Source organism: Cryptomeria japonica, chromosome 8, assembly GCF_030272615.1.
Source record: "Cryptomeria japonica chromosome 8, Sugi_1.0, whole genome shotgun sequence".
Taxonomy (NCBI): Eukaryota; Viridiplantae; Streptophyta; class Pinopsida; order Cupressales; family Cupressaceae; genus Cryptomeria; species Cryptomeria japonica.
This window is the reverse complement of record NC_081412.1, coordinates 60,795,725-60,939,903: the sequence shown is the minus strand read 5'-3', so window position 1 is coordinate 60,939,903 and position 144,179 is coordinate 60,795,725.

Genomic DNA, 144,179 nt, shown 5'->3' with positions numbered 1-144,179 from the left:
CTATTCTTTGCTTGAAGAAATTTGCTTTGCAACTGAACCAACTTGCTCTGTATATTAGGAAAATAACTCTATGTCTACTCTTCTGCAAAATCCTTTAAAAGATATCTTTACCCGGTTGTTAGGAAATCAAATATCTCAGGGCCTTAACTATAACATTGATTCCACATGCTTCGGTCATCGCTTCGATATTGAATTCATACAAGAATTCATATTTTTCACTCCAACGGGTCACAATATTCCTGCAAGTGCTTCATTTTGTTCTTTTGCAACTTCGAGAGGCATAACTATTGGGCAGCTTAGTCTTGCGAAATAATGCCAACCGTTCAATCAAAAGAAACTTGATCAAGCGTTAGATTAACTGACGGCGTTGGCTTTTCTCTGGATTTCTCTTTTCTATTGGCTACATAATACCACGTGGTGGGTGATCATTGGCCTTGAAATCCCCTTCGCATTCCACTTGATACTGGCCACATGTTTTTCTTTTATACCGATAGTTCCACCTTGGCGGGCCCACACTTTCTTCTTAGACCACGTGTCATCATGACACGTGGACAGTTCTCGTTCACTCTCGCTATTTCGTGGGCATAAAGAGTGAGCACCTTACCTTCGTGAAATAGCGCAAACCATTGGATCATCTCTGAAGGTGATTGGCATTTAATCCTCTGAAAAGGCTCTCAAGAGTGGTGGGCCCGCTGACTCGTCATGAACACCTGGCACCCAGTCACTATCAGAGCTGACTTGTCACTCTGTCATTTGCCAAAAGAAAACCATGGGGCTCTAGGTGTTATTAACAGCTGCACCCGCTAGGTCATATCTACCTGCGACATGACTCACCTCTGGGGCTCGCCTTTTAGCCTTTAACCTTGACCCGTTGACTATTGTGACTTGTGCCACATGCCACCATTTTACTCGCTGTCAACGACCAGCTGGATCATCAATGTGGCATGCCATGTGGTTTTCGTTATTTTGCAGGGTATAAACTATGCGCAACTTCGCCTAGCGAAATAATGCGAGCCATGGATCCATCTGCGAGATGCGCACTAGTTACTGGGCCCGACAACTTTAGAAGAAAAACATACAAGGCATAAAATTTTTGATTAATCAACATGACCGCCTAGGCAAACAACAAGGGGGGACACATCCTATGACCTTGCGACCCATTATTTAAGTGAATAAAGTAACGGAAGATTAGAAACCAGAGGGTTTAAAACAAATACGATAGGATCTAAAACCAAAAACCCTTAAACCCTTAAAGGCTAGAACAAAGCTAAAACATTTCGAATTACACCCTATTCAAAAATTTCAACATACCATAGCCAATCATGGGAAAAGAAAAACCCAATTTTAATTAGTGATAATAATGTCTAATGCTTCATATAACAAAATAGGTTCCTAGTATAGGATATAAAGAACTTGGATATGACATACCGGTAGTAAAGAAACTGACATAATTGTTCAATACCATGGGTGAGAACAAGGAAAACAACATTCATGACTTTTTCCAAGCACTAAAGACAAAAATGATGAAAAGGACAAGGTTATCTCAAAAAATTGTAGATAAATACAAAGATGATATATGCTTTGTTATTGAAAAGGATGAAATATGGATGAAGCAGTCATCCCAAGGACAATCTGGGTAACAGAAATGGGCTATGAGATAGATGACCGCATAGTTGAAACTTATGCCAAAGCACTTCTGGAAGCCCCCAATGAACCTAAGGAAGAAGTATTTGGTAGTGCTGAAACCATAGAAAGCCAAATACAATCCAAGAAAAGAGTGAAGAAGGTAGAGGCATTTGTGAGAAAATGATCTAGATAAGCAAAAGCCATTAAGGAAGATGTATTAAATAAAACTGGCATAATTGAAGATGAGTTGGCTACCCCACAACTTGAAGCTCATCTATCTTCGGTAGGTACTTCTTCAGAAGGTGACATGCCAGCAACTTTTAAAAGAGTTGTTAGGAAAAGAGATCCCTCACTGGCAACCACTCCTTCACCTAGAAGGACTAGGCAGAAGCAACAAGCTATGAGATCTCTGGTTAGAAAGGTCACACCTAAAAGGAAGCTAACTCCTAAGAAAAAGAAAAAGATAAAAATTGACTTGGCACCTCTAAACATATTGCTAAATGAGATCACAAAGGAAGGAAAATTGAAAAACATAGGGAAAATTTATGACACCCTATCTGCTGATGAGAAAGGGCAAGTTGAGGAGAGTGTAATACTACATATGGACATGTTCAAAAAGTTTTTAATGGAAGTTATCAATGAATACCTGATGATTTATACAAAAGAATTGAGGCCAGAAGGCAAGGAGTAATTGAATTAGACAAGAAAATAAAAATAGAAAAACTACTTGCTATATATTCGGTAAACTCCCCAAAAGAAATTGATGATCTGATTGCTCAAGCAAACTAGACACTTTTCTCCACTACACAATGGCATATTTCACTAATTGCAGGAAGAGTTACAGAAGTTTCAGAGGAAATAGAAGATGGTAGGGACATATTTTTGGTTGAAAAAGAAAAACAAGAAGATTACAGGAATCCCAAGCCTATTAAGGTATATCAGAAGGATAAGGACAAAGGGAAAGGCAAAACTGGTGGACCTCCAAGCATAAAGGTTAAAGACAACCTACCATCGCCTGTAAATATTACAACCCCTGAAAACCAACTGGCAGCTGAAAGCATGGATGTAGAGGATAGCAATCCAGATCCTGAAGTCCTATACACTATAAATGTTGATACACAAAAGATCAACATAACAGTTGATAAAGATACAACTGAAAAATCAGATATGGCTAAAGAGCCTCTGGTAACAAGAAATACAGAGCAACTGGTAGAGGCTACAGGGAAAAAGATTGGATCTGAGGCATAAACAGAGAAACCGATAGAGCTAAAGGCTCCAAAACAGGCTCACAAGGAAACAATGCAACCAGTAAGCAATGAAGTAGGAAAACCAGTGCTAAAGGAAATGCAAACACAAACTGACTTGCCAGAGGTCAATACAAGCATGGTCACTTCCCTTGGTATTTAGTTTGTTGGGTCATCATCAAAGTCAACAAATGTGACTGAGGTATTACTTGAATACATTAAGAAAATAATTGACTACAATTCACAAGCTTACAAAGCAATAGATGATTCAATACCAATTTTGAAGATAATTGCTCCTAATTGTAATATAGATAATAAAGATTCTTTAGGATAGTTGGATACATTATGTAAATACATTTATGGAAATATTGAGAAAATAAAGGAAGAATCTGTAAAGGACATGGTAGAAAAGGAGAAACAAAAATTCTTTGAAGAAGAAATAAAGAAGTGTAATAGAGACTTTGACACACTTCTACCAGAACTGTGTAGTTTGTTGAAAGAGTATAAAACCCTGTACAAAGACACATGCAAAACAAACTTCTTGACTGTAGATATTGACAAGAAAATAAGCAACACACAAGAAGAGATAAACAAGCTTGCAGACAATTTTGTCAACTCACCGGATTCACTATCTGTTTTTGAAGATAAGTTAGCAAATTTTGAGGAAGAATTGCTTAAATAGAAAAGAGAGAAAGAGACAATAATAAACAAGGAAAAACACTTAAGATCTAAACTAAGTCCAAGATTGGACAATCTACCATCTCTGCGGAAGGAAATCTCAGAGGTATTAGCACAAGGAAGTAAAACACTGGTAGAACAATTGCAGCATCTCACCGGTACTATGAAGAGGACTGAGACAACAATAAAAGATAGCAAAAAGTTAATGGATAGTATAAACATAATTTTGGGCGATCTTTTTCAGATAATAACTACCCAACTACAAGGTTGAGGATATGGACAGATATAACTACAAAATCTACTAACATCTTGACAACCTTTGTCATTGATGCCAAAGGGGGAGTAGTAGGATGAGAAAGTTCAAAGACAGGAATCATATGCTTAGGGGGAGCCCTCCATATTTTTGGTAAATTTTTTGGACTACACATTTTGGACACTTTTTGAAATTTCTCATGAGTGTTGCCATCAATGCCAAAGGGGGAGATTGTTGGCATATGGACATTCCAATGAGACATTATGTATGATTGAAGGTTTTGTCATTGATGGCAACCTTGCAATCCTATGGCACCGACAAGACATCATACTGGCAAAGCATTACACAAGAAAGATAGTGCACCGACATCAACAAGATCACTCTACATCGGCACCAGCACCGACACAAAAGAAAAGATGTATACTGGCATAGAGGCTGACAGGATTTTTGATATGTAATATTTTGATTATTATTGTAAGCCAACTTGGCAAATTGTAAAATGACTCTTGTATATAAAGGAGATCATTGTAGACATTTAAGTGTGTAAGTGAGTGAGCATAAAGAAAATTATTAGGCAGACCTAATTTGCAAATTATAGGTCAAGGGTATATGTAAAGAACAGAGTTAGAACCAGTACTAAATCTGGCATTGGAGATGCTATTGTAAAGTAGTACAAGTCTTTGGATTAGTATAATCCTCATTGTAAGTCAGTGTGACTTCTCATTGAGCAGTGAGCTCTAGGCAGTTGGCCTTCCTACATGTGCAGGCCCCTATTGTAAGTAATATTCTCTTATTGGCCAGTAAGTGAATATTGTGGGTCACAAATCCCATCGAGGTTTTTCCCACACCAGGTTTCTTCATTGAACATCTTGTGTTATGGTGTTCTTTTCATTTGGATGTTTTTGATTTTGTTTATTGCTTTAATTCTTGCATACTGGTATACTACTATTTTATGTTGTACATGTTTTAACTTAATAAATACTGTAGACACCTAAAAATAGTCAACGCTTGCAGGGTCATACTTTAACATTTGCGCATTGCCTCATTTTAGGTTTTTACGTCGCATTAACATTTCTCCTATGTCACGCACTTGGTTTTTATCATTTGCGAGCATCGAGTCATTCTTCTATCATCTCGCCTTCGAATTTGGTCTTGTCGACAACAACCTTCAGTCATGATTTTGGTCGATCTTTATCCTTGTCAATCTTGTCATATTGCGATCGATTCGTCATCGATCCTTGTCCTTTCCAATCATGTCAATTTGGTCAATTTGTCATTAATTTTTGTCAACCAATCTCAATCAAATCATTTATCACATTGGTCATTTATCAATCCAAAATCAAAATCATGATCGACATTAATTATCTTCAATCAAGACCTAATTGTCATTCTCGCATTGCTTTTAAGGTTTCGTGATTTAATCATTTAACCTTGTGTGTGTCATTTTTTTCCTTTAGGATTAATAAATTACTTATTTATCCTAAGTCTTCTCATTGCAATTAAATCTTCATTTAATTGGCTAATTATTCCTCTTTGTGAATTAATTAATAAATGAAAGATTATTAATTAATTTACCTAATTTCAAATTCCTAATTTTCATCAATTTTAATTTTCTTAATTTCCAATTTCTTTTCCCTCCTATTTCTCTCCTAATTCTATGGGAATGACATTTCAATTTGTCATAAATTGTCATAATTGACAATCAATCAATTTTGACATAGAATGTGTCATAATTTGTCATCAATTATCAATCAATCAAATTGTGCATGGAAAGTGCATAATTTGTCATAATTTGTCATATTGATTTGCAATTTCCATTTGAATTGCATCATGCTAATCTTGTCATTTATCCAATTCTTCTATAAATTGGATGATTTTCAATCAAAGTGAATCTCGAATCCCGAATCCTGAATCCCGAATCCCGAATCAAACTATCGAACTTATGCTTCTAGTACTCTTGATCAACAAACCAATATCAATCTTGCTTTCAATTTTATGTTGTGCACTTGTAGGTGAGATCCACAAATCCATTTGAAGAGGAAAGAAGAACAATGGAAGAAGCATCCAAATCGTCATCTGGTTTGCATGAATATTTGCTTTTGAATGCTTTGTTTTTATGTCTCTATTGAGTGTGCTTAGGATTAGATCATTGCAATGTGTGTTTGGGATTGAGCTAATAATGAATAATATGTCCTTTTATATATTTCTTTGATGATTCCTAATTCTGATGCTACATTAATTGGTGAACCCGACGTGAACACTAACCTTCTAATCCCTTTATTGTGTTTTTGAGTGCTTTTGAGTTGATTTGCAGGCCAAAAACCCAAAAATAGGGTTGTGTAGGGTTTTTTGGAGACTTCTGCGCCTGTGTAAGACAACTTGCATCTGTGTTATGCATTCTGCGCCTGTGTAAATGCATTCTGTGCTTGTGTAAAAAAAAAAAAGAAAAAAATTTCTTTTTTGTGGTTTTCATTTTGTTTTTTTTGCATTCTAGTTTTTGGTACTGATTCTCTGTGCAGCACCATGGCATACGCATGGCAAAGACAATAAATCAAACTACTAACATGCTTTGTGTAGATTCAAAAGTCAAAGAATAAGCGTATCAAACTCCTAACTTGGGTTTTTGCAGGTTGCCTTGGAGAAACAATCAAACTTTGTGTTTGCATTTAATTTTTAGGCACGTAGTGGTTTCTAAATAGGTTGGAATGAACATTTGTTTGCTTTGATTGTTGAGTATGACATTTGAGTAGGAAAGTATGCTCTCATCCTTCTTAGGGTGATCAGAAATCCAGATCTTCGATACCATGCTTGTATTGTTGATTGTCTGTCACATTTAGAGGGCCTACCTTCCCAACCACTTTGCTTTTGCAAGCAAGTGATAATCATGAGAAGGGGATGACCCAAAGTGAGTACGGCTAGAATTCCTTGGCATTCTAACTCACTATAAAAAAATACCCGATGAGCGAAAGCTTTGAAGGAAGTGTTACGTGGGAATTGCAGTTACTTGGGAAGTGATGACCCTTGGACTCTTTCTCATATCAACATCTAAGTAGGGCCTCTTGGTCTAAATCGTGCTTGCGCGACTACATTTTTTTGGTATCTTGATGGGCTTAATGTCTCAATCACGCTTGCGTGACATCAAGGAGTAATGCTTAACAGAAATCCTTACTAAACACCTTATTTTTAGAGGCCAAAAACCCTTCTAGTTGCTTGAGAAGGACAAATTCGGATACTTGGAAGAGATACTAAGTTTTCCATGGGGAGATTTCCATGGGGACTGATGCTTGGCTGCCCTGAGAAGTGAGTGCCGTGGAGGGGAGCCTATGGGGTCAAGCATCTATGTATTCTCCTTGAATCCCATAATGAGTCTACCTCTCAAGTACCTAATGTCTTTTCCTACCATAAGAAATGTGGAAATGAGCATGATTGTCTTGAGTCTAAGTTGCAATATCTTGTATTCTTTGCTTGTCAAAAGTTGAATTGCATCCCATTTCAAAGAGCAAAACAAATTGATCCAACATAAGTTTAAACACAAGAGACATTCATCCAACACAAAGGTCCAACAAATTTCAAAACACCTTCAAATATGGTTGTCAAACATTGTTCAAAATTTTGTCTCAACATGCATGTCACTTACATTTAAGTTCATCCTAAGTTGCATTTTGCAAAGTTCATTGTCAAGTACCAAGGTTAAGTTTCACCTAAGTCATACTCCTTTGCATATCAATAAGAGTCATCCATTTTCATGTGTCCTCTTGCATTAAAGTTATACCAGTGTCATACATTCATATTTGCATACCCTAAGTCTCTTCATTAAGCTTAAGTCATTATCATATCATAGCAATTGTCCCTTTGCATATAAAACTAGGTCTTGTCATACTTGAGTAATCCAAATCTTTGATAAACCCTAAGTCATTGTTAAGAAGTCTAGACCTTATCAAGTCTTTTGTCCTTTTGTCATCAATATCATTTCGTCAAACCTAGCTTAGTATCCAAGCATATAGGGGAGACATTGTCATCTTGTCCTTTGTCAATTAAGTCCTTTTGTCCTTTGAGGTCTAGACATCATTTCAATTTCCTAAAGGTCTCTTTTAGATTTGCATTCAAAAGTTTGTCAAAATCTTGAAAAACAACCAAAAACATAGATTGCACTCTTGCCATAGATTGCATTTTCATTCATTTAGTTTGCATTTAGTTGCATATCATATATCATCCTTGAAAAATTCCAAAAATATTGCATTTGCATAGTGACATGACTATTGAAACAAGGTTCCAAGCACCAATGATGCAACAAAGTTTGACATATCAACCGACAATGCAATCACAATTCTATCCAACCCAACAACAAGGCAATATTGATCAAACTTTTTATGATGAAACAAGTCTCCAAATACAAAAACTAGAGGAGAAGCTAGCTCAAGAAAATGAGATATTGGAACAAAAAGTGAAAAACATTGCGAAGAATAGATCACAAATGTCCAAAGTGTTTCAAAAATTTCCAGGTCAAAATCCAAAGGTTGAGCCAATTGATGTAAGATCTCTTCTTGAACAATCAGACATACCAGCTCTCCTCTCCCAAACAGAGATGATGAAACAATTTCAAGAAAAGAGACAACAACATTATGTGCCTTCACATCAAGAACAAGAAGGTGTTTACTATCAATCACATTTTCAACCATCACAACCAATGGTTCAACCAATTGTCCAACATATGCAACCAACACAACCAATGGTCCAATTTCAACAATATGTCCAACCAACTATACAATGTCAACAACTGGTTCAACCAATGGTGGGATATCAACAAGTTCAATCAACATATCAATGTGAACAACCACAATCACAAATTCAAAAACAAAGGTTGTAGCACACACCAAGCCAAGTTTCAAACATGTCAGAACAATTGATCCAAGTCCAATATCAAAACATGACATCAGATCAGAACCAAATTCTTGCCAAACAAGTTCAAATTCCAAATACAACTATGTCAAAACCTCGTAAGAAAGGTGGCTTTATTGCAATGCTCTTAAGGAAACTACCAAGTGAGTTCTTTGAGGAAGATCAAAATAATACTCTTATGTCTAGCAATGTCTCATCCCCTTGCAAACAAATTGACTCTCCAGTGGCATCTATCCCTACACCTCTAGAAGTTTCACAAGAACCTTCCATATTGTCCTCATCAAACAATACACCCAAGGATGCAATTAGCCAAGGGCTATCCATAATTGATTACCATGATAATCCAATTCATGATGCACATCATTGTCATGTTTCAGAAATACAAGACCCAATGCCACCATGCACTTTATTGCCATTACCTATTTTAGAGGACCCCATTCGAAGTCACTCTTCCTCATGCTCAAGCATTGATTCCTTGCCAAAATCTATCACAAATGTTCAAAGTGCATCCCCTTCATGCCAAATCATTGATCCCTTGTCAGAATCCCCCATGCATATCCAAAGTCTAACCCCATGTCAAGAGGATAATTTAGAGCATGAAGAAATGAGTCCTAAGGAAAATCAAGATCAAGATCCCAAAACCTTATCATCCCATCCAATTGTTGACCAAGACCCCATCTTCCCAGACACTCATGACAATTCCCCTATTCTTGTCCATCCTATCAAAAGTCCTATTGACACTCCATTCCCTGAGCAAGATCAAGATATCCTAGTCCATCCAATCCCAAATGATCCCCTTCCAATTCATGAAAAAAATGTCCTTTCAAATCCCATTGACATTCCACTTCCTAAGAAAGATCAAGATATCCTTTCCATCCTTTATGATGATCCCATTAAAAGTCAAGAGCAAAGCAATTTTAAAGAGGAATCCAATGATCTTCCTCCTTGTCAAGATCAAAGTATCCTTCCAAATTCATTTCCAACACAAGACCCTATCATTCCTTTAGATCCTCCACAAGATCCACTTGTTCCTCTATCTCCTTGTCCTAATCCCCCATATCCACTCCAAGATCTCATTCCTTGTGATGATCCCATTATTTCTCCCATTCCATCTCTTGAAGAGCCTGTCATTGTACCATGTCCACTACATGATCCTAATCGCGCTCATGATCCTAATCCCCTTCATGATTCTAACATGTCAGTGCAAGATGTTCATGAACCCTCGACATGCATAATGGGTTCTTCCTCTTTGGTCCAATCTGATCCACTTCAAGATCTCATTATTTCTCTCATATCATATCCACGTCATAATGGACTCGCGTCTTCTTCTCAAATAAAAGAGTATCCTACAAGTCAAGATGTTCATAAAGGCAAAGGAGTAGATCTTCATGAGCAAGAACCCTTCCATATCAAAGAATATACTAATGGTCATGGCTACAGAGCTCACACTCAAGGAGTTGGTATCCCTTCAAAGTCAAAATCCAAATGTCCACCTTCCCCATCATCGCTTCCATCCATTCTAGGTCCCTATATCCCTCCATCTCCTATGCAACATTAGCAAAGGCACACATCTTGGAGAACCTTCCATCCATCCCACATGCCTCCATATCATTCCCATCCACATCGACATTCATTCGCTCTTCCAAGCAATTTGGATGCCAAGTATAAAAGTCATAAGTTTAGAAATCCACATGTATTCAAGGATCAACATGTCCAATATAATCGACATGTCAAAACAAAGAAAAATATGATCTATAAAGAAAAAGAAATATCCAAAAGGCCACAAAGGCCCACTGAGCAAAATAAAGCAAAGTCAAAATATATATGGGTTCCTAAATCCCTTGTGCAAGCAATGCACTCCAAGGAAACACAAAAGCATGAAAAATCAAAAACCATGTGGATCCCTAAGAAGCTTCTTGAAGCACAAAAAGAAAAATCCAACTTGGCATCCAAAATTGCTATTCCTCCATCCAACCCTCTCAAATTTGTTCCTCCATCACCTTCTTCATCCATTTTGGGCCCTTATGTCCCAAAATCCCAAGCTATTCCTCCATCCAAATCTCACAATCTGAGATCCATTTTTCCTCCATCAGTCCATCACCCCTCAAGGTGTGTGCCAATGTCGATCTTGCCAACATTTCCATCCACTCAAGCACAATTCTTCCAATACCCTATCCATTATCCAATGCATATGTTTCATCCTTCGATCCCTTTGATCCAATCCTTTGCATAAATCCTTGCCTTAGTTTCATGTCATTTTCCATGTCCTTATCCTACCAATGTCTTTGAGCATACTTTTAAAGGTCATGGTCCATTTATTTCAAGGCTACTATCCAAAAAAAAAAAAAAAAAAAGATGCTTGAGTCCTTCTTCCATCCCCTATCATGTGTCCATCTTCTATTGAGAAAGTCAAAATACCAAAAAAAAAAGAGCAAAAAAAAAAAAAGACAAAAGAAAAAAAATAAAGAAAAATAATTCGTTCACTGGTGAAAACCTGGCAAACAGGCACCTTGGGAAAGTACCATGATGAAAACCTGGCAAACAGGCATCATGCGTAATTTATGAACTTCTTGCACACCACACTTGGGGGCAGATTTCCTCCTTCATATCCTATTGCCCTTCATTATCCTATCATACCATGTCATACTCCTTCATGTCCTATTACCCTTCCTTGTCGTATTATCCCTCATGTCCATTTTCCCTTTCTACCGTTGATCTTGACAAGGCTGACGATCTTCATGAGCATCATGCATCATGCTTGCAGCTTTCAGTCCATCATAGCTTTTGGTCTTTATCCATTTGCTTATTATAACTTTTCATCCATATTCCCTAGCTTATTGCAACGTTTTGCCACTATCCCTTAGCCAATCCTGACCTTCAGTCCATGTCCCTTATCCATTCTTGGTCTTGCTTATCCTATCCATATCTTATCACTATTCAAACACTCTTTTTCATTCCTTTATTTTGATCTGACATAAGGACGCAAAATTTAAACATGGTTTCCAAAACCTCTTGACATGTTCCTCATGCCATGTTCTTGCTTTACATTGTCATATCCAGTCTCTTGTCCCATCATGCAATAGCCCTTGGAAATTGCATCCATATTGTCTCCACGATAAAAGGCCTTTGCCTTCCCTCTATCCACCATCATTTCAGCAAGCCTATTTATTCACCTATCATATTCCTTGCCTTGCTAGACACTGGGGGCAAAATCTCAAAAACATTTAAAAATGTCCTGAAAAAAAAAAGTACAAAAAAAATCAAATAATGTCCTGAAAAAATCTCCAAAAAATATTTAAAAATGTCCTGAAATAAATCATAAAAACTGAAAAATGTCCTGGAAAAATTCATAAAAATTGAAAAATGTCTTGAAAAAAAAAAGGTCATAAAAACTGAAAAATGTCCTGGAAAAATTCATAAAAATTGAAAAAAGGTCCTGAAAAAATCTCTAAAAATCAAATAAAGTCCTGAAAAAACACAAAAAAATTGTAAAACTCCAAAAACAAAAAACAAACATTTTGCAAATAATTATTCCTTTTGTGCATTAGATAGCTCACTAAGTATACATCCAACAACTCGCAATCAAACATTGTGCTTTAATGAAATCATGCTTTAACAGATGACCTTTTTCAATCAAATCAAACATTCAAACTGATCAAAATTGTCTTATCAATCAAATATCAACATCAAAATCATTTGTCCTTGTTACTGCTATCTTGGGTCTTATACAGGGTGTGGTATACTCGAAACCAGACTGTGTCTTGTCTTAGACGGGGTACCGCATTTCCTGAAACCAGACAGCATGATCGTCCTATCAGCACTTTCAACTTTTGACAATGAAGATCAAGATGTTTGTTTGATTTGTTGGAATTTGTGCACCTTATCTTTTTATTGATTTATCTTTGGCTTCGATCATGTTCCTATGTTGCTCGATGATGTCACTGAGTGATTTAGAGTGACCAGGATGGACCATGGTCCTTTTCTTTTTGATTGTGATTGTCGTTTGTCTGTGATGTGTCTGTCTTTTGCAAAAAGGGTTGCATTTCAGCTTTGGCCTTCAATGCCATGATGCTACGCATCCATTTTGCTACATAAAAATAAAGGTTCTCACCTACAAAGTGCATTATTGAAAGCAAGTTTTCTTCATCTTTAACTGTCTTCTATCTCATTTTCTTCTTACTAACATTTCTTCCATCAGTTCTGATAGTTAGTTCGATCTAGTGCTCCGATTTCCCCGCACACATATGCTGCATCCTGCATCCGTTCAGTTAGTACATTTACATTACATCATGTATTACATCACGCATTTTATCCATTTCATATTATCAATGCATCAAAAAAACAAAAAAAACACATAAAAAACTATACATTCATACATGTTCCACAATGGTACATCAACAGTGCATAAGTCATCCATACATGGAAAATAACATATGTCATAACATATTGCATCTCATCATATCGATGCATATCATATCATATGTCAAAATAATATCGGAGTACAAAATTGGACTATCTGTCTTAAGTATTGCCCGCAGGCTGACTATCTAATGTCAAACTACATAATGTCCACTGTCTGTCATAAGGAGCACGTGCCTCTGTCACTGGGTTCTCCCTCTATCCTCCTCATCCCTACCATATCTCAAGTCCTGCTATTGTATCTTTTTCTGTGCTTCTGAGTCTATGTCATAACATGAAGCAGTCAGGTCGGTTCTCCCGCGTGATCAACAGATACTGTCGACTCTGCATCACAATTGGGGCACATTTTGTCAATTTTAGGGTTTGCTCCTATGGGTTGCATTTCCTCATTTTCATGTCCACATCAGGGTGTTTTTCATCTAGTCTGACCTATCCTACCCTTATCCCCCCTTTTCGGATCATTCGCATGCCATTTTTGACCAATCTAGAGTTCCCAATGCACAACTGCGCCTATGTCATGACTCCTGCACCTGTGTCATGTAACCTGCGCTTGTGTCATGTAACCTGCGCTTGTGTACCCTTACACAAGCACAGAAGACCTTACACAAGCGCAGAAGACCCCACACAAGCACAGAAGTCAGTTTTTGTATCCCCTGTGGGCCCCACAATGTCCCACAAGCAAGTCAAATTCATGAAATTGAAAACATGGGTTTTTGAGATACATATCGCTACTCCCACATCGTCCGGTCATTTGTATGTGTGTACACATTCTTTGAGGTGATCTACCATTTGAATGTTCGCCATCTCTCTGCAAGTGTCCTTTTCTAGAGCAACAAATCCTCCTCTTTGGCTAGTGCAAATGAGCAATTTTCACTCTCTTGGTCTCATTTATAGCTCTTTGTCATTGCATAGATGGACGTGCATCTTCTCCATGTTATGTTGGTCGCGGTCTTGTGCACCTTAAATTGCTTGTCCTTCATGCATCTGATCTCCGATTGTCCGTCCGTTCGATCCTATCATTTTTATCGATCAATTGGCCTTTTTTTTTTTTTTTTGCATGTTTCCAGCCAATTCCTCGAGGGGGCATGCATATCTCATTGTCAGCGTCTGGGGAATTTTCATTACTATTCTTTGAAGCAACGCTTAAAATCGCATTGTCTCAAAGAGGGGCAAAATGTAGACACCTAAAAATGGTCAACGCTTGCAGGGTCATACTTTAACATTTGCGCATTGCCTCATTTTAGGTTTTTGCGTGGCATTAGCATTTCTCCTATGTCACACACTTGGTTTTTATCATTTGTGAGCATTGATTCATTCTTCTATCATCTTGCCTTCGAATTTGGTCTTGTCGACAACAACCTTCAGTCATGATTTTGGTCAATCTTTATCCTTGTCAATCTTGTCATATTGTGATCGATTCATCATCGATCCTTGTCCTTTCCAATCATGTCAATTTGGTCAATTTGCCATTAATTTTTGTCAACCAATCTCAATCAAATCATTTATCACATTGGTCATTTATCAATCCAAAATCAAAATCATGATCGACATTAATTATCTTCAATCAAGACCTAATTGTCATTCTCGCATTGCTTTTAAGGTTTCGTGATTTAATCATTTAACCTTGTGTGTGTCATTTTTTTCCTTTAGGATTAATAAATTACTTATTTATCCTAAGTCTTCTCATTGCAATTAAATCTTCATTTAATTGGCTAATTATTCCTCTTTGTGAATTAATTAATAAATGAAAGATTATTAATTAATTTACCTAATTTCAAATTCCTAATTTTCATCAATTTTAATTTTCTTAATTTCCAATTTCTTTTCCCTCCTATTTCTCTCCTAATTCTATGGGAATGACATTTCAATTTGTCATAAATTGTCATAATTGACAATCAATCAATTTTGACATAGAATGTGTCATAATTTGTCATCAATTATCAATCAATCAAATTGTGCATGGAAAGTGCATAATTTGTCATAATTTGTCATATTGATTTGCAATTTCCATTTGAATTGCATCATGCTAATCTTGTCATTTATCCAATTCTTCTATAAATTGGATGATTTTCAATCAAAGCAAATCCCGAATCCCGAATCCCAAATCCCGAATCCCGAATCCCTAATCAAACTATCAAACTTATGCTTCTAGTACTCTTGATCAACGAACCAATATCAGCCTTGCTTTCAATTTTATGTTGTGCACTTGTAGGTGAGATCCACAAATCCATTTGAAGAGGAAAGAAGAACAATGGAGCCGCATGGAAGAAGCATCCAAATCGTCATCTGGTTTGCATGAATATTTGCTTTTGAATGCTTTGTTTTTATGTCTCTATTGAGTGTGCTTAGGATTAGATCATTGCAGTGTGTGTTTGAGATTGAGCTAATAATGGATAATATGTCCTTTTATATATTCCTTTTATGATTCCTAATTCTGATGCTACAAATACTACTCACTGATTAGATACTAATTTACCCCCCCCCCTCTCAATATCTATGGGAATCCTAATAGAGTTCAAAAGGATGAACCAGTATCCATATGTGGCTAGGTGAAGATTTGACAGTAGAGGTTATGCAAGGGAGAACCTTAATATAGACAGTCATTTTTGTCATGAACCTCAGATAGAGGATTATTGGGAAAACTACAAGGATGAGCACAAAGTAAGAAAGAGGCCGTGGTCAAGATTCTCTTTACAATAGAGAGCTATCTTGAGGCTCCCAATTAATAAATCAGGTGTATTGGAAGATACAGAGGAATATGTCTTGGATCCTAAGTTTAGTACTGAGATTGAAGGAAAACTGATTCGAGAAATTGACTAGAACAAAAAAGAAGATGATAGCATCCAAACAAGGATGTTCAATGTTGTCAGGAGAACAAAAAGATGGTCGAGGAAACTGAAATTCAAGGAGGGCTCTCACATGTCCTCACACGAATCAAGAAGTGATTAACACATCATGGTTCAATCTCCTATTTCTGCCACTAATAAAATTACTGATGTTACAGGTGTCTCAAAGTCCGCTGTAGAGAAAATACCACCAAGAAGGTTAGGAAGGTCACCATCTAGTCTTACAGCTACCTAAGTAACTTGGTCAAGAAGAAAAAAGAAAGGTAGGGAGCCTATTCTGCAACAAGTCATGGTGGACTTAGATCCTAGCAAAGAGCCTAAACAAATAATGAACTCACAGGATCAAAGCAATCTTGGGATGCAAGAAATGGATACAAATGAAGAAGTGTAAATTCAATAGGATCCCATGGAGACCCTGGTAATTGTTACCTCCCCAGATCCATAGATCACCCCGCCACCTAAAAGACCTACCAATGCACCAAGATGGCTGGAAGCCGCCATTAGAAAGAAGAGGAGCATGGTGCCGATCACCATTCCTCTGGAGGACATGGTTAGTAAATTCTTGGGAAAAGTATTAAGCCCAAAAAGCTCAAAACACAAGCAATGCTTGATGTGGATGACATAATAGGACACTAGATAGCTGAAGTAGCCAAGCCCATTCCTAGTAGAGATGCAGATAAGGCCATAGAGGAAGATTTTACTATGGAGAAAATAGATTTGGGGATTGCATCAAGGGTCATAGATGTAAAACATCTGGAATCCTCTACAAAGAGGATAATCTCGAGGACTTGGAAAGATGAAAAAGACAAGAGAGAAATAAAGCAAATGGTCACACAAATGATAGAATACATCAATGCTATTCACAATCTTGATCCTCAACCATTGTCACAAATACCAGTGTCATTTGACCCTAAGTCTCCAACAAACTAGAAGATGCTTGATCAAGTTCAAAGGAATGGGGTAGTGTCAAAGATGTTTAACAAATGGATGGACTTGATAAGTCAACAAGGATTAGAATATATGATTAATCTGGTTAAGGTTTATAAGGATTCAGAAATTGTGAGTAAAGAGCTTGAGTTGGAGACGGTCGCCTGGGAAAAGGAAAGGATTAAGTGGCTAGTGGTTCTTGCACAAATGAATGATGTCGAAAAGTATGGAGTGATGAAGTTCCTAGCTGAGTAAACGGTGGAGAACCTAGATGATAATGTGGTATATGTGTCAAAGAAAAATGTGGAATGGCACAATTCAATCATCGGGTAGGGCCATGAAGAGTCCACGAAGCTACTCAGGGGACTGACTGAATTGATTGACATAATACAGAAGGACCTTAAATGTATTGATATCCAACTCATGAAGGAGGGAGCCAAGGTGATTGAGGAAGTTGCAAACATGATTAAATTCTTTCAAGACAGAGTCCATTCCATTCAGACCACAAAATATTTGACTACGGATGAATTTTTGAAGGTAGCAAGGATTGAATCAATGCTCATATTCTGTTCTAATCACTTAGAGGTTCATAAAGTGAAGGTCATGTAGGTGAATATGGACAAAGAAGTGTGGAAGCAGAGGATCATACACATTGGCCTGCCCTATTTCCAAGTTATCATAAACTTTTTAGCAGCACACCTAGAATGACGTGGATCCACGACAAAGTAGGACAAGCTCGTAACTTCCTTAGTTGCGATGGATGCTTATTTGTTCTACAATGAAATGTCAGCCTTTTAGTGGCTATTAGTCTAGTTCTCTTTTATGTTATTTTAATGGTTTCTTTCAGCGAAGTGAAAGTAAATGTTATTTTTTAATCATGTAAAAACTATGACCTAGTGGCTATTTAAGCTGAAAAGCTTGGCTTTGAATAGGTTTGAAACTATGATTTTGGAAACAATAGAAAAGTTTTTGATACGAATTATGGGAATGATACAATGGCTAATTATTAATGGAATGTTGTGTTATCTTTGAATCTGTGCATTCTGGGATTCATGATCTTTCTTAGGTTGTTATGTGGGCATGATATAATATGGTAATTAGTCATCTTTGCATTTTCTCCTCAGTTCATATTTATTATAAGTTGTTGGATGAATCACATGGTGTTGATCTACTTAATCCCCCTTGCCCTATGAGGTATGAGAGAGTCTCGATTGAGCTATTAGTTTCTCTTGCTGAGTCCCCATTTTGTTTTGAGTGAATGCTACAAATATGTTATAAATCAGAGTCTAGGAACTCCCCTTTAACATTCTTTCAAAAAAGTTAAGGTGTTTATTTGTGTTGATGGATAAATGTTGAAGCCTTTTCAATACTTTCTAGTTAAAAGTGTTAGTATAGAAATTGTACAATTAATTTGTTGTAAATAATATGAGGAGCTGCCCTCTAATGTAGAGGTTGAATTTTCATTAATTCTTCCAACTGTTGATATATTTGTTTCTTTCTAAAGGGTAAAATGGAGTAATATTTTTCTTGAGAAGATAATAGTTAAAATTTCAAGGAGACAAATCTATTCACCAGCATCTTCATAGTACTCGTTGAATTCATTAGAAGTGAAATCACCTCCCTGATTGGTTCTAAGGCATTTTATTCTTCTTATGCTCTCCTTCTCAACCAATGCTCTAAAGGATTTGAACTTTATAAATGCCTCAGACTTGTCTTTCAAGAATGTGACCCACATCATTCTTGAGCAGTCATCAGTAAGAATCATGAAATACCAATCTCCCTGAATACTTCTTGTTTTCATTAGACCACACAGATCAGTGTGCACTAGATCATGTAAGTTCTCTTCTGAAAAAGACTTACCTTTGAATGTTGAGGAAGATCTCTTCCCAAGTTGATATTTTCTACACAAAGTATTCTCCAATTTGTTTAGCAAAGGAAACCCTCTTACTACCTTGATCTTATTGGCCTTTACTATATTATCAATGTTTATATGATAAAGCCTCCTATGCCATATCCAACTATCATCAAACTTTGCCATCAGACACTGACTAATCTAGGCATTTAGCTAAAACAAGTTTCCTTTGGTCTATTTACTGGTGGCAATAGATTCACCACTCTTTCTGATTATTTTATAGACCCCACCTTTGAACTCCAGAATAAGTCCTTTATCATTCAATTGAGAAACACTCAAAAGGTTGTGCTTAAGGCCTTCCACCTAGTAGACATCATCCGCACTGCTCTTTCCATTTAGTGAGATGCATCCTTTTTCTTTTACCATGCAAGGTGCATCATTGCCAAACCAGACAACACCTCCTTCGTATTCTTCTAGAGTCAGAAACTTTCTCTAGTCACCAGTCATGTGGTGAGAACACCCGCTATCAATGATCTACTCGTTAGAGTTGTTAATGCAATATACAAGGACTTTCTGGTCAGACACCTCTTCCTTGACAACTACAAACACTATGTCCTCACTCTCTTCATCCTCAGATTCTTCATCAGTAACACCTTCATCCACTGCAACAAGATAATTTCTCCTACCTCCTCCTTTATACTTTCTAAACCTTTCTAATTTATCCTTATTGTCATTGTTAGGACAGTTAACAGCTATATGTCCTATCTTATTGCATGAACAACACTTCAAAGGAAGCTTACCTTTGTATTGTCTGCTACCTTTTGGAAGTCTCTTGGCAAGAAGAGCTTCAAAGTCCATCAGAATCTTCTCATCATCCATATCTCTGCTTGGCCTAGATTCATAACTAGTGCTAACTTCTTTTCCTCTTCTGGTAGGTGTGGAGGAAGTAGATGCTCTGAAGGCTGACTCAATCTTATGAATACTACCATCATAGCCATTTAATTCATATGCAGTCAATTTAGCAATAATAGAGTTTAAGGATACCTTTGTTTTGTCGATAGACCTTAGCTCTTGGATAGCGGCACCCTGATTGCATAGACTAGTAACAATGATCTTAGAACTTTACTAACAACAGTGGCATCATAAATTGTTCCACCAGTGCTCTTGATATCTCCAACCATAGTCTTGATCCTTATGCCATATTGCTGAATGGTCTCACCTTCAACCATCCTCAAGTCTTCAAATTTTTCTTTGAGGCTTACTTCCTTAGCCTGCTTGACATGCTCATCACCACTATAAATGGTTTCCAGTGTGTCCCATAGATCCTTAGGATTCTCCTTATCTTGTACATAAATGAACTCAATATCAGACAAGCTACAAATAAGGGCTTACATGACTTGGCCATTTTCTTGAATCTCTCTTTTCTGATCCCCGGTTAGAGTGCCAGAAGGGATTACATATGCATTCTCAACATAGCTCCAGTGTTGAGCATCCACACTCTTGATATAAATCTTCATTCTATTCTTCCATATTTTGAAGTTGTCCTTATTGAACTTAGGACCTTCCCTCTTCATCATTAAAGAAGGATCTTTTTCCTCAAGCGGTTAAGCTTATATCACCGAGGACCTAGAGGCTCTGAAACCAATTGATGAATAATGATGAACAACTAATACCCTAACCGGTACTGAGAGGGGGTGGGTGAATCAATACACATTAAAACTTGCTTCAATATTTTGACACAATCTAAAAATAGATAACCGGTTGTCTATACCACTGTACTTAACCATAGCAATACTAGTTAATAGAAATACTTCATACAACTAAACCAATAAATTAAAAGTACTTCAAATAGCATCCAACAATTCTTAAATCTAGATAGCTATTTTATCAGTTTGATTGTGCATGAGTTGCATTAGTAATATCACAACCATTAGCTTTGCATGCATTTCCAACTGAACAAAAACTACTCAATCATCACATGAAAAATACATAGCCCATGACACACAGATTTTTCACAGGGAAACCAAAATGGGAAAAACCATGGTGGGAATGAATACCCACAAGCTTGCTTTTTAACTCATTTGAAGTTCGCTCTATTAGGAGTCTAGTTCGGTTAAAGAATTTACAATAAGGTTCTATTAGGAACCGATCCCGTTAGGGATCACCCGATTAAGGGATGGCTATAAACTTTGTTAAAGGTTGAAACCCTAATAAAGGTTACCTCGCTAGAGGATTTAAAGAACTTAATGAGCTTGAGTCAGCTGGTTAGAGGATTTGTAACAAGCTTGTTAAAGCTACTTGGTCAAGGGATTTTCTTTCTATTGAAATGATCAGAAGTCAATAGATAGAACTCCAATTTGATAACAACACTAGTTTGATAAGGCAGATCCTTTTCAGTTCCTCTCTTCTGCAAACACACTCTGCAGACTCCTTACTCTGGTTTGGCAAGTATCAAGTCTCCAACACACAAACATAAACACAACTTTTGTCAACACAAATAATCACAAACATCATCGACCTTATAAAGAACAATTAGGTCGGGAGCATAAACCAAAAACCCTAAGCATTTAGGTTTTCAGTTACAAGCGGTCTGATCCTGACCATTAAAATGCATTTCATAGAATAAAATAATCTAAGAAAGATCTCAAGTTATTTTGCATTGTCCAATCTTCACCACACCTGGAAATCAGTAACCCATCACACATTCTTCACACACTACTAAGAGAAATGCACATTCCCAAGGTAGACATTCAATGCATTCACTCCTCATGCACAAGATCCTCAAAGAGATTCTTCACATGCACATAAGTGATGTGGCATCTTGATCTCATCCTTATCTCTTAACTAACTCATCATAGAAGTTCATCGGTTGCACCACACCAGTCAGATCATCAAACCGGAAACCCTCAAGCTAAAGTGAGACTGCAAATAGGTAGTCAAATTGTGAACCTCGACACTGGTTCAGTCCATCCCAGTTGACTATAGCCACATCTAGTCTTCACATAGGTTCATATCGGTTCACTTGCTTGAGCATCATATACCATTTCACTTATTGACATGAATAACATAAATTATTACCACTTTATCATATGCCAACAAATCCTTCGTGGTCAACTCATGCATTTCTCCCATGATCTACATGTTGGTACAAAGAGTGTGGCCTCCAGTTCATTATTGTATATCGGTTTGAGTGACTATTTCCAACAGCATCTGCATATGTCCTATTACTAGTATCCTTGCCTATAGTGAATGCCTTTTTTTTCTTCATCTTTAATTGAAGAGGTGAAGTTTATTTATTTGCTAGATTTATCTTTGTGGGTTGAATTTTGACCTTGTTTAAAGCCTAAGCCACCAGTGTCTTTGGATTGCTTATGTTTTCTTAACATTTTGTTGAAGGCCTCAATGTTGCCTTCATATTTTCTCCTTACTTTTATTTCTTCCTTACTTTCTTCAAGCTCCTTTCTGAGCTTCACTATTTCTTCTTCCAACTCTTGATGCTCCTTTTCCTTCTTTGTCAGATCAGAGGATGTAGCTTCACATATCCTCTTACTTTCTTCTAGCTACAATTTCAAGTTAGATATAACTTGACTAGACTTATCTAGGGATTGCTCCAAGAGATCTTGTTCAGTTGCTATAGAAAGCTTGGCCATTTTGAGTTCTCTTCTTGTTTTACTCAATTCCTCAAGACCATTGGTAAGCTCACCTTCCAAATCCACTTCAGCTTTGATATCCTCATCTTCCTCATCTTCATCAACTGGTTCCTCAAGTGCTATGAAGAGATTGAATTTCTATCATTCTCATGGTAATCATCTTTTGATACATCTTCTTCATTTGTTGCATCATTCTCAATAGTATATAGGCTATTCTCATTTTGGTAGCAATTCCTTCCTTTCTGGTAGATGTTTCTTTCTCTATCTTTGCCAGTAGATTTGTTGAACTCACTTGACTCATCTCCACTAGTTTCTTTATGGGGACACTTTGCAGCAAAGTTTTCAACCTTACCACAATTAAAAAATTTAAGTGGTAGCTTTCCTTTATACCGGTTGGATCCTCTTTTAAGCTTCCTGAAAAAGTTTGTTACTTTTGTATCAGAGTCTTCATTGGATTCTTTATGAGTAGCTTCTTCTTTTCCCTTTTTGGTGATGTTGAATGCTTCTTCTTTCCTTAAGGAAGTATCACTGGTTGTTCTCATCTCATAGGCTATTAGTGAGCTAAATAATTCATCCATTGTAAAAGTATTCAGACCCTTAGCTTCTTCTATGCTAGACACCTTAGTATCATACTTGGGTGTGAGAGATTTTAGTACCTTCTTGACAAGAATCTCATCTGCAATGTCCTCTCCAAGTCCTCTGATGGTCTTTACTATTTCATCAAATCTATGAAGATAGTCCACAATCTTTTCATCATATTTCATCTTGATGCTTTCAAGTTGGCCCCTTAGTTCTTGCAGCTTGGCCTCTTTGACTTTTGCATCTCCTTCAAACAACCTTTGCAATTTGTCCCATGTGTTTGTTGGAATATGTGCAGAGTTTGATGACATGATGGGATTGTATGTTGTCATTGAGATCAATATGCTGAAGTATGAACTGGTATATTGAAGTAAGAAAACTAGAAAGTAAACCAGTATGATGGTATGAACCGGTATATGCAAAATAGTGAACTGGTATGTTCCAATGTGAACCGGTATATGCATAGTTTGTATCGAGGTTTCATTTGATATGACTACCAGTTGGTAGTCTCACCTTCAGGGTTTCCAAGTCTGTGTGATTTGACTGACGACATCTTGTGATGAGTTAGCATTGAAATGAAGATTAGATCATGTTGCCACGTCAGCCTTGTACGCGTGAATAATTTCCTTGAGGATCTTGCATGAAGAAGATTGATCTTATCTACCTCAGGAATATGCAAAATCTTAGTAAATGGTGGAGAGCGCGTGATGGGTTATCAGCTTTCAGAAGTGGTGAAGAATAGAAGATGGAGAACATCTTGAGATTTGTTCAAGATTGTTTTACCCTATGTAATGTGTTTAAATGGCCAGGATTGGACTGACTGTATTGTTAACCTAGATGCTTAGGGTTTTAGGTTTGGGCCACCAACCTAATTGTTGTCTATAAGGTCAATGATGATTCTCATTTGAAGTTGGTCACAAATGAATGTATGTGAACTGATTCTTGCTAGACCAGAGAAGTGAGTAGAGATCTGTAGAGTTTGATTGTAGATGTAAAGGAACTGAAGTGGATCTACCTTGGCATTAAGTGTTGTTATCAGATTAGTGTATTACCTGTTGACTTCTAACATTTTCAGCAGATGGAAAATCCCTTTACCGGGTAGCTTTAACAAGATTTTTGTAAATCCTTTAACAAGGTGACTCAAAATCACTGAGTTCTTCAAATCCTCTTATAAGGTAACCTTTACAAGATTTTAACCTCTAACTGGGTATTTAGCCATCCCTTAATCGGGTGATCCCTAGTAGGATTGGTTCCTAGTAGAACCTGTTGTAAAGTCTTTAACCGGACTAGGCTCCTAACAGAGCGGAGTTCAGAAGAGTTGAAGAACAACTTGTGGGTATTCATCCCCACCGTGGTTTCTCCCAGTTGGGTATCCACATGAGAAATCAATGTATTATGTGTGATTCTTTTTCATGTGATGTTTTAGTGTTTTCTGTCAAGCAGTAATGCAAGCTGATCCAATGGTCATTGTATTTCTGATGCTTTACTTTATTAAGCATATGGGTGAAGTTGACATAAGATATTAGGTTTTGAGAAGATCTAGATGTTACCGATTTATGTCTTTTATAGTCACACTATGTTTTACCAGTAGTGCCTTGATTAAGAGTGGTGATATTGTTTACCAGTTAGTGTAGTCTTTGTAGTTTAAGTTGTTTAAGAATTTTTTGTCCATACTGATTCACTCCCCCCCTCTCAGTATATGTTGGGTATTTACTATTCGTCATTATTCATCAATTGGTATCAGAGCATCCTCTGGGTCCTTTGTGTTATAAGCTTAACTACTTGAGGAAAAGATCCTATTCTAATGATTAAGAGGGAAGGTCCTAAGTTCAACAGAGATAACTTTAAGATATGGAAGGACAAAATGAAGATCTACATTAAAATCATGGGTACTCAACATTGGAACTATGTTGAGAATACTTATGTTGTTCCTACCGGTACTCTCACCGATGATCAAAGAAGAGAAATTCAGGAGAATGGGAAAGTCGTGGAATCTCTTATTAGCAGTCTATCTGATATTGAGTTTATAGATGTTTAGGATAAAGACAATCCCAAAGATGTATGGGATACTCTAGAGATTATCTATGGTGGTGATGAGCATGTGAAGCAAGCTAAGGAAGAAAGTCTTAGAGGAAAATTTGAAGACATGCGGATGGTTGAAGGAGAGACCATTCAACAATATGGGATAAGGATTAAAACTGTTGTAGGAGGCATCAAGAGTGCAGGAGGCAAAATAGATGATCCCATTATTGTTAGCAAAGTTTTGAGATCCTTATTACTGGTCTATGCAATAAGGGTTGTTGTTATTCAGGAGTTGAGATCTATTGACAAGACAAAGCTATCCATTGACTCCATCATTGCTAAGTTGACTGCATATGAGCTAAACAGTTATGATGGCAGTGTTCAGAAGACTGAATCAGCCTTTAGGGCATCTGCTGCACTATCAAGAAAGGGAAAAGAAGTTGGTTCTAGCTATGAGCCTAGACAAAAAAAAGATATGGATGATGAGGAGATCCTGATGGAATTTGAATCTCTTCTTAGCAAGAGGCTTCCTAAGGGAACTGGAAAATACAGAGGTAAGCTCCCTTTGAAATATTTTTCTTGCAATAGGATAGGACACATTACTGTCAACTATCCCAATAGTGATAATAAGGACAAACCAAAGAAGTTTAAAAATTTCAAAGGAGGAAATAGGAGAAATTGTCTTGTTGTAGTCGATGAAGGTGTCACTGATGATGAATCAGAAGATGAAGAAAGAGAAGACATAGTGTTTGTAGTCATTAAGGAAGATGTGTCAGACAAGAAGGCTCTTATCTCCTACTTTGATAATTCTAATGAGTGGATTATTGATAGTGGATGTTCTCACCATATGAATGGTGACTGGAAAATTTTTCTATCTCTAGAAGAGTATGATGGAGGTGTAGTCTGATTTGGTAATGATGCACCATATATGGTAAAAGGAAAAGGGTCCATCTCTCTAAATGGAAAAAGAAGTGCTGATAATGTGTATTGGGTAGAAGGTCTCAGGCATAACCTTTTGAGTGTTGCCCAGGTGAATGATAAAGGACTCACTTTGAAATTCAATGATGGAGTGTGCAAAATAAAAGGAAAGAGTGGTGAATTGATGGCCACCGATATGCAGACTAAAGGTAACTTATTTTAGTTAAATACAAATATTAGTCAATGTGTAATGGCTAAGTTTGATGATAGTTGGATATGCAATAGAAGACTCTTCCATGTAAATTTTGATAATATTGTGAAGGCTAGTAAGATCAAGGTAGTTAGAGGATTGCCTATGCTGAACAAACTAGAGAATCCTTTATGCAGAGAATGTCAACTAGGGAAAGTGTCTTCCTCAACCTTCAAAGGTAAATCTTTCATAGTAGATAATTTACTTGATCTTGTGCATATTGATTTGTGTGGTCCTATCAAAACTACCAGTGCTCAGGGAGATAGTTACTTTATGATTCTTACTGATGATTTCTCAAGAATGATATGGGTCACATTCTTAAAAGATAAGTCTGAAGCTTTTGGAAAGTTTAAAGCCTTTGGAGCACTAGTTGAAAAGGAAAGTGGTAAGAGAATCAAATGCCTTAGAACCAACCAAGGAGGTGAGTTCACTTCTTGAGAATTCAATAAGTACTATGAAGAGAATAGCATCAAGAGGCAACTATCTGCTCCCTGAAATCCATAGCAAAATGACCTAACAGAAAGGAACAACCAGACTGTAGTTGAAGCAGCCAGAATGATGCTAATTCAAGGGAAGGTTGCTCACACTTTTTGGAAAGAAGCGGCGAGCACTGCAGTCTACACTATGAACTAGGTACTTATCAAGAAAGGTAAGGATCAAACTCCTTATGAGTATTGGACCAGTAAGACTCTAGTAGTAAGCTACTTTAGAGTGTTTAGTAGCAAGTGTTATATCAAGAGAATTGAATATCAAAGCAAGTTTGATGCAAAATGTGATGAGGGAATATTCCTAGGGTATTCCACCGACAGAAAAGCTCTCAAGCATTTTAACAATAGGACTTAGAGAATTGTTGAAAGTATCAATGTTAGAGTTGATGAAACCTGTGAGAAACCTAAGGAAACTAGCAGTGAGCGAGCGGTAGATGAACCAGATGTAACCTTCTGGGAAGTAGTTGCAAAATGACCAAGTACTAGTAATAATGCTCCTACACTAGTAGATGCTGATGAAGATGAGGATGAAGAGGAAAAGCAAGAGGAATTAGTTAAGATCATTCCTACATATGTAAAGTTGCATCATGATCCAACGTAGATCATAGGGGATAAGGATGCAGGAATACTTACAAGAAGAAAGGTCAGAGAGAATTGTTGCATGATTTCTGAATTTGAGCCCAAAACATTTAAAGAGGCACACAAAGATGAAGACTAGATTAAGGCTATGGAAGAGGAACCTGACCAGATAGAAAAGCATGGCACATGGTCTCTAGTACCCAGACTTGAGCACAAAAATGTTATTGGCACCAAACGAGTTTTTAGAAAAAAGCTGAATGAAGATGGCACAGTGGTAAGAAACAAAGCAAGATTGGTATGTAAGGGATATACTCAAGAAGAAGGAGAAGATTGGAGAAAACTTTGCTCCAATAGCTAGATTGGAAGGAGTTTGAATGCTACTTGCATATGCAGCCTTCAAGGGATTCAAAGTGTATCAGATGGATGTGAAATCTACATTCCTGAATGGAATACTTAAAGAGGAAGTGTATAAAGAGCAACCAGATGGGGTTTCCCTATCAGAAGACAGTGATATGGTGTGTAGGCTACATAAAGCCTTGTATGGATTGAAGCAAGCACCTAGAGCATGGTATGAACCTTTACACTCCCATCTTGTGAAGATTGGATTTGAAAGAACAAGTGAAGATAGAAATATCTATCTGAAGATAGAAGGAGATCAAATTCTTATCTATGAAGTGTTTGTTGATGACATAATTATTGGTGAAGATGATAAGATGAGCCATGCATTTGTAGATGAAATGAAGAAGGAATTCAAGATGTCACTAATTGGAGAGATTAAGTTCTTCATTGGACTACAGATTCAACAAATGAAAGATGGTATCTTTATCACTCAGTCCAAGTATGTCAAAGAGGTGTTGAAGACCTTTGGCATGTAAGATAGCAAACCGGTTGGTACACCAATGATTACCAGTTGTAAATTGTCAAAAGAAGATGATTAAGCATTGGTGAATGAGAAGGAATACTGGTCAATGATTGGTAAGTTGCACTATGTAGTACACAACAGACTGGATATTGCACATCTAGTGGGCATTACTGCACGTTTTCAGAAAAGTCCAAGAGAATCCCACTTGGTAGTAGTCAAGCGGATTTTAATATATCTGAAGGGAACTATAGATTACAGATTGTGGTATCCATACAATAATGATTTCAATCTCAAAGTGTTTACTGATGCCAATTGGGTTGGTAATGTGGATGAGTGGAAGAGAACAACCGATGGTGCATTCTTTCTCAGTGGTAGACTATTCTCATGGATGAGCAAGAAGTAGAGTTGTATCTCTTAGTCTATAGTAGAAGTAGAATATGTAGCAGCATTTATGAATTGTACTCAAACAATTTGGATGACGCATGTATTAAGTGGTTTCAAAGTTCCTGTATCTGAACTGGTGAGTATATTTTGTGATAACACAAGTGCAATTGATATTTCCAAGAAGCTGGTATTGCATGTTAGAACCAAGCACTTTGAGATCAAGTATCATTTCTTGAGGGAGAAAGTTCAGAACAAAGAGGTTGTATTGGAACATATTTCCAGTAAAGAGTAGTTAGCAAATATATTCGCCAAGCCTCTTCTGAAAGTAATATTTACCTATTTAAGAGGTGAACTAAAGGTATGTGCTCCACATCAATCAGGTATTGCATTGTCAAATCTTTTCAAGATTGATGTGTTGAAGGATGCTACTCCTTAGAGGGAGCAACATAGTAGATCATGGATGTTTTTTCCTCCACTCTGGCATTGTTGTCAAAGAGGGAGAAGATGTGAAGTAGAGTAGATATCCGTAGTATTGAAGACATATAATATGGAAGAAGATGTAGAGATATCTTTGTGTATTGCCATCAATTCCAAAGGGGTAGATTGTTGGCATATGTGCAGAGTTTGATGACATGATGGGATTGTATGTTTGTCAATATGCTGATGTATGAACCCGTATATTGAAATAAGAAAACTAGCAAGTGAACCAGTATGATGGTATGAACTGGTATATGCAAAAAAGTGACCCGATATGTTGGAGTGTGAACCAGTATATGTGTAGTTTGTATCAGGGTTTCATTTGATATGACTATTGGTTTGTAGTCTCAGCTTCAGGGTTTCTGGTTGATGCATTCCAAGTCTGTGTGATTCGATCGATGACATCCTATGATGGGTTAGCATTAAAATGAATATTAGATCATGTTGCCACATTATCCTTGTGCGAGTGAAGAATTTCCTTGAGGATCTTGCATGAAGAAGATTGATTCTATCTGCCTCAGGAATGTGCAAAATCTTAGTAAATGGTGGAGAGCGCATGATGGGTTATCATCTTCCAGAAGTGGTGAAGAATGAACGATGGAGAAAATCTTGAGATTTGTTCAAGATTGTTTTACCCTATGTAATGTGTTTAAATGCCCAGAATTGGACCGACTGTATTGGTAACCTAGATGCTTAGGGTTTTAGATTTTTGCCACCGACCTAATTGTTGTCTATAAGGTCGATGATGATTTTTATTTGAAGTTGTTGGCAAATGAATGTATGTGAAGTGATTCATGCCAGACTAGAGAAGTGAGTAGAGATCTGTAGAGTGTGATTACAGATCTAAAGGAACTGAAGTGGATCTACCTTGGCATTAAGTGTTGTTATCAGGTCAGTGTATTACCTGTTGACTTCTAGCCATTTCAGCAGATGGAAAATCCCTTTACCAGGTAGCTTTAATAGGATTTTTGTAAATCCTTTAACAGGGTGACTCAAAATAATTGAGTTCTTCAAATCCTCTTTAAAGGTAACCTTTAATAGAGTTTTGACCTCTAACCAGGTATTTAGCCATCCCTTAACTGGGTGATCCCTAGCAGGATCGGTTCCTAACAAAACCTGTTGTAAAGTCTTTAACCAGACTAGGCTCCTAATAGAGCGGACTTTAGAAGAGTTCAAGAACAACTTGTGGGTATTCATCCCCACCATGGTTTTTCTTAGTTAGGTTTCCACGTGAAAAATTAGTGTGTTATGTGTGATGCTTTTTCATGTGATGTTTTATTGTTTTCTGTTAAGTGGTAATGCAAGCTGATCCAATGGTTATTGTATTTCTGATGCTTTACTTTCTTAAGCATATAGGTGAAGTTGAGATAAGATATTAGGTTTTGAGAAGATCTTGATGCTACCAGTTTATGTCTTTTACAATCATACAATGTTTTACCAGTAGTACCTTGATTAAGAGTGGTGATATTGTTTACTAGTTAGTGCAGTCTTTGTATTTTAAGTTGTTTAAGAAGTTTTTGTCCATACTAATTCACCCCCCCTCTCAGTATGTGTTGGGTATTTACTGTTCATCATTATTCATCAGTCTCCTTTGTTGAAACATAGTGCATGACTTTAACAAACTCATTATCAAACATCCCACTCAACATAGCATGTTTGGCCTTTGCATTTTTCTCATACTCCTTTTTGGCATTCAGATCAATGGGAGGAACACTAGGATCAACATAACCATTCTTGACAGACATCCACACATCAAAACCTAGGGAGGAAGTATAGGTCTCCATTCTTGTGCTCCAGAAGGCATAGTTGGATCCATCAAACATGGGGGCTTTTATGGAAGCAAACTCATTTCTTGCCATTGAGTTCAAAGTAGAGAATCTACCCAAGGTTTAGGAATAACCAGGAACCTAGGCTCTAATACCAATTGTTGATCACAAAGTACCACTGAGAGGGGGGTGAATCAGTGGTTGCTATATTTTTTAACCTTTCAAAAACAACTTCAGAATACAGGTTATTAACTTAAGCAATAAACAGCCAAAATGGTGAAGCAGAAAGGTAAACCAAAGAGATCAATCACACAAATGCAACCCACAACAACAGAAGTATGAGGAAAACCCAATATGGGAAAAACCTCAATGACAAAAGCTGCTAGATACTACTACTCCAATCTAGCCTCATAAGTAAAACATTGGATTACAAATGTTTAGGACACCAACCCCTATACCAATCTCCAACTTCACGATGTATATTGAAATACAATTTAGATACAGTTAAGGCTTTTTGTTGCAAATGAATTCTACAACTCTTGGTCAAATATCTTACTACCGATTGACTATCTTTTCTCCTCCACTGAATCTCACACTACCGATTGTGAGATTTCTTTCCCTGATTCTTGGCCTCTATTATCACTCTTTTTCTCTTATAGTCCAACAACACACTATGTCACACTTGGATGCTGCCTTGATCTACTACACCTTGTCGGTTTTCTTAATTGTTGAACTACAGTTATATCGGTACTTAATCACTGCTGGTTAAACCCTCTCAATAGTTTGCTTACTCACTTACTCTACAACACTCTTAGAATAAATACTAAGGCCAAAATACTTCTATGCACTTAATCTCTCTTCTCTTCTTTTCTTCTCTGTAGCATCAACTTCTTTTGTCTTGAGCTCCTATATTTATCACCATGGTTTCCCGCCAAGAGTGCATTCAAATACTGAGCAGTTAGGGTTTCCTTTACATGACACAATCTTCATGAGATCTGATCTAGTTTGTCTTGGATTGATCACCTATATTCCAAGGATGCATCTATACATGTTTTCCATTATCCGATGCAATCTTCCTAAGGATAGCAATCACGTACAAGATTTCATACCTTGAAATTTGTCAACTCATAAAGCGCTCAACTGTTTCCTTTTAGAGGTCTTCTTGCAATTTGATTTCCTTTGCATTGATGCAAGCACCAACTTCTCCTTGATCTTCCTCTATTATTCCTTCTTCCTCAAGCCACATCATTCAGTTACAATCCCATGATTTGTGGTTGTTTCATTAATGTCGACTAGCTATTTCAACAACCAAGTCGATGGAGGCTTTACCGACCTCTTCATGTTTGCCCCCTCCACTCCACATGGCATCACAATGGTCAGTCATTTAGCTGACTGACACACAGTCAGTTCATACTTGATCATTCAACAAAATTATACCGGTTCATCCCTCTACCGGTGAGACCTTCTTTTGCTAGCTAGTAGTGCACACTACACCGATAATATATTTTCACCTTTACTGATTTGTGATAACTTTAACATTATGCCTCTTCATCAAAAGTAGGCAACCGGCCTCCAGATGGGTTTATTTCTCTATTGGTTGTTACTCAACATGTTAGTATGCACACTATCTTCATCCCAGTTTATGCCTTACCGATAAGCCTTCTTTACTGGTAGATGACCCAAGTCATGTGTACCGGTAGCCTTCCTTCTATATGCTCACTCTCATGTTAATTTTTGTCATATCGGTCATCCCTTCTTTCTTATTGGTGACCTTTCCAAACTAGTTGACATCAATGAAAACTTAATGCCAAAATGCCAACAATACTTCATCAAGTAGACCTAAGGTTCTTGATGAAGAGTCTTCTCAGCCTGACTCTATGATTGTTAACACTTTCTCTACTAGAAATATTCTTGCAGAAGATGATTGGGGATCCCTTGATTGCAATCCTACTTTCGTAGGGGAATAAAAAATGAAGAAGAACCTAAAAAGCAATCTACTTTATCTGGTCTGTTGAGTAATAACTTTGTGGAAGTTTCTTAGACTTCATCTCCCTTAGTTTTTGGTCTAGAGGATTTTGATCCTTCACTTTTTGAAAATCCTTCTTCGAAAATGACTAACCTTTATGGCCCTAGTTTTCACATCCTAGCTAGGTGTGGATATAACGAAAATGGATGTGGTTCTCAAGAACAAGGGATTAAGGTTCCCTTGGAAAATAAATTTCATGATAGGACATTTGGGCTTGGTTATTATCCTTTCAAGCATACTAAAGCCTCTAAGAGACCATCTATTAGTGTTAATGTCATTTCTTCTTCTCTCTCACTAAAATATCTAGAATATATTGACTGTGACCCTTCTTGTGTATTTTCTTTGGATGTTTTTTCTATCGATGATTCCTTAGTTGAACTCTTGGGAGCTTATGACAACCTTCCTCATTATCACCATAACCGCAGTTTTCCCTATTATCGAAACATGGAAGCTTACTTTGGGAAAGAAATAAATAATGATGAGATAGTTAAAGAATTTCCTCAATTAAAAGATGCTCCACAATAAATAAATCTCCTAATAAATGACACCATTGATATCAAGATGGATCCTTATGTTGAAGATAAAATCATCAAGATAGGGAAATGTCTTGACAAAGAAGAGCAAAAATGACATATTGAGTTGTTACATGATTTCCCCGAGATCTTTGCTTAGATATATTCTGACATGCCTAGCATAGATCCTAAGATTGTCACTCATAACATTGTCCTAATTCCTGATGCTAAACTTCTAAAGAAAAATATTCAAAAGATTCACCCTAAGGTGGCATTACTTGTTAAAGATAAGATTAAAAAATTGTTGGATGCTAGATTAATTCATCCTAATGGATTTCAAACATAGTGGCTATGGCTAAAGCTAAAAACAAGATTAGGATGTGTATGGATTTTCATGATTTAAAAAGGACCTCTTTAAAAGATGACTTTCCTCTCCCGAATATCGATATGATAGTGGATTTGGTAGCAAGACATGCTTTATTATCCTTTATGGATGGTTTCTCAAGATATAATCAAATCTTCATCAATCCCCAAGATCAATAAAAAAATGCTTTTACCACCCCTTGGGGTACCTTCTATTGGATTGTGATGCATTTTGGCTTTAAAAACGCAGGTGCAACCTATCAGCATGCTATGACTATCATCTTCCATGACTATATGCTTAAAACCTTAGAGGATTACGTTGATGACATCTTAGCCAAATCCATTCTTTGTAAAGATCATGTTAAGATCCTTCATCAAATCTTTGAGAGAATTATTAAGTATAACATGCATTTGAATCCCCGAAAATGTGTTTTTGGTGTAGATAGTGGGAAACTATTAGGATTTATAGTTTCACATCGTGGCATTGAGGTGGATACAAAGTAGATAGATTCTATTGTTAACATGCCACCTCCTAAGAATGTCTCCTAACTAAAAATTTCGCAAGGGAAGATCCAAGCTATTTGTAGGTTTGTTTCTCAACTTGTAGATCATACCTTTCCCTTCACACAATTGATTAAAAAGAATATCACTTTCTAATGGAATGAGGATTGTCATCAAGTATTCGAAGACCTAAAAAAGCTATTTGGCCAATCCTCCTATTCTTCAACCTGCTGATCTTACTAAGCCTTTCCTTTTGTACATCATTGCTTCCCCTCAAGCTCTAGCAACCCTATTGGCACAATGTGATAAGGATGGTAGAGATTGCCCAGTTTATTACATAAGCCACACTTACTCAATTATGAAGTCCAATATTCTGTAATAGAAAGACAATACCTTTCTTTAGTCTTTGCAACCCAAAAGTTGAGGCATTATCTCTTGAATGTTGAGATCCATGTTATCATCAAATTCAATCCTCTTAAACATGTTTTCTCCAAATTGACCTTTTTGGATGCTTAGCTAAGTGGGTTATGATGTTGACCTTAAGTTTGTCTCACAAAAGGCAATAAAGGGTCAAGCATTGATTGATCACTTAGTTCATGCTCCCTCACCCTTTTCCCTACCTAATCTAGAGTCTTTTCCCGATGAAGACATTTTTTCCACTAAGGTTGATGAGACTTGGGAATTGTACTTTAATGGCTCTAAGTGTCATACGAGATTGAGGGTAGGGGTGGTCTTAATGTCTCCTAAAAGGAAGCCTATTCCTTTATCATATCTGTATACACATAAAAATGGCTATGAGCGATTAAATAAATATTTCATATTTATTTAATAATTATTCTTCTATTAAATAGTTAATTTGAAAAGATTAATTTATTTAATTCATTTCATGTCTTTCTATTGATTAATTTAATTAAAATATTTTATTAATTAATTCATTTATCCTTTTCTTCTAATCAATTAATTAAATATCTAATATTTAATGGTTATTCTTATATCCTATAGTCTAAAAATATTAAATAATTTATTAATTATTTAATCTATTTTTGAACTCACCTTTCATATCCACTTCATATTTCCTTTGTCAACTTATCCATCATGTGGCTAAATTAATTCAACAAAATTAAAATAAATAAAACATTTATTAGCCACTTATCTCCAACTTCCAAAATAAATGAAATAATATGTACGTGCACATATTTCTTAACCTTCTTCTATACTCTCTGCAACATCCCTACATCTTAGGAAGGACTTGAGTCCACTTGTCCTCTCATGCCTAAATCTTCTCCAACCATTGCTAGATTCCCTCATTCAACAATCCAATCATGGTGAGATGAGTGACACTTGTCTTCTCCTTCCCCCTTTCTCTCAACCTTCACCTTTTCTCACAACCATCCAAATTTGCAGATCCGATCATGATCGTTGATCTAGGCCACATCATCTTATCCTCTCAAAAGTCTATAAAAATAGGAGTTTGAGTTGAGAAAGAGTTAGTCTTCAAGTTAGTCTTCAAGTTAACACTTTGAGTAAACTTATGCATCTGTGAGTTTTATGTTGAAGCAATTAGCAATTTAGCATTTCTCATTTTAGCATAATCATTTATCTTTAAATCATTTGCATTGCATATCATAGTATCAGTTAACTATAAGTGCTTGTCTGGGAACAAATCATCTGTAGCCAGGAACAGTGGAGTCAAGACACAATGAGATGTAAATCATGAAGGTAATGATATTGTTTTTATTTTATATCAATTTTATGTAGTTCCATTGGTTGAGTTTGGATTTCCTGTAGCATTTCCTTTTTATTTTGTGAAACTAATATGTTGCAGGTAGTATAATGATGATGAAATTGAAGTCGACACATTTTGGCGCCCATCGTGGGGCTAGAGCCTTTCATATATCTTTCTAATATGCTATCCAGTTCTTGCAGACACAAGTTTAATGCATTTGTAATCAAGATTCATGTCTGTGTGAGTTTGGACAACACTTTTATTTAATATATTAGCACGTTTGTCTCACAAGTTAGCACATTTGGCATTAGGTTAGTGCTTTTGTTGCCAAATCAATGCATTTGATTCTTAGATTAGCACTTTTGTCTCTGAGATTAATGCTTTTATCATTTTGGTTAGCACTATTGGCATTATACACTTAGATGAGAATGGTAGATGTTGTCATTGATGGAAACAAGGTTCGTAGTGACATCAAGGTTCAACAAGGTTATAGTGGCAACAAACTTCACCTACCAGCACCGACAGATACTACAAGGCTTATTCACATTGGCATCCAATTTACACTAGCAATAGATTATACCCACAACAGATTATACTAACTGGGCAATAATATTGTTTGTAATGTAAATTATATTTGTATGGCTGACATGATGTATTGTAAAGGCTCATATATGTATGAGCTCTTGTAGGTCATTTGGTATGTATGGAAATGTAAGTAATGTATGTAGGTATGTGTGTATGTAAGTGATATCTCAAATGAGATAGGGATATGATACCAAATATTAGTTTATGCACTTTGATGTATTTATTTTGAGCGCAAATAAGAAGCAAAGCATAGCGAAGACTATTTTGTGAAAGAAGAATCATTTTTTGGCAAGGATTTTGGTAGAGGTATCAGACAGAGCTTAAACCACTACTGAATCTAGCATTGCAGATGTTATTTTAAAGTATAACATTGTATTGGATTTAACCATCCAATTGTGTAGTTAGTGTGACTCCATTTTGTTGTTGAGCAATGAGCTCTAGGAAGTTGGCCTTCCTGCATGTACAACTTGTTAGGAACCCGAAGGACAACTAAGAGGGGGGTTGAATTAGTTGTCAATGAATTTAAACTCAATTATAACTTAATTAAACTTCATACTTGATACCGGTAAACCAAACTTAATATTGGTTAGCAGATTAACAGTTAATATCAATACTGGTGAAACTTAATGCATGAAACAAAAAGAGAAACAACAACCACAACACATAACACAAATATTTTGATGTGGAAACTTGGTAAGGGGAAAAAAAATGATGGGAAACCTTACCTACAATCATATGATACTACTGCAGATAGTATGTGTATACAAATGGGGTCTACACATGCAGAAAAGCCAATCGCCTAGTTAACACTGCTCAAATGGGAGTCACAATGACTACAGAAGGATGGTTAAAACCTAGAATAATGTACTACTCAAAATAGAATATCCAATGTTGGATTCAGTACCCGTTAAGCTCTGATAAACACCTTCAAAATCCTTCCTTGAACCTTCTCTATGGTCTTCTCATATAATCTTCAATATTCACACATGCCATGTTACAAAACCATAACCTTACATACCATATATCATATCTCATCAATTGAGATCTTACATATATAATAAACCTAAGACCAAATGTGTAGGTCAGCTCACTAAGAATATTACAATAGAATCAATTACAAATAAGTCTTGATGTGATGCATCATGTTGGCTTAATACATTTACAACAATATCCAATCAATAAATCATCTCCATAGCATGTTGTGCTGATCTGGAATAGATAACATATATTGGTCCATAACCAATACCAATTTGCCGGTAATAGAAAATATGTCAATCCAATTAGACCAATAAACAAAATACCAAAATCAAGTATCCAAACTCTGTCTTCAACATAATCAAGTGATCTCCAAATGATAACAAGTCATCAGCAGTGTCCATGAACCATATAACCTATCAGTGAACAATATATCGGTGACTGTGCATAAGTCACTGAACTTGTCAGTGAACACAATATGTCAATTCAACAGTAAACCAATATAACCATAGTGCCAAATCAACAATGTAGATCTCTAGAAGGATAAGTGTTGACATCAATGATAAAAATAATGCAACACATCCATAATACCAACAATCTCCCCCTTTGGCATTGATGGCAACACAAGATGGAAAACATCTAAGTGCCAAAACAGAATGCCAAAAACCAAAAACCAACAATCTCTAGAAGAGATCAATACCATAAATCAGAACCAAAATACAAAGAGTAAATAACTCTCCCCCAATGAATAATGTCTCCCAAATACAAATTTTTTCCATAGATATCTCTCCCCCTTTGACATCAAATGCCAAATCAATTAAAAATATACAACCAACTTATACAACCAACTACTCCCCCTGAGAAGTAGCTCTCCTCTGTCAAAGCCAAAAAAAGATTGCTCTATTAGTTTATGTCAGTTTGATGCCAATCTCCAATCATCTAAGTCTCTACCGGTGAGGGTATTACCCCAAGCTTCTCTTTGAGATATTCAAAGGTTTCCTTAGGTAAACGCTTAGTAAAGATATCTGTAATCTTCTCTTTAGTATTCACATAAACCAATCTTACTTCTTTTGCTTCAACATTTTCTTTTAGAAAATTGTATTTGATAGAAACATGTTTAGTCTTAGAGTGAAATACCAGATTCTTTGATATATCAATTGTTGTTGAATCATCACAATAAATGATTATAGGTTCTTTGCATTTTACCTTTATGTCCTTCAACATTTTCTTAATCCATAATACCTGTGTACAATTAGTTGCTGCTTCAACATATTCTAATTTTGTTGTTGATAATGATGTACAACTCTGCTTCTTGCTTAGCCATGAAATCAATCTACTACCAAGAAAGAATGCTCCACCAATGGTACCCTTTCTATTATCTACATCTCCTACCCAATTTGCATAAGTGTATGCACATAAATCAAAATTTTCATCTTTAGGATACCATAAACCAAGATTTGTTGTGTCTTGTAGATACCGGAAAATCCTTTTTACTGCTGATTGATGATTTTCTTTAGGATTACTATGAAATCTTGAAACAATACATACTACATTCATTATATTAGGTCTTGTTTCTAACAAATATAGTAAACCTCCAATCATAGATTTGTATTTTGTTGGATTAATAGGAGCTGAATCATCCTTCAATGCCAATTTGTCAGTTGTAATCATAGGAGTACTTACCGGTTTAGAATTTTCCATACCAAATTTAATCAATAGTTCCTTCAAGTATTTTGTTTGACATATGAATATACATTTATCAGTTTGTGAAATTTGCAATCCTAAAAGGAATTTTATCTCCCCAATCATAGACATTTCAAATTCTTCCTGCATCTTGTTAGCAAAGTCTTTACACAATCCATCTTCACCTCCAAAAATAATATCATCAACAAAAACTTCAATAACCAAGATATCATCATTAGTCACTTTGTAATATAAGTTGTTGTCAACATTATCTTTAGTGTAACCAAGCTTCAAAAGATATTTGTCCAATCTAGCATGCCAAGCTCTAGGAGCTTGCTTCAACCCATACAAATATTTCCTTAATCTGCAAACCATATCTTTATTATTCGTCAATGAAAATCCACCAAGTTGTTCAATGTAAACTTCCTCTTCAATATCACCATTCAAAAATGCACATTTCACATCCATCTGATAAACTTTATAGTTCTTATGAGCTGTAAATGCAAGAAATAATCTGACTGCCTCAATTCTAGCTACCGATGTAAAGGTTTCATTATAATCAATTCCCTCTTTCTATGAATATCCTTTACACATTAATCTTTCTTTGTTCCTAATTACCTTACCATCTTCATTAAGTTTATTTATGAATACCCATTTAGTTCCAATTACATTTTTGTCTTTATGCCGGGGAAATAATGTCCATGTATTGTTATTTTCAATTTGTTCTAATTCATCTTCCATTGCTTTTATCCATTGTTCATCTTGACAAGCTTCAATAACAGATGTTGGTTCAATTTGAGAAATTAAGCATACTATTGTTCTTGATTTCTGATTTCCTTATCTTCTTTGTAAGAATTTTAAGCCTTTGTCACATATGGAGAGAACAACAAGAAAATAAAAGTCTAAGACAACATTTAAACAAGGTTTATACAAAAACCTTCTACAGTTCAAACTTATACTAAGCCTAGGCAGGTGCACCTTTTGTGAATTCTTTTCACAACTATGACAAAAGATTCATAGGAAACTAGTGTCAACATTCTGCAAACCTTATCACTTTAACATTACTGAATGGAAAATAAAAAATCGTGTTCATTTTCAGTTTTGATCTCCAAGAAGGCTATAAAACTCAACAAACTATATCAGTGCCTTATCTAGGCTTTAGAGCCACCTAAAATTAGGTAAGAATTCTCAATAGGAAACTCACATACACATCATTATATCAATTTTCACTAAATCTATATATGCTTGACATATATAAACTTTCACCTTATACTAGACCTAGCCATGAAATTCAAGTAGAACTACTAATTACCAATGAGAAGATTTTAAGTATATCTAATTTCCCCATTTTTAGAGAAAAACCTAAAACATTCCCATAAATTGCCTTGCAACTCATTCGATTAAACAATCCTAGATTATCTAATCAAACTAGTACATCAATCACACATGCAAGAAGACAACACGAGTCAGGGCTCAACATTTTCTGATCTGTATATTAATATCCTTCATCAAATTTTACATAACACAGAGTGATTTTCCAAAGATACAAAAAAACCCTCAATATACTTTTTGTCAGAGTTTTTTTCCAAATTCTTGTGATCACCTTCTAAGTAGTCCTAGTATCCATTTATAAAGATATGGATGCAACAAGCTTTGGACCTCCCTAGAAAACAATATCTTTATCCTAACCACCATTTCCCTCCAAAATTTTACATTGCTCAAAAATTTGAGAAAGAGAAATCTAACAACCAAAGTAGCCAGCTGGAAACAAGCCAACTGACTTTCTCAATACATTATAAAATTGATGCCTCATGTCTTTGATTTCTTTAAAACCAATAATCCCCGAATAAACTTGTTGCAACAACAAACTACTTTAAATTGTTTCGGGATCACCAACTATCTGAGTATCAGCTGATTCCTTTTGTGCTTCTTCTCCTTTCATCACATATTTGGTTTCCCATTCTTTCAAAGTGTCATCATTAGGCCAGGAAAAGTTAACAATTTTGTTTTTCAACTTATTTACTCTTTTCCATGTATTCCTTAATTGCTTAACTTCAGTTTCCAAAAAAACATAATGTGACATTATCTTTTCAATTTCCTTAATTGTTCGAATGAATAAAGATGTATCATCTGAATTGATGACATCATTTATCCATTGAGATAATTTGTGGCCTAACTTACCAAACCATGCTTCTTCATCTTTTAACTTGATGTGCGCTAACAAAACCTCCCGGTAAAAGTTCAAACTTTTGGTTAGAATATTCTTTTCTATACAGGTTTGCTCTCCATTCTAGGATACCTATTTCTTCTACCAATCTGGACATACCTTTTACTATTTCATGGGTGGATTTAATAGTAGCATCAACATCTTCTTGGGATAAGCACATGAGTTCTAAATCAACCTCCCTAGCCATCCATTTATTCAAAATTGGCTCTAGAATATCCTTGTGCTCCTTCAAAGTTGTCAACATTCTCAAAACTCTTTTCATATATATATACATAATAGAAGCCCCGACTATGTCAGCAAACTTCAAAATTGGGCCCCTGATGTTCTCCTCATATTTACTTGCAAACATGGCCTAAGCCTGCTTCAATTTTTCCATTTCATCCCGGATAGTCTTAGTAGATTGGAAATCGGAAGTCATAGGAGAAGGGGTAAACTCAATGATTCAAATAGTAGATGAAGGTTTAGCTGGAGAGGAGGCAATCATCAAGGTAGAAGATTCACCTTTCTAATGTTGCCCTACTATTTAATTCTTCAATTTTGCAATTGTACTATCCTTTTGAGCTATTTCAATTTTAGCTTCATTATAGGCTTTTAGGATTAACTCCAACTTTACCTGGAGATCAGCCTTTTCCTTGGCCTCTTTCTCATCTACAACCATATTGAATTTTGTGCATTTCAAAATTGTACTAGCAGCCTCCACCACCCCTGTGTCCTTCACTCTCTTCATAATCATACCTCCAGAATAGCTGGACTCTGAGGAGTCTTTCCTCTTTTTTCTCTCCTCCCTTCTTAATGACCAAATGACTAAGGTAGCATGATCATTACTATAGGTCACTCCCTCCAGGGGCTTTTTTTCCTTCCTGACTGCTTCAAGAATTAATGCATCTACTATGTCCCATTCAGGGAGAATCAAAACTCTAGCTTTTGCAATCATCTTCCTTCCTTGCTCTAGGGTAATAGTCTCAAATTCTATCAACATTTCTTTCTTTACATTTGCCTCAACCGTAGACGTATCTTTGTGAGGACATTCATTTTTCCTCTTCTTGCATCTTGCCTTGAATTGTTCTATATTTTTTCTCCAAACAAATTGCAAAAAGGATCCTGTTTTGACAAAACTTTCATCTCCCAGAAAATCCTCACTGGCCTGCTTAATAACAGGGTCCAATTCTTTCCCTCTAAATTCCTCTACAGTCAAGTCCATTTGAGCACTTGCTAGTTCCTCTGGCATTCCTTCTTGCAACTCTTCATATGTGTAGGCAATTTCCCCAAGACTTCCTAATTGCAACAGTTGCTTTGCTACTACTTGCTCATCTCCTACATGTATTGGGGATTGGGAAGAAGAATACAAAATCTCACTTGTCTGCACTTCCTTCCCTACCCTCTACCTTTTAGGGGAATCTTGGATCTCAACCACATCTTCTAGTGCCCTTTTTCCTTTTAAAGTAGAAGGCTCATCTCTTATCAACATTAGTACACTATATTTTGACCTTTTATGTATTACATATTCACCTGGGGGAATCACCTTGGCATAGGAAGGCTTGGCTAAAACTAGTTTAGCCTTTTCAGGATTAGCTTTCATCACATCCTCCTTCTTCTTCTTCAAGGTTTGCATTAAATCCTCAAAGTAAACTACTAAAAACTTGATCTTTTCTTCAAAAAGATGAAAGCTACCTAAGGGATCATAACTGGTGTCAAAATGGTGAATGAAATCCAAGGTTTTCTTGAAGGCTATCCATTTTTCCTTCCTGACTTCTTGCTCATCTAAATTGATCTCATTCCTTATTAAATCCTTAGGGAATTGAAACTGGTGGGCCTTACCTACACATCTAGCCCTCTTCTTAAACATATTGTTAAAGAAATCCTTTGGATCAGCAAACCTCACCACTACAGTACATAACCTATATGGCTGAAAGGAATCATCAATATGTGTCCAACCAACCTTGGTGATTACAAACTAATGTGCTAGGGTAACAGTTGGGAAAATTGTTCACTTCCCCTTATTTGTCAATTTTGCTTCCTACAGGCCTCGAATTTGTCTCAGGACCTTAGCAATTCCTATCTTCAAAGGGACTTGATAGGGGAGCAAAATGGAGTTCCTCTAAAACCATAAACTCTGAACACAGTGGAGATTGGGTACAAATATATATCACCCCAATTGTGTACAATTTTGATATCTTCAGCAAATTCTTTAGGCCAAAGGAATTCAAGGAGAGCTTTAGGAATCCTAGGGTTTTGTGGGCACAAAAGGATTCTAAGCCTAGATGTAAAACATCTATCATACTTTAAGTAACTTGCATCCTCTCTATCCCAAGACAAAATTGTGCTCAATAACTGAATAGGCATCTCCTCTCCATCCTTTTCCTTGAGCAGGTCCATTTCATTAGCAAAATATTCAGCACCTTTGAATAAAAATATCTGCATGAGGAGAGAACACCATCCAAAAGGTCTATCCACCTTAGTATTCTTTATCCCTATCAATCCCTCATGAATGGCATCAGTGAGATAAGGTGCAAAATCAAAAGTCACTGCCAGAGATGGGTTCAAAATTTGTGCTATCATGAGCATATAGTGGGTTGGCATGGTAATTTCTGCATCTTCCCCAAGAATCTGACATAATGACCAATACATTCCCTTAAACCTCAAAGTAAAGAAGTTTAAGGAGAAAGGTTCCATGGTTCTCGGGCCTACTACTGTCAGTCCTCCTATTTTGGCAAAGAATTCTTTCAAGGGGCCATTTCTAAAGTGATCTCTTTGTGCCTCATAGACCTTCGCCAACATTTCAAAATTGATTGGCTCCAGATAATTTGACACCTGATTGAGTTGGACAACTCTCCTAAACTCATCATCATTTATTTCAATTAAAGACCCACCATTTACATTCCTCACAGTCCTGGTATTGGGATCATAATTGTTTGTAATTTGGGTTAACAGGTCCACGTCCATTAAAATCCCAAGGACTATAAGCTTCCCAACATCTAGTTCCCATACGCTATTTATTGGAGCAGGGGAATTTTGGTGGCTAAAACCCACTTTGAAGAGTCCCAAGCCTACCATTCCAATCTAGGCATCTCTCAACCAGTTTCCTTTATCATATAGACCATCACCAATTCTCAGGTGGGGAGATTTAGGCACCAATTCCTTTATTTTAGCTGCACTATTTGTGGATTGAGTTAATTGCTCTAGAAAATCACCACAAATGGTTCTCTCCTAATAATCAACCTTCCCTCTAAATTCTCTTCATGGTGTCATCTCAAAATTATATTTATTGCAATAGAATTTCAAATAGACTCTTTGGAAATTCAAACACCCCGTAACACCAAGCAAACTATAATTGTTAAACAATTGTAAGAAACTTACTTGTTGCTTGAGAAATTTTGCCTTGTGCACTGGTTTCTCTACAAGATTCCTTGAATGCATGCAAAAAGCTTCAACTCATGTAAGGATTATTATGGCAACTAAGAATTGATTAGAGTCAATTAAGCCACATGCTTCAGCAATTAATTCATAAATTGAATTCAAAAAATTGGCTCCAACGGACAACAAAATTTCTCTAAGTGTTTTGCCTTTTGTCACTGGTTCACGATGTTTAACAGTCAAGCTTCTCCTCATAGCGGTTCAACGACAGTCATGAGATCATGTAAAACTTGCATGTCCTTTACCTTACCTGAGTCATCCTCTTTAGAACGGGTCCCACCACTTTCTCATTGTTTCACAAAGGGTAACCTTCATGCTACTTCCCTTTGCAATACAATAACGTCCATCAGATTAATAACTAACTACTTGATCTTTATTCTCCACCGTAACCATTTTCCTTTACAACTAACTTTAACCACCACCGCTAGTGGTTTGTTTTTGTTTCGTGAAGGGTAACCTTTGTGCACCTTCACATTATGAATCAGTGACAATTGTTGATCATCTTCGAACATGCTCAATCATTAACTACCTTAGCCTTCAAAGTGGGCCCCTTATGTAAATTCACTCACCTGCAAACTTCCACTAGACGTCTCCCCATTTTTGTCACTTATTCTCTCAAGAAATCTGTTGGGCTCTACATTCTAACCACCACGTGTCTCACTGAACCAGGAATTCCATCAACACTGTTACTTTATTGAATGGACCAATTGAAAATCCATTTTGGAGCCAAGCATCCTATTGACAAATCACCCTATGCTTCATCTACACATCCAATTGTCTTGCCACCTAACCTACCACATAGCAAACCTCTCATCTGCCACTAAACAACCATCTCATCGATCATTGTTTTGTGAAGGGTAACCTTTGTGCACCTTCACCTTGTGAATCAGCGACAGTTGTGCGATCATTTTTAAGATGTTTGATCTTTATTTTGCTTTTTCCACATGTGCTTTTTCACTATTTCATGAAGGGTAACCTTCATGCACCTTCAAATAGCAAATTAGTGATAACCATCGGATCAACAGGAACTTGCAAGAGCATTACAAAACTCGGTAGATAAATAAAAGGGAAATAAAACTTAGGAAAAAGACGACAAGTCAATAAAATATTATAACCCACCTAGGCCAAGACTTTAAAAGGGGCCCTATTTCTAATGACAGATTGACCCTTCCACTTAAGTGGAAAAATGTAATGAAGAAACATAAGTGAAAGGCTAGCATAATGAAAGTTTAAAATTACAAAACCATGAACCCTCAAAACTTCAACCCTTAGAAATGAATATAACTCTGAAAAACCTAAAAATTTTATGGATTGCAAGGAAAAACTCCCAATACTCAAAATACTGACAACACATACCTCTTCATTTGCTAGTCTTCCTCTTGTCATAACACCTTGATACTTATTCCCAATTATCTGATTTTCTAAGTGATTCAGTCTTACATACCTAGGTTTATTTACATGTTTTTGTTCTTCTATCACTATGGAATTTTCTGATGATGTCGGTGTGATTGGATCCACATTTTGTATCAGTGCACTTTGTATAGGTTCATTTATGATCATCTCGATTGCTAGTTTAGAATCTACAGACCTGAATTTCCTCTAAAGTGTTCATCTATCTTCACATTAGCACTCTCAATGATCTTCTGAAATCTTTTATTAAAACATCTATATGCCTTGCTCTTAGATGAATAACCAAGAAATATTCCTTAATCACTTCTAGGATCAAATTTACCAACATACTCATCTTCTCTAATATAGCATTTGCTTCCAAATATTCTGAAGTATTTAAGAGTAGAAGTATTATCAAACCATAGTTTATAGGGGGTCTTACCAGTTTCACCTTTGATGTGAACTCTATTGAAAGTGTAAACCATTGTGTTCACTGCTTCTCTCCAATACACATGAGGTAGATTTGCTTCCAATATCATGCTTCTAGCTGCTTCCAGAATAGTTTTGTTCTTCTTTTCCATAATTCCATTCTACTAAGGTGTCTGGGGTGCTGATAATTGTCTTTTGATTCCATTCACTTCACAGAATGTATTAAATTCCATAGATGTAAATCCTCTTCCTTGATCAGATCTCAAACATTTGATTTTCTTACTGGTTTCATTCTCTACCATTGCCTTGTATAACTTGAATTTTCCAAAATCTTATGATTTCTCCCTAAGAAAAGTAACCCAACACATTCTAGAATAATCATCAATAATTAGCATAAAGTATCTATCTCCCTATAGACTTTTTTTTCTTGCTAGACCACACAAGTCCGTATGAATCAAATCAAGAACATTATTAGATTTCTCAGAAATACTCTTAAAAATTGTTCTAACTTTCTTTCCCATTTGACATTCCTTACATACCAGATTATGAGGTTTCACAATCTTAGGTAAATCCCTTACTACCTTAGTTGAATTGATCTTTACAATGTGATCAAAATTCACATGATAAAGTCTCTTATGCAATAACCAACTTTCAACAATATATAAAATCAAGCATGTCTTATCATTGTTATTCAAATGAAAGATATTACCTTTAGTCTGATTACTGGTTGCAATTTCCAATCTAGTTCTATTCATGATTTTGCATTTACCATTCTTGAATTGTAACTAAAATCCCTTTTCAACTAATTGACCAACACTCAAATGATTATGCTTCAAACTTTCAACATAATAAACATTGTTAGTATTGTGATTACCATCCAAAGATATAGTGCCTTTTCCTTTGATTAAACAAGCTTTATCATTGCCAAATCTTACTAGACCTCCATTATGTTCCTGAAAAGATAAGAATTTACTTTTATCACCAATCATATGATGTGAACATCCGGAATCTATGATCCATTCATCCTTTTCCTCAATTTTAGCTACCAGGGCCTACTCTACCAGTGGAATAGTAGGTACTAGTGAATCTTCTTTTATTGCAACAAAATCCCATCCATTGTTTGTTGGTTCTTCATCAAAATCATCAATAAATCCTTCATCAACATAGTAACATGATTTATCTTTGTTCTTCTGATATTCAAGGTTAGGCTTATATGTTCTTTTAGCTTCCTCTCTCAATCTTGCATGTCTGTCAGGACATCTAGATGTTATATGACCAACTTTATTACAGTTAAAACATTTAAGCGATGCTTTAACTTCATACTTGCTTCCAATTGGACCTTTACGCATTTTCCTTGAAAATAGTGCTTCAAGTTCTTCCAGTTCTTCATTTTCCCTTCTAATATCATCAAATTATTTTGCATAATGTGCTTTCCAATCATATTTTTCAGATGATTATGATGATGATGATGATCCTTTGAAGGCTAAATCTATCTTAACAGTAGCAACAGGACCAAATTCCTCAAACTCAAATGCTGCAAGTTTTCCAACCAAGGTATCTCTAGATACTAATGTATTAGGCATTGTTCTCAATTCTTTAATAGAAGTTACTTTCATTTTGTATGCCAGTGGAAAGTCTCTTAAAACTTTACAAACAATTTCATCTTCACTTAAGGATCCTCCACAACATTGTATTCCTAAAAAAAATTCATTAACTCTTTCCATAAAAGCAGAAATTCTTTCATCTTCTTCCATTTTCAAATTTTCATTCTTAACCTGGAAACATTCCAGTTTTGCAATTTTGATAGTGGTATCTCCTTCATTTAATGTCTCCAATTTATCCCAAATATCTTTAACAGTAGATCGGTCTGATAATCCCATGATTTGTTGATCTAATAATGCACTCAGAAGTGCTTCTCTTGCTTTTTAATCATTCCTTTGATCCTTACCCAATGTTGGTGGACTAGGTTGATTCGGTGTAGGACCAACATAGCCATTATTTGTAACTTCCCATATGTCTCTTCCAATGCAATTCAGATGTGTCTCCATTCTAATATATCATATACCATAGTTAGTTCCGTCAAGTTTTAGTCTGTCCTTCCTGAAAATCTTTGCTGCCATAGGATCTCCTCATGTTGTTAGAATTCCACAAAAAGAGGACTTAGCTTTGATACCAATTGTTAGGAACCAAAAGGACAACTGAGAGGGGGAATGAATCAGTTGTCAATGAATTTCAACTCAATTATAACTTAATTAAACTTGATACTTGATACCGGTAAACCAAACTTAATGTCGGTTAGTAGATTAACATTTAATATCAATACCGGTGAAAATTAATGCATGAAATAGAAAGAGAAACAACATCCACAACACATAACACATATTTTTTTGTCGAAACCCAGTAAGGGGAAAAACCATAGTAGGAAACCTTACCCACAATTAGATGATACTACTACAAATAATATGTGTATACAAATGGGGTCTGCACATGCAGAAAGACTAACTGCCTAGAGTACACTACTCAAATGGGAGTCTCAAAGACTACAGTAGGATGGTTAAGTCCTAGAATAATGTACTACTCAAAATAGCATCTCCAATGTTGGATTTAGTACTGGTTAAGCTATGATAAACACCTTCCTTGAACCTTCTCTATGGTTTACTCATATGATCTTCAATATTCGCACATACCATGTTACAATACCATAACCTTACATACCATATATCATATCTCATCAATTGAGATATTACATATATACAAAACCTAAGACCAAATGTGTAGGTCGCCTCACTAAGAATATTACAATAGAATCAATTACAAATTGTTGGTATTTTGGTATGGTTTTGTCATTGATGTCAACACCTACTGAAAATAGGCACTTTAGAGATCCAACAACATTCACCGGCAAACAAGTAAACTGTGCAACAATTACTGGTATATGGTTCACCAGTAGGATATAATGTTCACCGGTACCTGGAATGATATGGAAGACACTTGGTAATGTTGAAGACATTGTGTGGACACTTTGTTTTGAAGAACTAATCATTGGTATATTCATATTTGCATATTTACTTTTACTCGCAAATAGGTCCAAGTTATCTAGGGTTACACCGGCAGGTTTATCTTTTCCAGATCAGCATGGCACACTATGGAGATGATTTATTAGTGTTGTAAATGCATTAAGCCGAGATGTTTAATCGGTTATTGCATCAGATATTATATTGTTTGTAAAATGATTTTATTGTAATATCTTGTAGAGCCAACCTACTAAAATTGGTCTTAGGGTATGGTATAAATGTAAGATCTTATTTGTAAGATCAGGTGTGGAATGTGAAAAAAAATTGAGTGAAGGTATATGCGAGTTCAAGCAGGGATATATATGAAGACATCATTTCAAGGTGAAGCTAGGTTTTTGTATAAGCATTTCAGCATTACACCTATACTAAATCTAGTATATGAAGATGCTATTTTGTGCAGTACATTCTTATTGGATTTAACCATGCAACTGTAGTCAGTGTGACTCCCATTTTGTGATTGAGCAGTGAGCTCTAGGCTATTGGCCTTTTTGCATGTGCAGACCCCATTTATGTACACTTACTATCTGCAGTAGTATCATCTAACTGTGGGTAAGGTTTCCCACCATGGTTTTTCCCCTTACAGGGTTTGCATGTACAAATATTGGTGTTATGTGTTGTGGATGACTTTATGTTTATGTTTCATGCATTAATCCTTACTTATATAGCAATTTACTGTTAACACTGTCTACCAGCATACTTAACTAGTTTATCGGTATTAAGCATTAAGTTGGTTAATTAGTTTTTGGTTTGAATTTATTAGACAACTGATTGACCCCCCACTCTCAGTTGTCTCTGGGACATAACAATTGGTATAAGAGCTTAGTCCTTTTTTGTAGAAGTTTAACAACTTGAGGAGATCCAATGTCTACTAATTATTTCAGGAAGGACAGTCCTTAACTTGATGGAACCAACTATGGGATATGGAAGATCAGAATGGAGACACATTTGAATTGCATTTGTAAAGACATCTGGGAAGTTACTATGAAGGGTTATTCTAATACTGTAGCTGGTCAGACTGCTCCAGCTACCTTAGCTAAAGATGAAGAAAATGACTACAAAGCAAGAGAAGCACTTTTGAGTGCATTATCAGATCAATGAATCATGGGATTATCAGATAGGTCTACTACTAAAGCTATTTGGGATCATTTGGAAACACTGAATGAAGGAGATTCCATAGTCAAAATTGCAAAACTTGAAAACTTTCGAGTTAGGTATGAACATCTGAAAATGGAAGAAGATGAAAGGATTTCTACTTTTATGAAAAGAGTAAATGAAATTGTTTTGGGTATTAAATGTTGTGGAGGAACCTTGAGTGAGGATGAAATTGTTTCAAAAATTTTAAGAGGTTTCCCACCGGCATATAAAATGAAGGTTACTGCTATAAATGAGTTCAGAACAATGCCTAATACATCAGTAACTAGGGATACATTGATTGGAGAACTTTCAGCCTTTGAAATTGAGAAATTTGGTTCTGTTGCTACTATAAAAACTGATTTAGCCTTTAAAGCATCAACATCATCTACTCCATCATTTGACAAATCAGACTGGAGGGCCTTTTATGCAAGAGAACTTGAAGAATCTAGAAAGGAGAATGAAGAGCTTGAAGAACTTGAAGCACTATTTACAAGGAAAATGCCAAAAGGTCCAATTGGAACTAAGTATGAAGGTAAAGCACCCTTTAAATGTTTTAACTACAATAAGATTGGTCATATGGCTTCAAGATGCCCTGATAGACATGCTAGACTAAGAGAAGAAGCTAGAAGAACATACAAACCTAATCCTAAATATCAGAGATACAGATTTAAAAAGAACAAAGATAAATCTTGTTACATTGCTAATGAAGGTGTGACTGATGATTCCAATGAGGATCTAGTAGACAATGGATGGGTTTTTGTTGCTATAACAGAAGATCAACCGGCACCTACTGCTCAACCAGTAGAACAAGCCCTAGCAGCTAAAGTTGAAGCAAAGGATGAATGGATCATTGACTCTGGATGCTCACATAATATGACTGGAGACAAAGGTAAATTCTTGAACTTTCAAGAATACAATGGAGGTTTAGTAAGATTTGGAGATGACAAATCCTGTTCAATCAAAGGTAAGGGTTCAATATCTCTTCATGGTAAGCATAACACTAACAATGTCTACTACGTTGAAGGATTAAAGCATAATCTTTTAAGGGTTGGTCAATTAGTTGAGAAGGGATTTCAGTTACAATTTAAAAATGGAAAATGCAAAATCATGAATAGAACTAGTTTGGAAATTGCAACGAGTAATCAGACTAGAGGCAATAACTTTCATTTGAATAATAGTGAAAAGGCATGCTTGATTGCACATATAGATGAAAGTTGGTTACGGTATAAGAGACTATGTCATGTAAATTTTGATTGCATGGTAAAAATCAGTACTTCTAAGGCAGTTGGAGATCTACCTAAAATTGTGAAACCTCATAATACAATTTGTAAGGAATGTCAATTTGGAAAACAAGTTACAGCTAGTTTCAAACATATTCTAGAAAAATCCAATAATGCTCTTGATTTAATTCACACTGATTTATGTGGTCCAACTAGAACTAGAAGCTTGCAAGGTGGTAGATATTTCATGCTAATTATTGATGATTATTCTAGAATGTGTTGGGTTACTTTTCTCAGAGAGAAATCAGAAGCACTTGGAAAGTTCAAACAATTCAAAGCAATGGTTGAAAATGAAACCGGTAAGAAAATCAAATGTTTAAGATTAGATCAAGGAGGAGAATTCACATCTAAGGACTTTAATACATTCTGTGAAGTGAATGGAATCAGAAGACAATTATCAGCACCCCTGACACCACAGCAAAATGGAGTTGTTGAAAGGAAAAATAGAACTATCTTGGATGCAGCTAGAAGTATGTTATCAGAAGAAAATCTACCATATGTGTATTGGAGAGAGGTAGTTAGCACTATTGTCTATACATTTAACAAAGTTCACATCAAAGGTGAAACCGGTAAGACCCTTCATGAACTATGGTTTGGTAACACTCCTACTCTTAAGTATTTCAGAATTTTTGGAAGTAAATGTTATATTAGAAGAGATGAGTATAATGGCAAATTTGATCCTAGAAGTGATGAAGGAATATTTCTTGGTTATTCATCTAAGAGCAAGGCATATAGATGTTTTAACAAAAGACTATAGAAAAATTTTGAGAGTACAAATGTAAAGATTGGTGAACAATTCAGAGGAACTTCAAGGTATATAGACTCTAAATCGGCAACAGAAATTGTGACAAATGAGCCTATATTGAATCCACCAGTATAGAATGAAGATCCAGTTACCCTGGTATCATCAAAAGATTCCACAGTAATTGAAGAACAATAGCAAACTAAGACACCCCAATATGTAACATTGAATCATTCTGAAGATCAGATAATTAGAAACAAATTTAAGGTTTTTATGACAAGAGGAAGATTGGCAAATGAAGAGGTATGTCTTATTTCTCAAATTGAACCATCATATATCAATGAGGCATGTGAAGATACATTTTGGATTAAAGCTATGGAAGAAGAATTAGGACAAATTGACAAAAATAATACTTGGACATTAGTTCCCAGCCTAAAGATAAAAATGTAATTGGAACCAAATGGGTATTTAGAAACAAACTTAATGAAGATGGTAAGGTTGTTAGAAATAAAGCAAGACTATTGTGTAAGGGATATTCTCAGAAATAAGGAGTTGATTACAATGAAACCTTTGCACCAATAGCCAGAATTGAGGTAGTTAGATTATTTTTGGCTTTTGCAACTCACAAGGACTACAAAGTTTATGAAATGGATATTAAATGTGCATTTTTGAATGGAGATCTTGAAGAAGAAGTATATATTGAACAACCTGATGGATTTTCTTTGATAGATGACAATGATATGGTTTGCAAGTTAAGAAAAGCTCTGTATGGATTGAAACAAGCCCCAAGAGCTTGGTATGCAAGGTTGGATAAGTATCTTTTGAAGATTGGCTTTACTAAAGGAAATGTAGATAGTAATTTATGTTACAAAGTAACTAATGATGACATCTTGATTATTGAAGTATTTATTGATGATATAATCTTTGGAGGAGAAGATGGACTATGTAAAGAATTTTCTATTAAAATGTAGCAAGAATTTGAAATGTATATGATTGGAGAAATAAAATTCTTTTTAGGTTTGCAGATTTCACAGACTGATAAAGGTATATTTTTGAGTCAATCCAAATACTTGAAATAATTACTAAAGAAATTTGGGATGGAGAACTCTAAACCAGTAAGCACACCTATGAGTACAAATGACAAATTATCTCAAAGGGATGAATCTACACCTGTTAATCCAACTAGATACAAATCTATGATAGGAGGTTTACTGTATTTGACACAAACTAGGAATGATATTATGAATGCAGTATGTATTGTTTCTAGATTTTAAAGTAATCCTAGGGAAAATCATGAATCAACAGTAAAAGGGATTTTCCTGTACTTACAAGGCACAACAAATCTTGGATTATAGTATCCTAGAGATGAAAATTTTGATCTATGTGCATACACAGATGCAAATTGGGTAGGAGATGTAGACGATAGAAAGAGCACCACTGGAGGAGCATTCTTTCTTGGAAAGCGATTAGTTTCTTGGTTGAGTAAGAAATAGAGTTGTACATCTTTATCAATAGCAGAATCAGAATATGTTGCAGCAGCAACTAATTGTACACAGGTATTATGGCTTAAGCAAATGTTGAAATACATAAAGGTAAAATGCAAGGAACCCATTACTATATAGTGTGACAATACTGCAGCAATTGATATATCTAAGAATCTAGTATTACATTCTAAAAAAAAGCATGTTTCTATCAAACTAAATTTTCTAAGGGAAAAAGTTGAAGAAAAGGAGATAAAACTGGTTTATGTGAATACTAAAGAACAACTTGCAGATATTTTCACAAAACCTTTTCCTAAGGAGACTTTTGAGTATCTCAGAGATCAGCTTCAAGTCATACCACCACTGGTAGAGACTTAGACAGTTGATGATTGTCATCAACCAGTATATTTAAAAAGACAAATCTTTTATTCTAGTATTTGATGAGGAAGCTACTTCTCAGGGGGACTAGTTGGTATTTTGTATGGTCTTAAATTTTGTAGCCTTGGCATTTGATGTCAAAGGGGGAGAGATGTCTATGGAAAAATAGATGTTGCTCCCAGGGGGAGAAATAGTGATTGTTGTCTTTGGTATTTGGCATTTCTGTTTTGGCACTTTAATGGTTTTTCCATCTTGTGTTGCCATCAATGCCAAAGGGGGAGATTGTTGGTATTTTGGTATGGTTTTGTAATTGATGTCAACACCTACTGAAAACAAGCACTTTGGAGATCCAGTAACATTCACTGGCAAACAAGTAAACTATGCAACAATTACTGGTATATGGTTCACCGGTAGGATATAATGTTCATCGGTACCTAGAATGATATGGAAGACACTTGGTAATGTTGAAGACATCATGTGGACACTTTGTTTTGAAGAATTAATCATTGGTATATTCATATTTGCATATTTTCTTTTACCGGCAAATAGGTCCAGATTATCTAGGGTTACATAGGTAGGTTTATCTTTTCCAAATCAGCATGGCATGCTATGGAGATGATTTATTAGTGTTGTAAATGCATTAAGCTAACATATTTAATCGGTTATTGCATCAGATATTATATTGTTTGTAAAATGATTTTATTATAATATCTTGTAGAGCCGACCTACTAAAATTGGTCTTAGGGTATGGTATAAATGTAAGATCTTATTTGTAAGATCAAGTGTGGAATGCAAAAAAAGAATTGAGTGAAAGTATATGCAAGATCAAGCAGGGATATACATGAAGACATCATTTCAAGGTGAAGCTAGGTTTTTGTATAAGCATATCAGCATTACACCGGTACTGAACCCAGCATATTAAGATGCTATTTTGTGTAGTACATTCTTATTGGATTTAACCATGCAACTGTAGTCAGTGTGACTCCCATTTTGTGATTGAGCAGTGAGCTCTAGGCTGTTGGCCTTTCTGCATGTGCAGACCCCATTTATGTACACTTACTATCTGTAGTAGTATCATCTAATTGTGGGTAAGGTTTCCCATCGTGGTTTTTCCCCTTACAGGGTTTCCACATACAAATATTGGTGTTATGTGTTGTGGATGACTTTATGTTTATGTTTCATGCATTAATCCTTATCGGTATAGCAATTTATCGTTAACACTATCTACCGGCATACTTAACTAGTTTACCGGTATTAAGCATTAAGCTGGTTAATTAGTTTTTGGTTTGAATTTATTAGACAACTGATTCACCCCCCTCTCAGTTGTCTCTGGGACCTAACACAAATAAGTCTTGATGAGATGCATCATGGTGGCTTAATACATTTACAACAATATCTAATCAATAAATGATCTCCATAGTCCATAACCAAGACCAATCTGATGGTAACAACAAATATGTCAATTTGATTAGACCAATAACCAAAACACCAAAACCAAGTATCCAAACTATGTCTTCAACATAATCAAGTGATCTCTAGATGATAATAAGTCATCATCAGTGTCGGTGAACCATATAACCTACCGATGAACAATATACCTATGACTATGCATAATTCACTGAACTTTCCAGTGAACACAATGTACTGGTTCAATAGTAAACCAATATAACCATAGTGCCAAATCAACAATGTAGATCTCCAGAAAGATAAGTGTTGACATCAATGAAAAAACTAATGCAACACATCCATAATACCAACGCAGGCCCCTATTGTACTGAATAATATTTATCAATATTGGCCAGTAAATATTGTGGGTCACAAATCCCACCAAGGTTTTTCCATTATCGGGTTTCCTCACCAAAATATCTGTGTTATGGTGTGCATTGATTCTGATTCTTTTTTTTCTCTTTATTGCATTATTATTTGCTTACAGATATATTAAATTCAGTTATAAAGTTGCAAATAATTTTAAATCTTTTATCTACTAGTTAGACATTGATTCACCCCCCCTCTTAGTGTCTTTGGGATTAACCAAATATCTAACAATTGGTATCAGAGCCTGGTCCTCTATTTATAGATGCCTAAAAACTTGAGGAAGATTCTAAAACTGGTACCAATGGAAAGTTTGAGACAATAGTTGGAAGGAGCTCTTGAATATTTTGATGCAGAAAAATTAAAGAGTATCAAACTAGAAGATGAACTCAGATCTGCTCAAGAATTCATCAAAGCACTTCAAGAAAACTTCACCAGGGCATAGAACAAGAGAAAATTATTACATGAGCAATTTCAAAAATAAGATGTTGAATAAAAAGAAACTCTCAGAGATATTGCAGTGAAACTAGGGCAAGAGAATAGTAACATGAAGAATGAGATGCAAGATTTAACCATGAGACTATGTAAGGATATTGGATATAGAAAGTAGAATGAAGAAGATTTGGCTAGAAGACTTAATGAAAGATCAGATGAATCTCTAAGGCTTAGTTATGAAAATGATATGCTTAAAACATATTTGATTCACATACAACATGACAAAGAGGAACTTAAGAGACAAGTTAGCACTCTGGAAGGTGAGTTGGTCACTGCAAATGAATGCAAAGACAAATTCAAAAAGAGTTCAGACAAGCTTGATGATATGCTAAAAAGTCAAAGACTTGATGGAGAAATAGTTGGAATTGGATTTGAACATGGAGAAAGTTCTAGAACTGCAAAGAATCATGATCACAACAAACTAGTAAGGGAACCTAATGCTTATAAACTCAATGGAGAATGTTTTAATTGCAACAGATTTGGTCATAGAGAAAATCAATGCAGATTTAAGAATAATCATAATATAAACTCATCCACTAGTCAATGTTCCAAATGCAATAAACATCATCATAACTCAGACAATTGCAGAATGAATGTAAAATGCTATGTTTGTGGTAGATTTGGACATCTATCTAATCAATAGAGAACTCAAACTAGGAAAGGTTATGGAAAATCTATTCAAAGAAATAATATAACCTAATGCATGCAACAAGATTGGGCATATTGCAAGATTTTGCAGAAGCAAGAATGTATTGATAAACAACAGAGGATCTAATGACAAAGGCAAGGAAAAGGTGAATGAAATCAAGTTAGAATTGACTAAACAATGGGTCAAGAAGAGAGATTAGAGAAATGATGAATCTCTCTCTGCACCGACAGAACAAATCAATCCTACACTGGTAGGAGATTCTTCATCTAACAAAGGAATAATTTTTAGGGGTAAGGCAATTTATTGAAGATCATGCATTTTACCCTCAGATGGTGGTAAGAAGTCATAATTCTTCTTTACCAGTAGATATGTTGAATATTCACTTAACTGGCGAAGTATTTATTATGGTTGTAAGTTAACTTTTTGGTTACAAAGCATTGGAATTACTCATTTTGACTTACCAAAGTATTCAAGTATTTGAAGAGCGTAGAAGTTGAGAACTAGCATTCAAGAAGCGAAGTAGCAAGATTCTTCAGGGCATCAAAGGTTTTTAGTTAAAAGGTATTTATCTTATGAAATGGCTTCTTCATTTTCCATTTCTAAATTCATTTCAAACCCTACTATCGTGGAAAATATCAAGTCCTAGACCAGTCTTTAAGATAATCCCTAAGATAGCTAAGTTGGATGACTCCATTGGTGCATTTTCAAAAATCCCAAAGGGAGTTGCATTTGCTAAAGACCCTAGGGCATACATACAGAGTAACATTGAAGATTTAAGGTTCGAGGATTTAAAGAACATTTTTAAAAATGTTATCACTAACAAACAAGGTGTAGTCAAACTAGAACACAAGATTGTGGAAGATTTAGGGTTGGTAGACATCCTTCACATGCCTAAATTTTTAGATGAGACTGTCTATTATGTTCTTAGCAGAGTTCACGGTGAATTTTTATGGCTAGACCTAGTTTTCAAAATCACTAAGGAAGCAATTAGGGCTATTACAGGTTTACCTTCTACTAGCATAAGGCCTGAGAAGAAAAAGAAAATTCCAAACAAAGAGGTTATGAACTTAACCGAAACTACATTTGATAATAGGTCACTTAGGGTTAACGATATAACTGATAACAATGTCAAATATGAAAGTATGATTATTGGGTATAACGTTTCACATATTAATAGACTGAATTTTGTTTCAAGACTATGCATTCATAGTGCTTATGAGATGATAAAGAACAATGCTGAAATAGACATTTGTGAATGGTTGAAAGATGAATCGATAGAAAATTTGGACAAGATCAAAGGTGACAAAAAGGGAAGTTTCAATTTTGGCAATTTACTTGTATGTTTAATGTTATATTTCTCAAAGGAGATTCTCGGTATAGGCCACAAGGACTTTTCCTATGATATTTCTATTGGAAAAAAGATAAAGGAGGCAATTACTGGCATAAGCTCAGATGGTGACAAACAAGTAAAATAATACTTAAAGGACTTTCAAGCAAAAATGAGACAAAAGGAAAGAATCCCTCAAAGCATTGTTGACAAATATGACAAACAAGTATGCTTTGTAATTAAAAGAGATGAAGTATGGATGGAGGTAGTTAGACCTAGAACTATCTTGATAGCTGAGATGGGTTATGAAGTGGATTCACACACCTTGGAATCTTATACCAAAATACTCCTAGATGTTCCACTGGAACCAACTAAAAAGATCTTTGGAAATGCTAAAACTATTTAGAAAGGCATTAAAATTCACAAGCAGAAGAAGAAAAGAGACAAAATACTAAAAGATGCTTCAAAGTTTGTTGAAGTTGTTAAAAAGGGATTTTTGAAGCTTGATCTGATGAGTGGTCTTACTGACAAGAAAGAAAATCAAAACAACAATCGGTAACACATATTTCTCCTGTGGCTACCTCACTCGACTCTGATAGTGATAAGGTTGCTGATTTCAAAAGGGTGGATAGGAAGAAGAGAAAACCCTCACTGGCACCTGCTCCATCACTAAAGAAATCAAGGATACTTAGAAAGAAACAACAAGCTGTGAGAGAGCGCAGTGGTCCCAAGAAGAAGGTTACACAAAAGGAACTAGATCAAAAGGTATCTAATACTCTTTCACCAGCAGAGCTTATGAATGAAATAATTCAGGATGGAAATCTTGGAAATGTTAGTAAGCTCTATCATTCTTTTAATGATTCTGATAAGGATACTATTGAGGAGAGTATATTTTTGTATCTAGATATATATAAGAAGGTTCTTATTGAAGTTATAGATGTTCTCCCAAATGATTTATATCTCAGACTTGAAGACAAGAGAATGTCAATTCTGGAACTAGATAAGAAACTTAAGGTTGAGGCACTGTTAGTGATTCATCTTGTTAAATTTGAGAAAGAAATAGATGATTTGATATCTAAAGCTAATAGGACTATTTTTGCAAGTGGTCATTGGTAAGTTAGCCTCATGGTCGGCAAAGTAAAGGAGATAGCAAATGAAAAAATGGATAAGTAGGACATATTCTTTGTTGAGAAAGAGAAAAGGGTAGAAAAAGAGAGACAGAAAGTTGACAAATCCTTCACCAAGGTATATCAAAAAATAGATAAGGGTAAGAGTAAGGTTGGTAGTGTTCCTAACCTCACAATAAAAGATAACTTACCTCCATTGACACGAGACACCCCACCAATAGTATCAGAGGCACCGAAATAAATGCAAAATCAACCTAAAGAGAAGTCAGAGGAAGTGAAAGAAGATGATGTTGATCACGAGTCAAAAATTCTATTCACAATGAATGTTGACACTCAGGACATCAATATCATAATGGATAAGGAAATTGTTAAGGAAAAGAAATCTGAATCTACAAATGTTGAGAAAACTAAATCACCGGTAAAGGTATTTGACACTCAACTAAATGTTGAGATACTGACAAAAAAAGAACAAGAACAAACAAAATTTGAACCAGTAGAGAATAAGAATGAGAGTAAGGATGAAAATAAGGAAGTTAAAGTGGTTAAAATGGTTGAATAGGTATCTGGAGAAGAGAAGAAAATTATTGCAGAATCTAGCAATTCTTCGATTACTTCTACTATGGATTTCAGACTGACAAATATCACTAATGTATTATTGGATTCAATAAAGAAGATAATAGAGTATAATGCCTTAGCATTTAAGGTTATTGATGAATATCTACCAATTTTACAAATGATTGCATCAACGTGCAAGGTAGATCACATTGTTGGCTCTATAGGTAAATTGGATGCATTGTCCAAGTTTATTTCTTCTAACATTCAGTGAGTAGATAAAATAAATGAGGAAAATATTCAGAAAAGAGTTAATAAGGAAAAGGAAGATTTCTTTAACAAAACAATAAAGGATTGTATAGAACAAATTGATTCATTGCTACCCATATTGAATTCCACCATTTTCAAATACAAGGAATTATACAGGGAAGCTTGCAAACCTCATCATTTAACTAAAGACATTGATGAACAAATAAAGAAAACTCAAAAAGAGATTGATGACATTGCAGATAACATGATTGTGTTGGTATTATGGATAACTTTGTCATGTGTTGCATTGGTTTTGTCATTGATGTCAATACTTATCTTCTTGGAATTCTACATTGTTGTTTTGGTACTATGGTTATATTGGTTTACTGTTGAATCAGCAATATGGTTCACCGGTATGGTTAGTGGCTTATGCACAATCACCGGTATGTGTTCACCAGTAGGTTATATTGTTCACCAACAACGATGATGACTTGTTATCATTTGGAGATCATTTGGTTATGTCGAAGACATGGATTGGAAGTTTAGTTTTGGTGTTTTCCTTATTGGTCTAATTGGGTTGACAGATTTGCCTTTACTGACATATAGGTCTAGGTTATGGACTAGTACTTTAGATCAGCATGGCACGTTATGGAGATTATTTTATTGTTTGGTTAATGTGGTAAATGCATTGAACCAACATGTTGTATCGCATCAAGACTTATTTTTAATTGATTTAAATGTAATATCTTTAGTGAGCCGACCTATTCATTTGGTCTTAGGTTTTGTATATATGATTGTAAGATCTTATTGAAGATCGTGGTGGTAATCGTGAGTGAGTATGGATGTTGAAGAGGGAAAATAAGTAGATCCCTATGCGAATCACACATACATTATTTTAAGGTTGAAGGCAGGTTATGATAGGGTTTTAACACTCATGTTCTAAGCTTAACCAGTACTGAATCCAAACTTGAAGATGTTATTTTGAGTAGTATGTTATCCTTGGATTTAAGTATCCAATTGTGTAGTCAATGTGACTCCTATTTTGTGATTGAGAAGCGAGCTCTAGGTAGTTGGCCTTTCTGTATGTGCAGACCCCATTTGTATACACATACTATTTGCAGTAGTATCATCTGATTGTGGGTAAGGTATCCCTCCATGGTTTTTCCCTTACTGGGTTTCCATGTCAAAATATATGTGTTATGAATTATGGATGTTGTTTCACTTTCTGTTTCATGCATTAAGTAATATTGATACTGCCATAACTGTTAATCTATTTTACTGATACTTAACTTTGGTTTACCAACATGTTTAATTGGAATAATTTGCATCTAGTTTATAAATTACTAAGAATTGATTAACAACTAATTCACCCCCCCTCTTAGTTGTCCTTCTCGATACCTAACCATTGGTATCAGAGCAAAGTCCTCTTTTTGCAGAAGCCTAACAACTTGAGGAGATCCTATGGCAACAAATATTTTTAGGAAGGACAATTTGAAGCTTGATGGAACTAACTATGGCATATGGAAGATTAGAATGGAAACACATCTAAATTACATTGGAAGAGATATATGGGATGTTACAAAGAATGGCTATGTTGCTCCTATTTTGAATCAACCTCATCCACCAACATTACCTAAGGACATGGACAATAATTGCAAAGCAAGAGTAGCACTTCTGAGCACATTATCAGATCAACAAATCATGGGATTATCAGACCGATCTACTGCTAAAGCTATTTTAGATAAGCTAGAAACATTGAATGAAGGAGAATGAGATACCACTGTCAAAATTGCAAAACTAGAATGTTACCAGGTCAAGTATGAAAATTTAAAAATGGAAGAAGATGAAAGAATTTCTGCATTTATAGAAGAGTTAATGAAATTGTTTTAGGAATACAATGTTGTGGAGGATCCTTAAGTGAAGATGAAATTGTATCTAAATTTTTAAGAGCATTGCCACCAGCTTACACAATGAAAGTAACTACTATTAATGAAATGAGAACAATGCCTAATTCTTCAGTTTCTAGAGATACTTTGGTTGGAAAACTTTCAGCATTTGAGCTTGAAGAATTTGGTCATTTTTCTACTATTAAAGCTGATTTAGCCTTCAAAACATCATCAACATCAGCATCAACATCATCATCATCTGACAAAACTGATTGGAAAGCACTTTATGCAAAAGAACTTGAAGATATGAGGAGAGAAAATGAAGAACTTGAAGCATTATTTTCAAGGAAAATGCCTAAAGCTCTAGAAGGAAGTAAGTATGAAGGTAAAGCACCTTTCAAATGTTTTAATTGAAATAAGGTTGGTCATATAGCATCTAGATGTCCTAATAGACATGCAAGACTAATGGAGAAAGCAAAAAGATCATATAAGCCTAACCATGAATATTAGAGATATAGATTCAAGAAAAACAGAGATAAGTCTTGCTACTATGCAGATGAAGGTGTTACAGATGACTCAGATTAAGATCCAGAAGATAGAGGATGGGATTTTGTTGCAATAAAAGAAGATCCACTGGCACCCATTATTAAACTAGTACAACAGGCAGTGGCAGCAAAAAATGAACAAAAAGATGAATGGATTATAGATTCTAGATTCTCACATCATATGACTAGTGATAAAAGCAAATTCTTACCATTTCAGGAAATTCATGGAGGTCTAGTAAGTTTTGGAGATGATAAAGCTTGTTTAATCAAAGGAAAATGCACTATATCTTTGTATGGTAAGCACAATACTAACAATGTTTATTATGTAGAAGGTTTAAAGCATAATCTTTTGAGTGTTGGTCAGTTAGTGGAAAAAGGATTTTACTTACAATTCAAGAATGGAAAATGCAAAGTCATAAATAGAACTGGGTTGGAGATTGCAATCGGTAATCAGACTAAAGGTAATATCTTTCACTTGAATACCAATGATAAGACAATATTAATTTCACACATTGATGAAAGTTGGTCATGACATAAAAGACTTTGTCATGTGAATTTTGATTACATTATAAAGATCAGTTCAACTAAGGCACTAAGGGATTTACCTAAGATTGTGAAAATAATCTGGTATGTAAGGAATGTTAAATGGGAAAGCAAGTTAGAACAACATTTAACACCATTACTCACAAATAAAATAGTATTCTTGATTTAATTCATAATGATTTATGTGGTCCAGCAAGAACAAGAAGTCTACAAGGAGATAGATACTTTATGCTAATAATTGATGGTTATTCTAGAATGTGTTGGGTTACTTTTCTCAGGGAGAAATCAAAAGTTTTTGGAAGATTCAAGATATTCAAGGCAATGGTAGAGAATGAAACCGACAATAAAATTAAATGTTTAAGATCAGATCAAGGAGGTAAATTTACATCTAGAGAATTTAATGCATTATGTGAAGTGAATGGAATCAAAAGACAACTATTAGCACCCTAGACACCCCAGCAGAATGGAGTTGTGGAAAGGAAGAGTAGAACTATTATGGATGCAACAAGAAAAATGTTAATGGAAGAAAATCTACCTCATGTGTACTGGAGAGAAGTAGTGAATACATCAGTTTATACTTTCAACAAAGTTCACATCAAAAGTGAAACTGGTAATACCCCTTATGAACTATGGTTTTTTCATATTCCTACTCTTAAGTACTTCAGAATATTTGGAAGAAAATGTTACATTAGAAGAGATGAGTATATTGGCAAATTTGATCCTAGAAGTGATGAAGGAATATTTTTTGGTTATTCATCTAGAAGTAAGACATATAGATGTTACAATAAAAGGTTACAGAAAATCATTGAAAACACTAATGTGAAGATAGATGAGCACTTTAGAGGAGATTCAAGATCTATGGAACTGGTAGTTGAAATGATCATAGATTAACTGGCATAGATTACACTGGTACAAAGTGAAGTCCCAGTCACACTAGCATGATCAGAAAACTCAACCGTGACAAAAGAACAATAGCCTATGAATGTCAATCAAAACAAACCTAGGTATGTAAGATTGAATCATTCAGAGAATCGAATAATTGGAAACAAGAATCAAGCTGTTATGACTAGAGGAAGACTGACAAATGAAGAGGTATGTTTAATTTCTCAAATTGAACCAGCATCTGTTATTGAAGCATGTAAGGATGAATATTGGATAAAAGCAATGGAAGATGAATTAGAACAAATTGAAAAGAACAATACTTGGACATTAGTTCCCTGACCTAAAGACAAAAATTTAATTGGAACTAAACTGGTATATAGAAATAAACTCAATGAGGATGGAGAAGTAATAAGGAACAAAGAAAGATTAGTGTGTAAAGGTTATTCATAGAAAGAAGGAATAAATTATAATGAAACCTTTGCATCGGTAGCCAAAATTGAGGCAGTTAGACTATTTCTTGCATTTGCAGCTCTTAAGAACTATAAATTTTATCAGATGGATGCAAAATGTACATTTTTGAATGTAGATCTTGAGGACAAAGTTTACATTGAACAACTTGATGGATTTTCTTTGACAGATAATAAGGATATGGTTTTCAAGTTAAGGAAAGTTTTATATGGTTTGAAGCAAGATCCTAGAGCTTGGTATGCTAGATTGGATAAATATCTTTTGAAGCTTGGTTACACAAAAGGTAATGCTGACAGTAATTTGTATTAAAAAGTTATCAATGATGATATTTTGGTTATTGAATTCTTTGTAGATGATATCATTTTTTGGAGGTGAAGATGGATTATGTAAGGACTTTGCTAACAAGATACAGGAAGAATTTGAAATGTCTATGATTGGAGAGATAAATTTTTTTTAGGTTTACAGATGTCATCAATAGATAAAGGTATATTCATAAGTCAAACAAAGTTCTTGAAGGAATTCTTGAAGAAATTTGGTATGGAAAATTCCAAACCTGTAAGCACTCCAATGACTACAATTGATAAATTGACATTGAAGGATGATTCAACTCCTATTAATCTGACAAGGTACAAATCTATGATTGGACAATTACTGTATTTGACATAAACAAGACTTGATATAATGAGTGCAATGTGTATTGTTTCAAGATTTCAAAGCAATCTTAAAGAAAATCATGAATCAAGAGCTAAAAGGATTTTTCGGTACCTTCAAGGAACAACAAATCTTGGTTTATGGTATCCTAAAGATGAAAATTTTGATCTATGTGCATACACTAATGCAAATTGGGTAGGAGATTTAGATGACAGAAAGAGTACCACTGGTGGTGCATTCTTTCTTGGTAGCAGATGGATTTCATGGATCAGCAAGAAGCAGACTTGTACATCATTATCAATAGCAAAATTAGAATATGTTGCAGCAGCAACTAATTGTACTCAGGTATTATGGATCAAGGAAATGTTGAAGGATATAAAGGTAAAATGCAAAGAGACAATAATCATTTATTGTGATAATTCAGTAGCAATTGATATATCAAATAATCCGATATTTCACTCCAAGACAAACCATGTTTCTATTAAGTATAATTTTCTAAAAGACAATGTTGAAGCAAATGAAGTGAAATTTGTTTATGTAAATACTAAAGAGAAAATTACAGATATCTTTACAAAGCCTTTGCCTAAGGAAACATTTGAATATCTCAGAGACTAGCTTGGGGTAATTTCCCCACCGACAGAGACTTAGATGTTGAAGATTGGCATCAAACCGACAAGAACTAAACAGAAGAATCTTTTTTCAGATTTGATGGAGGAGAGCTACTTCTTAGGGGGAGTAGTTGGTTGAATGTTAAGATTTGAATTCTTAACTACTTTCACATTTGATGTCAAAGGGGGAGAGATATCTATGGAAAAAAATTATACTTTGTATTTGAGGGAGACATTATTCATTGAGGGAGAGATATACTTTTGGTTCTGTAACAAACTTTGTATTTATCTATCTTTGGGATATTGTTGGTCTATTGGTTTTTGGAATTTTGTTTTTGACACTTAGATGTTTTTCCATCTAGTGTTGCCATCAATGCCAAAGGGGGAGATTGTTGGTATTATGGATGACTTTGTCATGTGTTGCATTGGTTTTGTCAATGATGTCAACACTTATCTTCTTGGAAGTCTACATGTTGTTCTGGTACTATGGTTATATTGCTTTACTATTGAATCAACAATATGGTTCATCGAAATGGTTAGTGGCTTATGCACAGTCATCAGTATGTGTTCACCAGTAGGTTATATTGTTCACTGGCAGCGATGATGATGTTATCATTTGGAGATCATTTGGTTATGTCAAACACATGGATTGGAAGTTTGGTTTTGGTGTTTTGATTATTGGTCTAATCGTGTTGACAAATTTTCCTTTACCGACAGATAGGTCTAGGTTATGGACCGGTACTCGAGATCAGCACAACACATTATGGAGATTGCTTTATTGATCTTTTAATGTGGTAAATGCATTGAGTGGACATGTTATATCACATCAAGACTTATTTGTAATTGATTTAAATGTAATATCTTTAGTGAGCCAACCTATTCATTTGGTCTTAGGTTTTGTATATATGATTGTAAGATATTATTGAAGATCATGGTGGTAATCATGAGTGAGTGTGGATATTGAAGAGTAAAAATAGGCAGATCCCTGTGCGAATCACACAGACATTATTTGAAGGTTGAAGGAAGGTTATGAAGGTTTTTTGACACTCATGTTTTGAGCTTAACCGGTACTGAATCCAACATTGAAGATGCTATTTTGAGAAGTACATTATCATTGGATTTAACCATCCAATTGTGTAGTCAGTGTGACTCCTATTTTTTGATTGAGTAGTGAGCTCTAGGTAGTTGGCCTTTCTGCATGTGCAAACCCCATTTGTATACACATAGTATCTGCAGTAGAATCATCTAATTATGGGTAAGGTTTCCCATTGTGGTTTTTCCTTTACTGGGTTTCCACATCAAAACATTTGTGTTATATGTTGTGGATGTTGTTTCTCTTTCTGTTTCATGCATTAAGTTATACCGGTATTGCTATAGCCGTTAATCTATTTTACCAATACTTAACTTTGGTTTACCGACATTAAGTTTAATTGGAATAATTTACATCTGGTTTATAAATTACTAAGAATTTTTTAACAAATGATTCACCCCCTCCTCTTAGTTTTCCTTCTTGGGACCTAACAGATTGGTTCTTCAAAACTAACATCGGTTTTGGATAAAGAAATGGCTATTTATGAAGAGAAAATTGAAAATTTGGAAAAAGAGAAAGCAAGGTTGAAGATGAAAACTTCGGAGTTAAAGAATAAACTTGGTCCAAGATTGGACAATCTACTAACACATTGAAATAAACTATCTAGGGCAACTATTCAAGGAGAAAGATCACCAAAGCAACAGATGCATTATCTTATTGGGATGATCAGGAAGATTGAAGCAATAATTTCTAATAGTACAAAATTCTTGCAAATTCTTAACTTAGTTTTGTCAGATATTTTTCAAATTGTACATAACCAAATTCAAGGTTCTAAGTTTTGAATTTTTTGTACTTTTGACATCTTTTGTCATTGATGTCAAAGGGGGAGTGGTATAATGAGAAAAATGTCTAGTGTAAGGCATGGTGACAAGTGAATAGAAGGAGATCATTTTCTAAGGGGTAGCACTTTCAGTTTTGGATTTCAGTTTTTTATTTTTCTCATGAGTGTTTCTAGCAATGCCAAAGGGGGATATTGTTGGCATTATACACTCAGATGAGAATGGTAGATGTTTTCATCGATGGAAACAAGGTTCATAGTGGCATCAACATTCAATAAGGTTATACTGGCAACAAACTTCACCTACCGAAACTGATAGATACTACAAGGCTTATTCACATCGGCATCTAGTTTACACTGGCAACAGATTATGCTGGCAGTCTAAGCCGACTCGGCAATAAAATTGTTTGTAATGTAAATTATATTTGTATGGCCAACATGATGTATTGTAAAGACTCATATATGTATGGGATCTTGTAGGTCATTTGGTATGTATGGAAATGTAAGTAATGTATGTAGGCATGTGTGTATGTAAGTGATATCTGAGATGAGATAGGGATATGATACTAGATAGTAGTTTATGCAATTTGATGTATCTATTTTGAGAGCAAATAAGAAGTAGAGTAGAGTGAAGACTATTCTGTGAAAGCATAATCATTTTCTGGCAAGGTTTTTGGCAGAGGTATCAAACAAAGCTTAAACTGGTACTGAATCTAACATTGCAGATGTTATTCTGAAGCAGTACATTATATTGGATTTAACCATCTAATTGTGTAGTTAGTGTGACTCCATTTTTTTTTGTTGAGCAGTGAGCTTTAGCTAGTTGGCCTTCTTGCATGTGCAGGCCCCTATTGTACTGAGTAATATTTATTCATATTGGCCAGTGAGTAAATATTGTGGGTCATAAATCACACTGAGTTTTTTCCCTTACCGGGTTTCCTTGCCAAAATATCTATGTTATTATGTGCATTGATGTTGATTCTTTTCTTTCTCTTTACTGCATTATTATTTGCTTAGCGATATATTAAATTCAGTTATAAATTTGCAAATAAGTTTAAATATTTCATCTACCGGTTAGACACTGATTCACCCCCCCATCTCAATGTCTTTGGGATTAACCAAATATCTAACAAGTACTTTTGTCAATGATTTCTCGCATTTTAGTCTGCAAAGTAGTGCTTTTGTATTGTAGGTTCATGCTTTTGTCCTCTATGTCAGCAATTTTAAGGTGGAAGACAAAGCATTTGCTAGGAAGCACTTTTATTTGCGACAAACCAACTTTTTCTACAGGTCTGAATGTCCAAGAACTGAAAATTCCAAACTACTAACATATCTATGTGCAGGATTGTTTTTAAACAAATTTCATGTATTTCCTCATGTAGTTAATTAGAAGTTTTATTTCAGAAAGTAATACATCATATCTTTCTCATTTAGCTTAACTAAGGGATAAATTGATAGCATGCAACTTGCATTTTGAGTGACTTCTTTAAAGTAGTTGCACATAGATTAATGTAGAGGGCTAAAATAAGCTTGTGTTTTTTGTGCTTAATGAAGTAGTAGGTAAGTATGCTCTCACCCTCATATGGTAATCAGAAAACTAGATGTACTTTTTTTTATGTGTAACCTTTAGAGGGCCTTCCTTCCTGAGCTTCCTCGAGGGGGCTAGTGAGAGGGGAATGACCCAAAGTGGAAATGGGCTAATATTGAGTCCTTCCAATCCACTCTAAATAAATCATGTTTATGAATAAAGTCACAAACAACATGTGTTGATAAGTTCATATCGACACTATGTTTCCCACAAACCCTATGGAACATAGCCTCTATAGGTTGGGAACCTTTTGTATTTACAAAGTTGAAAGTGTCACATGTATGGCCACATTACTAGAAGCCTTTACTAAAAATCACTTGTACTAGTTGCCAAAATCCTTCTAATTGTTGGCGCAAGAGTTCGGACCTCTGAAGTGGCTCACACACATGGTTCTTAGTAGAGATATAAAGTTTTCCATGGGAATTTTCATGGAAACTGGGGCTTGGCTTCCCTAGAGAAGTGAGTGATGAGGGTGGAGCCAATGGGGTCAAGCATCTAAATATCCGCTTTGAATAGTGTACCCTTGGGGGACACCCCATGTGAGATTCAACAATTATTGTCTCAGCCTTCCATAGGATTCGTACTTGCTTCTGCATTTTGTTTTTCAAACATTGTGTCTTCTATGTCTATAACATGCTCAGAATGGTCAAAAATTGAAGAAAAACATTATCTAAATATGCGCAAATATCTAACAACTTGCTGGAAAAATTGAAAAATCCTTGAAACACAATCAGAACAACGCTTTCACATAACAAAGTAGTGCATTTGTCCCATAATTTAGCACTTTTGACCAGAAGTTAGCACAAATGATTTCTCACATCTGAGACAAAGCATATCAAACCAAAATTTCAAAGTTAGTATCAAAACACTTTTTGAGTAGAATTGTCATTAAACTATCACACATCTTCAAACTAGTTTGATAACTGGGTTACCAATCCAATAGGCTATTTCTAAAAGGTTTCCATAAGCATTAAACATTCAACAAGCTAGTGATTCTGTGAGATTTTGCCAAGATCAAGAACTCAATAAAAATTACAAAATAGAGACAAATTTAGGACAAGAATAAACTATATTCTCATCAATAGATGGTTGATCAATAGTTGTTCATACAATAAATAAGAGCCTGCATATATAGGCAAGGCTATATGGATATGTGAGCACACAAAAATGATATGTAGATCAATAAGAAACAAGGGTAGGTAGGAGAAACAATAAAATATTCCACATGAGGTGGATCACCCACCGAAGGTGGAATTATCACTTCACAATAAGTGGATATGATAGAGTAGTAACAAGATCATACCATAAAAAGTGGAAATTCTCCTACACATGCTATCCCAATGTGGCACAAACACCCAAATGTCTCATACCCAAACTACTATGAAATACATTATCCTAACTAAACTTAAGTAAGGTGTAATAATATCCAACATGAATAATTAATTACACCAATAGATTCAAACATCTTAAGTGCAAAAAACCAATATCTTTAACAGTTTCTCATTAGGATATATCAAATCCTCTATCACAAAACTTGATCAAACCACCTTGTGTTCATTATCTTGAATATATCTTTCCTATTTTGAACCTAGGTCATATCAAAATCAGAATTGCACTCACATTGGAATCAAGCAAACTTGTAAAGCATCATATGCTTATATGACTTTTAAATATCACCTTAAGAAAAGAAAGCCCAGTTATACAGCTACTCAGAAAAGGATAAGATTCTTGTATATCAGTCGCAAGATCTTGTTAAAACATAGGACATTCCTACACCATTTTTGTTACTATCTATGTGAATTCATTTTTACTCACCGAGAACTCGAGAAATCAGAGAGAAGTAAAGGCAAATTAAGAGCGAGCAAAGCATTAAGAGAGGATTTCAAGCAATTATCTGAAGCACTCAAATTTTTCTCTAACATTCACTCTCAGGTATTTCTCGACATGGCATCTGGATCTTCAGCACCCACTTTTATTCCAAATCCCATCATTGTCAAAGTCAAGGATAGTTTAAGGCCAGTCTTTAAGGAGGTTCCCAAAATTTCCAAGAAGGAAGACTCTACGGGAGCATTTTCTAGGGTTCTTGATGGAGTAATGTATGTTGAAGATGTGAGGGAATACATTCACTACAATCTTGAGGATTTGGGCACTGAAGGCATCAAAAGCATGTATCACTCATTGATACTAGGAGACACCAGAATGATCAAACCAAAATTCAAGGCAATTGAGGATCTAGGGTTAACCAATATTCTGTACATACCAAAATTCAAGGATGAGGTGATCAGATATGGTCTGAGAAGGGTTCACAACAAATTCATTTGGTTAGATAGACCCTACATGATCACAAAGCAAGCTATTCAAGCTGTCACCATGTTACCAAGGGTTATACAAGAACCTAGAAAGAAAATTTCTAACACAGAGGTTGAAAAAACTCACTGGTGCTACATCTGATAGTAGATCAATGAGGATAAGCACAATAACCGACATAGACATAAAGTTTGCAAGCATGATCATAGGATACAAGGTAACTCAATCGAACTGATTGAATTCTTTTGCAATTTCATACATTCATGCCACATATCAAATGCTAAGGAATAATGTAAAGTATGACTTATGTGAATGGATGAGGAGTGAATTGATATTAAACCTTACTAAGATCAAAGGAACCAAGAAAGGAACCTTCAGATATGGAAACTTAATTGTTTGTTTAATGCTTTACTTCCTGAATGAGCTATCCAATTTAGGAAAGAAGCAATGGGCTCAAGACATACCAGTGGGTATGCAGATCAAGATATCTATCACTAGTCTTGGTACTACCAGATATAAGAAACTTTGGGGTATTTTAAGACTTTTCAAGAAAACATGAGGAAAAGGGAGAGAATTTCAAAGAGTATTGTGGAGAAATATTCCACTGATATATGTTTCATGGTGAAAACTGATATAACTCTCATGGAAGTAGTAGAACCCAGGAAAATCTAGATTACTGAGCTTAGATATGAGGTAGATGATAGCATTTATGCAAAGATTTTGTTAGATTACCCATTAGATGATAAGATAGAACACTTTGGTACAGCAGGAGAGAAGGCTCTTGAAGTGAAAAACAACTTTAATAGGAAGAGAAGAGAAAAGAAAATAGAAAAGATGTCTGCATATGTACAAGATGTGTTGCATAAGATAGACACTCAGCTGGACTCCAAATCTAAACAGGCAGAGGTTGCTATTGAAGAAGTGAAGAAGCCACAAGTACACATTTCTCCTATCACTTCTGACTCTGATCCTGAGGATAATGAGCCTCTGGCTTTCATAAGGGTATGAAGGAATAATGTGGTAAAACCACTAGTAGAGCAACAAAAGGTGAGAACCTACGAGGACACTTGTCAGAAAGGCAGCTTAGCCTACTACAATTCTGCCACCAGTAAGGAAGCCTATGCAGAAGAATTTGCAAAGGTAACATCCCCCACCATTCCTAACAAATCAAAAGGAAAGGGTATTTTGGGTAGTTCAACTCTAGTTTTGGCACAACCACAATTGGTAGTTAAAGAGAGTGTACAGCCTATTCTGGCATAGACAAATTTTTAGCAAGGCAATATACAAAACATTGGAAATACTGTGGATGATACTCCACTGATAGTAACTGAGTACCAAGTGGTGAAGCCACCAGTGCAATAAAGGTTGATATGAACAAGGTAAAATCATCTGAGTCCATACCAACAAGTAAAATTGATTCCTCAGTAAGATTTTTGGCAATTGACACTTCTTAGGTCAAGAAGAAATCAGTCTCTGTGTTAAGTCCAACAGAATTAATGATGATGGCCACTCAGAAATTGCTAAAGGAAGGAACTATAGACAAAGGTTTAATTGATCAATCGGTCTCTGTACTATATAGAATAATGCCTGACTATCAGATTGAGGATGGAGCAAGCCCTTCTGGTAAGCTCAAGACTTTAATAGACTACATATCAAATAATTTTCAATCCTTGAGATAGATTGCAGACCGATAGGCTTTGGATAGTTTCTCTGCAGCAAAAAGAGAAGGTTTTGATCAACTCATAGAAACTGGGAAGAAGAAAATAGAAGATAAGCTTATTCCCATTGAAATTTGTTTAAAACAATGTACTAATATCTACAGAGTATGTTATAATTTAGGAAATCTTACAGCTAATGTAGATAGCAGATTGAAAGAGTTATATGAAAAAAAGGCTAATATTTCTAACTCTTTTGATGGACTGACTACACTAACTACATCTGTTGATGGACAAATTTTATCCTTGGATAACCAAGTTTTTGCTTTGGAGAAGGAAAAAGATAAAATAATGAGAGAAATAAATTTAAGAGGATTGGTAAGCCCTAGACTTGATTCATTGGGTGTTCACAAGAAAGAATGCATGGATATGCTAGCAAAACCCATACCGGTAGATAACTAGGAAAAGGAATCACTTGCCCACTTACTCAGTGGACTTGCATCAGTATCTGATACTTTCAAATCAGGCTGGGATGCGTATCTTCAGTTGCTACAAAAGGCATACCTAGAAATCCTAAAGATGACTAAGCTCGAGTGACACTAATAATATTCTTTCATTCTTTTATTCTTTCACCGGTCTTTGGCATTAATGTCAAAGGGGGATTATGTATATATGTGAAAAATATCAAAGAAAATATTATCAGATGGAGTATATGGAGTGTATTGCTTAGGGGGAGCACACCAACAAGGAATCCATTTTTCACATGAGTGTTGCCATCAATACCAAAGGGGGAGATTATTGGCAATTGACACTCATTGGATTCATTTTGTTGTCATTGATGGCAACAAGATCTGATGGAAGTCATAAACTAGAACTAGGAGGCGTATATCAATAGATACTGACATTGGAAGCATTCAAGTCTACACCGACACCGATACCGATATCAATACTTCAAGGAACATGACATCAAGGAAGATTTATTTAGTAAATATGATACTTTACAAAAAGGAATGTTAGGATGACCAACACAAATACACAAGCAACAAACCAAGTGCTAGTGTTAGAAATCACAAATCAAAAACTATCCTAAGCAAGCATATCAAGAGAGACACAAAACACAAAATGGAAAGCTTAAGAAAACTAAGAAATGCAATAAGACATCTCCAAATTCTCTCCACCATGTTTGTAGCTACTCTCTTGTTCCTCTCCTCTCCAAGTTCCTAAATGAGTGTAGCTCTCAGTATCTTTTTGCACTACTCTGGATGTCTTATGGAGATTCAAGATTATAGAATAAAAACTTATGAAAATGAAAATGTAAACAAGCTAAAATGAGATATTATCTAATTATCTAATATTAATTTTATCCAAAAAGATAAAGGTATCTTATGCTAAATGCTCTCTAAATTTCCTTATAGGTTAAATGCATACAAGATTTTTAGGACCTGGATTATGAAGGAATGGGCTCTATTTATAGGAAAATGGAGCAATGGATGGTTGAGATTGAGTAATCTCAACAAGGGTCGGGATTGAAGGGTTTATGATTCATGTGAGGGCTTTCAACCCAATCCCAGGATGACAAATGTCAACATGAGATGAGTTGAGGGGAGAGAGAAGAAGCATTAAATGTTTGACATGATATGGGGGTTAACTTGGGAGGTAAGGTTAATGCTGAGTTAAATGAATAAATTTATTATTCAAGGAATAATGCCTTTATCCAATGGATAAACTCTTGTGCAAGAGTTAGTGAGGATAACCATGGTCAAAGAAATAAATGCTTGAGGAGACACATGGGTTAAATGGGGGTTGAGTTAGAGGTAAATTCTCTAACCATGTGGGTGAGTTGATTTAACCATAAATGGTTATGTAAGAGCCATTAGTGGTTTGGAAGACTTTAGAGGTTAGATTGTTGAATATATAAAGCATTAAATGCTTTTCAAAGACTTTGAAGGCTTTGAGAAGTGACTTCAAGCTGCTTAGGAATGTGACAATATTTAGGAGATGGATTAGGCTAATTAGGAATTATTAGAAAGTGGTTAGAAGGGTCTAGAAGTTGATTTAGGATTGCAAGTGGGTTTGGTGGGTGAGAGAAAATAGGATTTTAATTAAAATAAAATTAATTTATTTCAATTGTGGTTGCAACTTGCATTTGTAGGATTTTGCAAGCGGGAGGATTTAATTAAATGTAAATTTAATTAAATGGGCTAGAAGGGGATTTAAATAAATATTAAATTTATTTATTTAAAAGAAGAAAGGGGTTAAATTAAATAAATATGATTTATCTATTTAATTGATTTAAAGGTGTGTTTAAATGAATTAATTTAAATAAATTGGATAATTTTTTTAATTAATAGGAGAAAGGATTGAGGATGAATTAATTAAATATAATTTAATTAACTGTTGGCTAGTGGATAAATAATCAAATAAATAGTAAATAATCATTTAATTAAATGGATAGATTTATGTGACTACATTTGCCTCTCTTTGAGACAGTGCGGTTTATTGCATCATTTCAAAGAAAGAAAAATATGCGTGAAGAAATATGCCCCATAAATGTTAATTTAGTGGGTGGTTTCCCCCTCGAGAGATGGGCCAGAAAATTTTGAAAAATTGTGCAATCTCTCGAAAAAGAACGAGAATTGGTGGAGAGGTAGAAGAGAAGAAAATAGCATTAATGGTGAAAGAATGGAAGAAATCGGATTTAAAACGGAGAAATGAGAGGTGCTATAAGTTCATGGGGACCACAACGGTGAGAATGGTAAAATTAGGTTTAGGGCGAAGGGTATATATGGAGGGGAAGGGGTAAAAAACAAGGTCATTTGCGTCCATCTCTACAGCGTTTCAGAGCTCTGATAGTGATTTTGGTGAAGGAGTGAGCAACAGTTAGCATGCCGATACCCATAATAGATCATCGACTAGCAGATCCATCGAGTCCAGTAGCCAGATGACTATAGACCAGTGGTAGGTAAATTTAAATTTTTGTTTTTTATGCAATTTTTATATGTTTTTTCAAGCGTCCAAGTTGAGTCAAGACAATAGTGCTAAAACTATGTTTTAGCATTGTTGTCACCTAAAATAGCACTTTTGTGCCACTATAGTGCTATTGCTCAGTGCTTTTAGTGCTATCGTTAGTTGTAGCACAGTCGTATAGTAGTATTAGCACTATGGTTTTTGTAGCATGATTGAGTCAATGTTGTAGCACTGTTGTCCTAGAATGGCATTGTTGTGTATTACTATTAGCACTATTGGTTTTTTAGCACTAGTGTGTAGTGGTTTTAGCATGATCGTCAACAAAATAGCACTATTGTCTGAAAAATAGATGCCCCAGTATTAGGAAAAAAGGATCTCTAGATGTCGGTGTTGGGTGGATGCATGGATAAGTTGTTCTAAATCATAGTAGCCCCATTGAGACTAGGTCATTATGATAAAAGTTTGTTGTAGTCTAGGCTTTCCATGATTGCTTACCTTTTGAGACTCGAAGATACTTGATCAAAGTATCTATTGATAGTCTAGGCTTAAACTTAAGAAAGTTTGAAAAAAACAAATATTTGTATGTTGATGTGTGGATGTGTAGGAGGATCTTCTCATCTTACAGATGTGGGAATGGCATCCAGCCACGTAGTAGTTGCAAGGGAAGTTGACTGAGGTCGAGATTGATTGTATTGCAGTGACTGAGTTATATGATATGTTATATCTTCTTGTGATTCAGATGAATCATGAACTGATGATAACACTGGCCAAGTGGTGGCATAGTGAGACCTGTACGTTCCATTTGACGATGGGAGAGATGACCGTTACACTAGAGGATGTGTGGCAAATTTTGCACATCCCTATTTGAGGGGATTTGGTGACTGATGATCGAGCTTTGGGACTATAGCTATGCGATGAATGTTTGCAAAGAATGTATACATTCATGATGGCTCGATAGCATGGGAGGACATAGCAGCCTTGTATGAGACACTACCAGCTGTTTTGGCAGGCATTGTGGGGGGTTTACTATGCCCTGATCGATGTTCACATGGATTGGTCGTTGGTTGGGGCTAGGTCATAGAGCACATGGTGATAGATGGGACACACTATGCATTGGGACTGTGCGTGTTAGCACATATTTACAGGGAGCTACATGAGGTGGTATACATAGAGACAAGTTCTCTAGGAATAGGAATTACATTGTTGCATATCTAGGCATGGGACTGCTTGCTAGTGACATGGCTGGTCAGTCTGAGGTTTACGGTGGTAGATCAGCCCTATGTATATATGTATGGAGGTATGATGAGCCACCCCCACTTGGTGAAGTTGGAGTGGTGGTGATGGGCATTGGATGATCTAGATACAGTGATATGGAGGCCATATATTGAGTGTGAGCCTTGAGAGGATGATGTAGAGGCCTTGTTGTATGTATTTTTGACATGATTTTTGATTGGTAGGATAACCTACAATGTAGAGAGACAAGTACCAGAATGGGTGATGTGACAGTTTGGACGGAGGTAGGGATTGCCAAGGGGATCAGGAGAGTATGCATGTACAGTGTGGGAGAGATTTCAGTGGGGTTTACTGTTATAGTATGATCAGGCCCTAGCAGATTTTTGCACGTTATAGGTGAGACCATGGCATATGAGGCTTGAGATTTTGGATGCAGGGGTGATGGAGGAGTATGCATAGTATCATATTGCGCATCCTATTCCATGCATTTCAGATCTAGCAGAGCCGCTACCATCCTTTGAGGAGGACAAGAGATAGCAATAGAGGAGGACAGGAGGGTGAAGAGTAAGAGGAGGAGATGGAGGTGCTGATGGAGGAGGAGATGGAGGTGATAGAGTTGGGGGAGGTGGAGGTGATGGATTTTGGGGTGGGGGTGGATTTGGAGGTGGAGGTGGTGGAGGAGGATAGTTGTAGAGGAGAGGGAGAGGCAGGGAACCATTGTGACTGTCACAGGGTCCGTTGATACAGAGGGTAGCTAGAGTAGGAGGTAAAGATATTGGGGAGGGAGAGGCACCTATGGAGATGAGAGAGGGAGCTACAAGTGGAGGAGAGGGAGCTACATGTGGAGGAGAGGATCCTATAGGGATGCGAGGGGAGACCTGTGGGAGCATATGATAGCATTTTTCTAGACTCAACTGGAGGATATGGAGGCAGAGGTTGTAGCTAGGGATGTTCAGTTGTTTTCATGGGAGTCAGAGTTGACAGTAGTGAGGCGGGAGTGGGATGATACGGTAGATAGGGTGATTCAGCTGCGGGAGAGAGTTCGGGCCTTAGAGGGAGCATAGGGATAGGGTCTATCAGATGCGTTATTGAGTGCCCTCCAGTGGGCAGGGGGAGAGATTGACTACTGGTGGGGTTTATATGAGTAGGTGGTGCCATCCAATTAGTAGCCACTAAGCTATTCATAGATGCATTAGGTGAGATCAAAGCGATCTGAGAGGATGGAGAGTAGTGGTGGAATTATGGGTCCTCCATGACGAGATAGTGCAGGTGGGGCAGGGGGTAGTGGTGGTGCAACATCTGGCGAGAGTGCCATTTGAGAGAGCTTATGTACTTGTTACATTTTTTATTTTGGACTATGACTTGGATGGCTCTTGGTAGCCGATATATTTTTGACATCATTGTACTCTAATATGTATGTTTTTGCGAGATGATTTATGATGTGATATATGAGGAGATCCCTTATTTGGTGATGATATGCATATTGATGTTATGTATGGTTTTATGCAGGATGATGATTTATGATGTATGCTTAGATTTATGCCATGGATGATTAATGCTTAGATTTATGCCATGGATGATTTTTTATTCTATATGCATGTGGTGATGATATGATTTTATGATTTCTATATGCATGCTATGGATGATTTTCTAACATGTATATGCAGGTGGTGATGGATGATACTTGTGTACTGCTATTAATGTGATGTAAATTATGATGATATAAGTTAAATAATGAGTTTAGATAATGAATAATGATGATCTGATGATATGCGTTCATTTTTGATGATATGATGATGACGTGATAGATAATGCATGTTTTGAAGATGAATCTAAATGAATGAGATGCTTAGGAAGATATTATGTATACTTCTAGATGAATGTAATTAAATGAATAAGCAAATGTTTATACAAATAATTATGTAGGTATCCACTTAAGCGAATGAACAAATGTTAATATAAATGTTATGTATGTGTGATTGTAAATGACTAAAGATAAAATGTGACTATGTGATAAATGAAAATGATAATGCAAAGAAAATGCAAATAAGGGAGAATTAATAACTACACCTTAATGCAATAAAAATGATAATGAATAATTGCACCTTAAAGCAATCAAAATGATGGGAATGCCTAAGGAATGTTTGTGAAAATGAATGCACTATATGAATGAATGATTGTTTTTAATTATAAAATGCACTTAAATGTAACTAAATGAATCTAAGTGCAAGTACTTTTAAATAAATCTAAATGATGATATTTAATAATTTAAGATTCAACTAACTACACCTAAATTACTAAATGAATGTACGTTAATGTTTAATAATGAAAGTAAATGAAATGATTGGAGAATTACTTAAATGCATCTAAATGCCCTGAATGCAATGATAAAATAATTTAATGATGATAATGATAATGAATGCAACAAATAATATTAAATTCACTTAAATGAATATCTAAATGGATGTAATGAATCTTCATTCAAGTAAATGACAATGGACTAGATGCATTTTAAAATGTTATGGAATGATAATGCTATGCGTCCATGATATATGAATGCAAGTTGATGAGAAATTGTAGTTGTGAAATGCACATGTGTGATGATGTATCAGAGAACTACGTCATGATGATATCAAAACCAATTCATTTTAAATAACCTCTCATATTTAATGTGTTTATACTTGCATACAAACCATGAATATGAATAATGAATGATCAAATGGATGGGCAATATGCAACAAAATGCAATATAAATAGATGAGATGGAATGATGATCCATAGTGATTTTTTTTTTTCATCATTGAGCATGGTAGTATCAATCTTAGACGAGGCAGTAGGAACCAAGTTTAGAGCATTGTACCTATAAGAAAGCAACATAGATAAAGAATATGGACCCTCCATAATGGTTCATGTGCAAATGGTTGAGGTATACACTGTTGTCAGCAAGCCATAGTGATCCATGACTATATTTTGTATAAGATTATGTAGCTTAGTGAACTTCCCATGTAGACACCATTAGGACATGCCCCAGAACTTCGTCAGAACAATTCACAGACAATAAACAAAAAGATACTTAGGATCCATCTTGGATACTCTATTCACTTGTGGATATCCCAGAGTAGCATAGGAACCTGATATAAATGAATAAATAACTTAACAAACCGACCAAGCACTTGATAGCTTAAATAGAATTTTCTTGTCAAAGAAAATGTTATCATGTTTGTGTTTTGGTAAGGAAGGATGCATCCTTGTTACGACAGTTGTGCGTACCTGTGTTGATTGATTGGTTTATTTGATAAGTGATTATCATTGGATTATTTCAAAATGTTTGTTGGTGTCTGTTTCGATGTGTATGTACAAAGGTTATCATGTGTTGCCATGTTTTTTATTGTTTTTGATGTTTTTGCTATGTATTTGGATTTTTGGAATGTTGTGAATGTTTTTGGTATTTTGTGAGTTATTTTTGAATGAAGAACATAATGAATCATAAGTAATGTAGAATCCACTTCCATCAATAAGTTAAGAGCCTTGCCCCTAGTTTAGATATTATTATGAAAAGCAAGATGCAGGCGCATGAAGGAATAATCCTGATCACAGATCAATAACAAGCCATGGTTTGAATGATGGATGGATGGATGCAATGGATATAATGGATGTGATCGCAACAATTCTGAAAGACAATGGAAGCATAGTCTTTATGAGTAGTGCCTGTTTGCTAGGTTTTCACCATTGTACTTACCCAACATGCCACCAGAGTGGTTATTCACCATTTGGATGAATGATTTTCTTTACTATTTTCTTGATTTTTTTGTATTTTATTCAGGACTTTTTTTTGAATGTTTTTTGATATTTGCTGATATTGGAAGGAGCCTGGTGCGCTAAACAACTTATGTATGAAACCATTTGAGGTGCATGTTGTTGATAGGATTAGCTAGTGGTTCGCCTTTCGAGGTTGCCAACTAATATGCCCCAGACCCAAAGACGATAGTGATGACATAGGGTCCCAGCCAATTGGACTCAAAATTGCCTTGATGTTCCATTTTTGGTTGATTTTGAGGGTTCTCTCTTAGAACAAGATCACCTACCTCAAATGTGCAAGGTCGAACGTGATGATTGTAGCTTCTGCTCATGCAGTGCTAATATGCCTTGAGGTGGTTGTATGCAGCTTGTCACCTTTCATCAAGAAGCTCTAAATCTTGGAGACGTGCTACTCTGTATGCTTCATTATCTATGAGATTATGCAAGGAAACCCGTAGAGATGGTATCTCTACTTCAATAGGTAAGATAGCTTCTGCTCCATAGACTAGTGAGTAAGGAGTTGCACCTATAGGGGTTCAAATCTTGGTTTGATATGCCCATAATGTTGGATTTAATTGAATGTACCAATCACGACCATCATCATTGACCATTTTCTTGAGGATTCTCAATAATGTTCTTGTTTGATGCTTCATTCTGACCATTTCCTTGTGGGCAATAGGGAGTGGAAAAGTGATATTGGATATGAAATCTCTCACAGAGTTCACAGACATCTTGATTCTTGAATGGGAGTCCGTTATCTATGGTGATGGACATGGGTACACCATATCGGAAGATGATGTAATTAAGGATGAATGCGGCGATCTAATTGTCGATGACTTGGGAAAGTGGAACAACTTTGATCCATTGTGAAATATTCAGCAGTGGTAATGATGAACTTATGGCCATTGGATGAAGATGGATGGATCTTACCCACAAGGTCAAGACCCCACTAAAAAAAAGGCCATGGTGTTGTGATTGCTTGTAATTCCTATGCTGGTGAATGTATCAAGTCTCTGTGAACTTGGAACTTCTTGCATTTTTTGAAAAAATAGTAGGAGTCTTTTTCCATGGATGGCCAATAGTATCCTACTCGGATGAGTTTCTTTGCTAGAAAGGGAGTGCTTGAGTGAGTCCCACAAATTCCTTCATGTACCTCTTCCAAGGCCTTTGTTGTCTCATCTTGTTCCAAACATCGAAGGAGAGTACCATCAAGACTACACCGGTATAGGGTTTCGAAAATAATGGTATATCAAGCAGTTTGATGGATGAAGGTTTTGCATTGGTTATTCAATTGATTGGGAGGAGGTGTGTGATCACTGAGGTAGGTGTAGAACTCACCGTACCATGGGGATTCAGAACCGACAAGGTGACATATCATCTCGGATTCGGGGATATCATAAGCGAGAATCCAAAGTTTCTCTACCAAGAACTCATAGCATGTTGAATTCTATGGAAGATCTAAGAGAGATGCAATGGTAGCCATAGTGCTAGTAGCTCGATTCTAGTTTGTGGGTATCTTCTCAAAGGTGATAGTCTTAAATGATGTTTTAAAACTATCCACCATGTTGTCTTCAAAATCTGATTCCCTTTAACATCCTTAAAATAATATGGTTTAAAAGCTTGGTGTAGAAGACATATCAAAGATAAGGAAATTCTCAAGACAACATATGACAAGGTTTGATTAGACCTTCTACACTTCAGGCTTACTCAAAGCCCAGGTGGGTATACCTTTGTGAATTAAATTCATGCTTTCAAACATAAACCCACAGCAAACCAGTCCAGAAAACCAGTGGGTCTATTCACCTTGAAATCAACTAAAAACAAAGAATGGAAATTATACTTAAATTTGGCATTTCGATCTACAAAGCATGCAATGAACAACTTCAATTAATACTAGTGCCTTATCCAAGGTTACAGAGTCTTCTAAACTCAAATAAGACTTTTCAAACAAAACATCTTTATGCTTCCCGTCAGCTTATTTTCGATCAATCCTTGTATATGCCTGACACCTACAAGAATTCAAGCATTCTAAACCAAGCTATGGTCATTGAAATTCAAAATTCCTTCCAAAGAGTTTACTGGTATGAGTGATCCCCACCTCTTTAATTTCACTCCTAAAGAGAAAAGCTAACGAACACTTATACTAAAATTGCTTTACAATTCCATTCAAACAGAACAACCCTGGATTATTTAGAATGAAAACAGTAAACAAATTTGTGAACAAAATTGAAGACAACACAGAACATTACTCAAAACCGATGGTCTGTATATTGATATTCAGTTCAAGAAGTATTACAAGAAATTTGGATTCTCCATTATACTTAGAAAAGCTCAGATAAATTTCTGCAGCGTTTTCTTACAAATTTTGTGATCTCTCTTCCTCTAGTCCTGGTATCCATTTATAACAACATGGATGCACAAATCTTCAGATTTCTCGAGGTGAGTTTGTTACAATCATTTCTTTCAAAATAAAGAGGTTACAATCTTTTCATAAAAGCAATTACAAACTCTTTTCAGCCTCTGTAGTTACTTCAACATGTTGTTCGGTTGCAACCTCTTCTGTCTTTTTAGGGGTGCTCTCCAACTGTTCTGGATCATGGGTGGCATATTTAGTTTCCCACTCACTATATACCTCTTCTATCGGCCACGAGAAATTAATCACATTATCTTTAGTTTTAGTCAACCTTTTCCAAGAATTTCTCATTTTGTTGACTTCTGAATTGAGAAAACCATAATGTGATTTAATTTTCTCTATTTCTTGTATTGTCACAACGAAAAAAGAAGCATCATCAAGATCAATAATTTCTCTAACTCTTGCTGATAACTTAGCTTCTATCTCCTTAATCCATATTTGTTTGTCTTTTAACTGATTCGGGCTAGCAAAAACTCCTGGGAGCAACTCAAAAACTTGGTCAGTGTATTACTTCTTGCACAAATTGACCTTTCTATCCAAATTATCCACCTCTGCTGCTAATTGAATTAAGATTTTAGCGACATCAGAAGTGGATTTAATGATAAGATTGGCCATTGCTTCATCACAGGATACACACATAAACTCGAAATCTAGCTCCCTAGGCCTCCATCTGTCAAAAATAGGCGTCAAAATGGCCTTATCTCTCCTGAGCTCATTCCATATTTCCATAATTTTACCTACATTGTTGTAGAGCAATGAGGCATTTATTGTATCTGCAAAACTGAAAATTGTAGCTCTTACCCTCTCCTCATAGTTCTTTTCATATAAGGCCTGAGCCTGTTTCAAATTTTCTAATTCTTGAGGAGTAATTTCAATCATCTAAGAGCTGGAGGGTGCTAGAGATGGTGGAAACTCAATGATAGGGCTCGAAGGTGGAGGTCTTGCAAGAGAAAAGGAGATCATCAGTGTTGAAGACTCACCTTGATGGTGTTGTCTAGTCAAGTGGCTCTGCAATTTGGCAATGATGCTATCCTTACCTCTTACCTCCTCCTTGGCATTGTGCCTTTAAAATTGTTTCCAACGTGATTTGGAGGGCCTCTTTCTCTTTGGCTTCTTTCTTTGCTACTACAACACTGAATTTTGCAGTCTCCAACATAGTGCTGGCAGCCTCTACTACCCCTGAACTCTGCACTCTCTTCACCATCATTCCACCAAGGTAACTTGACCCTGGGGTGTCCTTGCTTTTCTTGCTCTCATTTCTCTTGAGAGACCACATAACAAGTGCAACATTATCTTTATTGAAAGTGATCCCCTCCATAGGTTTAGTCTCTTTCCTTACTGCATCTAATACAAGGGCATCTGCAATATCCCATTTAGGTAAGATAAGCACTCCAGCTTATGCTACCATATCTCTTCCCTGCTGAGGGGTGATGGTTTTGAATTCTTCCATCATCTCCTGCTTTATTTCCTCTTCCCCCAAGGCTGGATCTTTATTGGGTTGCTCTGCCTTTCTTGTTTCACATCTAGCATTATATTTATCTATGTGCTGCTTCCATATAAATTGCATGAATGCTTCTGATATGACAAAATTATTATCAGCTAGAAAGGCACTACTTGCCTGCTTTATTTTAGGATCCCACTACTGGCCTTTAAGTTTAGTGAAAGTAATATCCATTCCAACAGCAATGGGTTCTTTTGACATCCCTTCCTCTACTTCATCATAGGTGTATGCAATTTCCCCTAGACTACCCAATTGTATGAGTTGCTCAGCTGCTGCTTGCTCATTTCCTATATGGATAGGGGATTGAGATGGAGAATACAAAGGTGTATCTGATTGTATTTCTTTCCCCACCCTTTTCTTCTTTGGGCTCTCTTGGATGTCGATGACATCTTGTATCTTCCTCTTTCCTTTGGAGGTAGAGGGCTCCCCTGTTGTAGGCACTAGCACACTATAACCTAATTTTTTATGCAGTGTGTAATCACCAGGAGGGATTGGCTTGCTAGAAGCTAACCTACTAAGGATCATTCTAGCTTTCTCAGGGTTTCTCTTGATTATAGCTTCCCTCTTCTCCTTCAATGTCTACATCACATCTTCAAAGTAAACAATTAAAAACTTTATTTTCTCTTCTAGTGGGAAAAAGCTAGACAATGGGTCATAGCTAGCATCAAACTGATGCACAAAATCCAGGGCTTTCTTATAAGCCACCCACTTTTCTTTTCTTAGTTCCTGCTCATCTAGATCAAATTCATTTCTTATGAGGTCCTCAGGAAACTGGAATTGATGAGGCCTACCTGTGCATGCTACCTTCTTCCTAAACATACCATTGAAGAAGTCCTCTGGATCAGCACACCTGGACACTGCAGTGGATAAATGATAAGGTTTGAGGAAATCCTCAAAAAAATTCCAGCCTCCCTTTGTTATTACAAATTGGTGAGCTATGGTAGCTGCAGGGAAAATAGTCCCTTTACCCCTGCCTGTCAACTCTGCCTCTTGCAAGCCAACAATTTGTCTAAGGATCTCCGTGATTCCCACTTTGAGAGGGACCTGGTAAGGCAACAAAAATGGAGTGCCTCTGAAACCAAAAACTCTAAAAACTGTGGAAACTGGATATAAATAAATATCACCCTAGTTATGAACAATGTTTATGTTCTCTGCAAATTCTTTTGGTCTTATGAATTCCAGAAGAACCTTGGGGATTCTTGGGTTCTCTGAGCAGAGGAGAGTCCTTATTTTGGATGCAAAATATTTATCAAATTTCAGGAAACTAGCATCCTATCTATCCCATGACAAAATAGTACTCCATAATTGTACTGGCATTTTTTCTCCTTCCTTCTCCTTAACCAGGTCCAATCCACTAGCAAAGTAATCACCACCTTTGAAGAGAAAAAGATGTATTAGGAGTGAATACCATTCGAAAGGCCTATCCACCTTTCCATTCTTGATTTTTATTAACCCTCGGTGGATATCATCAGCAATAAAGGAGGCATACTCAAATGTGATTGCAAGAGAAGGATTCAAAATTTGGGCAATCATTAACAAGTAATGATTCGACATATTTGCTTCTACATCTTCTTCCAAAATTTGGCAAAGTGCCCAATACATCCCTTTAGCCCTTAGGGTGAACATGCTTAATGAAAAGGGCTCTTGTGTGTTGGGTCCTACAACTGTTAACCCTCCTATTTTCACAAAAAATTCCTTAAGAGGCCCATTCCTAAGATGAATCCTCTGTGCACCGTAAATTTGGGCTAATGCTATGAAGTTTATTGGTTCTAGAAAGTTTGTAAACTCATTAAGCCCAAATGCTTTCCTAAACTCTTCAGCATTAATTTCCACAAGGGTTTTCCCATTTACATCCTGAATGCTTCTTATGACTGGATCATAGTAGAATGCTATCTAGGTTAGCAAATCTGTGTCCATGAATACTCCTGGGACAACTAATTTCCCAACATCTAATTCCCAGATACTGTTCTGTGGGGCAGGAGAATTTCTCATTCCGAATCCCACTTTAAACAACCCCAACCCAGATAGTCCAACCTACGGGTCTCTCAACCAATTGCCCTTGTCATATAATCCTTCTCCTATCTTTAGACGGGGAGCCTTAGGAACTAGCTCTTTTTCCTTTGATGCCTGGTTAGTTGACAACGTCAACTGTTCTAAAAAATCATCACAGACACTCCTCTCTGAATAATTAACCTTACCAGAAAATTCTCTTTTAGGAGCCAATTTGAAAATGCAAGAAATAAATGTCACTCTTAAACAACTCTGCGAAGAATCAATTATCTAATTTAGAACACTACACAAAAACATGAGAGAACCTATTCTTCGCTTGAAGGAATTTGCTCTGCAACTGAACTGACTTGCTCTGTATCTGAAGAAAATAACTCTGCGTCTACTCTTCTACAAAATCCTTTAAAAGATATCTTTACCCAGTTGTTAGGACATCAAATATTTGTACTCAGGGCCTTAACTATAACATTGATTCCGCATGCTTCGACCATTCCTTCAAAATTGAATTCATACAAGAATTCATATTTTTTGCTCCAACGGGTCACAACATTCCTGCAAGTGTTTCGTTTTGCTCTTTTGCAACTTCGTGAAGCATAACTATCGGGCAGCTTGGTCCTGCGAAATAATGCCAACCGTTCAATCAAAAGAAACTTGATCGAGCGTTAAGTTAACTGATGGCTTTGGCTTTTCTCTGGGTCCCACTTTTCCATTGGCTACATGATACCACGTGGCGTCTAGCCATTGGCCTTAAAATTCCCTTCACATTCCACTTGATACCAGCCACATGTCTTTCTTTCCTACCACCGGTTCCACCTTGGCGGGCCCACACTTTCTTTCTTAGACCACGTGTCATCATGACACGTGGATGGCTCGCGTTCACTCTCACTATTTCATGGGGTATAAAGGACGAGCATCTTACCCTTGCAAAATAGTGCAGGCCGTCGAATCATCTCTGAAGTTAATCGACATTTAATCCTTTGAAAAGGCTCTCAGGAGGGGTGGGCCCGCTAACTCATCATGAACACCTGGCACCTAGTCACTTTTGGAGCTGACTTGTCACTCTGTTATTTGTCAAAAGGAAACCACAGGGCCCCACTGTCTTCACAACAGCTACAACCTCTAGCTCATCATCATGACATGTGGACAGCTCGCGTTCACTCTCGCTAATTTGTAGGGTATAAAGGACGAGCATCTTACCCTTGCAAAATAGCGCGGGCCATCGGATCATCTCTGAAGTTGATTGACATTTAATCCTTTGAAAAGGCTCTCAGGAGGGGTGGGCTTGCTGACTCATTGTGAACACCTGGCACCCAGTCACTTTCGGAGCTGACTTGTCACTCTGTTATTTGTCAAAAGGAAACCACAGGGCTTCAATAAATTGTTAACAACTGTACCTACCAGGTTATCTCCACCTGTGACCTCACTCACCTATGGGGCCCACCTTTCAGCCTTTAATCCTGACCCGCTGACTATTGTGACTTGTGCCATGTGCAGCCATTTTACTCGCTGTCAACAACTAGCTAGACCGTCTATGTGGCATGCCATGTGGTTTTCAAAACTTCATTGGTTTTAAACTACGTGCAACTTCACCTAGCAAAATAGCATGAGCCGTGGATCAATCCATGAGATACACACTAGTTACTAGGCCCGACAACTTTAGAAGAAAAACATTCGAGGCATAAGTTTTTTGATTAATTAGCATAACCACCTAGGCAAACAACAAGGGGGGACACTTCCTACGACCCCACAACCCATTACTTAAGTGAATAAAGTAATGAAAGATTAGAAACCAGAGGGTTTAAAATGAACACAAGAGGATCTACAATCACAAACCCTTAAACCCTTCAGGTCTAGAAAAAAGCTGAAGCATTTGGAATGACACTTTATTCAAAATTTCAACAAAACATAGCCAACCATGGGAAAAGAAAAGCCCATTTTTTAATCAGTGATAACAGCGGCTTTGACTGGGGATGGTTGATCGCAAGGTCAACACAAGAAAACTCAGAAACTCTGGAGAAACAAACCAAAACACAGACCAAAACAGAAAAGCAGGAAAGGAACAAAATATGTACAAACAAAATACCTACCGTGCATGGACGTTAAGAAAAATAATGCTTCAGGAATTGTCCATGCACTGGAAATTCCTGCATTTCATCATCCATATTCTTCAAGAAATATGAATACTTACCATTTAAATCATAGACCACAAAAGGGAAAATCCACAGTGATTCAAATTTCTTATGCTTTCCCTTATCCTATCCTTTCGCATTCCACTGAAGAACCATGTCATCAATTTGAAACTTCCTTAGTGATGTCCTTTTATCAAAAAGATACTTTGACTGCAACTAGATCTTCTGATTTTTCTTGTGGGCAGAAGTCCTAAGCTCCTCCATTTCTACAATCTGGACCATTCTGTTTTCCATTGGTTCAGATACCTCCATGTCCTCATTCTACAAAAACTTATACACTAGAAGAAGGTTATTTACCGGCAATCTGGCTTGGGCACCATAAACTAATACAAAAGGTGACATTCCAATTGATTTCTTAATTGTTATTCTATCCACCCACAGAGCTAACTTCAACTTTTGATCCCAAGATCTTTTATTTTCTTCTAGGATTTTCTTGATGATATTCAACAAGCTTTTATTGTTGGATTCTACTTGTCCATTCCCCTGAGGGTGATATGGTGAAGAGTATGACATGAATATACCATGACTAGTACAAAAGCCTACAAATTCCTTTGATCTGAAACACATGGCATTATCCATCACCAATTTTGCAGGTGTCCCAAATCTAGTTACAATATTATCCATCAGGAAATCAATGACAATTTTACTAGTAGCTCTTCTTGTAGGGATGGCTTCTATCCATTTCTTGAAATAATCAGTGGCCACTATGATCTAGCCATGACCTCTCCCTGACTTCTCAACAATTTCTCCAATAAAATCAATACCCCATAGAACAAAAGGAGCTTCTACAGAGACTAGATTTAGGGGTAAGGCTCCTTCATATTTGAGCTTGGATGAGAATCTTTGACATGGATCACATCTCTGAACATATGCATGGGTATCTTTAAATAAGGTGGGCCAATAATAGCCAGCCCGTATTATCTTACTAGCAGTAGTCTTAGCAGAATAGTGACCTCCACATACTCCATCATACATTTCAATCAACACCTATTTAGCTTGAAACTCATCCAAACACATTAGTAACTCTCCATCTCTGTTTCTCCAAAAATGATCACCCTGAATGAGCACATATCGTTGGGACTTGAGTTTCAGACTTCTCTTCTGATTATATGTCATTTCTTCTGGGAATATATCACCTCTCAAAACTTGGATTATCTCTGTGTACGAGGGTTGCCTCTCAATACTAGTGACTAAAGCATCTCTAACCTCAACATTGTGTACTTCTACATTCATGAGATTTGACTCAGTCATGAACTTAGCCAAACCTAACCCTCTCACCATTTTGGTGATCTTTATCTCCAAGTTGAACTCCTGAATTCTATTGATCCATTTGCATCTCTTCCCAGTAACCTCAGACTGAGACAAAATATCTTTAACTGCAGCGTGTGGGACATAGGCAATGATGTTTGCATTCACCAAATATGGCCTAAAAGCCTTGACAACTTTAACTAGGGCATAAGCTTGTTTCTCCATGGTTTCATATTTTAGTTCTGCTGCCTACAAAGATTTGTTATAGAAGGGTATGGGATGTTCATATCCTTCATTGTCCTTTTGTAGTAATATTGCAGCCATCGTATGATATGAAGAAAAAGAAAATAGAGAAAAAGACTTACTATAATCAGGGGATTTCAACACTTGTGCCTCCTGTATTGCCTTTTTAATCTCAGCAAAAGCTTTTGAAGCTTACTGATCCCAATGAAACTTTGTGTCCTTCTTAAGCAATTTGACAATAGGCTTCACTATCTCTACAAAGTTTGCAATGAATCTCCTGACAAAATTTAGTTTACCTAAAAAGGATTGGATACCTTTCACATTTTTAGGTTCAGACACCCTATTGATTGCTTCAATTCTCTCAGGGTCTATTCTTACCCCCTCCTTAGAAACTATGTGTCCCAATAACTTTCCTTCAGTGACCCCAAAATGACACTTCTTGGGATTCAGTGATACACCAAATTCCAAGGCTTTATTGAACACCTTTTCTAGATGTCCATAATCATCATCAGCCCTTTTAGAGAAACAAGTTAGATCATCTTGATACACCACCATGATGATGTTTATGAATTCTTTGAAAGCTACATCCATAGCTCTCTGAAATGTAGCTCCTGCATTTTTTAATCCAAATGGCATTCTGACATATACATAAGTTCCCCATGGAGTAGTAAAAGTTGTTTTAAACTATTCAGACTACTTTACCAACACTTGATTATATCCTAAGAAACCATCCATCATGGATAAAAGATCACATCCTGTCACTCTTTGTAGTATGGCTTCCATATTTGGGGATGAGTAATTATCTTTCAAGGAAGCAACATTTAGATTCCTAAAATCTACACACAATCTGATGTCTCCATTCTTCTTCCTTAATGGGACCAAATTGGAGACCCATGAAGAATGCCTTATTGGTTTGATATTCCCTCCTTCTCTCAATTTGGTCAAGTCTTGTTGCATCTTAGTTTCTAACAAGGGATTGATAGGCCTCTGTTTCTGTCTGAAAGGCTTAGTATCTGGAAGTAAGGGAACTTCATGCTGAAAAAGATCTTGTCTATATGCCTTTAGGTCTTCATAAGACCAATCAGAGATATGCTTATACCTTTTTAATAAATTAATAAGGTTAGTCCTAACATAAGGGGGTAATTTCTTTCCAATATATACCAGCTTAGGGGATGATTATGTCCCCAGGTTTACCTCCTCTAACTCTTCCAACTTGGTGGTAGACTACTGATGTAAATGACTATCATTATAACTAAACATGCTTTCCAGCTCCACTAGCCCTTTAGGTATTTAATTGGTTTCCAACTGGACAACATCATTTCCAAACACTGTCTCTCTATTGTCTACCACTTCCACCAATGCATTACAATCAATCTTTTGTCCATCATAGTCATCAACACATTGAATAAACCTAAGAATGTCTTCATCATCAGCAAAAACTTGCCAATTGTACACATTATCAGGAATAGCAGGCCTAGATTTTATTTCCACAATGGAAATACCGGTTAGCGTTGCATCATCATTTTTCAAAGCAACATTAGCTAACAAATCTGCCATAATATTTTTTGTTCGCTCTATCCAATTAATAGAGAATGCATCAAAATGCTCAATAACATCCCAAAAATCATGCTTATACTGTTTTAATCTATCATTTTTGGATGCATATTTAGATCTTACCTGAGAGACAACCAATTTTGAATCCCCTATTACTTTCAACAGTTGGATTTCATGCCTTTTTGCAACCTCAAGACCTAGTAATAAGGCTTCATACTTTGCAATATTATTTGTGCACTGGAATGCCAATAAAAATTAGTATTTAAAGGTTATACCTGACAGGGACACAAAAAGAACCCCTGCTCCAGATCCTTCTTTGGAGCAAGCTCCATCAAAATACATCTGCCACAACCCATACTGCTGTGCTTGTAGCTCAACTACAATTGGGTCAGTATTCTTCAATTGAGGTGAAATTGGTTGAAGTCTAAAGTTATCTAAATCTACATCAATCATACAATTAAGCATACTAGGGTCTACATTTTCAATTACCCTAGGAGCTCGTGGCTCTCTATATAATTTGACCTGATTACCACCAATAGGAATGGTAGCATAAGATAAGTCCAGTTGAATATTCCCCCCTACTGCTGCTGCCCGTTGCCTATAAAATAACATACCATAGTGGGGTTTAGTGTCAATAGCAATAACATCCATTTTGTAAGTGGCTTAAGGAAATGCTGCTATTTTTACTCCCACATCTTTCATTGTACCTATCATAGGTACTTCTTTGTTATCCATGGCATAGCATTTCCCATACACAGTGGTTACTGATAACCCTAATTCTTTCATAACACCATAGGGAATTACATTAGTAGCAGCTCTTGAATCTATCATGCAGTTTTTGATCAACCGATTATTGACTAACAAAGTAACATAGAAGGGATCTACCTGAGAAGGCTCTTGAGTGATAGTGGTTCCAACATAAACTTCAGGGGTTTGGAACTCTTGATTCTTTCCAACTTTAGCTAAACCAGCAGGTAATACTATGTCACTATCAGATATACTAGAGAATAAAGACAAAGCTGCATCCTTATGTTCTTTAATCTTTAGCAATTCTACTAATGGAATAGTGACTTTCATTTGAGTTAGAGCTTGGGCCATATCAAATGTAGAATTATTGCATTTTTCAGTACTAACCTTGACCTTTTGTGTTTTGAATTGGCTTGATTTTTTCACTATCTCTGCTCCTTGTACATCACCAACATTTTTATCATCTATGTCTTTAGGTATGTCTTTAACTTGTTCCTCTTTGTCTTGATTGACCTTAGGAAAAGTAGTAACACTGCTTGATGCCCCCTTTCCTGTGATTTCTTTTACAAACACAGAACCTGGCTCACCTTGATCAGTGTCTCTCTTGGTGCTTCTCAGATTATAGTTATGTTTTGCTTTGGCAATTGCAGCCTTAGTGAGATTTCTAACTTCTTCCTCACTGGGCCTTCTAAGATGAACCTCTTCATCTTCAATTGTTACCACATTCAATGTAGGATGCCAACCTAGGGCTAACTGTCCTTGTATTAACTTTTCATTATCCAGTACATCACTGTATTCACTTTGCACAGATTCCTCATCACTTTCTATGATGGTTTCAAACATATTAATGTCAGGCTCTGCTTCTGGTCTCATAGATTCTTCCAGAGCTTGAGCCACTGCACACTGATGAGGGGAATGTGGTCCATCACAAACAATACACCAAGGAGTATTTTCTATATTGTGAATAGTTCTCCCTTTCAAGGGATCCAGTGTGTCTTGACTTTGGGTAACTTTGGGCTTCTCAATTTGGGGTTTACCATCCTTCCAATTGCTATTATAGGGCATATCATGTAATCTAGGTGGCCTGTCTTGCCAGTTATAATGAGTTTTATCATTTTTGTTAACCTTAGCAGCCAGATCTTTCATAGCAGTAACCAATTTTTCTATTTTATCATCCTCTTTAGCAACTTTATTAGGTTGTTGTTTAGTTTCCTGCCATAATCTACCGTTAGTCCTTCTTCCTAATTTTCGAGATGCTTTTCTGTTACTTTCTACATTTATAGCAATTCTAAAAGCATCTCTCAAATTATGGGGTTTTTTATCTCTTAAGATATAGGCCATCTTAGAATCAAATGCATTATAATATGTATTAAGACACATGTTGTCATCTAGCCTCATCACCTGATACAATCTGTGCATAGCTTTCTGGAATCTGGCATTGAAATCAGTGACCATTTCATTTTCAGATTTTCTAATGTTGTTGAACTCATTTAGCATGAAACTCACATTAGTCTTGTCACCATACTGCTCTTGAAAGCAATTTTTAAAATCTTCCCATGAACCTATGCTATTTATTGGAAGACCTTTGTACCAATCTCTTACATCATCAACCAGGGATTGAACAAATAGTTTCATAATAACATCTTCATTTGCTATCTAATAATCATTTATTAAATCCCTGAAAGATTTCAGGTGTTCCTTACTACTAATTGCATTGTTCCCAACAAATTTATGGAGTCTGTCTCTTAGCTCAATGGGAACATGATTTGGATATCCTGGGATCCCATCAAAAAATAATTGTCTATATTGTTCCAGATTAATGGGCCTTCTTTGAAAAGGGGTAATAGCACTATTATTTCCCATGGTCACTCTAGCTTTTGGGATTGGAGATTGAGGTGTTGGGGTGTACTGTTTATTCATAGGTAGTTGGCTTACTGAGGCAATATTGGCCTGTACTGCAGGTCGAGCATTAACCTGAGGAAATGAAATGTGTTGGGGATTAGGCTTGCTAAGATCTTCTGATGGGAATGTAATAGGGGGAGCCTTTAAGTAGTTAATCTTTCTTTTTACTTCTTGATTCGCTGCTTCTAACTCAGCCTTTTCCAGTTCCATTTGGAGATCTTCCTTTTCCTTCCTCATCCTTTCCATCTCTCTCTCATGTGCTAGAATCCTATGAGAGATTTCTTCTGCAGTTTTAGACTCTATTCCATCATCTACCCATTTTTGTTTTCCTTTATCTAGATTGGTGTTAGGAGGCTGGGAGTCATTTAATACTTCCCTAATTGGCTGGGCTACTGACTTACAAGCTTGTCTAGTTTTATGGATTAGGATTTCCCTAATCATAGGGCCTTCCTCATCACTTTTTTCTTTCTCCTTAGCAAGCATTTCAAGATCAACTATCTATCTAAGAAGCCTATCTATTTCCATTAATTTGGCTTTAACTTCCTTCTACTTATTTGCCTCCTTTTGGTCTCTTAGTGAGATTAAATGATAGACTCTTTTATTTAAATCTTCAATCTCTTGAGACATTTTATCCTCATCAAGGAAGTTTTCTTCAGAGTCTGATGCATTAACTTGATCTATGTCAATCAGACTAATGTTCCCATCAATTGTCCTAGGAACAGAATGCTTAATTACATTTGAACTAGTTCTATCTTTTGCAAAAACACTAGCATGAGATAGATCTTGATTTAAAACAAGTACATCATCAATATTTACAAACAATCCCAAATGAAAACCTAGATATCATGCTCTGAATCTTTGGAAGATGAATTACACTTTGCATAAATAGGTCGATCAAGCATCTTACCAGTATTATTGTTTTTATGCATCCAAGAAGCATTTGATAGTTCATGCAACACGGATCTCTTCTGGCCTCTCCGTGACTGTTCTGGCAGACCTTCTTGCAAAGTTTCACGAGGATGTTTCTTCATGAATGATCTTGTGTTTTTTGCTCCTTGCATCTTGCTTGTCTTCTTTTCAGAAAAATTTGTACCTCAAAAGGACTGGTTCAAAATAACAGAGTCGCCACCCACAAAACTATGGGAATAATGAAAAACAATCAATCTTATCCACAAACACACAATAATTTTCTTTACAAGCCTCAACACAGATCTATGCTTATCTTTATTGTAACTCTCCCTAGCAGAGTCGCCACTTTTGTTGTCTTCAAAATCTGATTCCCTTTAACATCCTTAAAATAATATGGTTTAAAAGCTTGGTGTAGAAGAGATATCAAAGATAAGGAAATTCTCAAGACAACATATGACAAGGTTTGATTAGACCTTCTACACTTCGGGCTTACTCAAATCCCATGTGGGTATACTTTTGTGAATTAAATTCACACTTTCAAACATAAATCCACAGCAAACCAATCGAGAAAACCAGTGGGTCTATCCACCTTGAAATCAATTGAAAACAAAGAATGAAAATTATACTTAAATTCAACATTTTGATCTACAAAGCATGCAATAACAGCTTCAATTAATACCAGTGCCTTATCCAAGGTTGCAGAGTCATCTAAACTCAAATAAGACTTTTCAAACAAAACATCTTTACGCTTCCCGTCAACTTATTATCGATCAATCCTTGTATATGCCTGACACCTACAAGAATTCAAGCATTCTAAACCAAGCTATGGTCATCGAAATTCAAAATTCCTTCCAAAGAGTTTATTGGTATGAGTGATCCCCACCTCTTTAATTTCCCTCCTAAAGAGAAAAGCTAATGAACACTTATACTAAAATTGCTTTACAATTCCATTCAAACAGAACAACCCTGGATTATTTAGAATGAAAACAGTAAACAAATTTGTGAACAAACTTGAAGACAACACAGAACTTTACTCAAAACCAATGGTCTGTATATTGATATTCAGTTCAAGAAGTATTACAAGAAATTTGGATTCTCCATTATACTTAGAAAAGCTCAGATAAATTTCTGTAGCGTTTTCTTACAAATTTTGCAATCTCTCTTCCTCTAGTCTTGGTATCCATTTATAACAACATGGATGCACAAAGCTTCAGATTTCTCGAGGAGAGTTTGTTACAATCATTTCTTTCAAAATAAAGAGGTTACAAGATTTTCGTAAAAGCAGTTACAAACTCTTTTCAGCCTCTGTAGTTACTTCAACATGTTGTTCAGTTGCATCCTCTTCTGTCTTTTCAAGGGCGCTCTCCAACTATTCCGGATCATGGGTGGCATATTTAGTTGCCCACTCACTATATACCTCTTCTGTCAGCCATGAGAAATTAATCACATTATCTTTAGTTTTAGTCAACCTTTTCCAAGAATTTCTGATTTTGTTAACTTCTGAATTGAGAAAACATAATGTGATTTAATTTTCTCTATTTCTTGTATTGTCACAATGAAAAAAGAAGCATCATCAAGATCAATAATTCCTCTAACTCTTGCTAATAACTTAGCTTCTATCTCCTTAAGCCATATTTGTTTGTCTTTTAACTGATCCGGGCTAGCAAAAACTCCTGGGAGCAACTCAAAAACTTGGTCAGTGTATTCCTTCTTGCACAAATTGACCTTTCTATCCACATTATCCACCTCTACTGCTAATTGAATTAAGATTTTAGCAACATCAGAAGTGGATTTAATGATAGGATTGGCCCTTGCTTCATCACAGGATACACACATAAACTCTAAATCTAGCTCCCTAGGCCTCCATCTATCAAAAATAGGTGTCAAAATGGCCTTATCTCTTCTGAGCTCATTCCATATTTCCATAATTTTACCTACATTATTGTAGACCAATGAGGCATTTATTGTATCTGCAAAACTGAAAATTGTAGCTCTTACCCTCTCCTCATACTTCTTTTCATATAAGGCCTGAGCCTATTTCAAATTTTCTAATTCTTGAGGAGTAATTTCAATCATCTAAGAGCTGGAGGGTGCTAGAGATGGTGGAAACTTAATGATAGGGCTCAAAGGTGGAGGTCTTGCAGGAGAAGAGGAGATCATCAGTGTTGAAGACTCACCTTGATGGTGTTGTCCAGTAAAATGGCTCTGCAATTTGACAATGATGCTATCCTTACCTCTTACCTCCTTCTTGGCACTGTTGTAGGCCTTTAAAATTGTTTCCAACTTGATTTGGAGGGCCTCTTTCTCTTTGGCTTCTTTCTCTGCTACTACAACACTGAATTTTGCAGTCTCCAACACAGTGCTGGCAGCCTCTACTACCCCTGTACTCTGCACTCTCTTCACCATCATTCCACCAAGGTAAGTTGACCCTGGGGTGTCCTTGCTTTTCTTGCTCTCATTTCTCTTGAGAGACCACATAACAAGTGCAGCATTATCTTTATTGAAAGTGATGCCCTCCATAGGTTTAGTCTCTTTCCTTACTGCATCTAGTACAAGGGCATCTGCAATATCCCATTCAGGTAAGATAAGCACTCCATCTTGTGCTACCATATCTCTTCCCTGCTCAGGGGTGATGGTTTTGAATTCTTCCATCATCTCCTACTTTATTTCCTCTTCCACAAAGGTTGGATCTTTATTGGGTTGCTCTGCCTTTCTTGTTTCACATCTAGCATTATATTTATCAATGTGCTACTTCCATATAAATTGCATGAATGCTTCTGATGTGACAAAATTATTATCAGCTAGAAAGACACTACTTGCCTGCTTTATTTCAGAATCCCACTCCTGGCCTTTAAGTTTACTGGAAGTAATATCCATTCTAGCAGCAATGGGTTCTTCCAGCATCCCTTCTTCTACTTCATCATAGGTGTATGCAATTTCCCCTAGACTACCCAATTGTATGAGTTGCTCAGCTGCTACTTGCTCATTTCCTATATGGATAGGGGATTGGGATGGGGAATACAAAGGGTGTATCTTTATCCAGTTGTTAGGACATCAAATATTTGTACTCAGGGCCTTAACTATAACATTGATTCCGCATGCTTCGACCATCCCTTAAAAATTGAATTCATACAAGAATTCATATTTTTTGCTCCAACGGGTCAAAACATTCCTGCAAGTGTTTCATTTTGCTCTTTCGCAACTTCGTGAAGCATAACTATCGGGCAGCTTGGTCCTACGAAATAATGCCAACCGTTCGATTAAAAGAAACTTGATCGAGCGTTAAGTTAACTAATAGCTTTGTCTTTTCTCTAGGTCCCACTTTTCCATTGGCTACATGATACCATGTGGCGTCCAGCCATTGGCCTTAAAATTCCCTTCCAATTCTACTTGATACCAGCCACATGTCTTTCTTTCCTACTGCCGGTTCCACCTTGGCGGGCCCACACTTTCTTTCTTAGACCACGTGTCATCATGACACGTGGATGGCTCGCGTTCACTCTCACTATTTTGCGGGGTATAAAGGATGAGCATCTTAACCTTGTAAAATAGTGCGGGCTGTCGAATCATCTCTGAAGTTGATCGGCATTTAATCCTTTGAAAAGGCTCTCAAGAGGGGTGGGCCCGCTAACTCATCATGAAGACCTGGCACCTAGTCACTTTTGGAGCTGACTTGTCACTCTGTTATTTGTCAAAAGGAAACCACAAGGCTTCAATAAATTTTTAATAGCTATACCTGCCAGGTCATCTCCACCTGCGACCTGACTCACCTCTGGGGCCCGCCTTTCAGCCTTTAATCCTGACCCGTTGACTATTGTGACTTGTGCCATGTGCCACCATTTTACTTGCTATCAACAACTAGCTAGACTGTCTATGTGGCATGCCATGTGGTTTTCAAAACTTCATTGGTTTTAAACTACGCACAACTTCACCTAGCAAAATAGCGCGAGCCGTGGATGAATCCATGAGATGTGCACTAGTTACTAGGCCTGACAACTTTAGAAGAAAAACATTCGAGGCATAAATTTTCTGATTAATTAACATAACCGCCTAGGCAAACAACAAGGGGGGGACACTTCCTACGACCCCATGACCCATTACTTAAGTGAATAAAGTAACGAAAGATTAGAAACTAGAGGGTTTAAAATGAACACAAGAGGATCTACAATCACAAACCCTTAAACCCTTGAGGTCTAGAACAAAGCTAAAGCATTTGGAATGACACCTTATTCAAAATTTTAACAAAACATAGCCAACCATGGGAAAAGAAAAGCCCATTTTTTTATCAGTGATAATAGCAGCTCTGACAGGGGTTGGTTGATCACAAGGTCAACACAAGAAAACTTAGAAACTCTGGAGAAATAGACCAAAACACAGACCAAAACAGAAAAGTAGGAAAGGAACAAAATTTGTACAAACAAAAGACCTACCGTGCATGGACATTAAGAGAAATAATGCTTCAGGAATTGTCTATGCACTGGAAATTCTTGCATTTCATCATCCATATTCTTCAAGAAATATGAATCCTTTTCATTTAAATCATAGACCACAAAAGGGCCAATCCATAGTGATTCAAATTTCTTATGCTTTCCCTTATCCTGTCCATTTGCATTCCATTGAAGAACCATGTCATCAATTTGAAACTTCCTTAGTGATGTCCTTTTATCAAAAAGATACTTTGACTGCAACTAGATCTTCTGATTTTTCTTGTGGGCAGAAGTCCTAAGCTCCTCCATTTCTACAATTTGGACTATTCTGTTTTCCATTGGTTCAGATACCTCCATATCCTCATTCTGCAAAAACTTATACACTAGAAGAAGGTTATTTACCGACAATCTGGCTTGGGCACCATAAACTAATTCAAAAGGTGACATTCCAATGGATTTCTTAACTATTATTCTATCTGCCCACAGAGCTAACTTCAACTTTTGATCCCAAGATCTTTTATTTTCTTCTAGGATTTTCTTGATGATATTCAACAAGCTTTTATTGCTGGATTCTGCTTATCCATTCCCCTGAGGGTGATATGGTGAAGAGTATGACATGAGCATACCATGACTAGTACAAAAGCCTACAAATTCTTCTAATCTGAAACACATGGCATTATCCATCACCAATTTTACAGGTGTCCCAAATCTAGTTACAATATTATCCATCAGGAAATCAATGACAATTTTACTAGTAGCTCTTCTTGTAGGGATGGCTTCTATCCATTTAGTGGAATAATCAGTGGCCACTATGATCCATCCATGACCTCTCCCTGACTTCTCAACAATTTCTCCAATAAAATCAATACCCCACTGAACAAAAGGAGCTTCTACAGAGATTGGATTTAGGGGTAAGGCTCCTTCATATTTGAGCTTGGATGAGAATCTTTGACATGGATCACATCTCTGAACATATGCATGGGTATCTTTAAATAAGGTGGGCAAATAATAGCCAGCCCATATTGTCTTACCAGTAGTAGTCTTAGCAGAATAGTGACCTCCACATACTCCATCATGCATTTCAGTCAACACCTGTTTAGCTTGAAACTCATCCAAACACACTAGTAACTCTCCATCTTTGTTTCTCCAGAAAAGATCACCTTGAATGAGCACATATCTTTGGGACTTGAGTTTCAGAGTTCTTTTCTGATTATATGTCATTTCTTCTGGGAATATATCACCTCTCAAAAATTGGATTATCTGTGTGTACCAGGGTTTCCTCTCAATACTAGTGACTAGAGTATCTCTAACCTCAACATTGTGTACTTCTACATTCATGAGATTTGACTCAGTCATGAGCTTAGCCAAACCTAACCCTCTAACCAATTGGGTGATCTTTATCTCCAAGTTGAACTCCTGAATTCTATTGATCCATCTGCATCTCTTCCCAGTAACCTCAGACTGAGACAAAATATCTTTAACTGCAGCGTGTGGGACATAGGCAATGATGTTTGCATTCACCAAATATGGCCTAAAAGCCTTGACAACTTTAACTAGGGCATAAGCTTGTTTCTTCATGGTTTCATATTTTAGTTCTGCCGCCTACAAAGATTTGTTGTAGAAGGCTATGGGATGTTCATATCCTTCATTGTCATTTTGTAGTAATATTGCAGCCACCGTATGATATGAAGCAAAAGAAAATAGAGAAAAAGGCTTACTATAATCAGGGGATTTCAACACTGTTACCTCCTAGATTGCCTTTTCAATCTTAGCAAAAGCTTTTGAAGCTTCCTGATCCCAATGAAACTTTGTGTCCTTCTTAAGCAATTTGACAATAGGCTTCACTATCTCTACAAAGTTTGCAATGAATCTCCTGACAAAATTTAGTTTACCTAAAAAGGATTGGATACCTTTCACATTTTTAGGTTCAGACACCCTATTGATTGCTTCAATTCTCTCAGGGTCTATTCTTACCCCCTCCTTAGAAACTATGTGTCCCAATAACTTTCCTTCAGTGACCCCAAAATGACACTTCTTGGGATTCAGTGATACACCAAATTCCAAGGCTTTATTGAACACCTTTTCTAGATGTCCACAATGATCATCAGCCCTTTTAGAGAAACAAGTTAGATCATCTTGATACACCACCATGATGATGTTTATGAATTCTTTGAAAGCTACATCCATAGCTCTCTGAAATGTAGCTCCTGCATTTTTTAATCCAAATGGCATTCTGACATATACATAAGTTCCCCATGGAGTAGTAAAAGTTGTTTTAAACTATTTAGACTCCTTTACCGACACTTGATTATATCCTGAGAAACCATCCATCATGGATAAAATATCACATCCTGTCACTCTTTGTAGTATGGCTTCCATATTTGGGGATGAGTAATTATCTTTCAAGGAAGGAACATTTAGATTCCTCAAATCTACACACAATCTGATGTCTCCATTCTTCTTCCTTACTGGGACCAAATTGGAGACCCATGAAGAATGCCTTATTGTTTTGATAATCCCTCCTTCTCTCAATTTGGTCAAGTCTTGTTGCATCTTAGTTTCTAACAACGGATTGATAGGCCTCTGTTTCTATCTGAAAGGCTTAGCATCTGGAAGTAAGGGAACTTCATGCTGAAAAAGATCTTGTCTATACGCCTTTAGGTCTTCATAAGACCAAGCAAAGATATGCTTATACCTTTTCAATAAATTAATTAGGTTAGTCCTTACATGAGGGGGTAATTTCTTTCCAATATATACCAGCTTAGGGGATGATTCTGTCCCCAGGTTTACCTCCTCTAACTCTTCCAACTTGGTGGTAGACTGCTGATGTAAATGACTATCATTATAACTAAACATGCTTTCCAGCTCCACCAGACCTTTAAGTATTTCATTGGTTTCCAACTAGACAACATCATTTCCAAACACTGTCTCTCTATTGTCTACCACTTCCACCAATGCATTAAATCAATCTTTTGTCCATCATTGTCATCAACACATTGAATAAACCTAAGAATGTCTTCATCATCAGCAAAAACTTGCCAATTGTACACATTATCAGGAATAGCAGGAATAGATTTTATTTCCATAGTGGAAATACCGGTTAGCATTGCATCATCATTTTTCAAAGCAACATTAGCTAAGAAATCTGCCATAATAATTTTTGTTCACTCTATCCAATTAATAGAGAATGCATCAAAATGCTCAATAACATCCCAAACAAAATGCTTATACTATTTTAATCTATCATTTTTGGATGCATATTTAGATCTTACCTAAGAGACAACCAATTTTGAATCCCCCATTACTTTCAACAGTTGGATTCCATGCCTTTTTGCAACCTCAAGTCCTAGTAAAAAGGCTTCATACTCTGCAGTATTATTTGTGCACTGGAATGCCAATAAAAATTAGTATTTAAAGGTTATACCTGATGGGGACACAAAAACAACCCCTGCTCCAGATCCTTCTTTGGAGCAAGCTCCATCAAAATACATCTGCCACAACCCATACTGCTATGCTTGTAGCTCAACTACAATTGGGTCAGTATTCTTCAATTGAGGTGAAATTGGTTGAAGTCTAAAGTTATCTAAATCTACATCAATCATACAATTAAGCATACTAGGGTCTACATTTTCAATTACCCTAGGAGCTCGTGGCTCTCTTTATAATTTGACCTGATTACCACCAATAGGAATGGTAGCATAAGATAAGTCTAGTTGAACATTCCCCCCTATTGCTGCTGCCCATTGCCTGGAAAGTAACATACCATAGTGGGGTGTAGTGTTAGTAACAATAACATCCATTTTGTAAGTGGCTTTAGGAAATGCTACTATTTTTACTTCCACATCTTTCATTGTACCTATCACAGGTACTTCTCTGTTATCCATGGCATAGCATTTCCCATACACAGTGGTTACTGATAACCCTAATTCTTTCATAACACCATAGGGCATTACATTAGCAGCAGCTCCTGAATCTATCATGCAGTTTTTGATCAACCGGTTATTGACTAACAAAGTAACATAGAAGGGATCTACCTAAGAAGGCTCTTGAGTGATAGTGGTTCCAACATAAAATTCAGGGGTTTGGAACTCTTGATCCTTTCCAACTTTAGCTAAACCAGTGGGTAATACTGTGTCACTATCAGATATACTGGAGAATAAAGACAAAGCTGCATCCTTATGTTCTTTAATCTTTAGCAATTCTACTAATGGAATAGTGACTTTCATTTGAGTTAGAGCTTGGGCCATATCAAATGTAGAATTATTGCATTTTTCAGTATTAACCCTAACCTTTTGTGTTTTGAATTGGCTTGCTTTTTTCACTGTCTCTGCTCCTTGTACATCACCAACATTTTTATCATCTATGCCTTTAGGTATGTCTTTAACTTGTTCCTCTTTGTCTTGATTAACCTTAGCAAAAGTAGTAACATTGCTTGATGCCCCCTTTTTTGTGATTTCTTTTACAAACATAAAACCTGGCTCACCTTGATCAGTGTCTCTCTTGGTGCTTCTCAGATTATAGTTATGTTTTTCTTTGGCAATTACAGCCTTAGTGAGATTTCTAACTTCTTCCTCACTGGGCCTTCTAAGATGAACCTCTTCATCTTCAATTGTTACCACATTCAATGTAGGATGCCAACCTAGGGCTAACTATCCTTGCATTAACTTTTCATTATCCAGTACATCACTGTATTCACTTTGCATAGATTCTTCATCACTTTCTACGATGGTTTCAAACAAATTAATGTCAGGCTCTGCTTCTGGTCTCATAGATTCTTCTAGAGCTTGAGCCACTGCACACTGATGAGGGGAATGTGGTCCATCACAAGCAATACACCAAGGAGTATTTTCTATATTGTGAACAGTTTTCCCTTTCAAGGGATCTGGTGTGTCTTGACTTTGGGTAACTTTGGGCTTCTCAATTTGGGGTTTACCATCCTTCCAATTGGTATTATAGGGCATATCATGTAATCTAGGTGGCCTGTCTTGCCAATTATAATGAGGTTTATCATTTTTGTTAACCTTAGTAGTCAGATCTTTCATAGCAGTAACCAATTTTTCTATTTTATCATCCTCTTTAGCAACTTTATTAGGTTGTTGTTTAGTTTCTTGCCATAATCTACCGTCAGTCCTTCTTCCTAATTTTCCAGATGCTTTTCTGTTACTTTCTACATTTATAGAAATTCTAAAAGCATCTCTCAAATTATGGGGGTTTTTATCTCTTAAGATATAGGCCATTTTAGAATCAAATGCATTATAATATGTATTAAGACACATGTTGTCATCTAGCCTCATCACCTGATACAATCTGTGCATAGCTTTCTGGAATCTGGCATTGAAATCAGTGACCATTTCATTTTTCAGATTTTCTAATGTTGTTGAACTCATTTAGCATGAAACTCGCATTAGTCTTGTCACCATATTGCTCTTGAAAGCAATTTTTAAAATCTTCCCATGAACCTATGCTATTTATTGGAAGACCTCTGTACCAATCTCTTGCATCATCAATCAGGGATTGAACAAACAGTTTCATAATAACATCTTCATCTGCTATCTCATAATCATTTATTAAATCCTTGAAAGATTTCAGATGTTCCTCAACACTAATTGCATTGTTCCCAACAAATTTCTGGAGTCTGTCTCTTAGCTCAGTGGGAACATGATTTGGATATCCTGGGATCCCATCAAAAAATAATTGTCTATATTGTTCCAGATTAATGGGCCTTCTTTGAAAAGGGGTAATAGCACTATTATTTCCCATGGTCACTCTAGCTTTTGGGATTGGAGATTGATGTGCCGGGGTGTACTATTTTTTCACAGGTAGTTGGCTTACTGAGGTAATATTGGCCTGTACTGCAGGTCGAGCATTAACCTGAGGAAATGAAATGTGTTGGGGATTAGGCTTGCTAAGATCTTCTGATGGGAATGTAATAGGGAGAGCCTTTAAGCAGTTAATCTTTCTTTTTACTTCTTGATTCACTGCTTCTAACTCAGCCTTTTCCAGTTCCATTTGGAGATCTTCCTTTTCCTTCCTCATCCTTTCCATCTCTCTCTCATGTGCTAGAATCCTATGAGAGATTTCTTCTGCAGTTTTAGACTCTATTCCATCATCTACCCATTTTTGTTTTCCTTTATCTAGATTGGTGTTAGGAGGCTGGGAGGCATTTAATACTTCCCTAATTGGCTGGGCTACTGACTTACAAGCTTGTCTAGTTTTAGGGATTAGGATTTCCCTAATCACAGGGCCTTTCTCATCACTTTTTTCTTTCTCCTTAGCAAGCATTTCAAGATCGACTGTCTGTCTAAGAAGCCTATCTCTTTCCATTAATTTGGCTCATCAGGAAAGTTTTCTTCAGAGTCTGATGCATTAACTTGATCTATGTCAATCAGACTAATGTTCCCATCAATTGTCCTAGGAACAAAGTGGTTAATTACATTTGAACTAGTTCTATCTTTTGCAGAAACACTAGCATGAGATAGATCTTGATTTAAAACAAGTACATCATCAATATTTCCAAACAATCCCAAATGAAAACCTAAGATATCATGCTTTGAATCTCTGGAAGACGAATTAGACTTTGCATAAACAGGTCGATCAAGCATCTTACCAGTATTATTGTTTTTATGCACCCAAGCAGCATTTGATGGCTCATGCAACACGGATCTCTTCTGGCCTCTCCGTGACTGTTCTGGCAGACCTTCCTGCAAAGTTTCACGAGGATGTTTCTTCATGAATGATCTTGTGTTTTTTGCTTCTTGCATCTTGCTTGTCTTCTTTTCTGAAAAATTTGTACCTCACAAGGACTGGTTCAAAGTAACAGAGTTGCCACCCACAAAACTATGGGAATAATGAAAAACAAGCAATCTTATCCACAAACACACAATAATTTTCTTTACAAGCCTCAACACAGATCTATGCTTATCTTTATTGTAACTCTCCCCAGCAGAGTCGCCACTTTTGTTGTCTTCAAAATCTGATTCCCTTTAACATCCTTAAAATAATATGGTTTAAAAGCTTGGTGTAGAAGAGATATCAAAGATAAGGAAATTCTCAAGACAACATATGACAAGGTTTGATTAGACCTTCTACACTTCGGGCTTACTCAAAGCCCAGGTGGGTATACCTTTGTGAATTAAATTCACGCTTTCAAACATAAACCCACAGCAAACCAGTCTAGAAAACCAGTGGGTCTATTCACCTTGAAATCAACTAAAAATAAAGAATGGAAATTATACTTAAATTTAGCATTTTGATCTACAAAGCATGCAATGAACAACTTCAATTAATACCAGTGCCTTATCCAAGGTTACAGAGTCATCTAAACTCAAATAAGACTTTTCAAACAAAACATCTTTATGCTTCTCGTCGGCTTATTTTTTATCAATCCTTGTATATGCTTGACAGCTACAAGAATTCAAGCATTCTAAACCAAGCTATGGTCATCGAAATTCAAAATTCCTTCCAAAGAGTTTATTGGTATGAGTGATCCCCACCTCTTTAATTTCCCTCCTAAAGAGAAAAGCTAACGAACACTTATACTAAAATTGCTTTACAATTCCATTCAAACAGAACAACCCTGGATTATTTAGAATGAAAACAGTAAACAAATTTGTGAACAAACTTGAAGACAACACAGAACTTTACTCAAAACCGATGGTCTGTATATTGATATTCAGTTCAAGAAGTATTACAAGAAATTTGGATTCTCCATTATACTTAGAAAAGTTCAGAAAAATTTTTGTAGCGTTTTCTTACAAATTTTGCAATCTCTCTTCCTCTAGTCCTGGTATCCATTTATAACAACATGGAGGCACAAAGCTTCAGATTTCTCAAGGAGAGTTTGTTATAATCATTTCTTTCAAAATAAAGAGGTTACAAGCTTTTCGTAAAAGCAGTTACAAACTCTTTTCAGCCTCTGCAGTTACTTCAACATGTTGTTCGGTTGCAACCTCTTCTGTCTTTTCAAGGGCAGTCTCCAACTGTTCCGGATCATGGGTGGCATATTTAGTTGCCCACTCACTATATACCTCTTCTATCAGCCACGAGAAATTAATCACATTATCTTTAGTTTGAGTCAACCTTTTCTAAGAATTTCTTATTTTGTTGACTTCTGAATTGGGAAAACCATAATGTGTTTTAATTTTCTCTATTTCTTGTATTGTCACAATGAAAAAAGAAGCATCATCAAGATAAATAATTCCTCTAACTCTTGCTGATAACTTATCTTCTATCTCCTTAAGCCATATTTGTTTGTCTTTTAACTGATCCGGGCTAGCAAAAACTCCTGGGAGCAACTCAAAAACTTGGTCAATGTATTACTTCTTGCACAAATTGACCTTTCTATCCAAATTATCCACCTCTGCTGCTAATTGAATTAAGATTTTAGTGACATCAGAAGTGGATTTAATGATAGGATTGGCCATTGCTTCATCATAGGATACACACATAAACTCTAAATCTAGCTCCCTAGGCCTCCATCTGTCAAAAATAGGCATCAAAATGGCCATATCTCTCCTGAGCTCATTCCATATTTCCATAATTTTACCTACATTGTTGTAGAGCAATGAGGCATTTATTGTATCTGCAAAACTAGAAATTGTAGCTCTTACCCTCTCCTCATACTTCTTTTCATATAAGGCCTGAGCCTGTTTCAAATTTTCTAATTCTTGAGGAGTAATTTCAATCATCTAAGAGCTGGAGGGTGCTAGAGATGGTGGAAACTCAATTATAGGGATCGAAGGTGGAGGTCTTGCAGGAGAAGAGGAGATCATGAGTGTTGAAGACTCACCTTGATGGTGTTGTCCAGTCAAGTGGCTCTGTAATTTGGCAATGATGCTATCCTTACCATTTACCTCCTCCTTTGCACTATTGTAGGCCTTTAAAACTGTTTCCAACTTGATTTGAACGGCCTCTTTCCCTTTGGCTTCTTTCTCTGCTACTGCAACACTGAATTTTGCAGTCTCCAACATAGTCCTGGCAGCCTCTACTACCCCTGTACTCTGCACTCTCTTCACCATCATTCCACCAAGGTAACTTGACCCTGGGGTGTCCTTGCTTTTCTTGTTCTCATTTCTCTTGAGAGACCACATAACAAGTGCAACATTATCTTTATTGAAAGTGATCCCCTCCATAGGTTTAGTCTCTTTCCTTACTGCATCTAATACCAGGGCATCTGCAATATCCCATTCAGGTAAGATAAGCACTCCAGCTTGTGCTACCATATCTCTTCCCTACTCAGGGGTGATGGTTTTGAATTCTTCCATCATCTCCTGCTTTATTTCCTCTTCCACCAAGGCTGGATCCTTATTGGGTTGCTCTGCCTTTCTTGTTTTATATCTAGCATTATATTTATCTATGTCCTGCTTCCATATAAATTGCATGAATGCTTTTGATGTGACAAAATTATTATCAACTAGAAAGGCACTACTTGCCTTCTTTATTTCAGGATGCCACTCCTGGCCTTTAAGTTTAGTGGAAGTAATATCCATTCTAGTAGCAATGGGTTCTTCCGGCATCCCTTCCTTTACTTCATCATAGGTGTATGCAATTTCCCCTAGACTACCCAATTGTATGAGTTGCTCAGTTGCTGCTTGCTCATTTCATATATGGATAGGGGATTGGGATGGAAAATACAAAGGTATATCTGATTGTATTTCTTTCCCCACCCTTTGCTTCTTTGGGCTCTCTTGGATGTCGATGACATCTTATATCTTCCTCTTTCCTTTGGACATAGAGGGCTCCCTTGTTGTAGGCACTAGCACACTATAACCTGATTTTTTATGCAGTGTTTAATCACTAGGAGGGATTGGCTTGCTAGAAGCTAACCTACTAAGGATCATTCTAGCTTTCTCAGGGTTGCTCTTGATTACAGCTTCCCTCTTCTCCTTCAATGTCTGCATCACATCCTCAAAGCAAAAAATTAAAAACTTTATTTTTTCTTCTAGTGGGAAAAAGCTAGACAATGGGTCATAGCTAGCATCAAACTGATGCACAAAATCCAAGGCTTTCTTTTCTTTTCTTAGTTCCTGCTCATCTAGATCAAATTCATTTCTTATGAGGTCCTCAGGAAACTAGAATTGATAAGGCCTACCTCTGCATGCTACCTTCTTCCTTAACATACCATTGAAGAAGTCCTTTGGATCAGCACACCTAGACACTGCAGTGGATAAATGATAAGGTTTGAGGAAATCCTCAAAAAAATTCCAGCCTCCCTTTGTTATTACAAATTGGTGAGCTATGGTAGCTGCAGGGAAAATAGTCCTTTTACCCTTGCCTGTCAACTCTGCCTCTTGCAAGCCACCAATTTGTCTAAGGATCTCCGTGATTCCCACTTTGAGAGGGACCTGGTAAGGTAACAAAAATGGAGTGCCTCTGAAACCAAAAACTCTGAAAACTATGGAAATTGGATATAAATAAATATCACCCCAGTTATGAACAATGTTTATGTTCTCTACGAATTCTTTTGGTCTTATGAATTCCAGAAGAACCTTGGGGATTCTTGGGTTCTCTGAGCAGAGGAGATTCCTTATTTTGGATGCAAAATATTTATGAAATTTCGAAAAACTAGCATCCTCTCTATCCCATGAAAAAATAGTACTCGACAATTGTATTGGCATTTTTTCTCCTTCCTTCTCCTTAACCAGGTCCAGTCCACTGGCAAAGTAATCACCACCTTTGAAGAGAAAAAGATGCATTAGGAGTGAATACCATCCAAAAGGCCTGTCCACCTTTCCATTCTTGATTCCTATTAACCCTCGATGGATAGCATCAGCAATAAAGGAGGCATAATCAAATGTGATTGCAAGAGAAGGATTCAAAATTTAGACAATCATTAACAAGTAATGATTCAACATATTTGCTTCTGCATCTTCTCCAAAAACCTAGCAAAGTGCCCAATACATCCCTTTAGCCCTCAGGGTGAACATGCTTAATGAAAAGGGCTCTTGTGTGTTGGGTCCTACAACTGTTAACTCTCCTATTTTCACAAAAACTTCCTTAAGAGGTCCATTCCTGAGATGACTCGTCTGTGCATCGTAAATTTGGGCTAATGTTGTGAAGTTTATTGGTTCTAGAAAGTTTGTAAACTCATTAAGCCCAAATGTTGTCCTAAACTCTTCAGCATTAATTTCCACAAGGGTTTTCCCATATACATCCCGAATGCTTCTTGTGACTGGATCATAGTTGAATGCAATTTGGGTTAGCAAATCTGTGTCCATGAATACTCCTAGGACAACTAATTTCCCAACATCTAATTCTCAGATACTGTTCTGCGGGGAAAGAGAATTTCTCATTCTGAATCCCACTTTAAACAACCCCAACCCAGACAGTCCAACCTACGGGTCTCTCAACCAATTGCCCTTGTCATATAATCCTTCTCCTATCTTTAGACTGGGAGCCTTAGGCACTAGCTCTTTTGCCTTTTATGCTTGGTTAGTTGACAACGTCAATTGTTCTATAAAATCATCATAGACACTTCTCTCTGAATAATTAACCTTACCAGAAAATTCTCTTTTAGGAGTCATTTTGAAAATGCAAGAAATAAATGTCACTCTTAAACAACTCTACGAAGAATCAATTATCTAATTTAGAACACTACACAAAAATATTAGAGAACCTATTCTTTGCATGAAGGAATTTGCTCTACAACTAAACCGACTTGCTTTGTATCTGAAGAAAATAACTCTGCATCTACTCTTCTGCAAAATCCTTTAAAAGATATCTTTACTCGGTTGTTAGGAAATCAAATATTTTTACTCAGGGCCTTAACTATGACATTGATTCTGTATGCTTCGGTCGTCCCTTCAAAATTGAATTCATACAAGAATTCATATTTTTTGCTCCAACAGGTCACAACATTCCTGCAAGTGTTTCGTTCTGCTCTTTCGCAACTTCGTGAAGCATAACTATCAAGCAGCTTGGTCCTGCGAAATAACACCAACCGTTCGATCAAAAGAAACTTGATCGAGCGTTAAGTTAACTGACGGCTTTGGCTTTTCTCTAGGTCCCGCTTTTCCATTGGCTACATGATACCACATGGTGTCTAGCCATTGGCCTTAAAATTCCCTTTGCATTCCACTTGATACTAGCCACATGTCTTTCTTTCCTACCACCGGTTCCACCTTGGTAGGCCCACACTTTCTTTCTTAGACCACGTGTCATCATGACACATGGATGGCTCACGTTCACTCTCGCTATTTCATGGGGTATAAAGGACGAGCATCTTACCCTTGAGAAATAGCCTGGGCCATTGGATCATCTTTGAAGTTGATCGGCATTTAATCCTTTGAAAAGGCTCTCAGGAAGGGTGGGCCTGCTGACTCATCGTGAACACCTGGTACCTAGTCACTTTCAAAGCTGACTTGTCACTCCGTTATTTGCCAAAAGGAAACCACAGGGCCCCACTCTCTTCGCAACAACTACAACCTCGAGGTCATCATCATGACACGTGGATGGCTCGCATTCACTCTCGCTATTTTGCGGGGTATAAAGGATGAGCATCTTACCTGTGCGAAATAGCGCAGGTCATCGGATCATCTCTAAAGTTGATTGGCATTTAATCCTTTGAAAAGGCTCTCAGGAGGGGTGGGCCCGCTGACTTATCATGAACACCTAACACCCAGTCACTTTCGGAGCTGACTTGTCACTCTGTTATTTGTCAAAAAGAAACCATAGGGCTTCAATAAATTGTTAATAGCTGTACCTGCTAGGTCATCTCCACCTACGACCTGACTCACCTCTGGGGCCCGCCTTTCAACCTTTAATCCTGACCCTTTGATTTTTGTGACTTGTGCCATGTGCCGCCATTTTACTCGCTGTCAACAACTAGCTGGACTGTCTATGTGGCATGCCATGTGGTTTTCGCAACTTCGCTAGTTTTAAACTACGTGCAACTTCACCTAGCGAAATAGCGCGAGCCATGGATCAATCTACAAGATGCGCACTAGTTACTGGGCCCGACAAACAACAAGGGAGGACAAATTTTTTGATTAATTAACATAACCGCTTAGGTAAACAACAAGGGGGGACACTTCCTACGACCCCACGACCCATTACTTAAGTGAACAAAGTAATGAAAGATTAGAAACTAGAGGGTTTAAAACAAACACAAGAGGATCTACAATCACAAACCCTTAAACCCTTGAGGTCTAGAACAAAGCTGAAGCATTTGGAATGACACCTTATTCAAAATTTCAACAAAACATAGCCAACCATGGGAAAAGAAAAGCCCATTTTTTAATCAGTGATAACAAACCATTTGCTTGTATGGCATGAATTTATCAACCTTGGTCTAATATTCATCGGTGACTTGTTGGATGACCAATTGGGAGTCGCCATATACCTGTAGCTCTTTCAGTTTCCATTGTATGGCTAGTCTAAGTCCTATAATCAAGGCCTCATACTCTACTATGTTGTTCGTACATGGAAATGTTATCATGTAAGACTTCGGGATGCTATCACCTTGAGGTCTGATAAACATAATGCTTGCCCCCGAGCCATGTCTAGTTTATGAACCGTCAAAATATAACTTCTAGGGTTGTACTATTGTGATCATGAATATCTCTTCATCTGAGAAGTTAGAAATAAGAGGATGAACGTCTTTTAGTGGTGCATTAGTCAACTGGTCTGCAATAACTTGGATTTTGATAGCCTTACGGTCCACATACTCAATGTCAGATTCACTCAAAATCATCACCCATTTGGCCAAGTAGCCTATCAATGTTGCTTTTCTGAGTAAGTACTTTAGTGGATCGATCTTGGCAATGAGTTGTACTTTATGTGTCAATAAGTAGTGCCTCAATTTTGTGGCTGCCAAGATTATTGCTAGGCAAGCTCACTCAATAGGTGTGTAATTGAGTTCATATCTGACTAGTGTGTGAGATGTAGTAAAAAACACACTCTTTCCCTTCTGCATTGTGTTGTGCCATAAATACTCCTAATGTTGTGGTTGTAGCTGAGATATATAGCAAGAGAGGTCTACCTGGATCTGGTGGGATCAACAATGGTGTATTCATGAGATAGTCCTTAAGCATTTAGAATGCTTGTTGGCATCTGGTATCCCATTGAAAGTAGATGTTCTTGTGTAACAGATGTGTAAAGGGATGACACTCATTTGCAAGTTGTGCAATGAATCTTTGATTTGATTATAGTCATCCTTGTAGTGTCCTTATCTAACTAATGTTCTTCAGAGGTGGCATGTCTACGATTGCTTTGACTTTTTCTAGATCGACCTCAATGCCCTTGCTTGAGACAATGTATCCTAGAAGCTTCCATGAGGTTACTCCAAAGACACATTTCTTTGGACTGAGTCGAACATGATATTGTTCTAGTCTGTCAAAGATTTTATCTAATATGGCAAGATGACCTGCTCTTGTTAATGATTTTTCCAATAAGTCATTGACATAATCCTCCATTATGGCATGCATCATGTCATGAAATATGGTGGTCATAGCTCTTTGATAGGTCACCCCTGCATTCTTTAGACCAAAATGCATCACATTCCAACAATATGTTCCCCATGGGCATGTGAAGGTAGTTTTATGTTGATCTTCTAGAGCAATCTTTATCTGGTTGTACCCTGAAAAGCCATCCATAAGAGAAAGCATGGCATGTCCTACTGTTGGGTCCACAATCATGTCAATTTTTGGTAGGGGAATTCATCCTTAGGACATGCCTTGTTTAAATCTCTGAAATCTGTATAGATGCGGATGCCCCCATTCGGTTTACCAATAGGTACTATATTGGAGATCCACTCTACATAATCAATTGGTCTGATAAAACCAACATCCAGGAGATTCTTAAGTTCTACTTTGACTAGTACAACTATTTGGGAGTGCATCTTTTTGAGCTTTTGTTTTACCATTTTAGCTCCTTCTCCCATGGTGAGGTGATGTGTGACTAAATAAGGCTCTAGACCAAGCATGTCTGCATATGACCATGCAAAGTTGATCTGACATTTCTAGAAGAATTCTACAAATTTAGGTTGTTCCTCTAGAGTTAAAAGAGATGCTAGATGTATTTGGTTGGGAGTCTCAGGGGTCCCCACATTGAGTTCTTTTGTTTCCTCGATGAGGATTATTGATCATTCCTGATTTGTACTGGAGGGGAGGATGTCAAATCTTTCATCCTCAAGTGCCTCAGGGAGGTTTTCACCATTGGATATGCTCTTTCTTTTTACTTTTTTGGGATGAAACAATGCCACAATGTGGTTTTCACTAGAAGATTAATGTTTTATTGTGATATTTTTGTAGCTGAAAGGTTTGGCATTCACCCCAAAGTATGTTGCACTATTAAGTTCAATGGAAAATCTATCTTTGTGATCCCTGCTTGGTATGTTATCCCACAGTTCCAAAAAGTCAATGATCGCCTCATCATTTTGGAATTGGTCAAGGCATGGGGGATTGGGTTGGTTCCATTTGATGAGTTTAGGATGGATATTGGGCATTACCTCATCAATCAGATTAAGTTCATGGGATGTGTCGGTGAGGGTTAAGACATTGTGGTGAAGGGCATTGATGGTACTCTCCCTATCAAAATCAAGCATAGGATGTGACATAGGGTCTATGGAAGGTGTTTCTAGTTCAAGAACCCAAGAGGTTTTAATCTATGCTTCTCTGCAAACAAGGATTTCTTTGTGAGGTGGAGGTGGTGATATGTCTTCCTCATCTGAAGTATTGAGATGTACGTAATCAAGTTCCCACTTGTGTGAGTCAGTCTCTGAGTCACTTTCTAATATCCGATTACAATACCAAATCGAGATATCTTTTGAGTTGAACACTGTAGTTGTAATCGACTGATGTACTACTAGTGATGGAATTGTTGGTACTGTGGGTGCCACTAATGTTGTTGATGGGGTTGTTGGTTTGATTGGTGAGATGACTGGTGTTGCAGGTAGGATTATTGGTGTTGTAGGAAGTATTATCGGTGCTGATAGTGGGATTATGGATTTTGCAGGTATTTATAGCATTGTAAGTAGTGTTGTGGATGCTATTGATAGAATTCTCAGCCTTATTAGTGTAGTTGGTTTTGTTGGCGCTGCTAATATAATTAAAGGTGGCCTCTTTAGAGTATTAAGCTGATATAGAGGCATTCTAGGCTTTCCTTTGAATTCGAGTTTAGGGTAAACTTCCTTTTGAAAACCCAATCCAGTGTTATCTTTTGGTTTTAACTCTGGTTGTAACGGCTTGTGTCGTCCTTGTTTGCTAGGTCCTAAAGCAGTTTAGCCATCATAGCCCATCTTTTGCATGATAATAAGACCTTTTCCATATCTGTCTTTGGGTAGCTTATCTTTTCGGCATTATGTGGTATTAGGGTCTTTGTAGATCCATTACGCTAGGTCCTCATCTTTGGTTTCCTCTTCCTCACTTTTTCCAGGGATAAATTGTGTCAAAGTGCATTCTGGCTTGACCAATAGTGTTTGTAGTAACTTTTTAGGTTTGCCATAAGTTCTAGGAGAAATGGGTAATTGCCCAACACAAAAGAGTTGGCTTAGATTATATTCCCCAGGTCCTTCCTCTACCACTTTTATTTTTAGCTTATCTTTCTTTGGTATAGGGGTGTTTGAGATGGAAAGAGAGGTTGGACTAACATATGATGTGGATGGGATAACTTCTCTATTATTAGGAACATCAATCTCTAGTTGATGGTTAATATTGTTACAATATGCAAATGGATTTGCATCACCCATGATTGTGATTTCTACACCATTATGGGGAAACTTGATACATTGATGATAGGTAGATGGAATGGCCTGCATGGCATATATCCAAGGTCTTCCTAAAAAAAAAATTATAAGGTAGAGGAAGGTCCAAAACTTGACAGGTGATGTGCTTCATCACTGGGCCCACTCAGATTGGTAACACAACTACTCCTTTTGAAGAATGTTTTGCATCATCATAGGCTTTTATGGTTATCTTTTTGTTGGGATCAACTGATTCTATTGTATATCCCAATGCTATGACCAATTATAATGTACATATATTTAGACTGTTGCCATTATCAATTAAGACTCTCTTGATCCTGTGTTGGTTTATAAATCCTTCAATATGGAGTGAGGCATTATGTAATTGTTGGAAGGATGTATTGTCGCTTTTAGAGAAAGTGAGACATGGTGATGACCTTGAGATTACCAACGATAGCTTGAAATTGATTTTTATTAAGATTGGCAAGGACTGATGCCTCTTGGAGAGCTTGATCCAAGATTGTTTTATGAGATGGGGATAGGCGTAAAAACTCTAAGATGGATATAAGTGTGGGCATCTTATCTAACTATTTCACAAGGTTATACTACTTTGGGATGGATGTTGTTCCTTATGGAGCTGCTTTTATGGTGATCTTGCTGCGATGCATAATAACATTGCATTTAGGATGTGATTTTTTGATGGTGATGAATACAATTTGTTCATTGGCATCATATAGGTGATTCACAGTATAATTATAGGCAACTCACATGTAATCAGTTGTTTTAGTGTTTCACCCTGAGGTGGAAGGACCCCTTTGATCTTGTGATAGAAGCGGATTCTTCAACATGAGATGATCATTATTTGAGGTTTTTGGGTCATGTCCTTTGCTTTCAATTTCTCCTCAATCAATAAGATCTTGAACGAGATCTTTTAGTCTATGGCAATTACTTGTTTTATACCCTTTCCCTTGGTGGAATTCATAATGTTCATTATCTCTCCACCACAGAGGTTTGGTCTGTGGTTCCTAGTTAGATGTCTTTGGTAAGGTCACTAGATTTTAAGAGACCAATTGATGCAATACCATTGCGATGGGTTCCACTAAGGGTGTGTATGTAATTTTTGGTTTATAATTTTGTTGTCATTGTTTTGGTTCCTCTTGCGGTGCATTGTGACCTGGATTTTGTGGAGGAGCAATAGTGTTGTTTTTAGGAGGGGGATTTTGCCCCGCAAATCTGATGATAGGTTGTGCACTCTTTATGGTCCTTGCATCTACGACCTCATCATTGATGATGTTTTTGTTCTTGTTCCATAAGTTGGGTTTATCACTGTTAAAATATGGATGAGGGCCATCTTTTGGTTCATTATATATCTTGATAAGTCCCTTTTTGATACGGGCCCGTTCACATTTTAGTCCCTGGGTGATCATGTCATCAAAGTACTCTATGCCCTTCATGTCTAGGTGGAATTCCATTTCATTGTTCAAGTTGGAAATAAATATTTCCACTAGCTCTCATTCAGGTAGATGAAGAGAATATCTGCTAGATAGTTGTCTCCACCATTGCAAGAAAGATGAAAATAGCTCCCCTAGATTTTGTTTGGTTTTACATAGATCTACCATGGTAACCTTGCATTCTATGTTGTGTGAATAATGTACAATGAACTTTTGGACCAGTTCTTTGAATGTCGTAATGTCACCTGGCAATTGGGAAAACCATTGTGTGGTTGTCCCTCCCAAACTCTGAGGAAAAAGGTGCATTAGATATGTGTCTTCATATGCCACTTCTAAACAAGCTGGGTGAAATTCTCGGACATGATCTCGAGGGTCTCTTTTTTCCCAATACTTTTCAAACTTAGGTGTTTCAAACCCTTGTGGAAAAGGTGGAATATGTAGATTCCTATCAAAGGGATAGGGACAAATATCATTAAGTGAAAACTAGGCATTTTTCACACCACTGTGGAGTTGTTGGGCTAGATTCTTCACTTGTTGCCTCAACGTGTCTATGTCATTAGGAGGAGGAGGTGGGAGAGGATGCCCTTGATTAAGTTCATATCTAAAGTTATCTTGACCTCTACTACCCTCATTATGGCTATGGTTTTCTGATGTTTGTCGTATTTGTACGATATCAAAATCAAAGGGTAGTTTAGCTTCCTATTGAGAAAGTCTCAAAAAGTGAGCATCTGAGTTACTTTTGAGGATTTCATCGAAAAGTCCATTGAATCTGGGGTTGTGTTGTGCTCTTTCTATTTCTTCAAGAGTTGGGGTACTAGGATCTTCATCATTTGGACCTCCTCCAATGGCTTCTTGAAAGTCATTAAGATTTTCATCCTCCTCTTCTTCGATCTCTAGCTATTTGGATCTCAATCTGGTGTGAGCCATTTTGTTTGAAAGTTGTTTTTGAAGTTTGGTGAAAGTGATTATAAGTTGGTGATGAACTGAAAGATAAAATGTTTTGTGAAGTGTTTAGAAGATGGATCTCTAACATTGAAGGTTTGATGTTATCATAGTCCTTTTATGAATTCTTTGTGTTGTCAACAATGTTGATATGATAAGGTATAGCGAGGTCTCAGACGTGATACTAACCAAGATACCTAGTAATGAGAAGATGCACTCATAGACTAGTTTTAACCTACATAGAAATGCCTCTTAGGATGAGTTTATCCTAGATGTAGTAGAGACACTCTAAAAAGTGATGTGTTGTTTTGATTTAAGCAATATCTAAAAAGAACTTAGGACAAGACCTTTTTATGTTTTGAGAGTTTGAAATAGATTGATGATGTATGAATGTGAAAGTTGATAGAATATGAACTTCAATAAAAACTTTGTGTTACAAATGGGACAATTCCTCTTCTTTCTTAGGGGTTGGTGGTTCTTCTCGAGCTATGTTATATGTAACGTATATGTTTCGAAAGAAAGAAGAGTTGATTTTGCCTCCTTTATTTTTTTGATAATTTAAAGCCCTATATTATGTGAAAGCTCTATTTCTCAAAGGCTCTTTGTCAAGTTTGTTGGTTTTGCCTTGGAGATACAAGTGCATATGATGCAAGAAAGCTCTATGTGAGAGAAAAATCTGTCTATTGATATAGAAAAACTTGTTTTGATGAAATCCTTTGAACTTAATGGTCTTTTCTTCAAGTTGATACATTGATAAAGATTCCTCTTTCTCAAAATCTGGATGATGGTCATATACTTTGATATCTTGTTTGCACTTTTGATGTTTGTTGGTCAAATGTTGATGGAAAATTTGTGTTTGGATGAATACTTGGTTTTGAATTGGTTTTGAATTTATTTGACAAGAAAACAGAGCAAGGACATAAGCACAATAATGTTGCCTCAAAAAGGCACAAAAAGGTGTGGGTCTAGATTAACCCAATCATGAACTTGGAACCTTTTTACAAATGTATTTTAGATGTTTCCAAAGCTTGAAGTCATCTCAAATTTGTACTGGTCTGACACAATACGAAGACAAGTCAAGCACTTTATATCCCTAAGGTCAATTGGCCAGTTGCGATAATTTCAGCCCACATCTTGATATTTCCTCAACTTTGGTACTACATACCTTATGAATCCCATTGTGGTAGGTAAGGATGTGATATACTAAGTCTTGCATGAGCATAACAAATAGATGATCCCTATGATGGGGGAGTCACCACTTTTATCAAGCTACAAGTAGCCTTTCAAAAAGCTATGTTTCTACTCAAGGAAATATGTATGGTGAGTATCTTGGGAGCAAAACTATCTATGCTCTTGCACTGAACTTCTCACAAATATCCTCAATCAATAGAACGAGTGGGCTTCTATATAAAAAGTTGTCTAGTAATGTTCGATGTTTTTAGACATAAGTTCATTCTGTAGTGACTCACTCAAGAGCCTTGTAACTTGTGGTGAGGCCCATATGTCCTTTTGACAAGTTACACTGTAGTAACAGCTATACCCAAGGCTACAAATTTCGTTCACACCTGATTTCTATAGCAGCTTGAAGGATATACCGCATGAGGTCATTCCCAAGAGTGATGTGTCTCTTGGCAGGCCTCTCTTAAAAAGATAAAACTTTGAGTGTTACTAACACTTTTCTCTTACACCTAGGACCATGAAACCCAAGGGAGAGGATAGTGTGTGTTAGAAGTAGGACCACTCAAAAAAATTTGCACAAGTGTGGCAATCATTGAAATCACTTGTTATTTTTAACCAAGTTTATAGCAATGTGATCTAACTATTTGGAGATGTTGCTCCAACAATCATGGTGTTCTTTTTAACTTTCAAGGCAAAATATTTTGTAATATATGAACTTGAAATCCTGGTCAACTGAATTTGAAACATGTTTGCTTGAAGTAAATCGCTTTGAACTTAAAGGAACAAATGGTTTGTTCTTTTTAAACTTTCCCAAAATAAAATGTTGATTGTGAATTTTATCTTGATGCAAGAAATAAAATTTGTTTGTTGATTTTAAGCACCAAATGAGAATTGTTCCTAACTTGCAAAAGACAAATTTGTTGGATTTTGAGTTTGTTGTTCTTTTTATTTTGAAAAATGATGTTCTTTTTAGAGCTCCAAATTGAAAAGTGTGATTAATTTTAAAAACCCAAATTGAAGTGAAGTTGATTTTTAACCAATAAAAGAAAGTGAATTCATTTTATCCTAAATTTAACAAAGTTAGTAAAAAAAAAAGAAAAAAACTTTATAATTTAAGTCCTCCAATCTTGCAATGAGATTTAGTCAAAAACCTGCAAAAAAAAGAAACTAAGTAGTAAAATCCGAATTCTTGGTGGGCTTCTACAAGCCTAACATTTTTTGATTTTTTGGTTACAAAGGTGTTTTTACAACTCTCTATTACAATAGCGCTACTTTGTGTGAAAACAGAAGCCCTATTTAACATGGAAGTGCTAAATAACAAACAAGCATGCTAAAAGAAGTGCAACAATGCTATAGAACGATAATCGCGCTAAAAGACTTTGTTTAAACATAACAAATTTTGTCAAACAGAGAGCGCAAAAGTGTAAAAAATAGACACGATAGCACTATTTCATGGTCAATAGTGCTATAAGAAAGACAATAGCGCCAGTTGGAAGACAATAGTGATATTATTAGGAACAATAGCGCTTAAGTACCAACTTTTGAAGGCGCTAGAGCATGAACAATGGCGATAAAGTGCAACCTATGTGTCTATTAAAATAAAAAAAGTTAGTAGTTTCAAAAATTATAATAAGAAGGTTGCATGTTTCATTCACGTTAGGTTCACCAAATGATGCTCTGCAAAAAGGATTGTTAGGATGACCAACACAAACACACAAGAAACAAACCAAGCGTTACTATTAGAAATCACAAATCAAATACTATCCTAAGAAAGCATATCAAGAGAGACACAAAAACATAAAATGGAAAGCTTAAGAAAACTAAGAAATGCAATAAAACATCTTCAAATGCTCTCCACCATGTTTTTAGCTACTCCTCCCTTGTTCCTCTCCTCTCCAAGCTCCCAAATGAGTGTATCTCTCAGTAGCTTTTTGCACTATTCTAGATGTCTAATGGAGATTCAAGATTATAGAATGAAAACTTATGAAAATGCAAATGTAAACAAGCTAAAATGAGATATTATCTAGTTATCTAATGTTAATTTTATCCAAAAAGACAAAGGTATCTTATGCTAAATGCTCTCTAAATTTCCTTATAGGTTAAATGCATACAAGAATTCAAGACCTGGATTATGAAGGAATGGGCTCTATTTATAGGGAAAATGGAGCAATGGATGGTTGAGATTGAGTAATCTCAACAAGGGTCAAGATTGAAGGGTTTATGATTCATGTGAGGGTTTTCAACCCAATCCCAGGATGACAAATGTCAACATGAGATGAGTTGAGGGGAGAGGGAAGAATCATTAAATGCTTGACATGACCTCGGGGTTAACTTGGGAGGTAAGGTTAATGTTGAGTTGAATGAATAAATTCATTATTCAAGGAATAATGCCTTTATCCAATGGATAAACTCTTGTGCAAGAGTTAGTGAAGATAACCATGGTCAAATAAATACATGCTTGAGGAGACACATGGGTTAAATGGGGGTTGAGTTAGTGGTAAAGTCTCTAAGCATGTGGGTGAGTTGAGTTAACCATAAATGGTTATGTAAGAGCCATTAGTGGTTTGGAAGACTTTAGTGGTTAGATTGTTGATGTTGGTATTTTGGTATGGTTTTGTAATTGATGTCAATACCTATCAATACTTATCAACTCTAGAAATTTGAAGGATTGGCAATGTTCACCAGCAAGCGAGTGACTTATGCATAGTCACCAGTATTTGGTACACGGGCAGGATATAATGTTCACGTACACTTGGAATGATATGGAAAACACCTGGTTATGTCAAAAACATCATTTGGACACTTTGTCTTGGAGATTTGTTCACTGGTATATTTGTGTTTGCATACTTGTTATTATCGGCAAATAGGTCTAGGATAAGCATCGGCAAACTTATCTATTTCTAGATCAATATGAAATGCTTTGGAGATGATTTCTTATTCTTGAAAATACATCAAGCTGACATGTTGAATCAGTTATTGCACTGGTTATTGATTTACTTGTAAAATGTTTTATTGTAATATCTTTTAGAGCCCACCTACTAAAATTGGTCTTAGGTTATGGTATAAATGTAAGATCTTATTTGTAAGATCAAATAGGAGAATGTGAAGAAAGATATAATTTGGTATATGCTAGAATAAGTAGAGCATTACATGCAGATATCATTTGAAGGTTGAAGGAGGATTTTGTGAAGACAATCAAAACTACACCGGTACTGAATCTAGCATAGAAAGATTCTATTTGAGTAGTACATCTTTATTGGATTTAACCATCCAATTGTAGTCAGTGTGACTCCTATTTGTGTTTGAGGAGGAAGCTCTAGGCGCTTGGCCTTTCTACATGTGCAGACCCCATTTGTATACACATACTATCTACAGTAGTATCATCTGATTGTGGGTAAGGTTTCCCACTGTGGTTTTTCCCCTTACAGGGTTTCCACATACAAATATTGGTGTTATATGTTGTGGATGTTATTGTCTTTCTATTTCATGTATTAATCTTTACTAGTACTGTAATTAACTGATAATTTGTCTACTGACATAAAGTTTGGTTTACCAGTATTAAGCATTAAGGTTGGTTAAGCTTTTTTTAGTTTGAATTTATTTGACAACTGATTCACCCCCCCCTCTTAGTTGTCTCCAGGACCTAACAATTGGTATCAGAGCCTAGTCCTCTTTTTGTAGAAGTTTAACAACTTGAGGAGATCCACTGTCTTCTAACTATTTTGGGAAGGACTATGCTAAACTTGATGGAACCAACTATGGAATATGGAAGATCAGGATGGAGACACATCTAAATTGCATTGGAAAGGACATCTGGGATGTTGCAAAGAATGGCTACATTGCTCCTACTCAAAGTCCACCTAATCCAGCAAACTTGGCTAAAGATGAGGAAAATGATTGCAAAGCAAGAGAAGCACTTTTGAGTGCATTATTAGATCAGCAAATCATGGGATTATTAGATAGGTCTACTGCTAAAACTATTTGTGATCATTTGGAAATATTGAATGAAGGAGATTCCATAGTCAAAATTGCAAAACTTGAAAGCTTCTGAGTCAGGTATGAAAATCTGAAAATGGAAGAAGATGAAAGGATTTCTACTTTTATGAAAAGAGTAAATGAAATTGTTTTGGGTATTAAATGTTGTGGAGGAACCTTAAGTGAAGATGAAATTGTTTCAAATTTTTTAAAAGGATTTCCACCGGCATATAAAATGAAAGTTATTGCTATAAATGAGCTAAGAACAATGCCTAATACATTAATAACTAGGGATACATTGATTGGAAAACTTTCAGCCTTTGAAATTGAGGAATTTGGTCCAATTGCTACTATAAAGACAAACTTAGCTTTTAAGACGTCAACATCATCTTCACCAGCATTTGACAAGTATGATTGAAAATCCTTTTATGCAAGAGAACTTGAGGAAAGCGGGAGAGAAAATGAAGAACTTGAAGAACTTGAAGCACTATTTGCAAGAAAAATACCTAAAGGTTCAGTTGGAAGTAAGTATGAAGGTAAAGCACCCTTTAAATATTTTAACTATAATAAGATTGGTCATATGGCTTCGAGATGCCCTGATAGACATGCTAGACTAAGAGAAGAAGCTAGAAGAACACACAAGCCTAACCCTAAATATTAGAGATACAGATTTAAGAAGAATAAAGACAAATCTTGTTATCTTGCTAATGAAGGAGTCATTGATGATTCTGATGAAGATCCAACAAACAATGTATGGGTTTTTGTTGCTATAACAGAAGATCAACTAGCACCTACTATTCAACCAGTAGAGTAGGCCCTAGTAGCTAAAGTTGAAGTTAAGGATGAATGGATCATTGATTCAGGATGTTCACGTCACATGACTGGAGATAAAGGTAAATTCTTGAACTTTCAGTAATATAATGGAGGCCTAGTAATATTTGGAGATGACAAAGCTTGTTTAATCAAAGGAAAAGGTACAATATATCTTGATGGTAAGCATAATACTAACAATGTATACTATGTAGAAGGTTTAAAGAATAATTTTTTGAGTGTTGGTCAATTAGTTGAAAAATGATTTCAGTTACAATTCAAAACTGGAAAATGCAAAATCATGAAAAAAACTGGTTTGGAAATTGCAACTGGTAATCAAACTAGAGGTAACATCTTTCATTTGAATAACAATGAAAAGATATGCTTGATTGCACACATTGATGAAATTTGGCTATGTCATAAGAGACTCTGTCATGTAAATTTTGATTGTATGGTAAAAATCAGTACTACTAAGGCAGTTAGAGATTTACCTAAGATTGTTAAACCTCACAATCTGGTATGTAAGGAATGTCAATTTGGAAAACAAGTTAGAGCATCTTTAAAAAGTATTCCAGAAAAATCAAATAATGCTCTTGACCTAATTCATATTGATTTATATGGTCTGGCTAGAACTAAAAGTTTATAAGATGATAGATATTTCATGCTAATCATTGATGACTATTCTAGAATGTGTTGGGTTACTTTTCTCAGAGAAAAATCAGAAGCACTTGGGAAGTTCAAACTATTCAAAGAAACAGTAGAGAATGAAATTGGTAAGAAAATCAAATGTCTAAGATTAGATCAAGGAGGTGAATTTGCATCTAAGGAATTTAATGCATTATGTGAAGTGAATGGAATTAGAAGATAGTTATCAGTACCCCAAACACCACAATAGAATGGAGTTGTAGAAAGGAAAAACAAAACTATCTTGGATGCAGCTAGAAGTATGTTATCAATGTTAGGTCCCAGAGACAACTGAGGGGGGGGGGGGGGGGTGTGAATCAGTTGTCTAATAAATTCAAACCAAAAACTAATTAACCAACTTAATGCTTAATACCGATAAACTAGTTAAGTATGTTGGTAGATAGTGTTAATAGTAAATTGCTATACCGGTAAGGATTAATGCATGAAACATAAACATAAAGTCATCCACAACACATAAGACCAACATTTGTACGTGGAAACCCTGTAAGGGGAAAAACCATAGTGGGAAACCTTACCCACAATTAGATGATACTATTGTAGATAGTAAGTGTACATAAATGGGGTCTGCACATGTAGAAAGGCCAACAACTTAGAGCTCACTGCTCAATCACAAAATGGGAGTCACACTGACTACAGTTGGATGGTTAAATCCAATAAGAATGTACTACACAAAATAGCATCTTTATATGCTGGATTCAGTACCGGTGTAATGCTAATATGCTTCTACAAAAACCTAGGTTCACCTTCAAATGATGTCTTCGTGTATATCCCTGCTTGATCTCGCATATACCTTCACTCAATTATTTTTCGCATTGCACACTTGATCTTACATTTATACCATACCCTAAGACCAATTTTAGTAGGTCGACTCTACAAGATATTACAATAAAAACATTTTACAAACAATATAATATCTAATGCAATAACCGATTAAACATGTCAGTTTAATGCATTTACAACAATAATAAATCATCTCCATAGAGTGCCATGCTGATCTAGAAAAGATAAACCTGTCAGTGTAACCCTAGATAACCTGGACCTATTTGTCGGTAAAAGCAAATATGTAAATATGAATATACCAATGATTAATTCTTCAAAACAAAGTGTCCACACGATGTCTTCGATATTATCAAGTGTCTTCCATATCATTCCAGGTACTGGTGAATGTTATATCCTGCCAATGAACCATATACCAATAATTGTTGCGCAGTTTACTTGTTTGTTGGAAAATGTTTTTGGATCTCCAAAGTGCTTGTTTTCAGTAGGTGTTGACATCAATGACAAAACCATACCAAAATACCAACAATCTCCCCCTTTGGCATTGATGGTAACACAAGATGGAAAAACCATCAAAGTGCCAAAATAGAAATGCCAAATACAAAAACCAACAATCTCCATTTCTCCCCTTGGGAGTAACATGTGATTATCGAAAGATTATTTTCAATGCCAATCTTTCCTTAAATGTGTTTTTAAAAAAAAAATCTCTCCCCAAAAGATAATGTGTTTTTCCATAAATATCTCTCCCCCTTTGACATCAATGCCAAAGTCAAGTTCATACAAAAATACCAACTACTCCCCCTAAGAAGTAGCTTCCTCATCAAATACCAAAATAAAATATTTGTCTTTTTAATTCTGTCGGTTGATGACAATCATCAACTATTTAAGTCTCTATCGGTGGTGGTATGACTTCAAACTAATCTTTGAGATATTCAAAAGTCTCCTTAGGCAAAGATTTTGTAAAAATATCTGCAAGTTGTTCTTTAGTATTCACATAAACAAGCTTTATCTCCTTTCCTTCAACTTTTTCCCTTAGAAAATTCAGTTTGATAGAAACATGTTTAGTTTTAGAATGTAATACCAAATTCTTAGATATATCAATTGTTGCAGTGTTATCACAGTATATAGTAATAGGTTCCTCGCATTTTACCTTTATGTCTTTTAACATTTGCTTAAGCCATAATACCTGTGTACAGTTAGTTGTTGCTGCAACATATTCCGATTCTGCTATTGATAAAGATGTACAACTCTGTTTCTTACTCAACCAAGAAACTAATCTCTTTCCAAGAAAGAATGCTCCTCCAGTGGTGCTCTTTCTATCATCCACATCTCTTGCCCAATTTGCATCTGTGTATGCACATAAGTCAAAATTTTCATCTTTAGGATACCATAATCCAAGATTTGGTGTGCCTTGTAAGTACCGGAAAATCCTTTTTACTGCTGATTCATGATTTTCTCTAGGATTACTCTAAAATCTTGAAATAATACATATTGCATTCATAATATCAGGCCTGGTTTGTGTCAAATATAGTAAACCTCCTATCATAGATTTGTATCTAGTTGGATTAACAAGTGTAGATTCATCCCTTTGAGATAATTTGTCATTTGTAGTCATAGGTGTGCTTACCGGTTTAGAGTTCTCCATCCCAAATTTCTTTAGTAATTCTTTCAAGTACTTGGATTGACTCAAAAATATACCTTTATCAGTCTGTGAAATCTACAAACCTAAAAAGAATTTTATTTCCCCAATCATAGACATTTCAAATTCTTGCTGCATTTCAATAAAAAATTCCTTACATAATTCATCTTCTCCTCCAAAGATTATATCATCAAGAAATATTTCAATAATCAAGATGTCATCATTAGTTATTTTGTAATAAAAATTGCTATCTGCATTTTCTTTAGTAAAACCAATCTTCAAAAGATACTTATCCAACCTTGCATACCAAGCTCTTGGGGCTTGTTTCAATCCATACAGAGCTTTTTTTAACCTGCAAACCATATCATTGTCATCTGTCAAAGAAAATCCATCAGGTTGTTCAATATATAGTTCTTCTTCAAGATCTCCATTCAAAAATGCACATTTGATATCCATTTGATAAACTTTGTAGTCCTTGTGAGCTGCAAAAGCCAAAAATAATCTAATTGCCTCAATTTTGGCTACCGGTGCAAAGGTTTCATTGTAATCAACTCCTTCTTTCTAAGAATATCCCTTACACACTAGTCTTTCTTTATTCATGACAACCTTACCATCTTCATTAAGTTTGTTTCTAAATACCCATTTGATTCCAATTACATTTTTATCTTTAGGCCGAGGAACTAATGTCCAAGTATTATTTTTCTCAATTTGACCTAATAGTTCTTCCATAGCTTTAATCCAAAATTTATCTTCACATGCTTCATTGATAGATGATGGTTCAATTTGAGAAATAAGGCATACCTCTTCATTTGCCAATCTTCCTCTTGTCATAACTCCCTTAAATTTGTTTCCAATTATCTGATCTTCAGAATGATTCAATCTTACATATCGGGGTGTCTTAGTTTGCTGTTGTTCTTCAATTACTGTGGAATCTTCTGATGATACCGGGGTAACTGGATCTTCATTCTGTACTGGTGGATTCAGTATAGGTTCATTTGTCACAATTTTTGTTGCCAGTTTAGAGTCTGTATACCTTGAAGTTCCTCTAAATAGTTCATCAATCTTTACATTTGTACTCTCAACAATTTTCTGCAATCTCTTATTAAAACATCTATATGCCTTGCTCTTAGATGAATAACCAAGAAATATTCCTTCATCACTTCTAGGATCAAATTTTCCAATATACTCATCTCTTCTAATATAACATTTACTTCCCAAAATTCTAGAATACTTAAGAGTAGGAGTATTACCAAACCATAGTTCATGAGGGGTCTTACCGGTTTCACCTTTGATGTGAACTTTTTTGAACGTATAGACAATAGTACTAACTGCCTCTCTCCAATACACATGTGGTAGATTTACTTCTGATAACATACTTCTAGCTAAATCCAAGATAGTTATGTTTTTCCTTTCAACAACTCCATTCTACTGTGGTGTCTGAGGTGTTGATAACTATCTTCTTATTCCATTCACTTCACAAAATGTATTAAAGTCCTTAGATGTGAATTCTCCTCCTTGATCTGATCTTAAACATTTGATTTTCTTACCAGTTTCATTTTCAGCCATTGCTTTGAATAGTTTGAACTTCCCACGTGCTTCTGATTTTTCTCTAAGAAATGTAACCCAACACATTCTAGAATAATCATCAATAATTAGCATGAAATATCTATCACCTTGCAAACTTCTAGTTCTAGCTGGACCACATAAACCAGTGTGAATTAAATCAAGAGCATTATTGGATTTTTCTGGAATACTTTTGAAACTAGCTCTAACTTGTTTTCCAAATTGACATTCCTTATAGATTGTATTCCGAGGTTTCACAATTTTAGGTAGATCTCTAACTGCCTTAGAAGTACTGATTTTTACCATGCAATCAAAATTTACATGACATAGTCTCTTATGCCATAACCAACTTTCATCTATATGTGCAATTAAGCATTCCTTTTCATTATTATTCAAATGAAAGATATTGCCTCTAGTATGATTACCGGTTGCAATTTCCAAACTAGTTCTATTCATGATTTTGCATTTTTCATTTTTAAATTGTAACTAAAATCCCTTCTCAACTAATTGACCAACGCTTAAAAGATTATGCTTTAATCCTTCAACATAGTAGACATTGTCAGTGTTATGCTTACCATCAAGAGATATTGAACCCTTACCTTTGATTGAATAGGCTTTGTCATCTCCAAATCTTACTAAAACTCCATTGTATTCTTGAAAGTTCAAGAATTTGCCTTTGTCTCCAATCATATGATGTGAGCATCCGAAGTCAATGATCCATTCATCCTTTGCTTCAACTTTAGCTATTAGGGCTTGTTCTACCGATTGAGCAGTAGGTGCTGGTTGATCTTCTATTATAGAAACAAAAACCCATCCATTATCTATTGGATCCTCATCAGAATCATTAGTTACACCTTTGTTAGCAATGTAACAAGATTAATCTTTGTTCTTCTTAAATTTGTATCTCTGATATTCAAGATTAGGCTTGTATGTTCTTCTAGCTTCTTCTCTTAGTCTAGCATGTCTATTAGGGCATCTTGAAGCCATATGACCAATCTTATTGTAGTTAAACATTTAAAGGGTGCTTTATCTTCATACTTACTTCCAATTGGACCTTTTGGCATTTTCCTTGCAAATAGTGCTTCAAGTTCTTCAAGCTCTTTATTCTCCTTTCTAGATTCTTCAAGTTCTCTTGCATAAAAGGATCTCCAGTCTGATTTATCAAATGATGGAGCAGATGATGTTGATGCTTTAAAGGCTAAATCAGTTTTTATAGTATCAACAAGACCAAATTCCTCAATTTCAAAGGCTGAAAGTTTTCCAATCAATGTATCCCTAGTTATTGATGTATTAGGCACTGTTCTCAACTCATTTATAGTAGTAACCTTCATTTTATATGTCGGTGGAAAACCTCTTAAGATTTTTGAAACAATTTCATCCTCACTCAAGGTTCCTCCACAACATTTAATACCCAAAACAATTTCATTTAATCTTTCCATAAAAGCATAAATCCTTTCATCTTCTTCCATTTTCAGATGTTCATACCTGACTCGGAAGCTTTCAAGTTTTGCAATCTTGATTATGGAATCTCCTTCATTCAGTGTTTCCAAATGATCCCAAATATCTTTAGCAATAGATCTATCTGATAATCCCATGATTTGTTGATCTGATAATGCGCTCAAAAGTGCTTCTCTTGCTTTGTAGTCATTTTCTTCATCTTTAGCTAAGGTAGTTGGAGCAGTCTAACTAACTACAACAGCAGTATAACCATTTTTAGTAACTCCCCATATGTCTTTACCAATGCAATTCAGATTTGTCTCCATTCTAATCTTCCATATCCCATAGTTGGTTCCATCAAGTTTAGGACTATCCTTCCTGAAATAATTAGTAGACATTGGATCTCCTCAAGTTGTTAAACTTCTACAAAAGAGGACTAGGCTCTGATACCAATTATTAGGTCCCAGAGACAACTAAGAGTGGGGGGGGGTGAATTAGTTGTCTAATAAATTCAAACCAAAAAATAATTAACCAACTTAATGCTTAATATCAGTAAACCAATTAAGTATGCCTGTAGATAGTGTTAACAATAAATTGTTGTACCAGTAAGGATTAATGCATGAAACATAACATAAAGTCATCCACAACACATAACACCAATATTTGTACGTGGAAGCCCTGTAAGGGGAAAAACCACGGTGGGAAACCTTACCCACAATAAGATGATACTACTATAGATAGTAAGTGTACATAAATGGGGTCTGCACATGTAGAAAGGCCAACAGCCTAGAGCTCACTGCTCAATCACAAAATGGGAGTCACACTAACTACAGTTGGATGGTTAAATCCAATAAGAATGTACTACACAAAATAACATCTTCATATGTTGGATTCAATACCGGTGTAATGCTAATATGCTTCTACAAGAACCTAGCTTCACCTTCAGATGATGTCTTCATGTGTATCTCTACCTGATCTCACATATACCTTCACTCAATTCTTTTTCGCATTCCACACTTGATCTTACAAATAAGATCTTACATTTATACCATACTCTAAAACCAATTTTAGTAGGTCGGCTCTACAAGATATTACAATAAAAATATTTTACAAACAATATAATATCTGATGCAATAACTGATTAAACATGTTGGCTTAATGCATTTACAACAATAATAAATCATCTCCATAGCGTGCCATGTTGATCTGGAAAAGATAAACCTGTCGGTGTAACCCTAGATAACTTGGACCTATTTGCCAGTAAAAGCAAATATGCAAATATGAATATACAAATGATTAATTCTCCAAAACAAAGTGTCCACATGATGTCTTTGACATTACCAAGTGTCTTCCATATCATTCCAGGTATCGGTGAATGTTATATCCTACCGATGAACCATATACCAGTAACTGTTGCACAGTTTACTTGTTTGCTAGTGAATATTGATGGATCTCCAAAGTACTTGTTTTCAGTAGGTGTTGACATCAATGACAAAACGATACCAAAATACCAACAATCAGAAGAAAATATTCCACATGTATATTGGAGAGAGGTAGTAAGCATAGCGGTCTATACATTCAACAAGGTTCACATCACAGGCAAAACCGATAAGACCCCTCATGAACTCTAGTTTGGTATTACTCCTACTCTTAAATATTTCAGAATATTTGGTAGTAAATGCTAAATTAGAAGAGATGAGTATATTTACAAATTTGATCCTAGAAGTGATGAAGGAATATTTCTTGGTTATTCATCTAAGAGCAAGGCATATAGATTTTTTAACAAGAGATTGCAGAAAATTGTTGAGAGTATGAATGTGAAGATTGATGAACAATTTAGAGGAACTTCAAGGTATATAGACTCTGAACTGGCAACATAAATACTAACAAATGAACCTACATTGAACCGACCAGCATAGAATGAAGATCCAGTTACACCGGTATCATCTGAAAATTCCACTGTAACTAAGGAACAGTAGCAAATGAAGACACCCTGATATGTAAGACTGAATCACATTGAAGATCAGATAATTGAAAACAAGTATAAAGGAGTTATGACAAGAGGAAGACTAGAAAATGAAGAGGTATGTTTTATTTCTCAAATTGAACCATCATCAATTAATGAGGCATGTGAAGATAAACACTAGATTAAAGCTATGGAAGAGGAACTAGAACAAATTGAGAAGAATAACACATGGACATTAGTTCCCTAGCCTAAAGACAAAAATGCAATTGGAACTAAATGGGTATTCAAAAAAAAACTTAATGAAGATGGTAAGGTAATAAAAAATAAAGTAAGACTAGTGTGTAAGGGATACTCACAAAAAGAAGGAATTGATTATAATGAAACCTTTGCACTGGTAGCTAGAATTGAGGCAATCAGATTATTCTTGGCTTTTGCAACACACAAGAACTACAAAGTATATCAAATGGATATTAAATGTGCATTTTTGAATGGAGATCTTGAAGAAGAAGTTTACATTAAGCAACCTGATGGATTTTCTTTGATAGATAACAAAGATATGGTTTGCAGGTTAAGAAAAGCTTTGTATGGGTTGAAGCAAGCTCCAAGAGCTTGGTATGCAAGATTGGATAAGTATCTTTTAAATATTGGATTTTCTAAAGGTAATGCTGACAGCAACTTATACTATAAAGTGACTAATGATGACATCTTGGTTATAGAAGTTTTTGTTGATGATATAATCTTTGGAGGATAAGATGGATTATGTAAAGACTTTTCTATTCAAATGCAACAAGAATTTGAAATGTTTATGATTGGAGAAATAAAATTCTTCTTAGGATTACAGATTTCAGAAACTGATAAAGGTATATTCTTGAGTCAATCCAAGTACTTGAAGGAGTTACTAAAGAAATTTGGGATGGAAAACTCTAAACCGGTAAGCACACCTATGACTACAAATGACAAATTATCACTAAGGGATGAATCTACACCTATTAATCTGACTAGGTACAAGTCTATGATAGGAGGCCTATTGTATTTGACACAAACAAGACCTGATATTATGAATGCAGTATGTATTGTTTCAAGATTTTAGAGTAATCCTAGAGAAAATCATGAATCAATAGTAAAAAGAATTGTCTGGTACTTACAAGGAACTACAAATCTTGGTTTATGGTATCCTAGAGATGAAAACTTTGAATTATGTGCATACACATATGCAAATTGGGCAGGAGATGTGGATGATAGAAAAAACACCACCGATGGAGCATTTTTTCTTGGAAGCAGATTAATTTCTTGGTTGAGTAAGAAACAAAGTTGTACATCTTTATCAATAGCAGAATCAGAATATGTTGCAGTAGCAACTAACTGTACACAGGTATTATGGATTAAGCAAATGTTGAAGGATATCAAGGTAAAATGCAAGGAACCTATAACTATCTATTGTGATAAACTGTAGCAATTGATATATCTAAGAATCTGGTAGTACATTCTAAAACCAAACATGTTTCTATCAAATTGAATTTTTTGAAAGAGAATGTTGAAGCAAAAGAAGTAAAACTAGTTTATGTGAATACTAAAGAGTAGATTGCAGATATTTTCACTAAACCTCTACCTAAGGAGACCCTTGAATATCTTAGAGATCAGCTTGGGGTCATACCCCCACTGGTAGAGACTTAGACAGTTGATGTTTGTCATCAACCGACAAAACTAACAGAGAAATCTTTTATTTCAGCTTTGATGAGGAAGCTACTTCTCAGGGGGAGTAGTTGGTATACTGAATTGGCTGGTATTTTGTATTGAAATCTGGTTTTGTATTGCTTTGGCATTTGATGTCAAAGGGGGAGAGATATCTATGGAAAAACACATTATCTTCTAGGGAGAGATTATTCATTGGGGGAGATATTGTTATTTTGAGATGATTGATTACTCTCTGTATCTGAATTTTCATTTCTTGTTATGATCTCTTTTGGGAGATTGTTGGCTTTTGGTATTTGGCATTTCTATTTTGGTACTTTGATGTCTTTTCCATCTTGTGTTGCCATCAATGCCAAAGGGGGAGATTGTTGGTATTTTGGTATGGTTTGTCATTGATGTCAACACCTATCAATACTTATCAACTCTGGCACTTTGAAGGATAGGCAATGTTCACTAGCAAGCAAGTGACTTATGCACAGTCACTAGTACCTGGTACACCGGCAGGATATAATGCTCACTGGCACTTGGAATGATATGGAAAACACTTGGTTATGTCAAAGACATCATTTGGACAATTTGTCTTGAAGATTTGTTCATTGGTATATTTGTGTTTGCATATTTGTTGTTGCCGGCAAATAGGTCTAGGATAAGCACCAACATGTTTATCTATTTCTAGATCAGCATGACACGCTTTGGAGATGATTTATTATTGTTGTAAATGCATCAAGCCAACATGTTGAATCAGTTATTGCATCGTTTATTGATTTACTTGTAAAATGTTTTATTGTAATATCTTTTAGGGCCGACCTACTAAAATTGGTCTTAGGTTATGGTATAAATGTAAGATCTTATTTGTAAGATCAAAAAGGAGAATGTGAAGAAAGATATAATTCGGTATATGATAGAATAAGCAAGAGATTTACATGTAGATATCATTTGAAGATTGAAGGAGGATTTTGTGAAGACAATCAGAACTACACCGGTACTGAATCTAGCATAGAAAGATGTTATTTTGAGCAGTACATCTTTATTGGATTTAACCATCCAATTGTAGTCAGTGTGACTCCTATTTGTGTTTGAGTAGTGAACTCTAGGTGCTTGGCCTTTCTGCATGTGCAGACCCCATTTATATACACATACTATCTGTAGTAGTATCATCTGATTGTGGGTAAGGTTTCCCACCCTGGTTTTTTCCCTTACAAGGTTTCCATGTACAAATATTGGTGTTATGTGTTGTGGATGTTATTGTCTTTCTATTTCATGCATTAATATTTACCGGTACTATAATTAATTGATAAACTGTCTACCAACATAAAATTTGGTTTACTAGTATTAAGCATTAAGGTTGGTTAAGTTGTTTTTGGTTTGAATTTATTTGACAACTGATTCACACCCCCCCCCCCCGGCGCCTCTCTGTTGTCTCTGGGACCTAACAGTTGAACACATAAAGCATTAAATGCTTGTCAAAGACTTTGATGACTTTGAGAAGTGACTTCAAGTTGCTTACAAATGTGATAATATTTAAGATATGGATTAGGCTAATTAGGAATGATTAGAAAGTGGTTAGAAGGGTCTAGAAGGGGATTTAGGATTGCAAGTGGGTTTGGTGGGTTAGAGAAAATAGGATTTTAATTAAAATAAAATTAATTTATTTCAAATCTTGGTTGCAACTGGCATTTGTAGGATTTTGCAAGTGGGGGGATTTAATTAAGTGTAAATTTAATTAAATGGGCTAGAAGGGGGATTTAAATAAATATTTTATTTATTTATTTAAAAGAAGAAAGGGATTAAATTAAATAAATACGATTCATTTAGTTAATTGATTTAAAGGTGTGTTTTAATGAATTAATTTAAATAAATTGGATAATTTATTTAATTAATAGGAGAAGGGATTAAGGATGAATTAATTAAATATAATTTAATTAACTGTTGGCTAGTGGATAAATAATCAAATAAATAGTAAAAATTCATTTAATTAAATGGACAGATTTATGTGACTACAAAATCATTTTATAATTATTGTCGAGGCCAACATTGAATATCTTTTGTAAATGCATTGTAAGCCAACATAAGGCATATCAAATGTAATTTAGGTATATAAGTTAGTCTGCTAGGTCAATTTAATATGATGGTATTGTGATGGAATAGATGATAGACATATATAGGTATAGCAGAATAATGAGATGCGAAAAATATTTATGGAGATCATTTTTGTATTCGAACATTATATCATGAAATGATCTATAGATAGCTTGGAAAGAATTCTTGGAGGAGAAATAATACCAGTAATGGTTCAAGTTTGTAAACCGGTATAGAGCATAACCAAAACCAAAACTCTATGTGGCATAGCAGATGCATTCTTGAGTTGATTTTTAGTAATTTACTTTGGCAGAAAGCTTGTAGTCAGTGAGGCTCTTTAGTGATGAGTAGTATGCTCTAGGCAGTATGCCTTCCTACAAGTGCAGGCCCCTGTTTTATGTAATATCTTTTCATATGGCCAGTGAACTGATATTGTGGGTCACAAATCCCACCGTGGTTTTTCCTCATTGAGGTTTTCAACATATAAATTTTGTGTCTTATGGTGTTCATTTATGTGGCTGGTTTATTTGCTTCTTGTTATATTCTTATTTGTTTACCGGCACATACATGCATGGTTTAGAAAGTTAAAAATTATTCATTCCCATAGAACACTGATTCACCCCCACGCCTCCTCTCAATGTTCTTATATCCCAACAGACACAACATTGTACTTTTACCCTAATATGAGATGGCATTGAAGCAAAGGTGTACCAACCTAGATTAGTACCCTTTAATTAGGAATATGCAGATGTAGAGGTAGGATTCCTAAGCTTTGAATTATTCAAAGAATATTCAGTGAGAACAAAGAACTTGTAATAAAAATGAATGTTGGGAATTCCCTCTTATAAAATAGTTCAAATGTGAAAAATCAATGCATTCATTTGTGGTTGTTGATATGAATTTTGAATTTTGAATGTGTGGAAAAATATGGTAATTTCATATTATAGCTCCCATTTAAGTCTGATGCCTACGGTGGCTTGAATGATTTCAAATTTGTATTTAATTTAATATTATTTTGGTGTTTAATTGGGAGCCTTACACCAATCACTATATGTGTAGGTACCAATAGTGGATGGAGTCAAAATAAAGATGTCAAAGGATTATGTGCGACTAATAGCCGATAAAGTTGATATGGGTTTGATATTGTAGCATATTAGGCACCTTTAATTGTGCATATATATTTTTAAATATAATATATGGGTAAGTGCACCAAGTTATGGTACCAAAAATGTGCAACTTTTTACCTTTTCATAAAAATGCATCGTTGGAATGAAAAGGTCATCCAAACCTATGGGTTGGACGCCCAAGGCAAATCCAACCCAAAGGGTTGGTATTTTCCAAAGAAAACCATTTGGCAAGTGCCAATTATGTCTCTTGCCCTATTTGGCGCTTGCCAAATCAAAAAAATTGAATTTTCACATTTGGCGCATGCCAAATTTGGTGCTGACCAAATGCAAAATTTTGAATTTTCACATTTGCGCGCCAAATTTGGTGCTCGCCAAATGTGAAAAGTCAATTTTTTGCATTTGGCAAGTGCTAAATTTGGTGTGCACCAAATGTTCTACATTATCCAATGTGAAAGTTTTGTGAGTGTGTATATTTTCCAATCTAGGCACAAGTTATATCCACCCCTAAAGGAGAATATATACATGAAATATAACATTTAAGTATAGCTCTATAGGACTTATAATGTAGATTCTAGTTTTTATAGGATCATATAAATTTTAGATTTAGTCAAATTTCAGTAATCAACATACTCCTATTAGTCTTCTTCAGCTATGTATCTCACTCTCTTTATCTTCCCCAAAATCTAGACCTATCTCTCTCCCTCTCTTGTCTCTCTTACTTCTCTATCCTTGACTCTATCCCTCCCTCTTCTCTCCCACTCTCTTATTGTTTCTCTCACCTCCCACTCCTTTCTCTTGGTCACTACCTATCCCTTTTATCATCTCTCTCCCCATATCTAGGGTTGTCCCTCCCTCCCTATATTATTACCCACCTTTCTCTCCCCCTCTAGGTTTCTCACTTATCTAATTGTCCACCCTCTAGTTCTCTCCCTCCCTCTCCACCTTTCTCTCCCTTCTCCTTACCTCTATCTATTTATGAACTCTCTCCCTCTCTTCTCTCTCTCCAAACCTATCTATCTCCTCATTCTCTAGGTCTCTCACTCCCTCCATGTCTACCTCTCTATCCATCTCCTCTTACTCATCTCTTTGTTCTTCTATCTCTTCTATTCTCCCTCCCTCCCCTCTCCAAGTCTCTACCTTCCTTTCTTCCTCTCTCCCTCTCTATCTCCTTCTCCCACTCTCTCATATTCTCTCTTCCTCTCTTATTCTATATCTTCATTTTATAGGTCATTACCTCTCCATCCCACCCTCTCTCCCCTCTCTAGGTTTATCCCTCCCTTCCTCTCCACCTATCTACCTCTACATATAGGTCTCATTACCCACCTCTTTATATCCCCCTCTATCTATCTGACTCCTCTCTATCCATCTAGGTCTCTCACCTATCTATATGCCTCCTCTATAGTTCCCTATGTCCCTCTCTACCTCTCTCTCCCTCCTCCTTAACCCTATCCCTTTATGGACTCCCTCCTTTTCTCTTCCTCCCCTAACCTCTTTATCTACTCCGTCCATAGATCTCTCACTCCCTCCATGCCTACCTCTCCATCCATCCCCTCTTACTCCACTCTTTCTACTTCTATCTCTTCTCTTATCCCTCCCTCCCCTCTCTAGGTCTCTCCCTTCATTTCTTCCCATCTTCCTCTCTACCTCCCCATCCATACATACCCCCATATATATCTCACTCCCCCACTTTTTTATTCTCTCTCTCTCTCTCTCTCTACATTATAGGTCATCAACTCTCTCTCACCTCTCTCGGTTTATCACTTCCTTCTTCTCCATCTATCTACCTTTGCATCATGTTGCATTACTCACCTCTCTCTCCACCCCTCTATCTATCTCATTCCTCTCTCTTGTCATCTAGGTCTCTCATCCATCTTTCATAATGTAGTTCTCTCCCTCTCTCTTCCCCTCTATCTCCCTCCCCCTTTACCCCTATTTATTTTTGAACTCTCTCCTCCTCTTCTCTCTTTCCCCCCACCTCTCTATCTTCTCCTTCCCTAGGTCTTGTAGTCCCTCCATGTCTACCTCTCCCTCAATCCCCTCATACTCTTCTCTCTCTTTATTCTTTCATCTCTCCTCTTATCCCTCCCTCCCATTTATAGGCATCTGCATTCTTTTATTCCCCTCTCCCTCTGTATCTCCCTCTCCCTCCTTATCCCCATCTCTCTCTCCCTTCCCTACTAATTCTTATTCTCTCTCTACCATCTACATCATCAGCTTTCCATCACACCCTCTCTACCCCTCTCTAGTTTTCTCCCTCATTCTCTCTCTCTCTCTCTCTCTCTCTCTCTCTCTAGGTCTCGCATGCCTCTCTCCCCCTCTAGGTATCTTATATCTCTATTTAACCCATCTGGGTATGTGTAGGAGCATTATGGACCATACGACCCCTTAGGAAACAATTGCTATCTATCTTAGGACACCATATGACCTCTTAGGACAACATATGGTATCTTTACAAGTCATATGATGTCCTAAGGGGTCATATGGTATTGTTATGTATCATATGGTGTCCTAAGGGGTCATATGGTGTTCTATGACCCCTTAGGATACCATATGATCTCTTAGAAAACCATATGAGCCCTAATGACACCATATGATGTCCTAAGGGGTCATAAGGTGTCCTAATGAGTTATTTGGTGTTTTATGACCCCTAAGGACATTATATGGCCCCTTAGGACACCATATGACCCCTAATGATACCATACAACCCCTAACGACATCATATAGTGTCCTAAGGGGTCATATGGTGTTCTATGACCCCTTATGACACTATATGACACTATATGACCCCTTATGACACCATATGACCCCTAACGATACTATTTGGTGTTGCAAGGGGTCATATGGTGTCATTAGGGGTAATATAGTGCCCTAAGGGGTCATATGGTGTCCTAATAGATCATAGAATACCATATGACCCCTTAGGACACCATATGATCCATAATGACACCATATGACCCCTTAAGACACCATATGGGCCCTAACGACACCATATTGTGTCTTGAGGGGTCATATGGTGTCACAAGTGGTCATGTCATGTACTAGGATGTTAAAAGGGGTCATATGGTGTCCTAGGGGATCATAGAACACCATATGACCCCTCTGGACACCATATGACCTCTTAGGACACCATATGGTGTTGTTAGGGGTCATATGGTGTCCTAAGGGGTCATATGGTGTCCTAAGGTGTCATATGGTGTTGTTATGGGTTATATGGTGTCTTAAGGAGTCATATGGTATTCGATGATCCATTAGCATGCCATATGACCCTTTAGGACACCATATGACCCCTAACGACACCATATGGTGTCGTTAAGGGTCATATGGTGTCCTAAGGGGTCATATGGTGTCATAAGGGGTCATAAGGTGTTCTATGACCCCTTAGGGCACCATATGACCCTTAAGGACACCATACGGTGTCCTGAGGGGTCATATAGTGTCGTTAGGGGTCATATGGTGTTGTTAGGGGTCATATTGTATCCTAAGGGGTCATATGGTGTTCTGTGACCCCTTAGGATGCCATATGACCCCTAACAACACCATATAGTTTCCTAAGGGGTCATATGGTGTCCTTAGAGGTCATATGGTGTCCTTAGGGGTCATATGGTGTTCTATGACGTCTTGAGACACCATATGACCCCTTAGCACATGTCATATGGTATCCTAAGGGGTCATATGGTATTATATGACCTATTAAGAAATCATATGACCCCTAACATCACAATATGGTGTCCTAAGGGGTCATATAGTGTTTTGTGACCCCTTAGGACACCATATGACCCCATACAACACTATATAATCCCCAAAAACACAATATGGTTTCCTAAGGGGTCATATGGTGTTCTATGACACCTTAGGACACCATATGACCCCTAATGGCAACATATGGTGTCCTAAGGGGTTATATGGTGTTCTATGACCCCTTGGGACACTATATGACCCCTAAAAATACCATATGGTGTCTTAAGGGGTCATATGGTGTTCTATGTCCCCTTAGAACATCATATGACCTCATACGACACCATATGACCCCTCACGATACCATATGCTGTCCTAAGGGGTCATATGGTCTATGTCCCATTAGGACATTATATGACCCCATACGACACCATATGACCCCTCACAACACCATATGGTGTCCTAAGGGGTCATATGGTGTCCTAAGGGGATATAGAACACCATATGACTCCTTAGGACATCATATGACCTATAACAACATCAAATGACCCCTTAGGACACCATATGGTGTCGAGAAACATCTTAGCACTTTGGAACCATATTTTAGTGCATGCAAGCTTCCTCATAGTGCATCAGTTCTAAACTTTAGCACTTAATCAAATCCAACATTCAACAGTTCAAACCTTAGCACTTTCTGAAAACATTCTAGCACGTTGAAGCAACAACTTAGCGCATCAACAAACATTAGCACATTAATAGGACATATTAGCACATAACTTTTCAAACCAAACCATAACAAAACAGTCTGAGTTAGCACATCAGAAAGGCAACTTGGCATGTTGAGATCACTCTCTAGTGTGTTGAGGGTATTTGGTAGTGCATTGGGTTTCTGGCTTAACGCATAGCCAAAACTGAGAAAACAGAGGGCAAAACAAAAACTATTTTTGAAAATTTTGAAATCAGTTTAGGAAGCCCTTTTTCCTCACTTGGACTCCATCAGATAGAAAATCAAAATCAAAGTATCAAAACTACTCCAAAAGCAAGTTCTCCTTAAAATGAAGTTGTCAAAACCCAGAAACTAGTCAAAGGATTAACACATCTTTCCTATCAGAATTAGGTAACACCATCATACATATCAAAGGGTCCTCCAAACAAATGGATTTTATCCCAAAAACATACTTGTTTCAAACTCCAAGTTGTCAAATCGAGTTTCCATATCAGGAAAGCTCTTATCCCATAACATTTGACACACTTTGTCATGAGGGGGCATCTAAACCTTCATTTGATAGAAGTAAAACTTGAAGTTTTCAAACAAGATATCTGAATCCAAAACAAATCAAAGGAAACCATTGATCACCTATGCATGACTAATCCTCATATTCTGAGAAGAAAGAGTATTTATCACAACACTAAGTTGAGTAAACAACAACCTAGTTCTCTAAGACTTGCTAAATGGAATAGGTTTTTATACATCAATCGCCAACTCTTTAAATCTC